Raw genomic sequence first — 113792 nt, 5'->3', positions numbered from 1 at the left:
CATAACAATTTAAAAATATATATATCATAAATAGCTATATATAGGAATTTGCGCTATAAAAATGTATTTTTAAATTACTAAAATATTTTGATATGTTTTTACCGCCATAAAAACATACAATACGAATGAACTTTATAGGACATCATTTTATTTTTCTTTTTCTTTTTTGTAATTATTAACTTACACACAAAAAATCGTTCCATTCTAGAATGTTCTATTAAAAAATGCCTTATTTATATCCCAATTTAAAACATTGCATTTCATAATTTTGCGTTAATGCGAAATAAAAAACAGGAAAACATGCAACTTTTCTTTCTATGCATATTTATACATTTCCGTATGTTCCACACATAAACAAGCTAAGAATATATTAATATTTAAAAATAGCTATTTCTCTATTATAATACCAAATAGTATAGCTTTGGGGTTTCAATTATTTTATTTTAAAATCGTTATTTGATTATATTATTATATATTTTTTCCGTACAATACCAATACAATAGCTATGCTCCAATTTTTATAGTATATAAAAACGAGACTGTCTATGTATTTAATTAAAATATTATATAACGAAACTATTTTTCTTTTTATGCATAATGCTATTATGTATGTAAGTATATATAGCATATACAATTCCCCTTCTTATAACTCTCACAATGCAATATCAAATGATAAAAGCCTATATGATTTCATTTACAATTACATAAATATATACCCAGCATGTGTTACAAACTTTTTGATAGCCGTATTAAATACTAAAAGCAAATAAGCATTCTAAGGGTTCATTATTTTATATAGGTTATTTAGTTTTCTTTTTTTTATGTTTATAATGATTTAATATATTAAAATGTTCTATTGCTAATTAAGCCACTTCAAATAAGTTGGTATAAGAAATAATAAATGATAATCTTATTTGTAAAATGCACTGTACATATATAATATATTTTTAATAAAAAAAATACATATGCCAAAAAAAACATAAATGATAAGCATTTTTTTATTTTATTTATTTTTTTAATTTATAATATATTTTTTTAATTTAAGTATACAAAAATTAAATAAATTATAAATTTATATGAAAGCTGTATTGGAAAAATAATGATAATGAAAAAGCAAATGGAAAAATCAGGAAATAATATGTAAAATAAAAATATAAAAGCAAAAATTAATAATATAATAATAATAAATAGTAATCATAACAAGTGGGATTGTAAGGTTTAAATATCAAAATGCAAAAAAAAAGGACAATAAAAAGAGAAATTTCAACAATATAAATAGCAATATATATACATATATTCATATAATATATATGTGTGTGAAAACAGTAAAAGAATTTAAGCTATCGAAAAAGAAAACAAAAGCCATCATGCATAAAGAAAAAAATTCGAAATGGATATTTTTTCGTTAGCTTCAAATTTGCAGCAGATAGCCATTGGTGGCGTTAATTTTGTAAATAGTAAATTAAGAAAAAAAAGCTTGAATACTGAATGTAATTATGTCACATATACAGTTATAGGAGAAAATGAAAAAGAACCGTATGATACAAATATATTTTTCCTTCCATTTAAAATATCTACTAAAATTAAATTGAAAAAGTTTAAAGAATGTTTCCCTTTTAAGGGGAATGTAATATTTCGTTTTAAAACGCTACTAGCAGATTTAATTGATGTTATAAATGAAGGGGTAATCAATAATCAACCCTTATTAAAAGGAGATCAAATAAATACATGTAAGCAAATAATTATGGATGAAAATGAAACCAATAGTATCCTAAAACAAGAAAAATTAAATTACATATGGCTAGACGTCACTAATGATGAGGCGTTTATACCATTATACAATGGTGGTATTGTTGTAAAGGTATTATTTATTAATCATGATAATTATAAAACGTATAATGATATTTATTTTAAACATGTAAATGGTATTGAATATAATTCTGAAATATACCATGCTAATGAAAAAAGTTGCTGCTCGTATATATTAGAAAAGGAAGAAAATCATGATAACAGTAGTAATGCAAATACTGAGAATAATAATGGGAATATACAAAATCAAAGTATGGTTACAAATATAAAAAATAATTATATTAAAAAAAATTTTATGAATTTTAATTATTCTAATAATAATCGTACTGACTATAGAAATAACGAAAGTAATAGTAACGAAACAAACAACACCTCGAATATTAACACTGGAAAAAATGATAATAATAACGATAATAGCGTAATGAATAATATTGATAATAGCAATTCACATGGCTTTAAAGATGAATTAAAAAATTATAAAGCATACATAAAGTCTTACCAAGATAATAATATATCGAAAAAAAATATTGAAAATGACGAAATGCTCAATACACAACATATAAATATGTATAAAAGTAAAGGAAATGATGATAATTATTTTAATGAAGAATATGATCAAATACATTTTACACAAAATCCAAACGAGATAAGAAATAATTTTAATACTCATGATAATAAAGGCAATCAATTGTATAATAAAATTTTAAATGAAAATATAAAAAATCATATAAATATAAACAGACCCATAAATAAAGGTAAAATGACTGAAAATATGGTAGGAAGAGATAATTATCATAATTCAACAAATTTTTTAGCAGCATATCAAAATAATGTAGAAAATAATTCCATAAATACACAATCACAAGAAAAAAACAATATTAAAAATCAAGAATCAATTCAGAGTAAGGTAAATAATCGTTTAAAAGAATTAAAAGAATATAGAAGCCAAGAAGAAGCTAATTTTAAAGAAAAAATTGCTATATCGGATAAAATTAAAAAACAAATTACTAAATGGTCTAAAAATACTGATGATTCATATAAAGATATAAAAGTAATGCTAAGCACTTTGGATGATGTACTTTGGGAAAATTCAGACTGGAAACGTGTTTTTGTGTCTGATCTAATATCAAATCCATCTGCAGTTAAAAAAGCATATAAGAGCGCTATCTTGTTATGTCATCCAGATAAGCACAGAGGGAAACCAATAGAACGAGTGGTAAGAATAGCATTGCCATCACATAGGCAAATATATATATGTGTACATATTTATATTCAAAAATATGTTCAGCTTTTATATACATCCTTGAATTTTTCGATAATATATGATTTATTGAAAAAAAGAGGAGTTCTCATACAAATTATAACGTCAAAAAATATTAACATAAAAAAATAAAGAAAGCTTGACAATTAAAAAAAAGTGTGCATATATATGCATATGCAATAAATACATTTAATATAGTAAATGTAGTAAATACAATAAAAAAAATTAGTTAAACATAATAATTTCGAAACATAGATTAACAATTAAAATGTTTAAAAAAGCCCAAAGGCACGAATATATATATATATTATATATATACATGCGATAATAAGATACAAATAAACTAAACCGATAATCATTTTATTAAAAAGTGATTGTTACATACTTAGTAATATAACAGCCACATATAAATATGTATTTTCCTTTCCTTTTTTCAGCTTCGCGCGGAATTAATTTTTCAAGCTCTAAACAATGCGTTCAAAGAAAAAAAAGGTATTTAATAATATGGATTAATATCTTTGTTTTAAATGTTTTCAACTATTTTTACGGTTGTGCAAGAAATGGCTCTATAGTTTTCATAAGGATATAGCCTTCCGTTTTTTTCTTTTTGCTTTCATAATTCGTCTTTTAAAATATGTATTCATAAATATATATTATATGTCGCCTTATTTAATGAATATCCCCTGGTTTTTCTTTTCTATCTCTTTGTTTGCATTTATTATCTCAATTTAATTTTTTTTTGTATAATTTTTTTATTTGTTTATTATAAAACCGAATTATGAGGTTTAAACATGTACATATATTTATTTCCCACTTTTGATGCTCCATGATGCAACCATATTTTATATTTGTTTAATTAGTCGGCATGGTAGTGCTTTTTCTTTTTTGTTTTAATTTTTAGCATGACTATATATTTTAAAAATATATTAACTTCGTATTGCGTTACTTTAAACGCATACTATTTTATAAAAAATACATTGAATATGTTTCGCTTGATTTCCTTTTTTCCATCATGCCGATTCTGTAAACTATAGGCAACATATAAATGGGCATTGTTTATATACATAGTTTGGTATACCTAATCGGTATGCTTAAATTTATATATTTGTGTATGGTGCCTCTTATTCTTTTTTACCCCAATTTTGTGCTATTTTGGCAGAAACTTCACATTTTACTTTCTTCAAAAAGAAAGATGCTGAACTTTCCATAGATTCTACTAAAATTTTTAGGGCTTCTTCTTGGTGTTTTTTGTCTACTTCAATAATAATTTCGTCATGAACACATAAAATAATTTTTCCGTTGATATGTCTCAGATTTTTATATAATTCTACTAAGGCCAATTTAAGTATATCTGCACACGTTCCTTGTACAGGATAATTTAAAGCTTTTGTAAATGAGAAATAAGGGAATACAACTTTTCTGTTTGATAAGGTAGAATATTCTAATGCTCTAGTTTGTTTGACACTATTATGCCATCTAGATAATCCTTTATAATGCTCAAAAAACGAATTGTAAAAATATAAACATTGATCTAAGTTCATTTTTACATTATAATATGTATTAGCATAAGTTCTTAGATTAACATAGTTCATACCATATAATAACCCAAAGTTAATAGCTTTAGCTACATGCCTATCTTCTTTATTAATTTCATCGATTCCTTTTTTTGTTATAATGCTAGCCGTTAATGTATGTAAATCTATATTATTATTATATGCTTTAAGCATAATTTCATCATTAGTAATTTCTGCAGCAATTTTTAACTCTATTTGTTTAAAATCGGCTATAATAAATATATTATTTTCAGAAGGAATAAAGATTTCTCTAATATTTTGTTGTCGTGGTATTTGTTGTAAATTTGGCTTCTCACTACTAAATCTTCCAGAAAATGTTTTTAATTGATTAAATGTTGTGTGAATCTTATTTGTTTGTTTATTAATGTGCAATGGCAATTTTAGATAAAATGCTGAATATAACTTATACAGCTTCCTGTAGTTTCTTAATAATGCAACTGCATTATGATTTATAAAGTTTTTTAAATTAGCATCAGATGTGTTGTCAATTAATTTATTTGATGAATCCCTTACATTGTTATCTTGTAAAGCCTTTAATATTTGTTGTTGTGAATTAACATTTATATCTTCATTTTTTAATTCCTTTTTCAACTTATCTCTTTCTACATTTAAATCATCTAATATTTGATCAGTACTTTTATTTAAACTCTCTAAATCAACTGTTATTCCATTCAACTCCATATCACAGATGGGTAAAATACATTTATTTTCGATGTCATTAACAATTTGCATATTTTCTGCTACTATTTGTTCACTTAACTTTTTATATAATTTTAATAGACAGCTAGAATCACGAGCAGCATAAAATAATTGATTATTGTTTAAGAGGGAATTATTCCATACACTATTCTGTTGTTGTTTATCTAAATATACAGATAAATATTTTTCAACTATATTATTTAATTTAAAACCATACATATTTTTATTCTTGTCTAATAATTTGCTAGCTATATATGTATCGAAAATATTTGTTATATTAAAATTGTTGTATAATAAAAATTTGGTATCAAATTTACCATTCTGAATTATTTTTACTATATTTTCATCATTTAAAATTTTTCTTAATCCATCTAATATATTATTATTTGTTATATTAAACATATCGTATATTATAACTGGATAATTTTCAACGGCAATTTGTATTAATCTTATTTTTTCTCCAAAAACTTCAAGCCCTGTTGTTTCCATATCTAATCCACAATATTTTATACCATTATATATATAGTTTATTTTTTCATTATAGTTTTTGTCATTAATTATAAAAAATCGAGTCTCAATATTATCATTAAAGTTTTTTTCCGGTTCATAATAATATAAATTTTCTTCAATTTCTGTATTATCTTTATCGTTTATTAATTTAAAACGAGCACACTTTTTCACTATATTTCCATCGACATTTATTATATTATCGTCCATATATTTCTTTGTTATTTCATCATCGAGCCTTGCCTCAATTTGATTATCATACATTTCGTTATTCATATCATTCTTAATTCCATTATTATCTCCCTCTTCATCCATACTTCCCATATTGCTATATTCACCGCCTGTATTCTTATTGGTACTCATATTTCCTTGTCTTTGTGACCCGGAAAATGTTTCCTTTTGGGTACCGTTTATACTATCATTGCTACCGCTTGTATCCCCTTCTGTTATTGAAATATATTCCTTTGGAATACTTTGTAAAACATTTATAAACACATCCTTCTTTTTTAAATTATTTCCCGATGTTTTTATATTTAATTTATTAACTTTAATAAAATTACGAATATCTTTAATTGGAGAATTATTGTTTATCACACAATTTCTCATTGACATTGATATAATTACATTTTTAAATTTTTCTTGGTCATCTTCTTTTAATTCTTTACATAATTTCTCTAATCCTTCATTAGATAAAAGATATGAAGAGTATTTCCCCTTGGTCACATTTTTGTTGTTCATCGTATCAGTATTAATCTCACTATTTTTATTTCCTCCTTTTAAATTTGTACTATCATTATTTTGTAATCCAACATTTTCTGTGACACTTTTTTTTTTAGTATTTTTTTCTTTGGATCGTATTTCATTTGACCCCAAACTTTGTGCAGTTACACTATTATTTGTTGTTTTGGTATGAGCCACTTTTTCGTCATTTTGTTTGAGCAATTCGCTAATCTTAGAATTGCATTTTTCCTTCTCTTTCTCTATATCTTCATTTTCGGCATTTTTTCCATTTCCCTTGATTTCACTAAATATATCCCCTCTTCTAGTTCCACTTCCCAATGTTGAACTCTTTAGAAGAGATAACCCTCCTGAATCTGCAACACATTTTCCTGTTTTGTTATTGTATCTTCTAAAAGCATGTTTTGATTCGTATTCATCAGATAGCTGCTTCATGTAATCATATTCATCACAAAGTGTAAAATCCATATTATTATTAGAAGCAGATGAAATATTTTGTAAAACATTAGAATAGGATCCATTTTTATTCAAATAGTTATTACTGCTGCTACCTCCAATAGAACCATTATTTGATAAGAAATCATTTAAATAATTAATTGGCATTTCTTTTATTGTCATATTTTCTTTATTATATAAGTAAGGGATTCTTCCCAAACTTCCTTTGAATCTATTTTTTTTAATATCTATAAAAAAAACTGCTTCGTTATTTTTTGATATTTGCCTTTGTATAATAAAAACATTGTCTGCTTCTTGTGTCGATTTTACACTACCAAAAACTGATGAAATAGAAAGTAAATTATTATCTTCTTTTCTTGGATGCACTACTAAAGTTATATGAACATTTTTATTAGTACTAAAGGATCGAAATTTATCAATAGCTATATTTTGAAGTTCATAAATGTCAGAAAACTTATTAATATTTAACATAAATTGTAAATTATCTATAATAATGTGTTTAACATCATATGCATATACAGCATAATCCATAGCATCTAAAACTTGATCTATATTTGTACTTCCATGAAATTTTAAAAATTTTAATGGTAATAGTTCAAATTTATCTGCATACAGATCAAATAAATCGATATTTTTTTCTAAATTTTTTCCACAAAATTGATTTAGCATTACTTTAGCTAATTTTATATTATTTATTTCAAAGGATCCCCATAATGTTGATACTCCTTGAATACAATAATCTAATGATAGTTGAGAGAGAAGGGTCGTTTTACCTACTCCTGTTGAACCTGTCCATATTGATAATTCTCCCATTCTTAATCCATATAAAAATTTATTTAATGATGGAATTGTTTTACTTCTTACTCCATTTATTCTATCAGGATATTTTAATTCTTCTAATATATGTTGTCTCAAATCATTAAAATTTAATATTTGACTGTGTTTCACTTTTTCACTATTTTTTATAAAAAATTGAACGTCTATATTATTTTTTAAGCAGTCATTTGCATCTTTTACAAATATTTTATTCCAAATATACATTATACCATTATCTATAAAATATACATCATTTTCTTTCTCTTTTTCGGTATCTGATTGATCCAAATTTTCCTGTTGGCTAGCTTCGGCATTAGAATTGGATGAAGCATCAGCATTGCTCTCTTCACTGGATGACAAAGATGCACTATTTGGATTTAGCAGATTTATTACTTTGTTTTTTCTTTTTCTTTCTCTTTTTATTTTAAACGAATTCTCATTCAAATAATGAACATTTGCATCAGTAATAACATTAGTGCGCCCTAACCCAATTTTATTAACAAAATTAAAAACACTAGATTTACCGGCTTTATCAAAATCTAGCCATAAATGAATTTTTTTATACTTTTCTAAATGAGGTAATAAATATATAGGTAGAGATTTAGAGCCATTAGGTAACGAAATAGCAGGATAATTTGTTTCTTGGAAAATTGTCATAGCATCAATTTCCCCTTCAGTTAAAACAACTTCATCAGAATCAGTAATTAAATGATCACCGAAAAAAAATAACTTCATATCACTTCTTACGTTTTTAGGATATAATCGCATATATGCTTTATCTTTTAAGCTTCTCACTTTTATTCGAACAACTTCATATGTATCTCCTTCATCCTCCGTCTTCCCTGCGCCTTTGTAAATGCTTTTACAATTATTTTCATTTTCATCCGTCGTGGTTATTTTTCTTATGAATGGAAACACCAAACATTCGTGTTTTTCGAATTTTCCAGAATTTTCTAAAGATTGAAATTCCATCACAGAAAACCCAATATAATATTTTTTTAATGTTTCAAAATTTATTTTCCTTTCATTCATTAAATAATTTCTAGCATTTTCAGCCTCTTTAGAATATAATAAATTCATATTATACACCTTCACATCATTAAATGTGATTTTTTCTTCTTCATATGTATCATTTACAATTGGGCTTTCAAAATTACTAGTAACCAAATCCCCCATTTTTAATTTAAAATCATAAAAGCTCCCTTTGTATCCACATCTATGACAATAACTATTTCCTGTGTTTTTAAAAATTTCATGTTTATACATGTTATCATATTTATATTTATGGGGAGGGCAAAATGGACAATATTTTAGCGTTATTTTCACATCTGTTTCTATATATTCATATTTTTTTCTATTTAAATAATTATACACATCGTTTATGTTTATTTTGTAATATTTTGATACAAATGTACTCATGGCATTTAGCTTATTTTTAGTTTTATTTAAATTATTATAACTATTATTTTCGTTTTTACTCCATTCTATATTATTATTCCTTTTATAATACGCCCTAAACTGTTTTTTCAACAATTCCTCATTTGGCTTCGAGACAAGTTCATTTATTATTCCAATATTTTTTTTTAAATCCTTTTTTTTTTTTAATAATTTATAATTTATTTTTATATAATTTGCCTTTTTTAACCTATTTTTTCGCCGTTGAATTCCTAAGGCTAAATTCAGAAAGAAGATGTAAAAAAAGTAAAATAAATACCACGGCATCTTCTCATTGGGGCAATTATTTTTTACTTGTCACAAAGTAGCATCTTCTTCCTCTATAAAAAAAAATAATGCTCACATATCTTGCTCAGAGCATATGTCTATGGATACATGCATACATGCTCATCTTAAAATAGGTGCCTCTGTAGATATATTGGCAAATATTAATAAATGGTTGCGAATATTCAAAGCATTTGAATAAATTCGGTCCATATATAATAAATTAAACGGGCAATTATACACGTATACACACAAGCAAGTTATATACGTTGTCAATAGATCATCACTATTTGCTAAATTTGATGATATATTTTGCACATATTAGAATAAAAATATTGTTAAAAATACACAATAAAAAATGAGAAAAAATAAAAAATTAAAATACCAAACAAATCAACAGACAAACAAATAAAATAGTTTTATTAAAAAAATATGAATATTACTAATTATGATTTATCTTATTATATTATCTAATTTTTATGTTCTTATGATACTAATTATATTTTTCTAATACCCACAGAAGTAGTCTATGGTACGTAATTATAAGCATAACTCTCCATCTAAACTCGAATTACATTTTTAATAATTTTACATTATAAAATGTAAATACATTGTAGATATTTTATTGGAAAGTAAATTAAATTAAATATTTTTTTATTATTAATCATTAAAATATCTATATTTATATATATTTTACTTTAGCAGTTTTAATTTTGGGCTATTTAATTACACATTTATAAAGCGTGTTTATATTTTGCTCATAAAACTATTGTATATATATGGATATTATTATATATATTTACATACATTTTATTAAACCCATTTTAAAGAAAACATGATATGAAAAATGAAGCATTATTCGCTTTATTTTTTTTCGGAAATTATTTACTGTAAAATTTTATTTTCTTCATTCTTAAAGGGCATTGAATATATAGGCATATATCAGGGCAACTATAATATGCATATATATATTCAATAATATATGGGCAAATATATATGTAATTATACGTATTCATATACATAGATTTTTTTTTTGTGAGACGATAACAACTTCAAAAAAATGAAACATTTATAAAATAAAATTTGTATAATAATAATAATAAAATAATAAAAATTGAAAAGATAAATTCTTTTTATATAAGGTATGTTTATCTCTAAAATTTGCCTTTCTCTACATAAAATGTTTCATTTGATTTTTATTATATTTTGCTCTCATTCTGTGCTATTTTATCATTAATTTTCTTTATTTTTTTAAGATAGTTACAATTTATTAAGTTTTATGTAGATTAACAAAATTATTTAAAATTACAACTAAGTAAATAATATATTATATATTTATATATATACTTTGACTATATTAAAAAACAAAAAAATGGGGCATTTTCCCAAATATCAATATATTGAAATATAATAAAATTTTAAGTAAAACCACAATTTTTCCATTTGTATAATTTATGTCTACATATATAAAATATTTAAACAAATTAAGAATACAAGAAAACTAAAATATGATCACCATATGTCAGATATTGTCATCCCCGGACGTATAAATCTTATAACTTATTTGCATGTCTATAAGATCCATAATATAATTAAAACATAAAATAAATTTAGTTGTATTAAATCTCCACATTGATTAAGATGAAAGGTAAAGAAATTCATAATTCTCCATGTTTATAAATATATATAATGCATTTTTTGTGCTTTTTACTTATGTTTTATCCTTTTCTCACATATAGGCACTATTTTAAGCAGAAAAGAAAGACGGAAACTGGAAAGGGTGCAAAAAAAAAGGAATAAACTACTTTTTTCCAATAAAAAAAATAAATTCAAAAGAAATGATAATACAAATGTAAATAACAATGAAAAAGAAAACCAAATGAGAAATACAAAAAATGATTTGGTTGGAAAATTTTCGATCAAAGGTAATAAGAAAAAACGAAACTCCAACTCTAATGATTTAAGTGATACATTCCAAAAAAAGAAAGCCAAAAAAATGAGTAGGAGTATACGTGATTTAGACGAAGATCAAAAAAAGGACGAGTATTTATTATCATACTTATCTAAAAAGTTAAAAATAAATAACAACAAGCACAATGAGGAAAAACTTTTTAATGAATTAACCAAAGATGGATTTGATTCAAGTTTGTTAAAGTTAACTGATATTATTTTTGATGAATTTCAAAAGAAACGTCCCAATAAGAAGGGGAATAAAAAACTGAAAAATAGGGAGGAAGATGATGAAGAGGATGAGGAGGATGAGGAGGATGAGGAAGATGATGAAGAGGATGAAGAGGATGATGAAAATGATGAAGAAGATAAAGAGGATGATGAAGATGATGAAGATGATGAGGAGGATGAGGAAGATGTGGAGGAGGATGATGAAGAGGAAGAAGATGACGATGAAGAGGATGAAGAAATAGAAGTAGATGAGGAGGAAGAAGAGGAAGAAGATGACGATGAAGAGGATGAAGAAATAGAAGTAGATGAGGAGGAAGAAGAGGAAGAAGAGGACGATGAAGAGGATGAAGAAGTAGAAGCAGATGAGGAGGAAGAAGAGGAAATAGATGATGATGGTGAAGAGGAAGCCGATGATGATGAAGAGGAAATAGAAGAAGATGAGGAGGAGGTAGACGATGACGAGGAAATAGAGGAAGATGAAGAAGAAATGGATGATGATGATGATGCTGAAGAGGAAAAAATGCAAACGAAAGGAATTGCGAAGAAGGAGAATTACACAAAGAAAAGGAGAGAAAACTACAAAGAGGACGAAAAAAAAATCGAGAAATTTCTTATGTCATCATTAAATAAAACATCAGAATTTAACATAAAATGCATTATAGAAGATATTTGTAAATATTTTCATAACATAAAAAACCCAAATTTAAAAATAACTTTTGTTAATTCCACTGTTAAAATAATATCAAGCAATTTCACAAATGCAAATATTACAGACACACATATATACTTATTTGTAGTTATGGTGTGTATATTAAATAATTTGACGTATCGAAAATTATTGAAAGACTTTTTAAAAGAATTAGTTATAATTTTTAAAAGATATTTCAAGAATAACATTAATTTGATGAAGCGGGTAGAAAAAGAGAATGAAATAACAAATATTAATCTAATAAAGAATGAAGAAAACGATAAAAATAATACAATGATTAAAAATAGCCCAAACACAGAACAAGAGGAGCCAAAAGATGCATGTGATAACAGTAATAATGATGAAGCTCCTAACAAATTCGATAAACAAGCATTGGAAAATAAGCCAATTAGCCAATCTGAATATGACAAATATCAGGACTTTAAGATAATTTTGAGAAACTTACTAAAGTGCTTTAGTTTATTTTATGCTTTAAATTATGTCGATTTTGATTTCATAACAGATATAATTAACATCTTATGTGAATATATAAGTATTAATAGTGTAGATAATATAATTATAATTTTAAAAATATGTGGAATGAAGTTAAAAAATGATGATATTTCTCATTTAAATTATATTACAGATCATTTAAAAAAAGAAGTTGATAATTACATTTTAAAAAATAATATATATTTAGAAAAAAGTAAACTACGGTTTTTGATTAAGGATATAGAAGACTTAAAAAATGGAAAAATGAAATTTTATTTTTTAAATAAATTTGAATTCCTTTCTAATATATTAAATGAATTTGAAAAAAAATATGAATTTAAAAAGGATATTCTATCAATTTCTTTTCAAAGTATGTTCAAAAATGACGATAAAACAACGAAAAAGACAAACAAATTAAACCAGACTATAGAGGAAGAAAACGAAAATGATGATACCAATTCAAATGATGAAAAAAAAAACATGAAAGAAAACAATTTTAATAAATTGAATTACTTAGTTGGAGGAGAAGAAGCACACTCCAATGAACCCCACTACAATAAAATGCTAAAAAAATATAAAATACAAGGAATATTATCGAAAAAAATATTTTTAATTGTTAAAAATAGTTTAGATATAGAAGAATGTGTTCATAATTTATCCGTAATATTAAAAAATGAAAAAAACATACCTCATGTTATTCAGACAATTATACAAATAATTTTATATGATAAAAAATATAAAGTTGCTTATTGCAGGATATTAAGTAATATATCAAAAATTAAAAATAGAGTATTCCTATTCAGTTTAAAAACGGTTGTTATTAATTTTATTAAAAATATTAATAATTATGATTTAAAAAAAACACTTTTTTTAAGTAAGTTATTTATCTTTTTGTTAAAAGAAAACTTGATTGATTTCAAAATTTTTAAATTCATTGATATAGATAAAAATGAAGATCAAACAGAACAAAAAAATAATTCAACTACCTTTAATTTACATTTTTTTTTTAAAACGATTTTTATACTAATATCGATTGACAAAAAGTCTACTGACCCATCCAAAAATGCCCAATTATGGGAAAATATATCTCAGGTTTTACACAACGTCCAAATTAGTAGTTCCTACTTTTATTCGTTTAAGAAAATTATTAAGAAATACATATTTGATGAAGAAGAAAATATAAAATGTGTATATCCACATTTTAACATGAAATATATACAATGTTTTTATAAATTTTTAGAAAAAAAAACAAAAAAGAATATATAGCTTCGGTAGGAGCAATAGATCCATTTGTTCACTTTTTTTTTGTTAATTTTGTGCATTTTTTTTTAAGTAGATATAATTTGAAACATTTAATTAAAAAAAATATTAACTTTGTTTAACTAATATATATATGTGTTGCATGCTGATCTTCATGCATTTTCTTAAAGTATATGTTCTATGCTTTGAGTAAGAATAACTTACAATTTTTTCCACTGACCGTCTAACGTCGGTACTTTCAATTAATATCGGAATAATTTGCATTCAAAATGCATTGCAGTATTAAATAGGTATTTAAAAAATACTGTTCTTATTATTTTGTAGCTTATCATACTAAGATATAATATTTAAAAAACTTCATTTCACATGGCATAATTTTTTTATATGTTTTTTCCTCCCTTTACTGTTGGTAAAGCGGGAAGATAAAAGTTCTTGCATCATTTTAACTGGCGTTCATATATGTATAACAATTCGTATAAATGAGGAAATTAACATTTTCAAAATTAATATAAAATATACTAAAAAAACAAGAAGAAATAACTATGTAAACATGCTTATAATATTTATCCTTTTCCTATTTTTGTATCAAAAAAATAGCTTTTGTAAAAATGCTGATTCTAATTTTTTGCGTAAAAAAAGCCCATTCTTTTTATTAAATGATCTCAAGTGTAAAAATAAAATCAAACAAAAGAATCAGATATATTGCGGTGAAAAAAAGATAAAGAAAAATGAATTTCATGATAGATGTATAATAAATGTTAAAGGGGGAAATGGAGGAGATGGAATATGTTGTTTTACAACATTTTCCCAAAAAAAAAATAAAAAATATGCATCTGGTGGCAGAGGGGGAAAAGGTGGTGATATATATTTAATTGGCGATAAAAAAATTGATAACTTTTTAAATTTAAAATTAAAAGCTTTTTATTATGCTGGAAATGGGGGGAAAGGATGTAACAATAATCAACAAGGAGAAAATGGGAAAGATGAATATATAAATATACCAATAAATACAATCATTTATGAAGATAATAAATTTATTAACTTTATTCATTCAGATTATCAAAAAGTATTGGTAGCAAAAGGTGGAAAGGGTGGAAAAGGAAATTATTCATATCGAACCAAAAGTTTGAAAATACCATATGTTTGCCAATTTGGAGAAAAAACAAAAGAAAAACAAATTATCTTAAAAAAAATATTTTTCACAGATCTAGGAATTATTGGATACCCTAATGTAGGAAAAAGTACATTATTAAATAAAATCACTAATGCTAATGTCAAAATAGCTAATTATAGTTACACATCCCTATTTCCAAATTTTGGAATATATAAGTGTAAAAACGAGGCAAAAGATATGGAGAGCCATGAACCTGATGAGGCGATTAAGGTAGAGGAATACAAGCATGAAATAGAAAGCAACGTATCGGAAGAAAACGAAAAAAACGAATTGGAAATCAGCGAAAAAAATACTGAAGCATGTGAAGAAAGGGTAAAAACGAGGAATTACACCGTGATTGATTTTCCAGGTATTATAGAAGGGCTAGATAAAAAGTTATCGAATGTCTCGTATAAATATTTAGAGCATCTTAAATATAGTAAAGTATTAATTTACATGTTTGATATTAATGATAAATGTATTGTTGAGACATATAAGAATATAAAAAATGTTTTAGTTCAATATGATCAAATTTTTGAAAAAAAAAAAGAAGTGGTAATTCTCAACAAAATCGATATATATCAAGATAAGGAAAATATAAACACTGTTATAAATTACTTAAAAGAAAATTTGAAAAATGACAAAATATTTTGTATATCTGCATTAACTGGAACAAATGTTATAGAAACAATTGACGAAATTATTTTAAATATTAATAAAGAAAATATAATTGATAATTTTATAAGTAACTTACCAAAACCATGTGATATTGAACAAATAGAAAATAGTGATAATTACCCACCTAATGATTATAAAATTCATAAATATAATGAACATATATATATTATCAAAGGCAAATATATTGAAAACCAAGCAGATATTTTTAACTTTTCAAAAGATGACAGTGAAAAAGTATTTAATAAAATATTAAATGATTTAAATATTAATGCAAAACTTAAAAATATTGGGGCAAAAGAAGGTGATAAAATCATTATAAGTAATTACTCATATGATTTTTCTATTGAAAATTTATAATAAAGGCGAAAGAAATCATTTATATAGCATACAATTGGTGCACATTACAAATTTCTATATATTTATCACATTAAATTTTATATAGAAAAGGAATTATGTATTTTTTTTCCTTTTTGGATTGCTATTTTGTCTGCTATTATAATAGAAATATTCTTATATTTCCCTTCTCACAACCATTCTGAATTATATTTTTTTCGGAAAAAAAAAACGACATCGCTATAAAATTTGGTCGTTTCGATACTTTCGTTTTTTCTTCATAATTATTTTATTTTTTTGCATTTTGTGTTATTTATTTTTTATTTTTTTTTAATTTTTTGTATATTCTTCATTTTCATTTGGTTCTTATTTCTCTTTTGCTTACAGCATATATGCGTCTCGCATTAATTGTTTAGTATTCCCACTTTCTATATACCGAATTAATTAATTTATTTTTTTTGTGTTTTTGTTTTTTTCTTTTCGTTTTTTCATCGTAAAAAATTATAAAATAAAAGAAAAATATTGAACAAAAATATATACGCATCATGTAGCAAAAATGGTACAATTTGCGAAAAGAAAAAATAAGGATGACTTCCAAAAGAAGAATCGGCATAATCGACATTCTAATTTAATGCATGAAAGAAATATTCATAAAAGCTCTATACCAAATTTTGAAGAGTTAGGAGAAAAGTATGTATATTTAAATAAGTATTTAATTGTGAATAAAAAGGGAAAGAAGTTTTATAACTTTGAAAAAACAATAGCTACCTATTTTTTAAGTAAAGCTTTGTTAAAAGAGTATTATAATCTTCATTTTTTTCTTCCATATATATATGATGAAAAATTAGATCATAAAATTGACAATATTATTACATCATCATCGTATAATAATAATGAACAATATTTTTTATATCATAATGAAGAAGAATTATATGATATAAAAAAAAATTCACTTTTGGAAGCATATAATGAATACACAGATAATTTGTTATATCTTATTGATGCACATGAAGAAGGCATACAAAGTAGCATTAACAAAGAAATAGAATATTCTAATTTGAATGACCAAAATGAGCAAGGAAAAAAGAATTTTTTATGTCCATGTGTACCTGGGCGAGCTAATTATATTCATATCATATCAGACCTTACAAGCATAAATTCATTAGAAAATTATAAGGACAATATAAATACATACATATATAGAAGCAATAATGATATCAATAATACCCAGATATTATTATATGGGGATATAATAAAAGTTTTAGATGTTGGAGTCGGTGCTAATTGCATATATCCCCTTTTAGGAAATATTGTCTATAAATGGTCTTTTATAGGGGTAGATATAAATATAGATTCTTTGAAATATTCTTATATAAATATCATATTAAATAATAAAGAAAATGATATCTTGTTAAAGTATCAACATGATAAACATAAAATATTTTTAAATGTAATTAAAGATTCAGATTTATACTTTTTCACAATGTGTAATCCGCCTTATTATACACAACTGGAAGAATTTAATAAAAATCCTTTTAGAAATACGGAAGCAAATATAGATGAAGTTGTATACTATCCTGAAAGCAACGAGGATGAAGTAGAAAACATTAATGACCACAATAAATATGATATATGCAATAATGTTAATTTGGATAATATGGATGAGCAAATTAGTAATAATAATGAAATGAAGGCAAACGAAGAGAATTACAATTCACCTAAAAATGATAATAATAATAATGCACCTTTTATAGGACCAGACAATAGTAATATGCATGAAAAAACTAAAGACATAAATAGCCATTCACATAAAGGGGGAGAATATAAATTTATTATGAAAATGCTTAATGAAAGCAAAATATTTTTTTACAATGTAATATGGTTTACTACATTAGTATCAAAAAAAAGTAATATGAAATTCATAAAAAATGAAATAATCGAATCAATGAGATTATATAGTGTACATAAAAAAAAACAAGTTGATTTCTTAAACGATATAATAGCAAATAATTTATATTTTGATAAATTTTTTTATTTTAAAAATATTAATAGTGCATCCTTTCCATTGTATATATCACAATATAGAATATTTGAGTCTTATACTGGAAGAATAACTCGGTGGATTTTATGTTGGTCATATTATAATGAGCCCCAAATTAATTATTTAAAAAAAAAGTTTTACGAAAAAAATATGGAAAATACCACATAGAATTAATAATTGAATTAATTACTTTTTGAGACATACAAAAAATTCTTATTATAATTATTTACCATACTATGAATATATCAATAGTGGGGAAAATAACTATAATTCAATTTTAATTGCAAAGTAAACACAATTAATTTGACATTAAAAATACAAATAAATAAAAAGTTATATGAAAAATTTACACCGAATGTTAGAACAATGGAATAGAGAAACAACACACCCATATATAGATATGCTTGTGCATGTTCTAACATTAAGTTTTATCAATTAAAATTGACAAAGATACTAAAAAAGGAAAGAATATCCAAAGAATTATTCTTTTCATATTCTGAAATGGAATATTTTATCGAATCTTCTATTTCATCATATTCTTCCGAATTAATATCAGTTTTTTTTGTATTTGTAATACTTATGTTTATGCTATTATATGTGCATAAAATATCTCGTAATTTGTAATTATCATTATTTATTGAATTGAAAATAATATTTTCAAAATTTTTATTCCATTCAAAATCATGAATGTCATTTGAAAACTTTTCATTAAGATATCCCATTAACACTGATTTTTTAATTATTTCATCTAAAACACTATTATCTAAATCTTTAAAAATTTCATGGTGTTTTAATATAGATATAAGTTTGTTTATTTCATATCTACCTTCTTCAACATCTTTAATAATATCTTTAATTTGAATATTATTACGAAGTAAAATATTTATCACTTCTTTAATAATATCTTTATATTTCTTTCCAACTTTTTTAAAACTAATATAATTTCCTATTCTTAAATTGTTATTCATATAAACATCAAATAATTCTTCGTCACGCTTTTCTTCATTTTTTGCTTTTTTTTCAATTTGTTCAACTGTTAAATTTTCACTAATTAATTTGGTAACATTTTTTTCGTTTTTTCTTAACATGCTTAAAATATCATCTTCATTTAATTTTAATTCTTTCATCATATTTTTAAAATAATCGCTATTTATAAGTTCTTTGCTTTTTTCAGGATCTACATTACTAATTAAAGAATTATCATTTTCTACATTAAAATGTTTTAGTATGTCAAAACCATCTTCCATGTCTTTGGGCGCAATACTGTTTTCTTCTTCACTGATTCTATTCATATTTATTTCGTTCAATAATTCGTCATTTAATTTGTTACTATTATTTTCTTCTCCATTTTTTATATCATCTTCTCTTTCCTTTTCAGCATTATATTCACATTCTCCAACCATGTCACTATTTTTTATCGGAGGTTGATTATTCATATTTGTATTATTTTGAGTATTGGAAGATTCATTTTTTTCTTGGTTTAGTATATTATCATTTGTACAAGCGATTTTTAAATTACGCACATGCGCTTTATTAATATTTTGATCTTTTTTTTTTAATATTATTATATTGACTTTATTTTCCTTTAATTTATGTCCTTTCTGCAACATTGCTGTTTTAATAAAATATGAATTTCTATATCCGGTTACTATTCCATTTGATGAATTATTGAAAAGGTGTTTACATTTTGTTCCTAATTTACATATATTTCCATTTATATTTTCCTCTGTAATTCCTTTTAATATATTTATTTGGTAAGTAGGACATTTAATACTAATTGAGTGGCATTTGTAATGGCTAGCTAAATTCACCATAATATATGCTATAAAACTGTATACAGTTAAATAACCTTTTTTCATTTTTATATTCTACTTGCATTTCTTAAATATTGTTTATAAACCGAAAAAAAAACACGACTTTTTATTTTTTCGTATATTTTAATAGATGTGTTCATGCATTTGCTTTTTCCATAGCTAAGTATGAATTATATTTATGCTTTAAAAAATTGGATGACACAAATTTATATATTATGAAATAGAACCAAAATGATAAAATATTTATGCTAGAACATCAATTTTTGTATTATTTGTTTCCGTTTGCTATCATAAGTTTAAATTACTATTTTATTACTACATATTTCGTATTTGTGTAGATATGCTGCTTTCATTTTATGCATTCTTTGATATGATAAATGATTATAACCATATTTTATTTATTTAAATGATAGTTGTTTATATTTAATTGACATTTACGAGTAAATTAATTAAGCATATATCCCACGTGTTTAATTCTCAAATTTGTATACACATCTTTTTATTATAGATAGCATATTTTCCATTGAAAAGTAATTCATTGTGATGCCTACCTTTAATAATTATATAGTATTACTTTTCAACCGATTTTTTATGCTTATATATATACACCTAACCTTTGTGTTTTAGCTTTAAGTAAATAACTGTTCACGGTTCTGTATTAATACCTTGTACAAGCATATATTAATATTTTACATTATGCGAATTTTTATTTTCAATTTTTTCATTTTTAATTTCTTTGTATAGTTTATTTATATAATTTTACAATATATTGAAAAATTCTTTGAATTACCTTTAAATCATATACTATGTACAAATTTTTTTTTTACCCTATTAAGGAAATTCCGAGAAATTAAATTGTTTTTTTTTTTTTTTTATTTGAACTAGCTATGAGTTTTAACGCATATGCCTAACATGTTTTATAACATTTTTAGTTTAGAATATTTTATTATTAAAATTTTGAAATTAAAAATAATCAAATGATTATTGTTAATATTTAGTCAATATTAAAAAATTTATAATTAATATTTTCTAAGTTTTTTAAATTAATATACTAATTATTTATATATTATATTTTTTAAATTATTCTAACTATATTTTAGAAAAAGTATAATTAAAATAATTTAATTTTATTTTATACTTTAATTTTTATCATTCAACTAATATAATTTCTCATTATCTAAATAAACCATTTTTTTATTTTTCACAAAAACAAAAAAAATGGGATTTATTAAATACATAATTTCCTGTGGATTGTTTTCCTTATTGCTTTTGAAAGAAGCAGCTTGCTGGTCAGATGAAGGACATATGTTAATAAGTGCCATAGCATATGAAGGACTTAATGATAGTGAAAAAAAACTTTTAACCAAAATATTCCAAAATTACAAAGAAGATAACGATTTCAATAATCATGTATATGCAGCTGTATGGCCAGATCATATTAAATACTATCAACATCCTATAGATACTACTAAAAGAATGGATGGTATTGATTTAATGGACAAATGGCATTATATTAATGTACCATATAATCCTACCCACATTGATTTAGATATGTATCATAAAGAATATTATAAAAACACAGACAACTCATTAACCATTACAAAAAGAATATTTCATAACTTAAAATCATTCGAAAAAAGAAAAAATTATGGTAGTTATTTTTCTTATAATTTCCAATTAAGATATTTTATTCATGTTTTTGGTGACATGCACCAACCTTTACATACTACCACATTCTTTAATAAAAATTTCATCCAAGGAGATTATGGAGGAACAGCTATTAATGTCAGTTATAATCACCGTACTGAAAAATTACATCACTTATGTGATTGCGTTTTTCATGCCAGAGATAAAAGATGGCCACATGCTACTGTCGAGGAAGTAACAAAAGATGCTCGTGACTTAATGAAAGCATACCCTCCTGAATATTTTGGAGAGAGATTAGAGAACGGAATGGAGGAAGTTGACTTTTTGGATTATATAGTTGAGGACAGTTATGAGCAAGCTGTTAAACATATCTATTCAGCTTTCCCATTTGATACTTTAAATAGACATACCTCATATGATTTATCAAATGCATATGTTATTAATTTAAAAAAAGTTTTAAATGAACAAATTGCTTTGGGAGGTTACAGATTAACTAGATATCTAAAAATTATGCTTGCAAATGTCCCTGATGATCTTTAATAAGCTGATACTACATAGAGTCTATTTTCAATAAATATCAAATTTTTATATTGCATTATTTTTTTTAATATTATTATTACCGATTTAATATGTTTTTTGAATCATTCATTGATACTTATATTCACCTCATTGTAATAGTATTGTATTTTATTTTTATAATATTTTATATTTTTTGTCCTTCCTATATATTTATCATTTATGTTTATTCATAGTTAGAAAATACCCAATTTATTAATACTTTAAAATGTGTGAATGTATAAATGAATGTATGCTGTAGCATGTATGTTCGTTTTTTCATGTAATATGTATTTATATATTCATGTGTTTATATAATACCTCTCTTTGATAGGAGGGTACACAAATGGAACTTAACAAACACCAAACTTAGACTTTATGTATTACTATAAAGCGAATGTTTTAAAATATACATTGTTTCCATATAATATTTTGAGACTATATATAATAGTGTATAGAGAATTAAAATAATTATGCAATTTTTCAAAAATGATTTTATTATTAGTGCTACCATTATATCTTAATTTAAAATAAAATTACGAATAAATGCCTATTTTGTTAAAAGGTTAAAAAACATTTTTAGCAAGCTATAGATAAACTAAGATACTTAAGATGGTATTGCAATGATTTTTATTCGTTTGTAGAGAAATAAATTTTGTTTATAATTTTACATATAAACAGTGAGTAAATGAATGGGTATATATGCTCCCCTGAGTACTCATCTGTTTTAGGGTTTCATATATTTCTATGGTCATTCCGTTCAAACTACGTATATATAATTTGGAGTACATGCATACACACTTGTTTAAACCTCTTTTGATTTAAAACTATTATTTTTCAAGTATATGCAAATGCATAAAACTTTTTAGTAACACATTATCAATTATCCCTATAGGCTTAAAGTGACATGATTCCGACACATATATCTTATCTTATCTTATAATTATTTATTTTATACACTTTCCATTTTTTGTGCGTGAATATCTAGAGAGTAAAAAGTAAAAGAACGATTTTACATCGACGATTAAAAATATCTGCTTTATAGATGTTAGAAAAGAAAAGGAGAAAATGTGATTAAGGGTTCTAAAAAATTTATTAAATTGTGTGGTTATTTGCCCTAGTGTATTAATGAATTATAAATTTATATTATATATGTAAATATTTCAGATATATGTTAAGAAAAAAAATGGGCATTTAAGAAAAACTCACAAACGGAGACTAAGAAAACGGACTTATAATTTTTTTTAAGTATATATGTGCACATATGTATAAACACATCGGTATATATTTATACAAAATATTGACGGAAAATATAATCACTTAAGAAATAAAAAAAATTATATAAATGGAAAAACATATCATCATAATACCATGAAATTAATTAGCTGTTCATCAACGGAAAATAATTAAAGATATAAAAAAACACACTTATAGAGATGCATTCATACATTTTGTATATATAAAGGTGATCAAGTGTAAAAATAAATGAGAGAACACCCCTATATGTATTAAGAAAAAAAGAGAAACATCTTAAACATTTGTATGAGAAAAATACAAATTAAAACTTTTCATAAAAAAAGATAATTATAAAAATTGTATTGATCAAGCTGTTTATAAATTCGATAAAAGGATGCATTAAAGGAAAGAAAAAAAAAGTGATAAAATATATAACGAAATTTACGAATGGATAACTAAATACTATTATAGTGAGGGCCTACATATATTGATAAATTAAAAAATATATATATTCAATAGTAACACACCTTTGGCTTGTATATACATATCCTGCATTGAGAAGGCGTGCGATTCTTTTCCCATAATAATTGAGCTCAAAATAAACACACATACATAAGTTTTTACACACACTTACATATGCATAAAGGACAAACTCTTCAATATGAACGTATTAAATCAAATAGATACTTTTTTTTTAGACTATACAAAAACTAAGGGGGTCAAAAAAATAGATGCAGATTGGGATGAAGGCATAATAGTTAATAGATATATAGAACTAGGAAATGGAATATCAAAAAATATAAATGATGATAACAAAAGCACTGAACAATCTGAAGAGAAGAAAGAAAAGAAAATCTGTAATCTAACAAATGAAACACCTTTAGATGGAAACAAAAACATTGCCCCAAGAAATGATATTTCTGAAACAATTATAAAAGAAAAAGGAAGCAATATTCTTCTTAATAATAATAATGTAGATAATTGTGTATGCATAAATTCATTTCCCGATTTAAACGAATTAAAAGATGCAACATTAGTTAGATGGACTTGTATGGTTCAGCAAATCATTTCTCCTGAATGCTACCTTGGGATTTATAAATTAAGAAACAAAAAAACTGGAGAAATCATTTTAAAAAGCTCAAAATATAGAGACTATATTGATATGGACGATAATTGGGAAGTAATTGAAGATAGCGAAAAAAAATATGGGATTGGTGAATACTATGAATCAAACTATGAGAAATATAACGACAACACTGAACAAGCAAATAAGGATAATGCAAAGGAAAATGAAGAAAGCGGCACACAAAAAGATAAGAAAGATATTATGCCTTATGATAATTATAGTAATTTCACCAAATATTGGAATCGATATTTATTTTTATGTACAAATGTACCAGGGAATAAAGGTTCATGGTGTAAAGATTTGTATGACTATACTTCACATCTTAGTAATTCCGAATTTTTTTTAAAAAACCCAAATAATTATGAACAAAGTGCTAATAAAAATTCAGATTCAATTGGGCATTCATGCAAATTAGTTCGTATTAGTGAATCCAGATTGACCGAAAGCTCATATAATGTAAAAAATGAAAAAACTAACATATGCTCTAATCCTTCGGAAAATAATTTAGACAATATAAATAATGGCATACCAAATTCTTTATTAAAGAATGAACAGTCTCAAAATGGAACTATAAAAGAAGAAAAAGATAAAGAATTTATTACTTCCCAAAAAATGAGATGTATAGTAAAAATTTATGATGCTAATAGTCAATATAACGGGAAAAATTCAGAAGATTTTTTAAAATTAAATGATATAATTGAAATAATAGGTATATTTCGTAAGCATCAAATCAAAGATTATGAAGACTATCAAAAAAATTTAAATTATTATTTTTCCCATGATCAAAATTTTTTAAAATATCCATGTATTCATGTCTTCCGCTATACTAAAATAAATATTTTTAATCCTATAAACAATTGTATATTATTTAAAAATGATCTTACAAATATTTTAGAAAGTGGTCCATTCAATAATGTAAATGATTTGAGAAAGCATCTAATAATATATATTTCTACACATTTTTCTAATGATTTATTAGTTGCTAATTATATATTTTTTTACTTATGTGCAAGTTATATTAATGAGAGCAAATTAAAATTGGGTAAATTTAGTCTAGGTATTTTTAACTTGTTAACAAAAAATACTTCTAACGACAAACCATGTCAACAAAATCCCAATGCATTAAACAATGATCAAAAGGATTTAAATTATATAAAAAGAGATATAACAAAACCAGAAGACCCCATGGAAAATACTGTTAACCAAATTCCCATCACAAAAAATATTAATAATTTCAATAATGATGGAAAAACATTTTCTAACAATATTATAAATATAAATAATATGTTCATAAACTTGATTCCTTTATATAGATATATTCCTCTCTCTTTAAGTAAATTAAATAGTAACTATTTAGTATCTGTTATGAATAATGATAATGGAGAATTAAAAAAAGGAAAACTTCAGCTAGCTAATAATACTTACATTGCTTTTGATGAATGTTTATTAGATGTAGGTAATCTTAATAGCATTGGCATAAAAAATTTTCAGTGCATAGAAAGATTAATAACATCACAAGAACTACCATATATCTTTAATACTGATATTACTTTTGAAACGCAAAATAATATATTAATGCTATCACAAAAAAAATCAATGTTTTACAATTATATCGACATATCTGTTCCTATACTTCAAAAAGAGAGAAAATCTCTAAATACAAGTAATGATGAGAAGGAATCATATTTAAATGGAGCTAGCAAAATAGAAACCTCAAAAAATATAGGAGTAGACAACTTAAAAACAGATCAAAAAAATAACATTGGAATTGATCAAAATAAATCTAATGATGATGAAAACATTTCAAAATCTATTTCATTTTCAAATGAATTTAAAAATACCTATGAGAATTATAAGCCAAATGAAAAAGAACTTATGCAATTTAGAAGATATATAAATTATATATTATCAAAAAACCATTCTGCAAAAATTACTACAGACATACAGAATTATATTACCGATTATTTTGTTACATTGAGACAAACAAATAAGTCCATAAATCAATTTATTCTAAATACATGGATATGCATGTCCAGAATATTTGCATTTTCAGATGGATCTGATGAAATAACTAAAGACCACTGGAGCTATATTATGGAGCTCGAGGAGGAAAGACGAGTCCGAATGGATAATTTAGATCGAATTTATGTTTAACTCTACATTTATCTTTCTTTTTTTTAATTGTTCTATGCATAAATGAATGTAAATATTTTCTAATACAAATTGTTTTTAAATTTAATATCCCATGTTTCTTGTTCAAAGCATTTAAGAAAAAAACACATACATACAATCTGATTATCACTCAATTATGATAAAAAATAAATTGTTTACATATAAATAGTCTTTAAATTTATCTATAAGTAGTGATTTTAAATAATTTATATCGTTTGTCTCATCTACTAATAAGTCTGTAACCATAAAAAAATTAAGATTAAAAGGTGTTTCCTCACAGTCATTCTCTAAATTTATCTTGTCATTTTTATTAATTTGAGAAAAATTAAAAATGTTTTTGTTTTCACTTTTGAAATCAAAATACAAAGGCGTGAAAATGTCTTTAGGAATTTTATCCACAGAATTTCCAAAATAGTTACTTAAGTTCCTATTAAAAAAAATGAAACCCAAAACATACGAAATGTAAAACCAATGCTTTGTTTACATATTTATGAATGTTAATATCCTTATATATATTTCAAATATGTAAAAAATATTAATATAGTTATCGCTACTATTATTATGCTTTTTTTCTCTCTTACCAAAACTTGGGTATGGTAACATTTTTTATAAAAAGGTGATCTAATGTCATTTCGTTATTGTTTTTCCCATAATTTAGATTAAAAATAAAAGGATAATTCAAAATCAATGAGTTTTTAATTTTTTTATTAATATTATAAGTACAAGACAAATTACATTTTCTTAATTTTTTTAAAAACTTAATACTTATATATATTTTTAAAATATCATTTTTAACTATTTTATTCATATTATCAGAATTATTCCCTTTGCTATTTATATTGATTATTTTATTAGGGGGTTCCTCCATGTCTTTTTCATTTTTATTTTCGTTCTCCTCACTTTTCATTTGTTCAGTTGTATTCTCATTATTAGTATCGTTTTTACAACTTTTGTCTGTTTCCTTTCCACTAGATAATATGCTATACTCACTTGAATCGCTTTCACAATTATTATAAATATTGACATATTTGTTGATTAATTTATTTATTTCATTTTTTCTTTTTTTTTCAATATTAGCATAAGTGCTATCATTGTTCATTTTAAGATCATAACATTCTCTATTTTTAGAATCACAATTTGATTCATTTAAATTGTTATCATTTTCATTATTGTCTATATTATTTTCTCGTATGCTACCACTTTTTGAGAATGTATCTTTTGCATTTTTGTCCATCTCTACGTTCGATGAATTTCGATTTTTTATATATTCCTTCAACTCACTACCATCACTTTCTAAACTTTCAGTTTTGTTTTCAATCAAGTTATTTAGTGTGCATTCATTTGGATTGTTTATATTTTCATTATCATCCTTTATTGAATTTAAACTATTTTCTTTGCTACTTACTTCGGGAATATTGGAAAATATAGACATTCTAGATCCATAAGAAGCTGTAGAATCATCACTATTAGAAGCAGTGATGGAATCTTCTAATTCGCTACTTCTATCGTTAGAACTATTTTTTCCAGTACTATTAGAATCATTTGATTCACTCCATTGGTCAGATGCATGAGAACAAGAAATCTCACTTTTGATAATTGATTCAGATTCCGTTTCATCAAAATTTGATATATTGTAACTGTTGTGATCTTGGTCAAAATTTATATTTTGGTTTTTTAAAATATCCTTTCCCAAACTATCAAAAGTTAGCTGGCCATCGTCCAAATTGTTTTCTACTTCTAATCCATTTAAGTAATAACTTAAAAAAATAAGTTTCGGCAAATCAATATTTTGCTTATGTTTGTCCACAAAATTTTTAGAACGTATAATAAAAGGTATTTTATTATAATTATACTTAATTGTATTAGCAATTTTTTTGAGATTAACTTTTAAAAAATCAAAAGGCAATATAATAACATCTATATTATTATTTAAAACTATTTGTTTATTAACTCTATTGTTTTTAGAATTATTTTTTTCAATTTCAATTATATCTATCCATTCCCCATTAAAATTAACAAACTTGTTCATATGAAAATTTCCGTCAAATGTATAATTTTTATTTTTATATTTTCCATTACCCTGCATATAATCATTAGTCCAATTCCCCTCATAAGTTGATTTACTATCATTCCAAATAAAATTCCCATAACCATTTTTCATATCATTTATATAATATCCATAATATATATTTTTATTTAAATATATATTTAATCCTAACCCACTTTTTTTATCATTTTTCCAATTGCCAATAAACTTGTTTACTATTATTTCTTCATCGAAAGCATTTTTTTTTAAACTTAATAGCATACCATAACCTTCTTTTATAATACTTTCTACTTTTTTTTTTTTCATATTTTTTTTAGTCTTGTCTATTTTTTCTTTATTTCCTAACTCTTCCTTTGCTTTTTTCTTATTGGCACTTGTCTCATTTTTTTTATCCTCTATTCCTTCTGCTTCATTTGATTCTAAAAAAAATCATAAAATACACATAAAAATTGTATCATTATAAAAACTCAAAAAACTGGAGGCACATACACAAAGAAGACGGGTTTTCCTTCCATTCTATTTATATAAATGTAAGTTCATCAATTTTAATAGATATAAATATAGATGTACCATACTATAATTGAATTTGTCTACCTTTAATTTGGCCAATATAGATATAGTTAGGGCATTTAAAACATTTTACATTTTTATAATTAAATATATTTAAAAACTCATCCTCTTCATTAATTATAAAACCTGTGTAATCTTTTTTTATAATATCTCCTACCATTTGTTTGCCGAAAAAAAATCAATTATATTTTTATATTAATTGTGGATATTGTACAATAGGAGAAAATGTCCTACATATATGCATGTTGTGCATTTTTAGTATAAATATGGATAATCATAAAAATATAAATTATAATGAGATATCTTAGCTTTATTTTTGTTATATTATTTTTTGACGGAAAATGTTCATATCTTGAATAATAAGATTAAATTATTAATATTATTATTTTTTTTATTTCAGCACATCTATATTAGTACACTAGACATAATAATATTTTTTATTTATGTCTAAGAAACTGAAGTAAATATTTACACATATATATATGTACATCTTTTTAATTATTTCTACAAACTATTCTAATTTTTTTTCTAAATTATTAAGAAGTGTATTATTTTTTTAATTTACATTTTTCTCCATTATCTATATTTTTTGTAGATATAAATGGATGTATGATAAAGTTTTTGATAGACATATCTTTATAATACATAGCACACATTAAAAGCCTAAGTAAATAAATTTGAAATCAGAAAATAAAAACTAATATATACCAAATTATAATTTTTTAATCCTAACTAATATATCCTTTAATAATGGCTATTATTACAATAATTTGTAAATATTTGCCATACAGAAAAATCAAAGATGCATATAAGTGAGTGTATCTATATTATAGATGAGGGTATTTTTTCGAAATATTCAAAGATAGTATCACCAATAGAAACAATATTGCGATTAATGGAAAAGGTATATGTGATATCCCCCATAATTATATTTATTTTTACGTTCTTTATCCTTAGCTAAATAATTTCATAAGTAAAAAAATAGAAGCAGGTGCAAGAAAGAATGCGCATATATAAGATTTTTTCTATGCGAATAATATAAGTTTTATTTTTTATCGTTTTCTATCTATATATACTCATATATTATTTATTCGTTCCCTATAGGATTATTTTAGTTTTATTATAAAAGCGAGCATTGCAGTGAAATAAATAATAACATTATTTAAATACATGAGTAGATGTCAGCATAAATGGCATATAATTCTAAAATGAATGAATTTACTTATTCAAAAATAAAATAGATATAATAAATAAGTTAAGGTTAAGTGTAACTTAATAATTTCGTCGCTGCTCTATGCATCACATTTTTTAAAGTGACTGCTTAACTGATACAAAATCTGAATAAATCATTGAAAACTGAAAAAAAATAAAAAAAAGAAAGAAAAAATAATGTTTACCCAAATGAATATGCTACGAAAATTCATATACATATGTTCATGTATATATGTAATAATTTTGTATTACTGAAATATCCGCCACTAGGTAAGGGGAATAAGTGAAATGTCCTGACAAATTTTAAAGGCTTATTTTCTTCAATAATGATATCACCACAAACTAATATTAAAATTCCATTATTTGGGGTGGGTTGAATATCCAAGCTTAAGCATTTATGTACTACTGTTGGTGGCAATTTATTTAATCTTTCGATTATTTGGTTAGTTCCTCTACATTGGTCATTTTCGAAACTCATCATACTTATGTCTTTATAAAGGCTAGCCAATTCATTTCTATATATAGAGACAAAAGAAAAAAAACACATATAGTCATAAATAATAATATAATAAAAAGCTTAAATACACAAATTTTATAAAATCTACTGATTTATTGCATTATTATGAAGCATTTAGATACATGTTGTACGATTGTATTATATAGCAGAACTCCATACATGCATTATATGCATTGCATTTTTTTTTTCGTTATTTTTTTCGTTCTTCTTTTTCATTTTTTTTTACCTTCCAGTATTAAATAATTGGAAATAGTGATTTACAAACTCCTTTCCAATGGCTTCAAATTGAGGGTTTAACATATCCATTTTTGATAAAAAATATAAGAATATATAACTTTACAGTTAAAAGTAGAAAGTATGGAAATATATATAAATATATTTATTTGTTATTTAATATATTTAGCAAGGTACAAAATAAATTTTTAAAACAATATTTCTAATTACAATTAAGTTCTGCAGTTTTTAAAGTTTTTTTTAATTTCGAATTTTTGAATGATATATTAAAATAATAGAGGTTTTCCTTATATATATATATATTATTTTTGAAATATAAATATAATTATTATAGATGGGAGAAAATTAAAAAATAATAAAACGCTGTAGATATTTATATTATGCATATATTGCTGAATACATATATATCATGTACATATAGTATTGCATATTAAATTATTTTTATTGTGCCCTTTTCATGTAAGCATTAAAAAATAATTCAGTTATGCAGTATAATTGGAAACAATAATAAATATATAGAGATTAATAGCTTTCCACTTATTTTTTTAAATTAATTTTTACTATTGGAACATAGTCCAAATTGGTAAATTCAAAAAAAACTGAAAAAAAAGAAATGAATTATTTTCTTTTCATTTTATCATTAATAATATTGATATAATATATATTTTATAGATATTTATGCTTTCACATACACTTTTGTGTGTTTATATAAAATATTTATTTGCTTATGTCGTATAGCATTCTGTATATTATTTAATAGGCTATATCATTTTTATTATTACAATGATAAAAAAAAATAAAGTCTCAAAATAGCTAGCACTGTTGTGCAAAACTAATATAATATTAGAAAGTGACATATTTATACAAGCATATACTTTTATTCTTTTGTAGAAAATGCAAACAAATTTGTATAGCACAATGCTCATTCTGTTCATTTGGTGTTATTATATAAGCAGGCTACAATATAAATATTATGTATGCACAACAATTCTTTAATAATAAAAATATAATTTTAGTTGTAAAAAACACCTTCACGGAAAAATAAGAAGCAAACAACATAAAATTCGTCTGCGTTTTTTCATTTACTTCTTATATTTTTACGTGACTCAATTTTAAAAAAAGCGATCTATATTTTGTCTACATAAACATTCTAACTATATTATTATATATAATAATTGTTAATAAAAATGGTACACACATTTGTAAAAACACATTTTTATAATCGACTGTTTGTAATTCTGGTTAAACTTACGGTTGTAAGGTTAAAAATCATAGGAAAATTAAAAGTTAATTATAATGCACAAGCATATGCATATGTGGGATGAAAAAACATTTGTAAAACTTGCATACGTAATAATTATAAAGGTAAATAAAAATAAGCACTCAAATATTATTAAAAATTATTTAAACAAAAAAATTATTTTAATCAATATAAATAAATGGAAACCCAAATATTCCAATTGGGATTTTTATTAAAAAGAGAAAAAAATATGACAAATATTTTCTTCTAAATATATATATAAATAAATATACATGTATATTAAAAATAGGAATGTGTGAAGAGACAAAAATTAATTCATAGGATTAAAAAATTAGTACAAAAACAAAATGCCAATATTAAAAAAAATACAGGCAATATGCGGTATTCATTTGCATATATATATTTAGTTATGCGTATATGTCCTTTAATAAGCAATTTGGGTATTGTTTATTTTCTTCTTTATAATTTTATATTTTAAAAAGTTATATCTATTTATTTGTTTTATTATATGGTTTGTGGTGCAGAACAAGAATGTTGTTTCAATGTCCTATAGTTAATTACTTCTTCTCAAGTGCAAATAAAAAATAAGACGGAATGTACAAAAGAACATTGTCTTTTCTTTTCCTATTCCCCTTTCTACGGTTTTTTCTCATGTATTTCGTATTAAAATTTTTTTCACAAATGTTGAAAATGTTGTAGACATCCAAATAATTTATATTATTGTGATGGAGATTAACATCATTCATTTCTATATATAAATTATTTTCAACATAATTTGAAATACTTTCAATATTAAAATTATGTTTTTGTAATTTTCTTAAAATTGTAATTTGAAATTCCGAAATTCGATTATAAAATAAATTTTGTAGCCTTTTATATTTATTTATATCAAAAGAATTATTTGTTGAATTAAAAAAGAAATTGGGTTGAATTTTTGAAAAATTGATCAAATCATTTTTCTTATCATTTATATTAAGAATATTTGGAAAATATAAAGTATTTTTATAAATTTGTGAAAATATATCATCATAGATACTATTATTTCTAACATTTGGATAATCATAATTTAAGAAATTATATTGTTCTACTGTATAATATGGAAAAATAGGATTTCTTAAATATTCAATAATCTCGATCATTTTATTATAATCATCATTATTGGTATTATTTATATTTATAAAATTGCTATTCAATAAGTTTATATTTATCATATTTGGAGATGGTACTTCGCTATTTATTCTACCTCTATGTAGAGCTAATTTGTTATTACTATCATTTTTATCTTCATTTTGGATATGCCTAAAACCATCATTGCCTACATTATTAAAGCACATAAAAAATGGGTCTCTATTTTGCATATATAACATTATTTGTTCAGTATTGTTACTACAGTTGTAATAGCTTTTTTTCTGTTGTTTCTTTTCTTCCTCTTTTTCTGTAATCATTTTTATATACATTTCTTTCGCATAATAACTTAAAAAAATAAATAAATTTCTTTTCGAATATATATTTGTTCCAAATGAATGCATATGTAAATTATTTTGATTCACACCAAAATATTTCATATATATGTGAAAATTTCCATAATATCGTATAATTATATTAAATAAATTATAAAAAAAATATTTTCTATAAGGATTATTTTTGTTCAATGTAATAATAGAGAAACGTTTTTCATTTGTGGTTGTGTTTTCAATTTCGTTAGATTCTTCATATTCATTTATTTTCGATTTAGATCCTATCTTAAAAACACTATCCTTATTAAGGGCATGTATAGGAATATAAAATGAAACATATTTCTTTATGTTACTTATAAATCTTTTTTTATAATATTCAGACTGTATAATAGTTGGTCTATAACCCTTTGTTAAATAAAGAACACTTTTACTAAAGTTTTCCACAGATTTATCCCAAGTATATGGTCTTAAATAATCAATTATTTTAAAAATGATAACGTGATTTGATATGTCTATATGTATAAGCAAAGAATAATCCATAATATCTTGCGAGCATAAAAAATCACTGTCTTCTTTTAATGAGTCCATCAAATATTTATAATCTTTATATTCTAAGTTTATTACTTTTGATTTAATATAATCTCGAAAATTGTCATCAAATAATACAGTATAACCCTTATAACTGTTATAATTATCCACTACAAAATGATGATATTTTTCTATCGAGTTTAATGTTTCTAAATTTTTATTATATAAATTATCTTTATCAATAAAATCATATTTTTCTTCGCAAATACTGTTATGTCTTACTATATGTTTACTTAAATTATCTCTATTTAATATGTAATTATTTTTTTTTCTTAAAAAATATAATGTTCTTTTTAAATAATATAAATGATTTTTACTTTGAATTTTTTTTTTTCTTCTTTTTGTTCGGTCAATTTTTTTCTTTTTTTTCCTTTTTAAATTTAAAATTTGTCTATTTATTGATAAATACATTTTTGTGTTAGCAATGATTTCTTTCATGAAAATGTTTTCTACATATCTGCTTTCATTATTGATTTCTGTTTTTTTACTATCATTTTCATCTTTGCCTTGGGTTATTTCATTATCTGCTTTATATTCATTTGGATTATCCATTTCCACCTCTTTACCCATTTTAAACACTATATATCTGTTCCTAAATTTCATCACATTCTGTGAAGTTTCAAATAATTTAATCTTATAATGATAGTTCAAACCACGCATCATTTTCTTTCTCATATTTATGTATGCCCAATGCATTATCTGTTCATTGCTTTGACCGCTACTACTACTGTTATTACTTCGACTTATATTGTGTGTATGCATTTTTTTTTGTGGAGACTCATTTTGAATACCATTAGACATACCTGAAAAAACCATCTCTGAATTTAATAGGTCTTCCCCTTTTTCTTCTATAGGATAAATATATCTACTTTTCGCGACCTTATTTTTATTTTTATGAGGTCTGCATATTAACTTAATTTTTTTTTCATTTTTAAGGTATTTGTTAAAATAATTCAAATTCATTGAAATTCCCGAACCACAATTATCCGATTCATCTTTTTCACCATCTTGCGTTAATTTGCATGTATTTAAAGACAAATTATAATTTTTGTCAAAAATTGAGATACATCTTCTACTTTGTTTAATTAATTTTTGTATGTTTTTTTTTTTTCTAGCACCTTTAATATCAAAAATTAATACTTTTGAATTATGGTTTGCAATTTTTATATTTTCTAAAATAATATAGCTTTTTAATGTTTTTCGGTTTGGTTTTTTTATTGAAATTTGATATAAGCCAAATAAAAAGCACATTGCTGACTTTTGAGATTTGAAAAAGATATTTGAAAAATATCGAAAAAATTCTTTATATCTAGTTATAAAAGATTTAAATTCATGTGCATTTATTTCTTTTATAATATATTTATCATCGTATGTTTTAATAAAATGTTTTTTTTTATGATCAAAATTTATATAATTACTTTTTATAAGTGAAATTAAAAATGATTCTTCTTTTTTACATAGATGTTTTCTTAAATAATAAAATTGAAGAGGGAAATATATAGAAACCGTAATATTGTCATTTAGCGCTATATTTATACAATCATCATTTTTGCTATTTATAAATTCATTTATCATATTATTTTTAAGAGATACATTTAATAGCTTGTCTAGTTTACTCTTTATAAATTGATCGATGCCATTATCATATTTTTGGTTAACTTCCTTATTTTCTTTTATTAATTTTTTTGAAGTGCTATGTTTTCTCCTTTTTAAAATTCTACTATCAGTTTGAAATCGCTTCCGTTTTTTCTCATAAGTAATTTCTTGAGTACTTTCATTTCCTAAAGCATTGTTTCTGTTCCCTTCTTCCTCGAATTGCTTGTTTCCAAATATACTAAAGGACAAAATATTATTTTCTTCTTTACTATTATACATTTGTGACTTTTTTTCTTCCATTATGTTTTCTTCTTCAGCTTCATATATTTTTTTTAACTTTATATTATATTCGTTTGATATCAATGAGTGAAATATTAAATTAGCTATATCATTTTGATTAAATAGAAAAACAAAATTCTCTTTTGTTATGTCTTGCTCATTTGTTATGTCATTTATTTTACCCTTCTCTTCGCTTTTTTGGTTTTCCTCACTTCTTACTAAATCCACTATTTTCGATATGTGTGCATAAAACTGTTTTTTGTTTGAGTTTTCATTTTCTTCTTTGTTAATATCGTCTATATAATTTTTTTTTCTGTAATTTTCAATGTTATAAATATAATAAGCCTCTTTCATATATAATTTATATACATCATAATTTTGAACAAATGTAAAACCCATGTTTGGATCATCTGCAGTTTCACTAGCATTGTTATTATACATGCCTACTTTGTAATAATGTCTTGTTGCCAAAATTTTATTTTTAACTTTGTTTTTTTTACACTTTCTTCTTCTATATTTGTATTTCGCTAATTTATTGATTTCTTCTTTCCATTTCTTAATTTCATCATTTTCTTTTTTATCTACATTTTTGTGAACTTTTGGGTATGTCTTATTAGTTTGATCAGTATACTTGTTCGCTTTTAATTTTCGAATATTTTCAAAATAAAACGAGACACCACTTTTTCTCTCCTTTTTAGAAATACTTTTACTAATGTAGAAATGGTGCAATTTAGGTTTAGTTATAAACTTTGTCATTTTTTCAATATTTTTTTGAATTTTAAAATTAATCCTTTCTAAAAGCATAATATATAATGAGAAAAATATGTCCATATTTAAAGTAAAATTGTTTTTCTTTAAACTTGTAATTGCATAAAAATATATTTTTTTAAAAATATAAATTAATTTCTTTTTATAATATTCCATTTTTTTTTTATATTTTTTAAATACTATAAATTTTTTAAATAAAATATCTTTTATTTTATAAATGTCATTTAAAATGTATGAAATGTTGTCATTAGTTGCGTTTAACCCGTATATTACAGTTTCTTTATTTGTTTGATTGTCTAACACTCCATTTAAATCGCCAATATTCGAATAACTCAGTGTAAATGTTTTTACGTATTTGGTAAAATTGTATTCTTCTCGGTTCGTTGTAATAAACTTATTATTATAGCTTGCATTGCGAATAGTATTATTAGATAGCTTACTAAAAAATTCTTCGCTGTGTGATTTTTTTATACCTACTTGAATACTTGAAGTATTTGAAGCTCCTCTGCTTTTGCTATACTCCTTATTTGATTGCTCGTTAAAAGGCACAATATTTTCTTGAATCATGATCTCATTTAAATTATAGTTAATTAAAGATTCTTGTAAGTTTGGTTTTATTGGGGAAATGTGTTCCCATTCTTTTTCAATTTCTTTAAAATTTTCATCTGCTTGATTCTTGTTGTTTTGAATAATAGTGGATATACAATTAAGACAGTACAAAATATCATTCGATTTTATAAATATATTTTTATTTAACAAATTTATAACAAAATTAATGGAAATATAAAAATTACAAAATATCCTTTTTATAATAAATAACATATTAAAAAATACTAGTATTGAAAAATTTGAAATTTTTAAATATTTACATTTTTTACATTTATTTCGAAAATATATAGGTGAATAAGAATTATTAAAATTTTCTTTCTTATTTTTTTCTCTGCTTTGTTCATATAAATGCTTATTTTTTGATCTATAATAATTAATTGCACAATTATATATCAAATATTTTAATGAGCAATACATTGGTAACATTGAGATTGTAAAAAGTGGAAAAGTCTCTATAATATTGTATATATTAAAATGGTTATACATGTCGTTTATCCATTTAGATCGATCTACATCTCGTCTTCTATCTATTTTCCTAGAACTACAAAACTTATTATAATCTTCCTCTTTTGTTATACACACACATGGAAAGTAATAAAACACATTGTTGCGAATAATATTTTTTATATGCTTTTCAATATATTTTAAAACTATTTTCTTTATATTATTTTTTTTTATTCTTAATTTATGTTTTTTTCTTTCTCTCTGTATAATATTCGAATCGTTATCCTCCGTTACATTTATTTCATTTTGAATTGAAGCAACTTTACATATATAATTTTGTTGTGCGTGAAAAGTTATTTTGATATTTTTAAAACAAATTTCATAGCTATTATATTTCCCACTATGGTTACATTGAACATTTTTATAATTTTCTCCATGTATAATAGTTAACATAAATTCACTAAAGGTAAAATTTATATTTATTATTTTTTTTTTTGTAGCATAACATTTGGTGCATATTATTGTCATAATTTGTTCGTCTTCTATATTTTCATTTTGAACTTTTTTCATAGTTATCAATATTCCTTTTAAAAGTATTTGAATGCATATTTGATGGTATATCAAATAGTTCGAGCAGCATCCCAACGGACATATCCTACAAAAATGTGAAGAAGTAAAAACGTAAGGAATCGTTTATTTAAAAGGCATGAATTTAGATATGTATACGAATTTTCTTAAAAACTCAATACTTACATCGTAAAACTAAGAGAGTGCATCATTTCCACAAACTGCTGAATGGATATATCACATATATATTTATAGTTAAAGAAAAAATTGTAAAAAACATTTTCATCTGTAAGATGCTTGCTTCCAAAAAAGTACATATTAATGTTGTTGTATGTATTATTTATATGCATATAATTAGGACATATAAAATAAGTTATCATTTCTATATTTTTTGATATTTCTAAATTGTAGCAATAAAAGAGTATATTTTTTGCAATAATTTTTTCCACTTTTTCATTAACTTTGTTTTCTATCTGTATGTTATTATCAATGTGTAATGAATTATTTAATATACATTGATTGTTTAAAAGATCATCATCATTTATTATTATATCTTTATATGTATATTGTAGATATGTTGTATTTATAATATTTAAATAATAATATATATAATCATAATTTGATTCATAATTTTTCATAAAACTATTAAAAATAAAATAATTTACAATGTCTATTATTTTATTTTTTTCAGCATTATCAAAAAAGCAATGTTCATAATTATTATATATCTGTTCTTTTATTATATCATTCGGTTTTATAAGTGTGTACAATATTTTCATTCTTTCTCTGATTAAAGGACTTTGGATATTTATTAAATGAAATAAATTGTACATCAAATTTATTGGAGTGATCTTAATTTTTTGAACATTATAAAAAAGGAATAAACTTGACAATGATGATATAATAGAGTTATTTAATTTTTCATAAAAGTCTATGCAATCTTTATCAGATATTTTGTTTATGCTTATATTATTTAAATACGGACGTACTAGTATTCTACCCATGTAATGATTTAAATACATTTGCTTATAAATGTGGAATGTTAAAAATATACAATATTTTATTATCTTTTTTACTTTTTTAATAATTATTACATTTTTTAAATGATTTATTAATAATTTTTTTTTATTCTCATTTTTCTCCTTTCCTAAAAATGATATTTTTTTTGCCTTATGTAAAAAGTTGTAATCCATAATATAATCATCATTTTTCTTTTTGTAATAAATAGAAATTAAATTTTCAAGAATATTTTCTCTTTTTATTTCATTTTTAAAATAATATTCCAAAGAATTTTTCTCATTATTACTATTGTTTATCTTTTCAATATGGGTGTCTTTCGTTTTACTTTTTTCCTCTTCTTGGTTAGGTCCTAATCTACTAGCTATTTCAGTCTTGCTATTGTCTGGAAAATTGTTATTATGTGTATCATTTTTAGTTGAAGAATCCCGAATATTTTGTTTTCCAAATATGCATAAAGTTATAAAATGATTATTACAACATACATATATATTTTTAATATTTTTTTTATATTTTTGAATTTTAAAATAATTTGCCTTAGCAATATAACTGTTATTAAAGTTGTTGAAATTATCATAATATAAAACCTTTGTACGTAACATTTTTGATAATCGAAATATGTTTTTCTTTTTTATACTAGTAAAGAAATATATCTTTTTACTCATTAATAATTTTTTAATATAAAAGTGTAATTCTCCATGTACTAATATTATATTTACATTTTTGCTCGAGAACTTTTTAAAAAAAGAATTTACATAATTATAATTATTATGATATGAAGTTCCTAATGTTTCATATTGGCTTGCTTTTTCTGTATTCATTAATAATATCTTAGGGTTTTTTATTTCTAAATTGTCAAAGTAAACGGAGCAATTACTGAAAACGAGGCCTTGTAGGTAAAAGCTATTTTTTATATTTTTATATGGAAAATATTTAACCTACAATGAAGGAAAAATGAAAAAATGAACAAAAATATATTTATAAATCAAATGTTTAAATATAGAAAATATAATTACATCATAATATTATGGCATAAGATTAAAAGGTTTTATTTTTCAAGTAGACAGTTTTTTCAACATGCGCAGTGGTGGCTTACCTTTATATTGTTTAATATGTCATAATCATAATTATAGTAATGTTTTGAAATTTCATTTATAATATTTAAAACTATAACATATATATTTTTTTTAATCCCATGATACATAAGCAGATTAGTTATTACTTTATGAAAGTAGCGATTAAATTGCATGTTAATTTTTAAAGGAAAATTTAAATTGGTATGATATATATTTTTATAAGGATCTTGTTCAAAAAAATTAAAAAATGGATTAAATTCTTCTAATATTATGCTATTCTTTTTTTTTTTAATTGAGTCTAAATTTGGTGTAGAATAAAAATTATATGTACTGTTGTCTTGTTTTTTTAATAGTTTTTCTTTAGCCTTTTCAAATGTTTTTTTATTTCTCTCTTCTTCCTTTAAATTGTCATTGTAAACTTTATACATGCTTTCACTCTTTTTAATTATATTCACATAAAACTTACTATTATGTATCACGTTATAATCTGATTAAAACAAAAAAAATAAACAAAATAAAATGAAAAACTTTTATACGAAAAAATGCATTCATTAGTCAATTAATTGTAGAAATATTTTTAAATCTTATAAATTCAGACACACAGATTTTTCGATTATTATTATTAGCTTTTTTTATCATTACTATTTTTATTTAATTCCTTTTTAATTATGGTTGTTGTTAATTCTTTGCTATCCCTTTTCAAATAAGCTTCTTCATTATTAACAATATGTTCATTTTTTAAGTCGGCTTGTTCATTTGCATTGTCGATACCATTTTCGTAATTTAAATTGGCATTGTTAACCCCTTGTGTTAAGTTGGTACTTCGGTTTTCTTTAAAAAGGTAAAAAAAATAATTGATCAAAATAAGAATAATGAAAATTATAAAATTGGCTACTATAAATTATTTTTTATAATTTCTTCTCATGTATATATTTTGTCTTACCATTAAAAAAGGGATAATTAAGAATCCAATCAAAAAGTTTATGTGATGATTTATGCTCAATCAGATCATTTTGAAAGCTAACATATTTTTCGGATGCAGTTTCCCCCATGTTTATTTTATTATTCTTTCAAAAATAGAATAACACAAAAATTATAAAAACTTTCTGTTCTTATTATATTATATTTTCCATTTCCTTAATTATTATAATTCGTATTCTCAGGTTTGACTTGTCACTACACTGTTGCTATTATTATTTAAGTTTAAAGACGCGAGGATTTACACGCTTTTTTTTATCCCCCACAAAATAACTGTATCTTCAGTCTATAAATAATTTTAATTATAAAAAATCTGACCAATCAAAAGGGGTACTTATATATAAATGAAAACAGGAAAAAGGCATTTATCTTTTATTATTTTTATTAGTGTTGTAACAGAATACAAATCTCTATACTGTTTATTAGTTCTATTTGAATTTCTAATAATCAGTAAACCATAACAGAATATTCATATATTCTCAAATATACACAAAGCTTCATAAGTACTAAAAACATATATTAAAATAAAAAAACGATTTTAACGCCAATTTAATATGGCTGATTAAGTTAAGTAAATTATATACATATAATCTAAATAAAAATCGTAGAGGAAGATTGTTAAAAAACGGCAGGTAATGAAACAATTGAATTATTTCGACATTAATAGTGTAGTTGTAAATATTATTGATTTTCTAACATTTTAAAAATTTATTATCAACATACTTAAATATTAATATATTATTTTTCATAAAATAATAATTTAAATGGTAAAAAATTATATATTCATCAAAAAGTGTATAATATATGCATATGATTTATTTATTATTTTTTTAACCCCATTTTCCAAATTGCAATCGATATTTGCAGCTTTAAAATTAAAAATATTTTTTCAATACCAACAATTACATGCTTGTTACCACAATATTTATAATTATATTATAACGAAATAAAATATTTTATATCTTAAAAAACAACACATAAAAAAATGCTATATATTTTTTTTATTGAATAATAATTCAAAAATTCTCTATGGAGAAATCAAGAAAAATACACTCTATTTATAAAGCGGAAAAAATATATATTTCCTTTTTCATATTGTCAAAAAAAACATGAAAAATGACATTTCATAAGCCTTAATCCTTGAAAATTAAATGATATTTTTATAAATAAAAAATAATAAATACAATATTATATAGTGTAGCTAAAATGGTAATACAGAGAAAAATGGGACGATCCCGAATTATAAATATAATGATTAAGGAATTGCTGTCTATTGGGAACATGCATGTATTCTTTATATTTCTATACAAAATATATGAACAAAAATTAAAGTAATAATAATAATAGTTAATTTTAAATAATATAAGCATATGCTTACATGTAGAAGGTTCCCCTTTCCCCATCTTTAGTGCGTGAAATTTATACAAAGAGAATTATAATTTTTGCTATGGTGTATCATTATTTTCTTAAATATGATGAAAACTTAAACAAAAATAAAATACTATATATAGCTTAGATGCTTCTACTTTCTCCATTACATACATTTCCTCATTATAGTGATAAAAAAATTACTTTGTAAAATAATAACATTAGTGTGTTTCGAATTTGTCTTAATTTATTTTCCACATCTTTCAACATTTTAAATAATATATATCAAATTCTTATAATACTCAAGTTTATTTTTTTTCATACACGCACTAACATAAGTCTCTATTTCACATTATGTAAAAATTTCATTCGCTTCGTCATTCGTTTATTTATTATTGTTATCGTTTTAATAGTTTACTATTTCTAAGCATTTATAGATATATTAAATGTTTTATAATGCTATATTTCCTTTTCTACAATTAACACCATGTATTTTTTCAAATGTGCATATGCACATAAAGTTTTACTTACACTTCAGTTATTTTTAATTTAATTATTTATTATCCATATTTTAATTCAACATTATTTTATCATAATATTATCTCTATAATCTTACATTTTTTTTACATTAGCTATTTTTTTTTACAATATTTAAAGCAATAGAAGATTTATAATAAAATATATCTTCATATAGCTTTAAAAAAATTCACATTTTATCGATTCTTTTATATTTAAAAAAAACAAAGGGCGAAAATATACTCTACCTTTTACACATGCATATATATACATACATGTGTTCCCCAATTTAGGAAAGATGTTGTATTTGTAAAATAAAACAAAAAGCATATCTCAATTTTAAAAAAAGGATACATTTGGTACTTAAATGAAAATGAGAAATAAAATATTTTCCTATTAACTTTTTATTTATTATATATTTTATTTATAATTTTTTTGTGTTTTATCATATTTTATTTTTTTGTATTAAAATATAATTGGCGAGTTTACAAGTCCTTTGTTCTTAAAAATAAATCTTTGGTTTATCGAAACTTACATTTTTATAATTGTGTGTAAACAAAAAAACAATAAACATATGTATGCTTAAGAGAATATAATCACATATCATCACTTATTATTTTTTAAAAAGGTAAAAAATAATTGTAGGATTTTATTCATGTTTTATACTTCATTTTCGGAAGAAGAAATATAAAAGGAAACAACATAGATAAGGTAATACGCGAAATACATAATAATACTCTTGTATAAAATTAAAAAAAAAAGTGATGACCCAATTTTATCTCATTCAATAGTATTTAGAATGTATAATATGTGTGTATATGCTTTTTTATTTTTAGATGCCAGAAGAATCGGTAGCTTTAGTGGTAGACAATGGAAGTGGTATGGTAAAATCAGGTTTAGCAGGAGATGATGCACCTAAATGTGTATTTCCTTCAATTATAGGAATACCTAGGATGCCAAATATAATGGTGGGTATGGAACAAAAAGAATGTTATGTAGGTGATGAAGCACAAAACAAAAGAGGAATATTAACATTAAAGTATCCAATTGAACATGGTATTGTAACAAATTGGGATGATATGGAAAAAATATGGCGTCATACATTTTTTAATGAATTAAGAGTATCTCCTGAAGAACATCCTGTTTTATTAACAGAAGCCCCTTTAAATCCTAAAACAAATAGAGAAAAAATGACTCAAATAATGTTCGAATCTTTTGACGTTCCAGCTATGTATGTTAGTATACAGGCTATATTGTCTTTATATGCTTCGGGAAGAACCACAGGTATAACACAAAAACCACAAACCCTTAATTCAATGAAAATAAAATAAAAAAAAAAAGTATATACATGTTTATATGCCCTACTAAATAAAAACATATTTTTATCTTTGCTTTATAATTTTTTCTTCATTTACCATCTCTTCTATAGGTATCGTTCTCGATAGTGGTGATGGCGTAACTCACACTGTTCCAATTTATGAAGGCTATGTATTGCCACATGCTATAAATAGAACAGATATGGCAGGACGAGATTTAACTTATTATATGATGAAGTTATTCACCGAAAGAGGATATACTTTTACTACAACCGCTGAAAGAGAAATAGTTCGTGACATAAAAGAAAAATTATGTTATATTGCATTAGATTATGATGAAGAATTAAAAAAATCTGAAGAACGATCTGAACAAGTTGAAGAAATGTATGAATTACCTGATGGAAATTTAATAACTGTAGGTAGTGAAAGGTTTAGGTGCCCTGAAGCATTATTTAATCCATCATTAATTGGCAGAGAATGTCCTGGATTACACATTACAGCATATCAAAGTATAATGAAATGTGACATTGATATAAGAAAGGAATTATATAATAATATAGTTTTGAGTGGTGGTACAACTATGTATAATTATATTGGAGAGCGATTAACTAATGAAATGACAAATTTAGCACCACCTTCCATGAAAATTAAAGTTATTGCACCTCCTGAAAGAAAATATTCAGTATGGATAGGTGGATCTATTTTATCTTCTCTTTCAACGTTTCAAAAAATGTGGATAACAAAAGAAGAATATGATGAATCGGGCCCAGGTATTGTCCACAGAAAGTGCTTCTAAAAATGAAGAGAGCAAATAGGAAAAAGTATAACTATATGAGTTAAGGAAACATATAAAATAAAACTGCATAATCTTATCTGTTTTATGTCACGATTTGTTAAAATCCAATAACTGTGTACCTAAAAATTTAAGCCATACATATATGCATAAAAGGGCCCCTCATTAGCCTTTTACTTATTTTATTCACATTTTCTTTCTACCTAATAAATTTGAAGTCATACATTTCTTCTTTTTCTATTACTCACTCTAAAATTTATTTTTGCAATATATCATCATTATAGTTCCTGTAACCGTACAGCCACTATATCTTTAATCATTATATGTATATATACAAACATATATTTTAATATATGCACACCTATGCGTCTTTCTACGTACTTTTCTTCGTAGCTATTTTATTTGACATTCACAAAATTATTCTTATACTTATAAAAAATCATTAAAATATACATTTTGCTAATTCCTGAAATATATTTGCTTTTAAATGCACAATTGTTTTAAGAGGAATTTGTCATTTTTTCATTTTTTATATTTTTTTAAATAGTTTATTCATGAAAAAGGTCCCATCTTCACAAAATAGAGATACCTTTACATGCACATGTTTAAATGCATAAATATAAACCTGACTAGTAATGCAATTAAAATAAAAAATCAATATAAACGCGCATACTAGCACAAATATTAAATAAAAAAACAAACACAAATGCATCCATATATACATATATATGCATTTACATATCGAACGCTATTGTTCGATTAATAGAGACGCGCCCTTTCAAGCGATACCCTTTTATTTGTCATTAATCATAATCGTCTATTCCTTATGTCTTATTTTTATTTCTCAATCCTTTTAATCACTTTTTTTCTCATGTTCACCATGATTGTATAGATAAAACGAATTAAGAACCATAAGGGGAAACAAAATAGTAGCGTCTCCAAAAACCTTAACATGGCTAATATTGCTTCCTGATTTTAATTTTCCCCATGATAATGCCTCTGTAGTATTAGCCCCACTATCACTACCATCATATTCGTTAGCTGTATTAACATAAACTGCAAAATCAGCTCCGTTTCTCATTAAATTAGCATTACATACATGATGTTTTGGCAAACCACCACCTAAAACTATAATCCCAGATTTGTGGCATTTTAATGCCATTGAATTTATTTTTTTTATATCTTTCACTATATCTAATATTAAATTATTTTTCATTTTTTTCCCATAATTGTGAAAAAATAAATTATCCCCTAAAGATCCATCTGTTAATCCAGGGCAAAATACTGGAATGTTATTTTTATAACACCAATATAATAAAGAAGTCTCATCATTTATTTCTTTTCCTAATATATTTATAAGTTCAGAAGGACTTAAATAAAACATATCATCTTCTTCTTCATCATCTAATGAAGAATATTGCTGATTGCCCTTATTGGGACCTTGATTCTCATTTTGCATTTCCATTTTTTTTTTTCTTTTCTCTAGCTTTCTTAGAAATATTTCTTCGTTTTTTTCATTTTGCTCACGTAATATTTTATCTAATAGAGGCTGAACCCAATCTTCAAACATACAATAATTATCATTGGGAACAATTAAATTGCCTATTCTGTTCCATCCCTTTTTTCTTAATTTTGATCCATTTAAATTGAAATCGCCTAAATATGTTTTTGAAAAACATTTGATTAAATCTTCTTCTATACCCCCCGCAGTTGTTACAACAACATCTATATAATTATTTTTGGCTAGATAAACAAATATCTCTCTTAATCCACTTGATATCATATTAGATGTAAATGATAACCATATCATACATTTTTTTTTATTATCATATGTTATCGCATCATTTTTTACATCTTCTTTATTATCTAAAAATTTATAATGAATCATTTTATTTATTTCATCTATTCCTATACCTAAATTAGTTGCTTGAAATCCCATATATTTATATTGATTAATGAATTCATGTAAATTTACTTTTTTTTCAAAATTTATCCCTTTTACTACATCTGTTTTTTCCGGAATTTTTGTGGATTTTACAAATACAGAAGATTTCGCATCTTTCATACCTTCATTGTTATCACCATTATCTTCAGTCTCACTTTCGTTTTTTATTTTGTTCACTTCTTTGAATACCCCATCCATTTGATTTACATTTAGAATGAAACAAAGATCAAATCACAAAATGGAAAAATATTAAAATGTGGAGTATCCAAAAAAACAACTCTACAAAATCTGATAAATAATATATCCTATTATATTTCCTTTTTTCCCTTTTAATTTAAATATCTATTTTTTCTTTATTTTCTCTTTAATATTTATTAATTATTATTTTATGTTACTTTTGTTCACAAATCAAACAATCAAAACATATGCATAGTCATATTTTATATATGTCGTGAAAAGGTACCCAAAAAAGTAGCCAAAAAAAATTATACAATATTTATAAAAAAAAAAAATTTTTTTAGAAAATAATAGTTCCTTAATTTTTTTAGAGTAACATTTTTAATTTGTATTTTTTTTTATTTATTTATTTCTTAATATATTTTGAAATTCCCTTTTTACAATTTTAATTGCATCTGTGCATGTTCCCTGTATGTTCAGAGGAAACATCTGCATACGATTTATAGATAAGGGAATAAGCAAATGATGATAAATAAGTATAAATATATTTATATACTCATTTAGTATCACTGAAATGGGAATCCCATTGGAATTGTGTTTGTTCATACACAAAAGCATTCCCTCCGACTTTTACTTCCACATTTGTATAAAAAAATAAATAAGTAAATATATGCATTAATTTACGATTTTATAATTAGCTTTTTCCAGAAATCATATTTAACACCTCTAAAGACATACCTACAATTTTATTCGCATGAATAAAATGACATTATGTGTGCCTTTGGCATGTGCAGTTATACTCCCATGACCTTAGTACAAATATATTTCAAAAAATAATTTGTATACAATTTGATGTTTGCTAATTAAATAGATTAACAAAGATCAGTCCATCAGCATACTACAGAACCCTTTAACATATACATCATTCCCTTTGAATGACCTAATTGCAATCTCAGATTTAAAAAAATAATCAACAAACCTTTATGAATACATTTTTGATAAAGACGGTTAGTATTTGAGAGAAATAAAACTTGATGTATATGAAAAAGTTATACTAGTATAATATAAACGATTTAAATATTTCTTGGGAATATAATTTATTTGGTATATCATTTGATTTATAATATATCATGGTAAAAATAAAATTCGTTTATTATGAAAATTCAGAAGAAAATGAGGATGGTGAAATAGCTAGCGATTTTAATGTATATTGTACAAATGATATTTTTAAACTTTTAGATGTGAAAAAAAATGATAATGCTATAATATGTCATACCAATGAAAATAAAAAAGACGATAATGAAAATTTTTATGTATATTGTTGTTTTAAAGGAATTGATGAAATAAATACAAAAAGCAATGTTGATCGTAATTGTATATATACTAACAAATATGTCTTGAAAAGTTTAAATATTGATATAGAACATGAACACAAAAAAAATGAAAAAAATATATTTCATCTTAATATAAATATAATAAAATCAGATTCATTTGTTCCAATAAAAGAAATTAAATTATCCATAAATGAAATATATAATCAAGTTTATGATGATCTAAAAGATTATTGTTATAGTATAGATAGTAATTGGAACAGTAATAGTATGCTTGAAAAATTTTGGAAAAATATAAAAAATAAAAATTTTGAAAAATATATAAATTTATCTCTATTAAATACTTGCTTGTTTCCAAATAACTTTCTTAAAATATCGATTTTGGGAACTTGCACATTTTTGTCTGTTTCATCTCTCATCATTAAAAAAAATAATAAAAACATAAATTTTGATACCTTGCTTAAACAAAATGTTTTTCAAATACCATATGTAGATCAAAGGACAAAAATTATAATACAAAAAAATGATATTGAGCAAGAGAATTTTCAAGAACATGCTGACAAAAATATAGATGTAGATCCTACCATATTAACCAATACTGATTTGTTTCCCAAAAAAAAAGGACTTAATAAAATAGGAGGATATAAAAAAATAAAAGAAGATATATATTATTATATATTATTACCATTATTATATAAAAATATATATGACCAATTTAACATAGATGTAAACAAAGGAGTCTTATTTCATGGACCACCAGGATGTGGAAAAACTTTTCTAGCATTGGCCATAAAAGAAGAACTAAAAATATTACAAAAAAAAATTAATAGCATAAAAAAGAAAAGTGATTTAAATGCTCAACAAATGGAAATTCAGATTAATGATCCAAAAGAATCAAAAAATAAAAAAAATAATCCTATTGATGCTGCTAATATCTCTACACAAATTGCTAAGAATGATAACATAGAATTTCTTATTCCTGATATGGAAATATTTAAAAGCAATGATTTAATTGATAATAATAATAGTGGAATTAAAATAAATGAACTTTTTTTAAGGTGCTATAAAAGATATAAAGAAGAGAAAAGGTGCTCTATAGTATTTATTGATGAAATTGAAATATTATGTGAAAAAAGAGAAAATTCAAACATAAATTTATATACAACTACTCTTTTAAATAATATGGATGGAGTTCGAAAAAACACGCATACTATTTTAATAGGTGCAACTAATTATATTAACAAACTTGATTTAGCATTAAGAAGGAGTGGACGGTTTGATGTCGAAATTGAAATTAGTCTTCCAAATTTAAAGGATAGAATATCTATATTAAAAAAAAAATTATACAATATTAATCACAATATTAATAATAAACAAATTAAAAAGTTGGCAGATATTTGCCAATCTTTTACTTGTTCAGATATTAACTCTTTAATAAATGTTTCTATGTATATTAATTTGAGGGAAAATGGTGTTCTTTCAAAAAATATTCTGAACCGATCAATTGGAAAAAAACAGCTAGCCATAAGAAAATCAAAAAAAATATCTGAAGAAGAAAGCCAAACTACCTCAACCAAAATTCTTAATACAGATAACAATGCAATAGATCTTATAAAAGATTCTGAAAAAAAAAATAGTTTTAATGAACATATTGATAATAGTACAGAAAATAAGTGTATCTTAAAATATGAGCATATTACAAAAGGATTAAAATATGTCAAACCATCAGGTATGAAAGAATTATATATAGATATACCCAAAACTAGAATAAAAGATATAGGAGGTTATAAAATAGTTAAACAATGTATAAAAGAATGTTTAATTTATCCTAAAATGTATAAAAAATTATATGAGAAATATAATATACAAACACCTAAGGGGATATTATTATATGGGCCACCAGGGTGCTCAAAAACATTATTTGCTAAAGCAATAGCTAGCGAAATAAATATGAATTTTATAAGTGTTAAAGGACCTGAAATATTTTCTAAATATGTTGGGGAATCAGAAAAAACTATAAGAGATATATTTAAAAAAGCTCGAGAAAATAGTCCATGTGTTATTTTTTTTGATGAAATTGATTCTATTGCTTCTAATAGAAATCTAAATCAAAATTTTGTTTCAAACAGAGTCTTATGTCAACTTCTGAATGAAATTGATGGAATTTCTATCAGAGCAGATGTAATCATTTTAGGGGCAACAAATAGACCAGATCTTATCGACCCAGCTGCCTTAAGGCCAGGAAGATTTGATCGAATCATTTATGTTCCACTTCCAAATTATAAATCAAGATTTTCTATATTAAAGAAAACTCTTAAATTATATAAAATTAGTGATGCAGATAATAATGGCAACCCCTTGAAAGTGGACAACTCTATTGAGCAGACTCAACCAGAAGGAAGTGAAAATCTGCAAAACCAAAATGCAAAACATTATTATGAAGGAAATATTGATTCGTTTAATTCTAACAATATGAACCCAATGAAAGCCGAAATAAGCAAAGTGATAGGAAACCATAATTTTACTAGCAAAATAAATAATATAGAAAAAGAAAATGAAAATGAAAAATATAATTCAAATGATAACAATCAAAAGGAACCTAACCCCTTAACCAATAAAAAAAAGGAAAAAATAAATAACAATTCCCAACTCTTAGAATTGTGCTATTTTTTAGCTAAAAAAACAAAGAAGTATAGTGGAGCTGAAATTGTGAACATTTGCAGAGAAGCTTCCATATGTGCACTTCGAGAAACATTAAAAATATACAACACAGAAAAGAAAGGAAAAAAAATCGATCAAAATGCTTTATCAACCAATTCTTTTGTTGGTCTAAATAAGAAGCATTTTATTGATGTGTTAGAAACAATAAAACCTCAAACTAGTAGTAAACTTATAAAATTCTATAAAAATTACAACGAACAAAAAAAAAGTTAATTTAATTTATGCATATATAAAAAATTTCCAGTTTTTTATTTTTTTTTTATTATTTTTAAGTGTATAAATATAACGCGTATATACGCGTATGTATATGCTTTATGTATATACTACTTTATCAACATAAAAATCAAAAAAAGGATCATTCCATACTTTATAAATTTGTATAAACATTGTACATGTCGCCATATGGTGTATATATATGTATTGGCGAAAAACGAAAAAATGATCTTGCATTTTTTCAAAATATTCCCTGCGCTATTATGCGCATGTTTCGGATAAGGGAAACTAAATTTTCTCCACTTGTTTAAAAAGTACTTTAAGAAATAAGTTATGTTAACATATTCTGTGTTTAAATCGTTCCCCTTTAATTGTTTTTTATTTTATACTAACGCTATATTCAAGCCTATCAACAAACAGTCTGATTCGTATTTTTATAAATCTTATAATAGAACAATTCCAACCATTGATGTGTCAAAAGAAGCACACTTCCAATTATATAAATAATATTTTAATGTACCGTCACCTTCACCAAATTTTAAGTCTGCAAAAACTGATTTATTATCCATAACTTCAAGGGCATTAAATACATCGAAATTATTTCTTTTAGCTAAACAAATAGCATCTTGCATTAAATTTTTTAGGGACGTTGTAGTAGCTACATTATAAAATGAATAAGCAGCATATATCATATCATATTTTTCATTGGCTAATATTTTTGATGGTAATGAATAAAAAGAAATCAAATCTTTAATTTCTCCATTTTCTTCATTAACATATGTATATATAACATTTTGAATAGGCATAAGCCAATGGGCTATTTCTTCTTTAGTAAATTTAACATATATATTAAATTTGGATAAATAATTATTTAATAATTTATGAACTTGATCAACATCTTTTTTTTTCATTAATCTTAAATTTTTTAAATTTAGTTCATCATCAATTTTATATAATTTAATAGCTCGACTCATAGTTAGTCTAGTATTTAATGATGAAAAACCAACATCTATTAATTTTTTTACATTTATAGTTCGGTGATAATATCGGGCATCACTTATAGGTTTAGGTAAATAAACACCAGCAGTATAAACAGCTTGCCATATATTTTCTAAATTTATTCTTCTTGTAACTTCTTTAATAAGAACTGGTGCTAATCGTTTAGATCTTAAACTCTTATGAACACATAAAAAATTTACTTCTACCATTTTTACAACTTTTTTATTTATACATATATCAGTTGGAAATGCACTTATAAAACCAATCAATTTATTTGTATCGACACGTTTTACTCCGATATGCCATTCTTTTAAATAATTTGGAGAAGTTAATGCCCATAATAAAAATTCCGATGAATAGTTAAAGCGAAATATATTATCATCATCTTCCACATAATTATCTGTTAATAAATTGTATACCTCTTTTCGATCATTTTCATCGTTCACATCACACACATACCAAACATATCCTTCAGGTAGTTTATATGGATCCTAAAATCAAAGAACCAACACATAAATGTAATGACAAAAACAAATATTTATCACTGAAAGGGTAATGACAAAGCACATATTTTATAAGAGCATGTCAAGCAAATTCCAAATTGCAGGAAAAACATATTAATTACCTTACGAACGTTTTCCACCTTGTTATCTGCTATAAATGGTTCGTTAATCTGAAATAAAAGAAAATATATATTTAAGCAAATATAACAATATATTTGTATGTATAATAATACATATTATTGCACAATTTTCAAAGGTATGAATATTATTTTCTACCGATTCACTAAATTCTTCATTGATTTTTGGGACAGGTTGAGTATACCAAAATTTGTAATCAATCTTTATTTTGTCTCGAGCATTTTTGATTATCTGATATATGTCTCTTCCTGATATTTCTTTCTGCTAAGATGGGAAAACAAAATAAATGTATTTAAAACGGTATTAACAAATGCTATCATAAATATGCATTTATACATGCTCATACATGAGTAATCCTTTTTGGCACCATGTATTTACATTATCTTCTGTTTATTATTTTTTATTTCTTTCTTACATTATCACCATCCATGATTTTGTTATCTGCTTAGTTAATTTTATTTTTATGACAGTTAAATATTTTTTTATAATCTTCTACGACCTTTATTAATGATATTATATATTTTATTTTATTGTTTTTAATTTCTCTTTCTTTTTTTTTTCAGTATTTTTGAATAAATCACCCAATGTAGGCATTACCACTATATGTTGATACATAAACGGTATTATGTTTATATATATTATTTATTTACAATTACTTTTTTTTAAAAGAAAAAGTAGGTAAAGCATTATTAAATAAAAACCTAAATTGGGGTTTGATTATCATATATATATAATATTTTTTTATGTAAAATGTCGTAGTTTATAATTAAATAAATATCGTCATTCGGGCTTATAAATTTTCATGTGTATTTTTTTTTAAGCTATCATATTTATTCCACCGAGAAAAATAGTAAAACAAAAATAGAAAAAAATTGCCCCTTGTATTTTTCACTTATATATATTGTTTAAAAATGAAAATAAAAAAGTTAATAAACAGATAAAGAAAAATAATATTTTTTGAAGGGGTTAATAAGGCTACTAACGCTAACACATAATAATTATGTTCCCTTAATAAATTAATAATTTTATATTCACACATAAATTTTACCCTTTCAAAAATATAATGATTTTACAAATACAAAATGTTATTACATTTTTTTTTGTAACGAATATTATAAAAATAATATATTTATTTTCCACATAATAAATGTTGTTTCGTTTTTAGTAAATGCGAAAATATGCCACTCAAATGGAAAAAGCGATTTATTAGTAAATCATTTTGAATACTATTTCATAATCTTCACATATAAATGTGTAGCAAAGATATAGCATTGTATGTTTATGTGTATATGCGTGTAATGCTTCCTACATACAATAAACCTTTTAAACAAATCAATACGGTTTGTACATATAAGTCTATCATTGTACCTATGGCTTATATTTTTTGTGATATTTCATTTTCAATAATGAAGAAAAGGAACAACTAATGTTATATAAGGAGAAAGCGGAAAGAAAATATATAGAACATTAAGCATTACAAAGTAAAAGAACAACTTAACCCATTCTTCAGATCTTTTTTTTTTTTAATTTACGACAATTTTTATAGAAATGATAATTAAAACATATTATTTCACTTATCTCAATATTAGCTTATTGAATAGTTTGGTTATTATAATTCCAATTTTTTTATTTTTTTCCTTTTATCTGTTTTTATTCACTTATTTTTCCACAATATATATTATATTGCCCGCATATAATTTTATATAGGTAATATTGAAACCTATTTTCCCTTATTAAACATATAAAAATATACAATATTATTAATCAATTAATAATATGAAGAAATATACAAATTCTGTGATATTATATTCATAACTGAGTTATGTTAAACATATAAAATATGTCCTTAAATATATTTTTAATTGATTCTTTTTATATTACTTAATTCGAAATGCTTTCAACCATATTATGCTTTCCCCAACGGTTTTTATTTTGTAATTTTTTTTTTTTTTTTTTTTTTTTTTTCAAACATTTTTTTATTCTCTTATATTCATATATTTTCTACATAAGCAAAGTTTGTAAAAATAAGAAAAATTAAAAGGAAAAAATGTATTATAATATATTCCTTTTATAAATGATATTATGTTTCTTTTCGTCCTTATTTAAAGTACACTTATTATATATTAAATATTATTACATCTCCTTAACATGTTCAATATAATTAATTAAAAAAAAAAAAAAAAATTCGAATTTGTTATAATATTTGGAAAATTAATATGAATGATGATATTAAATGATAACAAAAATATATTATAAGTTTACCAATTTTAACAAAACAAGGCGATTTTTTTTTCCAGAATATTTTATTTAAAATTACAGTGAAAATCAAGTTAAAAGATGTTAACAATAAGCGAAGCCATATCCTATGTATTCACTGGTTTAAATGTAAAACAATAAAAAAAACAGATATACATCCCAGTCTTATGTTCAGAATTATTTAACGTGCTTGTGTTTGCATAATATATCCTTCTATATATGTTAATAAACATATGCGTATGCTTATATCCTTCTATGTATAAGTATATACTTTTAAGAGACACAAAACATATTCTTTTATATTTGTTCTGTGTTTTACTTATTAACATATATCACATCCTCATGCTATATCAATTATTCCGAAATTACAACCTTAAATAATGTATCAATTTTTTTAATTATGTAGAATGACCAAAAGAAGGAAATACTTAACGTATTAGTTCATATTATTCAAAAGTAAAAAAAAAAAAAAAAAAAAGAACTAGCTAAAATAAGTATAATACATATGCACGCATATACATTTCCATGAATATAAACTTTTTACAGAATTATTGACAACCCAACTAGAGCAAAATTTCGCTTCTTAAAAAAAGACAGTCAAACATTTATAAATAAGGTAAAAAGAGCAAAAAAAAATTCAAATATAATTTTACATTTTTTTTATATAATGAAATATATACACCTATTTATTTGGGCATACATCTTTAAGTTGATATTTGTTTACACTAATATATTTCAATTTTTCTTTCGCTAGTTTCTATGTTTTAAAGGATCCGAAAATATATTAAAGGCTGTAGGCTTTGAAGAAGTAAATATAAAATTAAATAAAAATGTAACGACATTTCTTTCACAATTATATTTTTTCAAAAAAAAATAATCTGAACAATTAATATTATTTTGTGTTATAGGACGCGGAACGATGGTTTTTCCCTGTTTCAAATGATGGATCATTAGTAAAGTATGCCAAATATTATGAACATATTATATATAATTTATCACAACAATGCTTCTTATTATATATTATATCATTGAACTTGATCATATATGGACATATACTTTTTTCTTTTCAGTAATTTAAATGAAGTTCGAAATTATATAAAAAATAATGCATACACAATATATAATAATACCGAACATATTTTTGAACAAAGTCAAAATTCACCAAATGGTTTAAACAACCACACTAACGGTAATTCCAACAATAGTAATACCGATAATTCTAAACTTGGAGATAAAGATAAAATTTTAAAGCCAAGGCCTGATGGATTAACACTCGGAAGTTTATCAAAAAGAAGGCTAGAAAAAGAAAGGAATGAATTATTAAGAGAAAGGGAAAGTACTATTAAACTAATACAAGAAGATTCCGATAAATGGATTATACAAATTAAAGGTGCAGAAAATACATTATATTCAAATGAAACATTTAAAATGCAATTTAAATTCACAGACAAATATCCAATAGGTATGATAAATTATTATAAACGTTATCTTGCCATATATATATCATTTATGCATGCATGAATACATTTTGATTTATACCACTAAATAAGTATCAATACAATACTCTTTATAAATTTTTATTCTCTAATTATAGAAAGCCCGGAAGTCATATTTATTGGTCAACCACCAATCCACCCCCATATATATAGCAATGGACATATTTGCTTATCAATTTTATATGACAACTGGTCTCCCGTTTTATCTGTAAATTCAATTTGTCTTTCAATTATATCAATGTTATCAAGTTGTACAAAAAAAAAAAAGCCAATTGATGATATGCTATATTGTTCTGCAGGGTCTAAAGTTTCTCCAAAAAATATGAGATGGATGTTTCATGATGATAAAGTTTAATTATGAAACCTTTTTTTTATCGCTATTCATAAAATAATTAAAACAAAATAATTAAAATGAAATAATTAAAATAAAATAATATAAATATAAAGCAGTGTCTTTTATTATGTTATTATTTTTTCCCTTTTTTTTGCATGTGAAATAATGATTTGTTTTTGTTAATTTTTTTTTTTTCCTAACAATTATAAAAAATTGTAAATAAAAAATATTAAGAGAATACACATTTTAGTGTATATAATTACGAACTTTCGCATAATATCAATGCTTATTTTTTCCACTATTTATTTATATATTTTTCAATTTCTCTTATAGAATGGTTATAACATATTTTATATAGCGACATAAAATATTTTTTATTTCACCAGCTAGCCATTATTTTTTTTTTATTGTACTATATTACTGTAAATAAAAGCTCACACACACACATATATTTTTTTAAGAGATAAATATAAAAATTTATACTTTAGAACAACTTATAATTGTTCTATTACAATAATCCATGTACTGTATACATAATCTATCAACCCGGACGAGGAAGGAATTTATTTAGAGTGATGAATATATCATGAAATTGAACTTATTAAAAAACAAACATAAAAATTGTAATTTTTTTTGTATTTGTCATATGCCCATCAATAATAAAAATTTTTAAGTCTTAATAATTGTAATAATGATAAAACGTAAAAAAAATTTGGAAACTTAATAAATATATAAAAAGGAATAAACTAGTAGCAAAATAACGTATAAATGTTCTTTTGTTCATAAAAAATATCTGTTAATATACACACTTCCTTACGTATATGTATTAATATACACATATAATAAATGTGGCATGAAAATAGTCTCTATACACGAAATATTTATTATCTTTACCCATTGGTTGTTAGAAAAATTAAAAATAATTAAGCAAGCTCTACTATGTCCATATATATACGTGCAACCGTTAATGCCCCTACATTTTTATAAGGGCTTATTTAATTATCCCAAAAACTACACATGGCTTGATTTTGCTTCAATTTCTTCATGTTCTTACTTCTTGCCACTCCGCTTTTTCACATAAAAAAAAAAAAAAAATTAAAATCGTACTATTAATAAAATACTTTTTTATAAAGATATGAAAATACGGAAGATATTGAATGTCCCTTTCTTCTATTTGCACTTTTATTTGATGATATACGCTTAAATGACATATTTACTTTATTATATCTAGGTGTAATGTTTATATTTTTTCTTTTCCCATAAGGGCTATTAGTTTCAATACTTATTCTAGGCGTATTTTTTTCAAGTTTTATTATTTCCTTTAAATCATAGCTATTTTTAACACTTTTATTTATAATATTTAACTGATTTATTTGGTTGTCTACACTTTCCAATGAATACATTTTTTCTATTTTTTCATTAATTACCTTTTGATCTTTTAATTTTTGTTTTTTATTTTTATGATTCCAATTATTAGTGTCTTCATTCTTGTCATCTTTTATGCAATTTAAATTTCGTTTTCCACTTGTTTCATCGCTAATCTTAGTATTTATATTCTTATTTGGTTTCTCTAGAGTATTTTTAATTATTACATTATTTTTTTTTTTTTTTTTTTTATTTATTTTTTTGTGGGCGTCTATTATTTTTAGTTGCTTTATTTTGTTCTTTTGTATGCACATATTATTATTGTTAACACTAATAGGTGTCTTTTTTTTTTTTTTTTTTTCGTCTTTATTATTTTTCCTCAAGAGATTGTACTTTTTATTGCATGCCATGCTTTTTTTTATACTTACCATTGAAAAGGCCTTACTAATTATTAATGAATTAAATTTATTATAATTTTTACTTTTACGTTTTGTTAATCTGTCTAAAGAGATATTCGATTTTTGCTTAACAAAATTATTCTGAAATAGTAATATTTTTTTTTTTTCATCTCTTTTCCATTTTTTAACTTTGTTAAAAACTTTAGCTACCTCTTCAGCATACATTTCTAAATATAAGGATATTTCATTTTTTATTGAATTTACATAATGCCCCCTCATAGAACTCCCACTATGTCTTGTTATTTTTAATTCTTCTGCTTTTTTCCAATTGATTTTTTCATTTTTTAATTGATGCTCATAGACATATAAAAAAATATTTTTCGACTCATCTAGGTCATAAGCCTTTAGCTTGTTTTTTTTTTTTTTTACAACTTTTGGAGCCATATTTTTTATAAAATTATCTATATATATTTTTTTTTTATTTTAAAGTAGTTCCTATATATGTTGTAAAATTTAAGACAAAACACAATGCAACATATATTAATTGCATGAAGATATTTCTTCACACATATATATTATAAAAATAATGTGATAAAATTCAAAATATCCATAAATTTACAATTTTTTTAATTAATAAAAATATAAAATAATGCGTATTGCTAATTTTACACGTTTTTAGATATATAGCTATTTTTTATGGTGCATACTCTCATGTAGGTTGTGTATGTCCCCTACAATATTTTTACAAACTGGTATTGTCTATTATTTATAAGAAAGTACAAACAATATATTTATATATATTAATTATAGATCGTTATTTGCAAAATTTATACACATAAAAAAGGAAAAAGGAAATTTATGAAATGGTCATATATGCTCTATATTATACTATTACTTTTATGGCATATGAATAATTACAACTAATTTATATATTTTTTTAAAAATATTAATATTCAATAACCCTTTTTTGAATTTATATATAATATTTTTATAATTTAAACTTTAAATAGTTTGATAAATTAAAAAATGTTTCATAAGTATGTGTGTAGATCTACTATATATATGGCTATTTCAGACAGATTGATAAATAGCATATTTTAAAATATTATTGCAGAGATATATATATCTTTCTCTTTTTATTCAGTATTTATATTATTATATCTTAGTATAATTATATGTTTAAAATTAGGTATCATTAATAAGAATAATAATTAAAAACGAATTTATGTATTTATTTTACTTTTTCTTACATATTTTAATTTATTAATTTATCAAATCTTTTATAATTTTCTCTATGGAGACTACTAAATTTATTATTTAAATATTCTTATATTTTTTTATTTTAAAATAATATGCATTATGGCTGATGCTTATAAATATAAGCCCGCATAATATGTGTATTTCATATTATCAACTTATATCTACAAAGTATGTATACATATATATATGCACACGTATATAGGTGCATATAGACATGTCAATATTATTAGTTAAGTATTTTATTTTATAGCATATATTATTATTATATATTAGTAGACATAGTACAAAAGTATATTATTCATATATTTTTAATAGAAATATACAATATTGTTTTATTTCGATTTGTAAATGCACCCTTCAACTTAGTATAATAATTTTTGGTTGTCTTATTTTTTATGATCTCGATTTTTATTTTTTTTTTTTTTCGAATGATAATTTAACAATTTGATTAAGTATGCATATGTATAATTTATAAAAATGAAAACAAAAAAAAATTCATCGTATCATAAAGGGAATCAACGAATTTCCATTATTTGACAGTAAGAGAAAAAAATAAATTGATGAATAAATAATTCGAATAATTTTGTTCGATACAATGATAAATATATCATTTGAATTTTATATACAATAATTATAATTTTTTTATGCATATTTGTTATGTCTTATATCTCAATATTTTTTATTTCATGAGCATACCGTTGCAGCGATTTTGATTGATATAATTATTTTAGTATACTTAATATGTTTCTCATAAAATCTGAACTAAATATTTAGTATAAGAATGCACACCTAAATAGTTATATACGTCTTATATGAAGTCATAACTTACATACCACTGCAATAGAGACTATAACATTGTGATGATATATACATACCTTGTTTTTACTTTGTAACCTACACACTGCTTACTTTTTTTGCTCTCCCATTTCAGCCCCTTTCAAAAATGAACAAATTAAACACGAAGAATAAAAACACCGTCGAGTAATACTATTTTAATATCTAAATAAATTATAAAATTTTCTGATAAAATTACGGTTTCGCTACTTTTTAATGCACCATATTTTGAAGAGTCATTTTATATATTATTCATTCTTTTCTTCTCTTTGTACTTTCTATTTTGTAGAACTATTCCTAAGGAAGACATAATAATATTGATAAAGAAATGCTATGAAGATAAATTGATATATGGTTATAAAAAAGAAATATTAAAAATTGATGTAATAAAAAAAAATTCATAAATTTTCATCATACTTTATGTTAAGCTATTTTTTATAGGACATGTAAAATGGAAGGATTTAAATAAAAAAGACTTTAAAAAAAAATATTCAACAAATACTTTAAAATATTTATGGAGAACTATATATAGAAAGTATAAGAAAAAATGAAAAGCTTTACACATTTTTCATATAATATATAATATATGATATATTGCAATTTTTTGGTGCTTCTTCTTTTTCAGATTTGGAAACTACAAAACCGAATATTCCGCATTAATAAAAAAAATAGAAGACAATGTAAAGGAAATAAAAATAGAAGATAAAAAACGGAAGAAAAAACTAGAGACACCTATATCTCCTAAATCACCTGTATCAGTATCCAACATTTCACTTTTAAGAAACTTCACTAGAGTGAATAGCTTATTTTTTAAGTGCTGTAGTAATTATTATAGTCCTATAAATGGGAACCTAAAAGAAAGCCCTATAAATTTGTTGTTTTTTAATGGAAAATATGTATCGAAAGAAAAGAACAAAATTGCAGAAAAAAATAAAAAAGAAATAAATTATATAAAAGAAAATATTAAAGATATAAAAAGAAGAAGTGAATTTTTAGACTATTACTTTTTAGTAATATCACTTATACATAAAAATAAAAAATATACACTTTTAAAAAAAATGGAAGAATTATATTATGAAAATAAAATAATAAAATGCTGTAATAATACAAATATTATATATAACATTTATATATTAAACATATTAAAAAAAATAAATGAACTTAGTTTAATTTCATCAAATAATTTAAAAAATATATCTACAAAAAGCTTAGAGAATAAGTTTGGTAGCAGTAAATTTATAGACACAAAAAAGTGTTTAACAATTGAAGTCAATGAACAAACATATCAATTTAATAAAAGTCATATAGATTATAAAATATTTTATAATTTATTTAAAAAAAATATAAATATTAATAATAATAAAACTATTTGTTTTTTTCTTCCTTTACCTAAAAAGCCAAACTATTTAACATTTAAAAATAATACTTTTTATTATTTTGATAACCCAATATATTTAACAAATAATCTAGATAAAGATGTTTATAATTATGTGTATATTTTTCACAAATATTTTCTCTCATTTATGTTTTGGACTTTTTATTTAAAATATAATGGCATTGAAAAAATGAAAACATTATTTAATGCAGAGTTAGAACAACTTCATTCTTCCATTCATATGTTAGACATAAAAAAAGATGACAATTTTTATGAAAAAAAAAAAAAAAATATAAAATATAATAGTGAAACCTATACTGACCCCTTCGATTTTAATACTAACACCTTAGTCTCTTTATGCTTGGCTATTATTAAAAAATATTTAATTTTGAAAAAAAAAATAGATATGGATTACTTTCAAGTTATTAAAATTTTGAACATGGCTCTTCACCCTATTTTTCGAAAAAAAATTGTTCGCCACTATTTGTTTACTTTACGCACAGTTCAGCGCGTACTCACCAAACTGCGGTTGGTCTCGGCAAAAAAAGGTATAAAAAAACATAGATAAGCATAATAGGATGATAAGCACAATAGGATGATAAGCACAATAGGATAACAAGCATAACAAGCATAAAGCCGAACAGTGTGAACAGAAATCAAAGCAGATTTTCCTTCCCCAAATTCACCTCGTTTAAGCACCTTTTTATTCCATTTTCCTGACCTCAAATGCGTCTTATTTTTAAGCATATTCTATGGTATTATTATTTTATGCATATTTACAACACTTTTAAGCATTATTAACACCATTTTTTACACATGTTTAATGATCACATGCGATATAACATACATTTTTTAGTGTCCTTTTTAAGTAACATTTATGCGTTTCTATTATTGTTAGACTGTTATACACATTTAAGTGCATATAATGTAGTTATATACCTTGAAATATTTTTTCTAAGATTTTAAAAAGAAAAATAAATTCATATAAAAATGTATAATAAATTTAATAATACGATGCCAAATTATTAAGCAGATAAATTTTAATTTAAAAATGTGAAAAATGAAATAATAATTATATTTTTTTTTTATGGAATAGTAAAATTAATACTTAGCTAGCTAATACTGTCATTATTTTTATTTTGTTATTTAGCTAGTTATAAAAAAAAAAATAATACTATTCTTTTTAATTATTTGTTGTCTTTTATTTTTTTTTTATTATAAAATTGTTTGTATATTATTACTCACTCATTTTAGAGCTTATTTGTGAAATAACTAATATATTTATTGTTACTATATTTATAACATCCCTTAAATTATTTCTTTTATTTTGTCTGTATTTTTTTTTATATATTATTTTCCAATTTTATAAGCCAATGAAATAATTTAGCTGCTTAAACAATTTTCAATATTTATAGTATTGTATTTATTTCTTCGTTTTTTGTGGTTTTATTATTGGTTTTTTAACTTTTTTGTCGTCTTTTTTCACCCCTTTTTTATCATCTTTTTTAGTATCCTCTTTTTTGTTATCCCCTTTTTTGGTATCTTCTTTTTTTGGAACTTTATCCTTTTTGCTATCTTTATTTTTTTCTTTTTCATCTTTTTTTTCATCTTTTTTTTCCACTTTTTTTACACCATCGTTTTTTTTTCCTTTTTCTTCATTCTTTTCTTTGTCTTTATTTTTATCATTTTTTTTTTCATGATCTTTTTTGTTCTTATCGTTTTTATCCACTACCTTATCTTTTTCTTGTTTCCCAATTTTTTTTATCACAGCTTTATCATTTTTTACTTTATCTTTTTTATCTCCACCTTTCTCATTTTTTTTCACTTTATTTTTTTCCTTCTTGTCTACTTTTCCAATTTTTTTATTTTTTTCATCTTTTTTAATTTTATTGTCCACTTTTGGATTAGCTCCCTTTTGCTTATTTAAGTCAACTTTTTTTTTCACAACTACTCCTTTTTTTGCTTTCATTTTATTTATTTGAGCGTTTTTATTTTTTTTCTTATCTATTTGTTTATTCAATATTTTTTTTTTTAATATCGAAGTTACCATTTTTTTATTTTTAAACGTATGTGTATTTAATTTTTGATAATCTAGTGAAGCCCCTTTAATTACTCTGTTCATAGAAATATTTGATGTCTGTTTTGTAAACTGTACTTTTGAAGGGGTTATAGTTTTCTTACTTTTTAGTTTAGCAACTACATTAAGTTTTTTTTTTTTTTTTTTTAATTCGTTTATTTTTTCCACGTCTTTAGAGTAGTTCTCTATGAATTGCGGCAAACTAAAAAAGGGAAGCCAAAAAAAAAAAAAAAAAAAACAATATATGGATATAAAACTAATAAGAAAGTATTACATAGTTGCATATGAGTATTTACTTTCCAAGTTTACAAAATGCTTGTTATGCCTAAGCTAATGTATTATTTGATGAACTAATAAATGTCTCTCTAATCGTTTTAGATTATAACTACATTTTCTTTTGATTAATATTTCAGCACTTTCAAGCACAAGCATTTGCTTATTATTTTATCATATGCAATAAATATTATATTTTTTTTTATTTAATAACTTAATATATTTAATACACATTTTTTCTAAACATTATTATTATATATTTAAAAAAATGTAAATGAACCAAGTAGCTATGTTATGATTCCAAAAATTTTTCATTGTATTTATAGGATATTTTGTTATTTTCTTTTGTTCGGCGAGCTTCCAATTAATTCGTCCTGAATTATAGATTTGGATTTATATGCAAACATATATTAGTAGCTATGTAGTATGTATATATGTATGTACACACGTATTTACATATGTATAATGCATGCTCATGCATATATATGTCGAAGACTTTTTCATTTTTATGCATATACCATAAAGCAACTGTTGTTCATAACCATACAAAAACAACTTTTTTTTTTCCTTTTCATCAAAATGCGTTCTAAAATAAGAGAAAATACGAACAAGTTGAAGTAAGAAGTTTTTTCATTTTTTAATTTTATTTAACTATATAATTTAGTTTAATTTTTTTAATAATAGCATTTAATTTCTAAGCAAAATATGTATATCCTATTCACACACACAAATCTATAACGTCTTCTTCATTTTAATTCAAAGTGTGTGTAAAAAAAAATTAGTAAAATTTGATAATTATTTTATTTTTTTTCAATTTTCTTAAGTCTATTTTCACTTTTTTTTAATAACTTTGTATATATTTTATTATAACCTTTGATCCTCCGTATTCTTATTTTCCGATGCTTTGGTCATTTTTAATCTATAATATTTTATTTAAACAATTTAGTTTTAAAATTGGAGAAGGTATATATATATAATTTTTCTCAAAGCAGTATATATTTGTATACACAATTATTAATATAGCTATAACTATAACGATATATATATTTGTGTTTGTTCTTATCTCTTTATGCATATATTTTAATGTACCAAAAAATTTAATAAAAATTACAAAACATATATTTTAAATGTAGAAAGGAATTTTAATTATTATCAAATCTTCAAAAAAAGAGAAAAAAGAAAAACAATTATCCTTATTATTATTATGTTCTCCTTTATATTTTTCTGTTTTATGCCGTTTCTTCTATTTATTTTTTTTTTATACTTTAAAATAATACTTAAACTTAATTCCAATATTCAAGCTTTTAATATAATTAAATATATTTTTTTTTCCTTAACATTTTTCAAGTGCATATTTTTACTTCCCTTTGTATGCAAAATACTCTTGTGGAAAATTTTGAAAATATAAATTCGCATATACAAAAATAAAGACGTGTCTTTATCCATATTTATGTATTAGCGGTTGAACCGAAGAAAAATTCAAAAAATAAATACTCCAATGTTAAGCCGTACCATATAAATAATAGATAATTACTCGTATTTTTTCGGCGTTTTTCTCCAACATCTTTTCACATATAGCCCCTTAAGTGTGTAAGCCACGATATAAAAAATGTTTATTGCAATGTTCACATCATAATTTAAAGGAAAAACTTTTATATCAGCATATGCCTCATTAAATGTGTGCATACTATGTCAAAATTATTTCACATTTTGTAAAAAACATATTTAATAAGCTCTCTTACAATGTAATAATAAATATTTGTCTTAGACAGGAAATTTCGCTTTCCCCTATTATACCCATTTTAATTTTCCTTTTTCAAGAATACATTTTTTATGTCATATTTTTTTTATTAAAAAATGGTGTAAGTTAATTTGAATATAAGAAGAGCATATTCAAATGTTTAGTAAAATAAATTTGACACAAAATGAAATAAAAAAATCAAAATAAAAACGCTATTTTAATAATACATATTATTATTTACTTTATTGCTTATCCTTTTTTAAAGACAAAAAAAATATAGGTAACACATTAAAAAATAACAATATGATATACAAGGATAAAAAATATAATCATATATATAAGCATATGGCAGTGATAAACGTTTATTCGTTCATCACTTGGTATTGTAGAAGAAGTAAAGCGGTGTGCATGCGAATACACAACCGTGTGACTACCTTTGTAAAGAAAATAAAATCGTAGTTGAATAATTTTATTATTTTCTCATCTTTTACTATATTGTTTTTTCTTTCGGGCTTTCTTCAAACCATATTTCTTCCTCTCAACTTTTCTGCTATCAACAGTCATAAATTTAAAGGATCGGAAATAGGGTTTAATTTTTAAAGAAAAATTATAAACAATATATTTAACTAAGGCATGAAAAATTGCAACGCTTTGTCCAGTTAATCCACCGCCTTCAACATGTGCTACTACATTAAAATTTCTATTCATACATAAATGTAATAAGGGACTAAATATTTTATTTATATTAAAAATTTGATATTGTAAATATTGATATCCATCTCTATTATTTATTATTAAATGGTTATTTCCTTTTTGTAAAAAAACGGTAGCTATAGCTCTTTTTTTTTTTCCTGAAAAAATTAATTTTTCTTTATTAACTTTTCTATTTTCATCAAATGAAAAATTGGCTAGTCCACCATTATTAAACATATAATCATATTCTTCTTTAATATCACATAATATGTTATATAAATCTATAGACATATATTTATTCATAATATCTTGATCTGTTGGTTTTATTATTTTCATTATATTATCATTTTGATTATTTATTTCAAAATTTTTATTTTCTCCCGATTCGTTTTCTTTTTTACTTTCTTTTAAAAAATTATTTAATGTTTTATTATTATCATTGTCTTCATCAACATTATTTATTTTCCCTTTTTTTGCTTCAATCTTATATACACTTTCATCCTCTCCTTCGTTTATTTTGTTAAATCCGTCGTCCTCGATATTATCTATTTCCATATCTGCATGACAAAATCTGTCTTTATGTTTTTTAATCAAATCACACACAATTTCATAAAAATATGTTTTTAATTCAATGTTATAATTTTTATCTGTTGGTATATCTACAGGTATATGTTCTATATATTCATAATTTAAATATTTCGTTATTCTATCAAATTCATTTTTATTATTTATATTAAATATATCAAAACGAAATTTACTTATATTGTTTACATAATTTTGCATATAATTCCCTTCATCAAATATAGTATCTTCATAATTTAATTCAATATGTTTTTCTCTTTTATCATAATTTAATAATTCTTCATCTTTATTACTTATTTTATGTAAATATTCGATTTCCTTTTCACTTATAATATCAGTTGTTGATCCAACTAGTTTTTCAAAATCATCTCTACTTTTTATATGTTCATTTGTTTCTGTTTTTATTTCATCTTCTGTTAGTTTGCCACTCTTTTCTAGTTCTTCCTTTTCATCTGTTTCTTTACTTTTATGTTTTGAGCTATCATCACTTTTTTTTTTCTTACCTCTTTTCCCTCCTTTACCTGTTGTACTGTCTTCCTTTTTTGGTTGCAACTTTTCTTTAGCTTTCCTTCTCAATTCTTCTATTTCCTCTTCTGTAAATACCTTCTTTGGTTTTTTTTTCACATTTGCTGCTGATGCTCCTTTATCTTTTTTTTTTTTAAAAATTAAAAAGCTATTTTTTTTTTTCTTGTTTGTACATGTAGCAATGTTAATCGGTTTATTAAATAGGAAGAAAACATTTCCTAACTTGCTCATTGATATTTTGCTTACATTATATAATACATTTCCATCTTGCTTGTCTTTACTTTTCCATTTTTTTCTACTACTCCATGTCTTTAATAATTTAGTATCCCCCCCATGATCTATATTAGCAATATGAAAAAAATGATTTGGTCTGCTCACTCTTTTACATGCCACATTTTGTAATATATGATAAAAAATTGTATAATAAAAAAATATGCAAATAAATATAAATATCGTATTATTCCTATTTACATGACTTAAAAACATATTTTTTATTATTCCTATTCTCTATTATTTTTTTCCCTTTTTGACTTATCACATTTCATATGTATATCACATATATACAAAGGTATATATTTATAATTTTATATTTACACTATATAAGAAGAAATAAAAAAGTAATGTTTCATTTTTACCTCAATCAATTTCACATATGTGTATTTTGTATTTTCAAAAAATGTTTTTATCTCTCTTTGTATTTCTCACCTTCGTCATATCTCTTTACAATGCTCTATTTATATCTGCTTATTTTTTTACTTTGAATTATTTGCATTGACTAATTTTTGGTAGTGTAGAATAAAAAAATTATTTCCTTTTTTAATTAAATAACTAAAAAAATTTCAAAATATAACCACATTTATTTATATAAAAATTGTATAAAAAATAAGCATAAACATATTGCTTGTCATAATTTACAAAAAAATTTTATTTCACATGCTTGGCCACCTTTTTTGCTGTATCACATAAACATAAGCAACCGTTACTAATTTTTAAATATATATCGAATATTAATTATATTTATATTTTATTTTTTTCAAATTATTACACAAAAAAGTTTTAAAAAATATTTCTTGTTATTGCATAATTATTATATAAAAAATTTAAACATTAAAAAAAAACGCATTTTTCTAATATGAGGTTGAAAACAAAATGCTGTGGCAGTACAAAAATATGTACCCCCACGCATAGCACACTTTCAAATAGGCCCATAAAAAGTTAAAGCCTATTTAAATGAAATAAAAAAAATTAAAAATCACAAGCCAAATCAAACATGGGTATGCAATAAATTTTGCTTTTTCTATTTAGTCCTTGAGAAATTGTGCATATCCATCGGATTCTATTTTATCGACTAATGTGTAGTCTCCTGTTTTTATTATTTTTCCTTGATGCATAATATGAATATAATTTGGTTTTAACAATTCTAACAATTTTTTATAATGTGTAACTATTAAAAAGGAATTATTTATATTTGAAAATTTCTGAATTACATCGGATGTTAATTTAAATGAATCAACATCAAGTCCTGAATCTGTTTCATCAAGAATACAAAAAGATGGTTTTAAAACTAACATTTGTAAAATTTCATTTCTTTTTTTTTCACCACCACTAAAACCATAATTAACAGGTCTATCTAAAAATTCAGAACTTAATCCAACTTTTTTTATTTCTTCAATCATTAAAAGATCAAATTCGGATGGACTTAACTCGGGTTCATTATTTTGTCTTCGATGACAATTTAAAGCAGCCCTTAAAAATTCATTATTTTTTACCATAGGTAATTCAACTGGATATTGAAACGCTAAGAAAATACCACACAATGATCTATGATTAACAGCTAGATCTTCTAAATTTAAACCTTTAAATTTCATAGATCCTTTTGTAACTTTAAAATATGGATGTCCTGCTATTACTTTAGCGAGTGTTGATTTACCTGACCCATTACGACCCATAATTGCATGCTTTTCTCCTAAATATATAGTTAGGTTAATCCCTTTTAATATTTCTTTTCCTCCTTCAATTTCTATTGCATGTAAATCTTTTATTTCTAATAATGGCATTTTCTCATTCCAATCAGGTGATTGTGTAACTATCTTTGATTGATCTTCTAAATTTTTTAACAACGACAACCTCTGATCATCCACATTTGTTTGTTCCATACTCAACTGATTTTTTAAATTATTATATTTTTTATACCTTACTTTATTTATAATAAAAAATGGTTGAATTTTTCTTTGTTCCCATTTTCCTACCTTTACATTATTTAACTCTTTTCTGTTCTCTTTCTTATTTTTATAAGCAAAAATTGGTTTTTCATTTTCTATAAATCGTATACAAAATGCTACATTACAAATAATTGTAATAATATAGCATGACACAACTAGCCAAAATTCCTTTTGCATTTTTTTTTTTTACCAAAAATAAAAATGTCAGAATTATATGAGATATAAAATTGTGTCACATGTTGTATTCTCTTTCTTTGAATTTTTACATATCATAATGGAGAAAAATGTGTGCGATTTTTTATTTTTTGTAAATTAGTTTCCATATTTTACGCATACCATATAATCGACTTTTTGTTTTTTGAGAATCCTTTCAAAAGTATATCATTTAAATTGTCGTAAGTTTGGATTATTTTTTTGAATTTTTCAATTTTAGTTCTATACATTTAAAAAAAAAAAAAAAAAAATATAAAATAAAATCGGTTAGCTACTAATCATTAGCTGTAAGCCCATTTCATATTTGTGTCGTTTTACTCCTTCAATTTATTATTATAAGTTTGTTCTATTTATTTGATACATCATTGTTCTCAATCCAAAATAATCTGATTTTAATTGTTAAATTGTTTGATTTTTTTGGTTTAACATAATTTTATTTTTCTCCTGCTTTATTTCTCTCTCTATATATCCAATTTCTGCACCAAGCGAAATGATAAGCATTATAAAAAATGTATGAACAAGCAATGTGATAATTATAAATAGTAATGCAGGGAATTTTACAAAAAAGTATAAAAACACAAATTACTAATTACATAATTTAGGCTTAATTGACATAAAAATGAAAACTAATATATGCACATTCAGAAATAGGCAAATATACTAAATTCAAATGAATAGCTACGACAACAGATCTTTTATTTTTTGTGTGCGTGTGTAGAACTTATTCGTTTAAATTTTTCATATAAGCCTAAAATAAAAATCTTCCCCTAAGTTCCAAACTAGCCAATATAAAAATGGAACAACCAAATTGTGAATAAAAAAAAATTATGTACATATTTTACATTTTTAAAGGGCTTTAAAAAATAAAATAATATCAGACAAAATTTTTTCTTTTATCACATTAAAAATGTAGTAATCCATTTAAATAAGCAATTCAAAGGATGATTGAACCAAAGTACAAATAAAGAAAACAATATGTAACAAAAAAGAAGACATCATTTTTAGTGTGTGTTTATTTAAAAAGTGAATGTTATATTAAAATTATCATAAGTTACTAAAGAAAAAGCAAAATATTTCATACAACTTAAATATTACAAAAAAAAGAAAAAAAAAAAATAATAATATTTTATTCGATTATAAAAATATGGAAAAAGAATATACTCAAAGAAATGCTATTTTTGCTGGGTCCAATAAAAAGTGGACTTTACCAAAAGACCAAAATTGTAGATCAAATTTTATTAAAACTAATAAGCATGTAAATAAAAAAATTTATAATTATATCAAGATCCATGAAAATTATTTTAAAAAAAAATTAAATAATGATCAAATAAATAAAATTGGCTTAAATATTAAGGAACAGCTACAAAGAGACAAATGCCCACCTTTTGAAAAGTAAATAAACCCTCCAAAAAATGAAATTATATTTATACACCATATTTTACGATATCTATATTTTGCACACACAATTTATTTCATCCATTTTTATACCAAAAAAGTAGACCTGTTCATAAAAAATGTCAACAAAGTAAGAATTATAGTGAAGACATGAATATTCCTTTACAATTTAAAATGTATAGAGATATTAACAAAAACCCTAAAAAGGAAAAAACAACAAACACTTCAAAAAATGAAATGAATTATCTTATTAACCATTTTAAAAATCAAAATTTTTGTAAAAGTTACGAAATTTTACAAGCTCAGAAAAAAGAGTTAGAACAAATCATAAGAACAACACATGACAAAAATAATATTAATGATTATTTAAAAAAATTAAATAAAAACGAAAAAAAAATCACAAATTTTATTAACTATTTTGAGAAAATTATTACAAAAAAAAATCATAAAAAATATGTAAATCAAACAAACGATCAAATGTGTATTCTTTTAAAAATGCTATCTCAAATTGTACACCTAATAAAAGGTGCCCATATTTTGGAAAATTAAAAATTAATTTAAAACTATTCATAATGTGCATATAATACCACCTACCTTTTTCGGTCCTCCAACAAAGTTTACCTTTCCTTCATCTTTATGTCTTTATAAAAATATTCTTAAAAATAGTTCTTTAAAAAATTTTCTTTTCTTTGATTTATCTGAAAAATAAAATAAATAAAAAATGCCCCCAAAATTTAAAACTATAGATTATGTACAAGGCTGATACATAATCCTCCCTTTTGAAAATGTAGATATATACACTTTTATATTTTTTCCAATTTTTTGCCTAATTCTCTATATATTTTTCTAAATTTTATTACTGCGATTGTTTAATTTGTAATTCATTCCTTCCGTATTATCTTCTTGGTCTTTCTATAAAAGTAAAAAAATAAAAAAATAAAAAAATAAAAGTAAAAAAATGAAAATATATACAACATAATGTACACGATTAATTTTTTTCCCTTTCTTCTCTTAATGCTAAATCAAAGACTGTATTTATTACCCTTTTATTTTTTAGTACAGTTGGGTCTAAAAAAGTATAAGAAATGATTAAAAAGAAATAAATATGTCAAAAAGAATTGAAATGTAGACAATAACCACCATATTACATAAGCATGCATAGTTTAAAAAACATGAGTTCATTTTTTTGGATTACCATTATTATCGGGGCTCCATCCAATTTTATCACCAAGTGCTTGTAAGCCCACAAAATCATTTGATTCTACAATTAATAATTTACTATTATTTTGAGGAAATATTATTTTTATTATTGCTAAATCAGGTTTCAAACTTGGTATTTCTTGTATCATTAATTTACTTACATCAATTTTGAATACCTTTTTATCTCTCATTATTCCTAATTTTTTTGTTTCGCTATCATAAAATATTTTACATCTCCTGGTAATAATATTTGTCTCCGCTGAAAAGGATAAATAATATTAAAATTGTAATTCAAATAATATTGGTGTCTTACCATGAATGCAAACAAAATAACTTCCCAACCTATATACTTACATCACAATTGAAGAAATTAACATATTACGGTATGTATATTTATTTTTTAATTTTTACATAACATTATATGGACATGCGAGAAAAATCCATTTTTTAGATAGTTGTCTATGTACGATTCCTTATCATTTTCAACTTGTAGATCCCTCGAAATTGTTTCCATATCATTAAGAGACTCATTAAGGTTATCTTCATTATTTGAACTTTCCCTTTTCATAAATTCTCTTAAACCTGTTAAATCATTTTCATTCATATCATCAGTTAAACTATTCGATAATGAACTTGTCTTATTTTTTTCACCACTTTCTTCCCCTTCTTCTTTAGAAATCTGGTCTGTTCCTTTCTTTGATAAAACTAAATCTGTTTGACCATCCTCATTATTTTCATCTATAATTTTATTATCATTTAGTATACTTTTTTGCTGATTTGGAATATATTTTATGCAATTTTTAGAACTCTTATTACTTATACTATACGATTTTATTGTTATATCTTTTAAATTTTCATCAAAAATAAAACCTTCTATTTTTTTATTTGTTTCATTTTCATTTGATTCGTTTTCATCGTAAATCGAACTCTTTGATTTATTTATGCTACTAATTATAGATCCTATTTTAGTTATTGAATAGGCTCGTTGTTCTTTATCTGCTAAAGAGATCTGCTCACTGTTTATCTTTGTTTCTTTTTCTTCGATTTCAATTTTATTATCATCTTCAGGTCTCATTTCTGACTCTAAATCGACAGGCTTTCTACCCTCATTATCACCTTGAGATTTGGCTTCTGATTCTAAATTAGCGGGCTCAATAATATTATGGTCATCTTCAGGTTTTATTTTCGATTCTAACTGGGATGATTGGGGCAATTGATCTTTTATTTTTTCCAAAATTGGTTCTGTTTTCTTCTTTATCGGTTTTTTATATACTGGGATGGGTTCCAATTTTTCTTCCCTTTCCTCACTTTCTTCATTTTCCTTGGCTTTTTCCTCGACTTGCTCGGCAACATTTTTCTCAAAGCAGTTTAAGAGGAAGATGCTAGAAATTTGATTTGTGCAACATTCGCAGTTCGGTTTATGACATTTATTTTTGTCATTATAATTTGGTCTTAATTTGTTTATATTATCCACTTGTTTGTTTTCATCATTTTGTAATGCATTAATTTCTTCGTCCAATTTTATTATTGGATCTTTTTTGCTTTGATTCAAATTGTATATCCTACTTAATACCTCATATTTATTCATATCAGATTCAGAGTCAGTATCTACGTTTTTTTGGGAGGAATAATTTAATTTACTTTTGTTTGAGTCTTCATATACTCCACCACCATATTTACGTAAAGATACATGACTATGTTGTAATATTTTATTATTTGATGTACCCAATTTAGTTTTGTTTTTATTTTTTTTTTGCTCACTCTCTTTGAGTATATCCTTAATTATTTCATCTTCATCATAATAGTTAACAAGTTTAATTCCATTCATATTTTGCATATAAAAATATAAATTCTCTTTGTATCTAATTTTATCTATCCTTTTATTCCAATCCTTTTTCTTACGTCTACTTTTTTCAAGACAAGTATATTCTCCACTCCCACTACTATCTTGGGTAGTAGTTTCAATTATTTCAATTTCTTTATTTTTATTTGCACATATGTTAGTGTTAAAAGGTGAGAAGTCAATTTTATTTTGTTGCATAGTATAGGTTCCAGATTTTTCAGATAATATATTTTTCTCTTTTTTTAATTCATCGAAGTTTGACACCTTTTTACTTTTCAAAAAATCATCATATCCATCAAGAGTTATAACATTTTTTTTGTTGTCATATTTTCGAACAAATTCAATAACTGTTTTTATATTCCCACATTTGTCCAACTCAAATTTAGTAACACTCTTTCTACTTCTTAATAATAATTTTTTTAAATCAGTAGATTTATTTATTTTTTTTTCAGATTGGGAAATTTTAATTTTCTCTTTATTCTTCATAATTTTTTCAAACTTTTCAATTAGTTCATCTCTTTTATTTAATCTTATATTTTTATCAATATTTTTGTAAAACTTAAAGCTTTTCATTTTTGTGTAAGGATTGTAAATATATTTTTCGTTTAATTCGCTTGCACCATATAGACATAATAAATTGTTGCGTCGTGAAAAATCGCTACATAAGTATTCCTTTTTTTCTCTCTCTTTTTTGATATTATTACAAAAAGGTGACATCATTTTGTTTATTTCATCTATGACATCTACCTTATTCCTTTCTTTCATATTATCTGCAGAACCTAATCCGAAAAAAATGAAAACAAAATAGTGAGAAGCCATCAAACAAGACACAATATATATATGCACAATTTTAAGCTTAATAAATAATTATCAACAATCCCAAAAATATGACTATGCACATATACACATTTCTAAATAGGTAGAAAAAATAGCAGCTTGTCGATGTTGCAAATGTTTTTACCATTGCCTTTTTCTGCCTCGCTTTTGGCTTTGTTTTGGTCCGAAATCTTCGAAATTTTTTAAATAGAAAAATGAAATAATATAAAGATGTGTATGTTAATAAAATGAAAGTAATTCATATATTTTTATGCATGTAGACATTTTATAATTCCATGCTTAGAATATATAAATATTGTTAAATGTTTCTTTCATACCTGTTCCGAATCTTCAGGAGTGGCATCCCCACTCTCTTCTTTTTGATCAGGCTCATGATTTGTTAGTTCTTCCTTTGGTTGTTTACTATTATCATTCTTAGTATATTCAACTAATAAATTACATAATATGTCACAAATCGATGACATTTTTTTTAAATATATTTTTTTCGTCTTCTCATTATTACTCTCCTAAGACAAGAAATAAAATAGGGATATAAAAAATTTATGACAAAAAAAACGAGAAAAAAAAAGTCTACACATTTAAATCGTTACAATTAATGAATATATCTCAAGGGTTGTATTAATTGCTTCCTCTACTTTTTCATCGATTTCTAAAAAAATAAAAATTAGTAATGGTTTATCTAAGTTGGTTAGTATAAAATTTGTTTGGCATCAACATGCATAGCATTTTTTTATGATCAAACCTTTGGATGCGCAATTTTTTCTTTTATTTTCTTTTAATATTTTGGAATAGAGAAAAAGAATTGCATCAAACTCTGTAAGGTTTTATAATACAAATTAAGTGAATATATATGTGCCATATAATTTATGGAAAAGACGGTACTCCCTGGCATGGTCACACACGTACACTATAAAATATTTTTATATTAAAATTCAAATTTCTCAACAATTTTATTATTCATTTTTGTCTTACGTTCATATATTATTTTTTTTTTTATATCCTCTGCAACTTTGAGGCAGTCTGAAAAGGTATCCCCGTTTTTACTGTCATTGGGTTCTTTGAAAGAATTAAAGAAAATATATGAAAAAATATATGGAAAAAATATATGGGAAAAATATATGGGAAAAATATGTGGAAAAAATATGTGGAAAAAATATGTGGAAAAAATATGTGCAAAAAACGGACAAAGGATATTATAAATTGTCTATCCATATTCATACATACATAATTCTAAAATAGTTTATGATAATAATTTAATATGCACTAACCATTTGCTAATAAATATTGCTTTCCTCCATTTTGGTTACAACATGGGCGCTTATTAATTAGTTGATATTTTTCAAACGACAATGCTCTACTTTGTGAAGGTAAAAAAAAAATAAATTATAAATGTGTATATATGTTTATTTATTTTTTTATACATAAGAACATACTTCAATGTTACAATTTATCATTGAATTTTTATAGAGAAATAAAGCAGTACCTATTTTCCATTTATATGTTTACAAAAATGTAAATGATTAAAATATAATTCTTTGTATAGGTGTGGATGCCATTGAAAATTATTACTAATAAGTTATATTTTTTTTTTCTTTCCTTTTTCTTTTTTATAAGAATTGTTTGCAATTAAAAAAAAACAGAAAATTTTTATTTATTTTAATGTACACCCAATAAGTTCTTTATACTATTTAAGAGTTTAATTTATTAATATATAGTTACACACAAAATATAATTATATATAGTTGTAAAAAAATTAATTTGGTTTGAGTCACTTTAAAAAGACCTCTATAAAATAATTAACAATTTTTAACTTAATCATAACTGTGAATTATTTTATAATTTTTTGTTTTGTATGCTTTTATATATTTCTCTAATTTTTTTTTTAGTTACTAAAAAATATATACACATAAATTAATAATAATGACAATAACAATTTTGATTTCTTCTATTTTTTCAAAATGTGCACTAACAAATTTTACAACCTTTTCATCTATGCTTAAGAACAAGTTTCTACATAATTTATTTTAAATTCAATAATATTACAACCAAAAAAAAATCAAAAAAATTAAAATAAAATAAAACAAATAAGAACAAAAACAAATTATAAAATTGAAAAAAAATAAAATATATTATTACTATAAATAATGGGGGGTATATATAGGGTAAAACCCAAAATTGTAGAATTGGGTACCCCGTATATATGAAACTTATACATGAACAGGCTAAGAAAAAAAATAAAAATAAACCATATAAAATTTCCTTATGCATATAAATACATACCAAACAGTAAAAAAATATAATTTTCAAATAAATAAACTACTTAAAAAATTATATAAAAAAAAATTTTCAAACAAATTGATAAATGGAAAATGGCAATTATCAATTTTTCCTAAATATATGTATACATAAATAACATCAATTTATATATCATCCTATATAGGAGTCAGAACTATGCGTATGAATTAGTAATATTTTATAGTATTATAATAAAACATTCTTTGATCAAATTTAGTTTATATTTTAAATAACTAACAGCAAGATGATAGAATAAATTTATTAAAAAAACAGTTCCTTAAAAAGTTATTAAATTTGTTCACTTATTTTTATATACCTTTTGGGTAAAAAAACAAAGTATCAAATGCTGAAATTGTTAAAATTTAGGCGAAAAATTAAATAAAGCAAATCAAGTTTATGTAGATTTATGGAAGATAAACCATTCTTACGAAATAATCAAAATTGAAAAACGCCATTGAATATATTTTGGTGTTCATATTTTATCAACAATTAAAAATGAACGAAATAAGTCTAAGAGCCACAAAAAGCGAAGAAAAAAAAGTCCATTGTTCTATTCCTAAATATATCTTAAATAATGAATTATTAGAAAAAGCTATAAAAAAAGCATTTCCCGAAAATTATAATTTTGAAGTTTATAAATGTATAGATATAATATTACGAGAAAAATATAAAAATATTGCGTTGCAATTACCTGAAGGTTTATTAGTATGGGGCTTATACCTTTCTGAAATATTTTATTTTTTTTGTGATTGTGTTGAAGAAGTAATCATATTAGGGGATGTCACCTATGGAGGTTGTTGTATTGATGATTTTACTAGTGATAAACTTAAATGCGATTTAATTATACATTATGGACATTCTTGTTTAGTACCTTTAACTGTAACAAAAATTAGGTGTATTTATGTTTTTGTCGATATAAAATTAAGCTCTACTCATTTAGTTGAAACAATTAAAAAAAATTTTAAAAAAACGGATATTGTATTATTGCTTGGAACAATACAATTTTCTTGTGTTGTACATGGTGTACATAATATATTAAAAAATGAAAATTATTTTGATACCTTTTTGCCAATACCTCAAGTATTACCCCTAACAAAAGGAGAGGTATTGGGGTGCACATCACCAAATTTGTATAAATTTTTATATGAACAAGTCATAAAAAAAGAGGAAAATAAACTAAAAAATGACACAAAAAATTATGAACATTCAGGAGATTTATCAACCTCAACAGAGTTAAAGCCAATTACAGTCAACATCGAGCAAGAAAATGAATCATATATTATTAACATGTGCAGAATTTTTTTAAAAAAAAATAATAATGTTAAAATAGTTTTTATAGCTGATGGTAGATTTCATTTAGAAAGTTTAATGATACACAACCCCGATTTTACTTTTTTTCGTTACAACCCTTTTGATAAAATTTTATCAGAAGAGAAATATGATTATAAGCTTTTTTATAATATACGAAAAAATGAAATAAATAAATCAAAAAATTGTAAAAGTGTGTGCATAATATTAAGTACATTAGGTAGACAAGGAAATGTTAATATTTTGAAAAATCTTATCAACATAATTAAAGAAAAAAAAATATTTTACTTTATTTTATTACTGTCTGAAATATTTAATCAAAAATTAGAATTAATAAAAAATGTTGATGTATTTGTACAAATAGGATGCCCAAGATTATCAATAGATTGGGGCAATTATAATATAAAACCTTTATTAAATGTTTATGAAGCATATGTTTTATTAAATTCAATAAAATATAGAGAAATTTATCCTATGGATTATTATTCTAAGGCTGGAAATGTATGGGCAAATTATAATGCGGGTTTGGGTGATATAAATGAGAAAAATTTGCCAATAAAAGAGATTATAAAACGACGAATTCAAATGAAAAAATCGAAAATTAGCATTCATTATTAATGACCTATATGCGATGGAAATTGTTGGAAGGAACAAAAAATGCTACATTTTATGTTTAATATATTTTGTTTCCTCATAAGTACTATGTAATAATATGTTGCAAATTTTATTTGAACCTATTTTTTCATAATTTTTTTTATACAAATTTATGTATGCTTTAAGTTTTAATTTTTTTTAAGTAATAATTTTATTTATTTGTTTGTTTTTGCTTAACTTATTATAACTTATATAATTTCCCATTATCAATCAGCTTTAGGCTTTGCTCATAATGGTGTATGATATATAATTTTTGGTGGCCTTAATAAAGCAAATACAATATATAGCTATTTGTATATATATTGTTCATTTTAATATTATGATTATTATAACTATATTGTCGTTTTACTTATTCTCATTATTTCACTTTCTATTTATTGCAATTATTTTTGTTTTTCATATTTTTTCATATTTTTTCATATTTTTACATTTTGATATATCGTTATTGCTTGTAGTGTATACTGCACATATATTTTTTATATATAACATTTCGTGACCCTCATTTATTTTATTTCACCTTTTTTTTGAACAATTTTTTTAATGTTACACTGAAAAATACAATTTTAAAGATAAAAAAATGTAACATTAATTTATAGGGTTTTATAAGATAATATTTTATATCATTATAAATGCTTTTCGAACATAAAAACATGTTTATGTAAATTTCCTTCTCTCGAACTTTTTATTAAATTCAAGTAAAATTAAGTAAATAAAAGAACAGAAGGAAAACAAAAAATAAAGAAAGCCGAAGAAGAAAAATATAAATATGTGTTTTTAAACTAACACTGTTTTTTGTTAATATTTTTTTGGCTTTATAATAATATATTAAATCTGAAATATTATTAATACTTTAGCTAATATATATGTACATAATATATGCGCATGCATAATATACTAACTTTTACATTTTATATTTTTTTGTTTATATTTTAAAAAAAATACTTTTTAGAGTATGCATATATTAATCAAATAATACCTAGTTATATTATTTGGCACCACATATACATATATGTGGCTACATGAATAAATAGATATATGTGTATATAGATATATGCGTATATGTTGCATATATATATTTATCATATATTATAATATCTTTTGAAAATAGGTGTATATATATAAGGCATTTATCTTGGTATACCGGAATGGTAGCATGCATATGTGTGTATAGATATAATGCCATATTTTCATAAATACCCGAATATATTTATTTGTAAATTTAATATATGTATTGGGGAATATTTGCGTAAATAGCCGAGCAAGTTCGAAAGTATCTCATGATTTTGAAGATAATATGTTTGCAAATATATATCTACATGTGTATACTATACATGTGGTAGATACATATTTATGCGAATAATGCAATGAAGCCCCAAAAAATTATTTAAATTTATTTTCAAAAATCAAGTTGTCTGCTTTTATTATATGCTTAAACATAATTTTCTTTTATGTCCACATTTGTATATCTATATATTCATATCAAATAGTAAAATTTTCAAAAAATAAAAAACGAACTAATAATAATTACCAATATCATAAACAAATAGGGCAAAATGGAGGATATGATTATTTATATGATAATTATTGCACCATTAACAAAATGGCTTATCGGACCCAATCGACCTTGGAATAAAGGAAAAAGAGAATATGGTGTATTCATAGCTTTATTTATACTATTTTCTGTAGCTATATATGAACTTCAAAAAACAGAACAAAATGCTTATGAAATTTTAAATGTAAGTACCTATGCATCCAAAACTGAAATACGACAATCTTTTCGACAATTATCACGTATATACCATCCTGATAAAAGTAAAGAACCAGACGCATTTGATAAATTTACTAAAATAAGAGAAGCATATGAAATATTGTCAAATGACAAAAAAAAATATAATTATGATCGATTTGGAGATTTTCAGGGTAGTGAAATAACAAGCTTTTTTTATGTTGAAATAATAATTATAGCAATTTTTCAGTTTGCTATTTCATTTATATTTGGTTTCTTATATTCCTATGGAAAGGATAATGAACAATATCGAATTTTAATTTGTTTATATATAACATTAAATTTTTGTTTAGAATTAATACTTAGATTTAGTAATGAAAGCACAGAATTTCTAGCCTTTTGGCCTCTCTTTAATCGTTTTACTCCTTTTGAAAGAATTAAAGCCATAAAATCTCTTGTCCCTTTATTTATGAATGTCATATTATTTATAGATCTTTATTTAATTGAAGAAGATATGAACACATATGCAGTAACATTTTGTGAATATATTTTTGAAAAAAATATGAAAGTACTTAAAAATTACAATGATGCCGTTCTTTTCTGCGCTAAACTTGTTGATGGTAAGTTTTTTTTTTCATTTGCTCATTCAATTAAACATATTTTTGCACACACATATTCCTTAATTTTCCTTGCATGGTCATATTTTTTTCTTTTTATTATGAACGTACAGGTAAAGTTGACCGACATTGCAATTTTTCATGGAGACCAAAAGAAGAGCATACATATATAGAGGATGTTCAAGAATTAAAAGATAGTCAAATTCATGATAAAAAATGTGATAAAGATGATATATTTTACAAATTGCTACATCCTATTGTAGAAACCAGTAAAGAAGATATCGACCTGCAAATTCCAAAAAAAGAATTATGCCGTCGATTTGATTGGTCTCATTCATATGTTTCAAGTATCCTTGAGAAAAATGAGAAAGAGGTAATAATAATTAAAGAAAATATGTCTTTAAACGTGTTGAAAAAAAAAAATATATATATAACATAGTAAACATGGGTAGTAAAAACATGCACACTTTGTATAAGACTCTGCTTTATATCCAAATATGTTTTGCTATAAATGCATATTTTATGCTTATGTCTGTTTGTTATAATAGTTATACATTATCCAAATTTTCCAAATTGTTTACATTGCAGAAAGATATCGAGGAAGGGAATGCTAACAAGGGTGTTATTTTTTCTGCCATCCTTTATATTATTGGGATAGTCTCACATTTATTATCAAAATAATATTTTATTAATAATTGTCATTTGTCTTACCATTTTATAATTTCTTTTTCTTCATTTTACAATTTCTTTACTTTTATATTTTTCCCATTTCCCTTCAATTTTTTACCGTGACTTTTATTCATTTTAAAATAAAAAAAAATTTTATGTTTTTGTTTTAAATTATGAATTCTGGGATATACAAATATTTGCATATGTACGCATATATGCATACCTTAATTACTATCTTCTTTATTATATTTTTTTTCCAGTTCCTCGACAATATATTCCAGTGCTGTTTATATGAACAATGCATAATATTTATAGTTATGTATATACACTTGCATATGTAATAATATTAACTTTTTATTAAAAAATAATAATATAATTTTAAAATATCATTTTTAATTTATTTTTCTTACGATTGTTTACTGGTCCTTCGTGTGGAGGCAAATCTAAATCGAAATTGAAAAAGAAAGAAAAATCAATTAATAAATAATTTGTGTGTAACTGGTGGCATTACCCACCTATGATGGATAGCCAGCAAAATAAAAAAAAACACACATTTGCTTGCATATTATAGTATGCCATTTTAAATGGCATGAACAATGTGACCATTCTATATGCATCCATAACATTGGATATATCATTTGGTACATTAAGTGAAAGTTTGCTTACTTAAAGATATTAATATAAAATTTAACTGAGTTTGAATAGATAAATCCAGACAGTTCAAATTAGAGTTTAGCATTCTACTATTAATCAAGCTTTCTATATCATATTTAGTTTGATATCCACTAGGCATATGTCTACAAACATGAGATTAACAATATTGCAAAGTAATAATAAAATTAGGATTTTTTAAGTTTAGCATTCGGAATGATTCAAAATATGTTAAACACTTTTTATATAAGCATATATTATGTGTGCATTTTTTTTTTGAGAACTAACTTTTTTAATTCCTCGTAAGCTTCCGGTATTTCCAACAACTTAGACATGTACTCACCAACAAATAAATCTTTAAATGAAACATCTGAATTTTAAAAAAAAGAAAAATATAATGTTTTTTATAATATCCATTTCATAGAAAATAGTTTATGTCTATTTTATGTTATTATTTTTTCTTTTTGAAGTTTACTTTTTTTTGAATTTGCATTCATTTCATATTCCCTTTGAGAAAACATTAAATCGGATAACCCAGGAATATCAGTTTTGTTATATCTCCTTCTTACTCCCATATCTGTAGTTTAACAATCACAAAAATGAAAATAATGTAATTACATATGTATATATATATGCGTTTTCAAACTTTGCAGTTGTATTAAATGGGGATATGCCACATCTTATGTAACTATGTTCGAAATAAAAATCATAATAAAATTTCATACTGCTTCCTAAATCGCTAGCTATGATAGAGTTAAATTTTGCAACAAATTCCTAATAATAAGAGATAGAGAAAATGTTTTTCATCGCTTCATATTATTCAAATTTAATTCATATTTTTTTTTATTTACTTCATCCTTTGATTCATCAGAATCTTGCATCCAATAAAATAAAACCTCTCCTAAAAAATTGTGAAAAATATTACATTCTCATATTCAAGTTGTGCATATTTTTACTGATCAAAACGAAGTATATATTTGACAAGCCATTTAAAAGGTTGTAAACAGTGTAATATAATTATTGATACATTTTCTAACCTTTTAATTTGTTTCTTAATAAATAAACTCTTCCTGTTTTGCATGCTTGGACTCTTTCCAATGATATGCTTTTTGTTAATATTATATTGTCCTAAAACGAGCAAGATAAAGTTATTTGTATGTCTCCATAAACATTTTTATTGACTGATAATGTTACACCTTTTTTGTCTACCTCTATTTTATTAGTTTCTCGACTAATCCATTGGAAGTTATAAAGATTGTCACATATCTATTTTTTAAAAAAAAAAATATTATTATAAAATATATCAACCATAACTTGTGCATATTGAAAAGGAGTTAAATAGAATATGCGAATTTAATGTTGGCTATTTTTGTTACCTTATAAAGAACTAACTTCCCTTTCCTACTATCCGGTTTTACAACATTTCCGTCGTATATGCATTTTCCTGCATTTATTTCTAGGTATACTTTCTAACAAGCCAAAAAAATAATTAAGTCAAATTTTATGTTACTGTCTTATTTGGTAAAGCGTTATTAAATATGTTATCCATCGATTAAAATAATTATTTATGATAAATATATATCGTTAAAAATGTGGATATATATAATAAAGTGTAGTATGTGTGGAATATAACCCCATATAATTGCCCATATAAAATGTGTATAAGAATTTACTATTTGAACATATCTAGTTTATAGTAAATATATATATATGCATGTACATAATAAATATGCTAGCTAAAAATACATACCCCTAAATCCATTTTTGGTTATATTTCGTAATTTTCCCTTTGTCCCTTTTTTTTTTTTTACTATTTATTAAAAATGCTATTTGATTTTCAAAGATAAGTATAGAAAATATAACTTAAATAATACTTAAAATATTTACAATGTTCCTGTATTTGGTAGTATGTGAAATTTTAACAAAACTGAAAGTTATATTACATATGTTCTAAAAAAAAAATTAATAAATGGAGAAATAAAATCTTTGTAATTTGTTACATGTATATATCAATTTTCTTTATAATGAAACAATCAAATGCACATATTTTTTTTTATTTTTTAGAAAACCTTTTATGATAAAATAATTATACACATACACTAGTTACTATTATATAAAAATTGAATATTATTATTTATTTTTTTATATTTAAAATTATTTTTTAAGAGGATGTTCTTTTCCGATAATCATGCAACATTTCCAAAAGGCATTAATAAATTGTATAAGTAATTTTAAAGTTGTACACATATATACTATTTATATGGGGAAATAAATGCTATTGTTTTATTTACTATTATTTGATTGAACTTTTTTTGTAACATTAGTTGCAATCCCTTTTTAAATTAACCAATTTGATAAAGAGAGCTATAGGATTATACATGCCGAGTACAAAAAAGAATTAACCATATATCAATTTCGGTACTCACACGTTTATTTATTTAAATACCAAAATGAAAATATTTGTGATGGTTACTAAAACAACGATGTGAATATCATCAGACATGCATACACATATGCATATCAATATGTATGAACTGTACATAATTATTAAAATAGTAATGGAAAAGATATTCATGTTTGATTTCCTAAGTAGCCACGTTTCAAGTAGCAAAATAGATTGTTTCACAAAAGTGGGAACGAAAAAACACCTTTATAAATTTGTTCAATATTAAAGTATTAGGAAACAGTCTAAATATAGCAAACGAATTAAATAGACCGGAATATATCGAACTTTCTTTAAATACATTGTATGTGATATATTATTCCATAACTTTTTATTAAATAAGAAAAAGGTTAAATATATTTCCTCCTTTTTAGTAATTGTAGAATAATTTTCAAAAATAACATTACTCATTATATAGTTATTGTATGTTTCTTATTACCTCTTTTATATATATCATAAAATTATTTTTTTATTGCATAGGCATACCATACCTATGCTTGACTATGCAAATAAGATGGTTTGCAGAAAGGTCTTAAATGGTATACAAAATAAAAAAACAATTTATTGCTATTCATTTAGCGATATTATTTGGGTATTTGTTTTGAATAAATTTTTTTTTTTTATTTATAAGCCCAATGAAAATTATAATTTAATCCTTCCTTATGAAAATAATAGTTTTTTTTATAATCGCTATTTTTTTTATTAGCTTATTATGCGCAAAAAAAATTCTGACTTGTTCATATTTTTATATGCATTTTCTCAAAATAAATTTATTATATATACTATTTATATTACAATATTATTTTTAATATGATCAATATATGTATTGTTAATAACAAATAACAATATTTGTCCCTAAAAATATTTCAGTTCAGGTGATTTTATATTTTTATGTTTTAATTGTGTTATATTTCATTTATTTATATATTCTTAAGTTTTTATGTTTCATTTTTTTTTAAATATTTATTATCATTAATATTCAACATGCATATTTTAAATATTAGTAAAAGCATTTTTGCTTAAATTAAATAATCTTTAATTAATTTTGAAAAGGGTATAAGCATTCTTTATATATAATACATATTCAAAAAATTAAAAAAAAATTATAATATATTTTTAGGCGAATTTGAGGAAAATTTTATTCACGCGGTATTATATTTGCTCTATTTTATTCCCTTTTTTAGCTCCCCTTTTCTATTTATATCATTTATATGAGTAAAATATATTTTGTCCTTGGGCAAATAAAGTATATAATGTGCTGTGTGTCCTCTTCATTTCTTTCCCCCTTTTTGGTTTATTGCAATTGAGTATTCTACTTAGCAATAACAAAAGGTATGTACATATATATATGTGTATTGTATATATTGTGTGCATATATAGGCCAAGCCCGTAGACCTACAACTGTAGCATATACCAAAAAAGGATATTCAATTTTATTTATCGCATACCCATTCTATTATTTTTACCATTTTTATAGGTTTAAGATTCTTTTTGTGATATTGGGAAGACACATTTGGCACTTTTTGTTTTGATAACTATATTATGAAGGACAATCGTTGGTATATTTTCAGATGAATTAATTTGGAACATGTTTTTTTTTTTTGCCATTTTTTCTAGGAGTTTGTTTATTAAAGCCATATATAATTAAGCATTGATATTCGGGTTTATGAATATATTCATTTTGAACAAGATAAAGAATATCTATAATTTTTCATAACCCACGAATACACAATATATATAACATATTTATGCATAGAGATATTAACCTTCTAATAATAGTAAGATTTAGGAGCATAAAGCGAAAAAAAACCGAGAAAATAATTGTATAATTTTTAATATTATTATAAATACATTTCAAAGTTATGAATAAATCGTAGAGTTTATTTTAATTAAATGTTTAAAAGAAAAGTGAAAACAAAATTTCGTTTATTTAAAACATATCCAATTTGTATATATAGTTTATAGGTTTATACAATATATACGAAATAATTGATTTTAATTTTTTTTATTATTAGTTCGTGTTCACCAGTTTTTTTTGTCTATACATTTTCCTTTTTTATATATAAGAAGGAATTTTTTTTTTTAAAAAAAAACACACATCATTTTTCTACAAGTAAAAGATAAAAATAAATGCCAACACGTATCTACATATATAGTTATGAATACTGATGGTTCATTACACTTTTTAGCATTCTTCCCATATATTAAATACAAAAAATTATTTAATAATATATACAAAATAATAGTAATACTACAATAGTAACAATAAAATAGATGAGAGGATTGACCCCGACATTTAATGAAATGCATATAATAGAAAATTAAAATGAAAATTGTTTAACTTTTAGAATGCAAAATTGTATTTTTAAAAAACATATACCAAAGAAGATTAACACTATTTGCAAATATACAAACGGAATAAATAATGCCAATTCACATTTTTTTTAAAATATTCAGAAAAACTAATACAAAATATATTTTAAGAAATATGTAAGGGTATACAATTAGGGAATGGTGTTTTTGTTTGTCTATTCATTATTTTGCATATTTAATGATTTTACTATTTTGAATTCTATTAATTAAACCCTATTTATAAAAATTTGTATATCACGTCTGCATGTATATACATATTATCTTGTTATATTATTGTGATAATTAACCATTATATGTATTTTTAGCTAATACACAAGCATATATGTGTGTACATTTGTTGCACCAATTTTTGTAATCCAATCCGTATTCAGTATTAACTTGAAATTTTAATTATAGTAAGACATACATACAGGTGATCGTTTTGTACGCAATATACAAAAGGATAGGGTACTATAGTATATCACAACAAGTTATGAATCAGTCACTATTTTTAGCTTACAAACTGATATATGTGCATATATAAGCCCCGAAATATTTCAAAGTCCGTCATATAGGGCGATTTAACGCACCAAACGGAGCAGAAAATAAAGTAAAAGTTAAATAAACCGCTTAGACAAAATGATCGACACATTTATATACTGGAGTTTTAAGGGAAGTAAGGGACGCACTAACATACTAAGGATCTCATTACCATGTAGTTATAGCACAATAAAAAATAAAATATTAGAAGTTGCCAATTTAAATTTACAGAATAGCTTAGACATTCTTTTATATCATAATAATAGAGTTTTGAATGAATATGAAAGTATATATAATCAAATGTTTATTGAAGTTCAACGAACTAATATTAGTGTTGCAAGAGATTTATTACAAAATAGTAATAAAGCATATTTAGAAAAAAACAAAAATGTGAGCCCTATAAATAATAATAATAATGATAGATCACGTATATATGATCAAAATGGTCCGCCAAAAAATAATAAGTATTCGCAAAGGTATGATAATAATACAGTTCCTTCCCCTACTTCTACTCCACCAATTAATTCTCGTAACAAGCCATGGAATGTTTATAACAGAAATAGCTATGGCTCTAGTGAAAAAAATAATGATGATGAAGATATGAAGATTCAAGAAATTATGGAAAGTAATAATGTATATAATTCGGGATATAGAGGCCGAATGAATTATTACAAAAAAGATAAAACCAATCCTAATTTATATCAATATAAATTAAAAAGAATATCAAATTCGCCGAATGTAAAAAAAGGTCCTGGTCTTCAAAAGGGAGTACCAGGATCTACTTATAATCCCATGAATAATAATGCATATAATTTTAACAAAGCGGATCATGGTTCGGTTGCTGGCGGCTTAAATCGTCAAAGACTAAACGCCAATGAGGGATATAACAAATATGATAAAAATAAGACCCAGCATTGGTCAAGCAATAGTTATGGCAATAATTATGGCAATAATAATAATTATCAACCTTCCGAACCAACGAATGAATATGTACATCCAGATTATATATGCCATATGTGTGGAAAAAAAGGGCATAGTATAAAAAATTGTACAATGAGTGCATTTAATAATAATAAAAAAATAAAAGTTCCGACTGGAATTCCAGCGAATTTTTTGACAAAAATAAGTGCTGAAGATATTTATAAATATGATCAAATATATATATTGAAAGATGGTAGTTATGGTATATTAAAAAATGTTGAAGAAGTCAGTGGTAGTGCATATTTATATAGAAGTGTTGATGATAAATTAAACATATACTTAGGAGTAAACGATAAAAATAAAGATGAAAATAACAATATTAATAATATAAATAATATTGAACATAGTACAAACAAATTGGGATCAAATAGTAATTCTATAAATAATGTAAATAATGAATCTGATAAAATTTCAAATATATATAAATGTTTATTATGTAAAAAATTATATACATCACCAGTTACATTACATTGTTGTGGTGAAACTTATTGTAAGCCTTGTATATTTATATATAATAAGAAAAATAAAAATGATTATTACTCTGTTCAATCTATAAAATGCCCAAACTGCCATAAATATGTTGACACGAATGAATTAATTATTAATACGAATATTAAAAATGTGATTGATACAATCTTAAAGAAAGAAACGACTGAAAATACCCTTGATAAAGCAAACCTAGAACAAAATGGAAAAATCCTTCGAGAAAATATGAACAAAACAGATAATGCTTCCAACATGATGGATAAAGAATTTATTAACAATTCAAATCCTTTGCTATCTCATAAATTGTTTAATACAAAAGGAGGTGGGCAAAATCTTGTTGCAAATATGAATGAAGCCAAAATAGGGAACAGTGATGAAAATTATAATACACTATCCTATCTAAATAATTTATCTGGAAATGCTAACTCTAATAATATTGGCGGTTTAGAAAAGAATAATGAAAATAATACACCTTTTGGATTTAACCCTTTAATTAATATACCAATAAATTTACAAGAACTAAAAAAACAACATGATTTTGCAATAGCTTATATTTCGAAATATAAAATGGAAAAAGGAATAAAAAGAAAACGAAAAAATATCGACCTTAATATGTTACTAACTAGTAAGAAGGTGCGATAAATAGATTAAGAATTGTTTTTATTTTTGAAAAATAAAACAAATCTTTTATTATATGCATCTTAAGGGGGATACCCCCTTTCCCCCCTTTTTCTTTTTTACTTTTTTGATAATTTTTAAGTTTGTTTCATGACTGTTACATTATAGCACCATTTTTATTGCCATCCATTTTTTTATATAATTATTTTATAACAATTTTAAGACTCAATCAGTTAAAGAAATTTTTTTAGTATACATTTTTAAGCAACCCCCAATGGGGTATAACCTGATGTTTGTCATCCTTTGGTTCAAAGTTTTCGACAAAGATAATGCATTCGCAGTCGTGCACCTATTCATTTGTGGGACATGCCAATAAGGCAGACAAATGTAAGGGAACAACAATATTTGATCTCTATTTTGCACATATAGCGATAAGAGCGTATTGCAAAACAATTGAACTATTTAATAATTATATAATGTGTTAATATATGAGTTTTTTTTTATAATAGATTGACAAATTTTGCGTAAATTTTATTTTATATTAATACATGGAAAAATTAGAAAATAATTATAAGCATATGCAACGTATGTACACACACATATATCGAAAAACTACAATAATAAAATTTTATAATAAAATAAAAAAAAAATAAAAATATAAAATGAATAAACTAAATACTAAATTATCAAAATCCTCATTATATGAGATATGGCCTATTGCTCTTGCTTTGGCACAAAAATAGGTTTTTAAAAAAAAAAAAAAATTCTAATAACAAATAGAGTTCAATCGTGTTACTGCTACCGATGTTGTAGTACTACGATTAATACACATCGGGAGTTAAAATGTTGAAAACTCTTTTGTTTGGATTGTTTAAATCATAAAAATATTCATGGACTTTAGCTTTTATTTTATTTAATTCATCACTTTTTTTTTTTAATTCCATTTTTTGACTATCAACAACTTTTTGCAAATTTATAATTTTTTGATATTGTGTTTTTACTGCATTTATTAAAACTTTTTTTTCTTTTTGTAAAACATTATTTTCAATTTTATTTGCTTTATCAGTTTCTTCCGAATTCTCTTTAGGTTGAAAATTATTTTGTATAAAATTACTAATCATAGGTATCATAATTTTTTTAGCTTGATTAATTTCATTACATGTTGATATTCTTTCTAATACATTATCAATAAGAATTTCAAATTTTTTTGATATATTATTTTCAACTTGATCATTTGTAAAACTGTGTGTATAACCATTACATTGTCTCTTTTTACTATCACTGTTATCGATCATATTACGATTATTTTTTGTACTTTTTCTAATTGATTCATATTTTGAATAATTATAATTATCACTGTGTGTGTTAGTGTTGGGAGTAGGACTTGCTTTGTTATTATTTATTTCATTTTTATTTTCTTCTTGGATATCAAAAATTGTAGAAATGGAATCATCATACTCTGATTTACTATCAGGTAATTCATTTTTTATTACATTATTATAATCTTGAATTTTTATTTTTTTATATAAATTATTTATTACATCATGATTGTTGTTATTTATTGTATCGTCACTAATATAATGGGCACTTCTTTTTTTACTATGACTAAAACCATATATATCTTTAATTATATGATTTATATCTACATTTAAATTATCACATGAATTATTATTATTTTCTTTTTTCTTTATTATATATCTATTATCAACTTTTACTGACATTGCCGACATCTTGCTCGTTTGGTTTTTTTTAAAAAATAATTTTTAACAATCTTACGTCTTCGACTATGCTAGAATATGTTTATATAGTTTGGATTTTTATTTATAGTAGTTCCCAAAATTTCAACCATATAATATCATTAACTAGCACTAGTTCGTTTGCTGTACTCGCAAATTTGGCATATGTATATGAAGTAAAACGTACTGCCGAACTGGAGTTATATACTTATTATAAAAAAAATTCGATAAAATAATCCTTGCTAGCTTTGTAGAAAATAGCTATCAATCAGTTTCTATGTATAGTAAATATTCACTGACTATATGTAGAGGTATATATAGGAAGCAATCAAATGCAAAAATGAAAATATAATAAAACAAAAATAATAATTATTTCAACATATATACAATATTACTAACCAAAAAATTCGAAATTTAGGCGCTATCATATAAGTACATATATATATATCTTAAAATGTTTTATATACTATATATATAAAGAAATGAATGTTATATATACTATATAGTACATCAAGTTTGACACTATAATGTATTTATATATATATACCAATACACCTATAAATTTATATTATCATTTTTACAAAAAAAAAAATCGAAAAATAAAAAAAAAATTTAAAAAGAAAACAAAAAAAAAATGAAAATTAAATAAAAATAAAAAGGGGAAAAAAAAATATATATAACAAAATGCGTTTAAAAAAAAAAAAAAAACTTTGCCTTATTACAAATTACTTATATCCAAAATTATTGCAGTTTTAATTATAAGTTATAGCATGCATATGTTTGTAAATTTTATATGTACTTATTTAAACGCTATTTTTGTGTATATAAATTTTCATACGTTTTTATTTTCAAAAATATATTATTTTTCATATCCATATATAAAAAATAAATATATGTATTATTACTGCATTTGACGTTAGCTCAATTTTTTCTATAAATAAACAATTGACAAAAATTTTATTAAAATATATACGATTTTATTATAAAAATTTAATTTTAAAATAACAGCAATCTACTAAGCAGTTATACAAAACAAATTAAATAATATATAAAAGAATGCATACATGCGCTAGTCCACAATTATATAATAACAAAGTCGTATATAAAGTATAAAGGCATACATTCATTATTCAAATATGGATATGTTTCCATGTAAATATATAACTAAAACAAACAAATATTTATACATAAAGCATGTTCATCAATCAGTTTTGTTACAGTGCAGCATATTTCTCTCATACAATTTTGCATAAATTACAAACGATATATTCTTTTTTGCCTTTGCAATTTTTAAGAAATATGCACTCCTGTATTTTACCTTTGCATAATATTAGCATATAGAGAAATGGCATTAAATATGTTTTTGTCTTTACTATGTCATTCCTTATTTTAAAAAAAAAAAAAAAAAAAAAAATTTAAGAAATAAAATTTATTTCATTTATTATTATATGCTGTCTTTTATATTTTTCACGATACCATTTTTATTTATTACTCGTTATTTGTAATTTGTTTATATGAAAACTACAAAATTATCAAATATTGCATAATAAACAAATTAAATATTATAGTGAATATTTTTGTGAGTTCAATTTTAATGCGTTTAACTTATTGTTTTCCACTTAAGGGGGTACAAACAAATGGAAAATAATAATTTAAGAAAAGAAAAAACGTTTGCAACTTTGGTTTATTTATACGGAATACAAAAATAGTATATACTATTATAGTAAGTATACTATTGTATTGCTTCATTATTTTGTGACGTTTAAATATTTCATAGTATGTATAACCATTTAATGTATATTAAAAAAAAAAATTGTCTTAACTTTCCAATAATGTAATAATTTTATTTAATAAAAGAAAAACAAATAACAATCGAATTAGTTTATCATATCTGTACTTAACAATACTATGTCTTTTTTTTGCAAATTTTTTAAAAATAATTATGCAACCGTCCCATTAAATTATTATTTAAACCTTTTTTCAAACTACCAAAATAATATATTTCAAAGTCATACATCATCACACGTATTATTACAAACATAAAATAAGGCTAACCTATTTAAAGTAATATAACATAATAGGCTAATGCATAACTCATTGAATATATCAAATAATATAAGCACACTTAAAGTTATAAAAAAAGTTAAAGAATGTATGATATATTATTTTTTTTACAATTTTTAAATTGATAGTTGTTTACATTCTTAACTATTGTTCTGTGACATTTCTCTATACCCAATTACCGTATAATTATATACAATACAAGAAAAATGCTACTTTACTTTTTTACAATGTTTTATTTATTATAATTGACATAGCATAAAAATATATTAATTTTTTTGTTTATTATAAATAAGTTGTAAATAATTATATATTTATCATACATAAAAACATTCACATAAAATATCCATTTTTTGAGAGTAATCGTATGGGAGGATAAAGGGGTGGTCAAATTATATTTTTTTTTAATTCTTTAAAACATACGAAAATGTAATATATTTTTAAATAAATTGTAAAATAAATAATAATTATTTGTTCTTAAAAAGGAAATAATTTTTTTTAAATAAATATAGAATATATTATGCATCCTTATCATTAAGTTTGTTTATAATTTTCCAATTTTGTTTCCATTCTGCTTAGTATTATTATTATTATTTTTTTTAAGGGCAAAAAAAAATATATATAATATATGCCATACAATATAATATAAAACATTTCCGCTATTTTTTTACCTATACAATTTTTATGCGTATATACCCATTTTATTAAGGGAAGGGGGTAAGCTCATACATAAGTAATATCACAATAATTAACTAAGCAATATGTAATAGTAGCGAATAAGCACATGCTATTGTAGAAATTGTATTTGCAATATGCATATTATATATTATATTATATCCCGTTTAAGTAGCAATGCTTAAATATGATACCCATTAATAAATAAATTATACTATTTTTCATAAATTTGCAGCTTCTTTATTTACTTAAATTGTATATGCATATTTTTCCACCGGCTTCAACTTATATTTTTTTTTGCTTGTTTTTATTTTACAATTTGGCGGAATAAATTATTTAAAATATAAAATATATAATTATATTTTTAAAATAAATATTTATAGTTATTACTTTATCCAAAAGGAAAATAAAAAACTATTATTAACTTATTAATAAATAATACAAATTTAATAAAAGAACAAGGTAAGCCTTATAAAATAACAATAAAACAAATATATATAAATATTATACATTTTAAATATAATACCATAATATACTGATTTACATAAATTTTTTTAATAATACTTCCAACTATTAACCTTATTAAAAACTAGCTTTATAAATATTATTCTCATATATATGTGCATATTTATATTCATATATTTAATATGATATAATTTAACCATAGTTTTTATTTTATGTATAATAAATTTAAGAGGAAAGGCAAAGGCCCCATATATATATGGCTATACGCTTATTCTGAAAATAATTTTTTATACTATACAACTATTATGTGATGCACGTATATATTAATTTTGTTTTACATAGAAAGTTTGAAGCTTCCAATATATACATATAAAAAAAAAAATATTTTTTATAGATGGGAAGAAGACCAGCAAGGTGCTATAGATACTGTAAGAACAAACCCTACCCTAAGAGTAGATATTGTAGAGGTGTACCTGATCCAAAAATCAGAATTTATGATATGGGAAGAAAAAAAGCAGATGTTAATGAATTCAGTGGTGTTGTACATTTAGTTTCTTATGAATATGAACAAATTTCATCCGAAGCTTTAGAAGCAGCTCGTATTAGTGCAAACAAATATATGATCACAAACTGTGGTAAAGATAATTTCCATTTAAGAGTAAGAGTACATCCTTTTCATGTTTTAAGAATTAATAAGATGCTTTCATGTGCTGGAGCTGATAGGCTTCAGACTGGTATGAGAGGTGCCTTTGGTAAACCCAATGGTGTTGTTGCAAGAGTAGATATAGGACAAGTTCTATTATCAATTAGAACAAAAGAAAATTTCGTTTCTAAAGCTTGTGAAGCTTTAAGAAGAGCTAAATATAAATTTCCAGGACGTCAAAAAGTTTTCGTTAGCAACAAATGGGGATTTACCAATTTCTCAAAAGATCAATACCAAAATTATAAAAAAAAAGGAAGAATTATTTCAGATGGTGTTACTTGCAAATTTATTAGAGAGAAAGGACCATTAGATAAAATATACAAAGATATTAACACTGTTATTCAATCATAAAATCTTTTTTTATTTATAAACATATTTGTACATTAATTGTACATATATGTATTATATGTATATATTATTGTTATATTATTACCACTGTTTTCTCTTAATTTTTTTCCTTTTTTTTCACTGCATACAATGATTTGCTTTGTAGCTAAAACAGGATTGTTAATAAGTATATTTTAAAGCATAAACCAATAAGAGAATAATTTAAAAAAAATATATATACATACATACATGCATACATAAGGGGGGTATACTCCTCTTTATATAGCTTATGCTCTTTATAATATAAAAAAGGGCATTTAAAATGATTTTATCATTACGGTGTTGCATATAAAGCCATTGGAAATATGCAAATAAAAATAACGTGGTTTTTTTACATTTTTATAAGCCCATACATTGGAAAATATTGTAAAGCAAAAAAGTTCTACAAAGAAAGTAATGTGTGCGAAATGCTTACAATTATTTTGTCCATTTTTAATTAAATCACCGTTAAAAAGGGGTAAATGTATGAATATTATGGAAAAAAATATGCATGTTCATATAATATTCCCATAAAATTATGACCAATTCATAATAAAATAAGAAAAAAGCTTATATTATATGCACATGTCATAATTTTTTATCGCTTTTTAAAGGGAAGTAAACATTATAGAAGGCTTAATAGGGTTATATCATACAAGTTTGTGCTTAAAAAAAAGAGGCTTTTTTGAATCATACAATTTAACAAATATTTTCTAATGTATACATATGCTGATACCAATATATTATTCCCTTTCATGGATATAGCTTTATTTTTAAAAAAGCATACTACCTATTTGCAAGCATATTTTATTTTTATATATTTTAATGAAAATCATTAATACAAATTAAAACTAAAAAAGGGAAGAAATAAAATAATTAATACATAAGCACACATAATAATAGGTATGTATTATGAATATAATATAGATAATATAAATATTGTTTATATAATAATCCCTTTTTGTGTTTCTTTTTTTAAAGAATATTAAACATAACTGTGCAAAAGTAAAAGCTATTTGAGAATACATATATTTTTTTATATTATCACAACAAAACAAAACTTATTGAATTTTTACATACTATTTTTTTTAATATTCATAAAAAAAACTTAATATATTTTCTCAGTATTTTTATATATAAGGTAAAATTGAATAAGCCAAAGGCTATATGCTTATTATTATTATTTTTTTTTTTCATCGTCCCTTTTTTCTAAATATTAAATATATTTATAAAAAATTAATATGATATAAAATTAAATTTATCATATATTTTAGTGTGTAAATTTTGTTTATATATTATAAAATAATTCAGTATTTTTATTAAAATTTTACTTCATTGCATAATATTAAGTATATACAAAATATATTTAATTTTATTTATCTCCGTGAAATAATATTTATGTCATATACGCAATATATTTTTTGTTTTGCTTTTAAGCTATAATGAATTAAATATAATTATAAAAAAATAATAATAATAATATAATAATAATAATAAATACATATATGTATATTATTGCATAAATAAAAAAATAATAAACAATAAATAAATTATGCTATAAATATATATTTCACATATAATTTATTTTTTTTTTTTAATATGCTAGCATATTTGTTAAGATTTTTTTATGTTTCAATATTAAGAATATTTGTACTTGTATAAATTATATAGCAAATGTATATATTTCATTTTATTCATAATTATGTACACATTTTTTTGATGTTCTTTTTTTTTTTTTTGACACATGTTTAAGATTTTTTTTATGTCAATTGGGATATATCATATTGACAGTTTTCCATTATAGATTTAAGATATATGGTTTTTAAATTATTTGATTTAGATATATATAAAGAACGAAATAAATAAAAAAAAAATTATAGCTTATATATAAATTAAAGCATAAAAAATATATAATATATTTTAGGAAGCATAAGGCAGAAAAATTATTTCAATGTAGTTATAATAAAACAAAATAGTCATATTAAGCATTACGAAATTATATTGTGGGAAAAGAAGTATAGAGAAATACAACAAACACAAGAAAATATTTTAACTCGAAATATATATTAACAATATCATTAAAAAAAAGAAGGGACATTAGTTAAAATGACCAAATAAAAAAATAGGTGTATTACTTTTGTAAATTTAGAATGCGTAAAAAAAGGAAGCCTATTTCAAGAAAATTGGATATATTAAGAAACAAATAAGGATTATATTAATAATTGAAACATATCACATTTTGTTTTATAATATAATAATACATAAATTATAGTATTATTTTATTTATATTGGAAATTTTTTATAATCAATTTCACATGCGTAAAGAATATTAAATGGGTATATTGCTTAATTCACATCAAGAAAATTATATATATATACATAAGTCCAATACCTTTATTCAATATTGCCACTATTTGCGATCAATAATAAGGGAACATAATATATACATGCGATGCTATTCGTATTACAAAATATTCAGAATTGCTATCACACTGTTCTATATATTTTTACTTTCAAATGGAATGCATAAAAGTTATGTTTCAAATATTTTAGATTCATAAATATTGCATATATGTATATATTTGTATATTCATATATACATATGCAAGTGTACATACTTAAATGATTAATCAAATTTCTGTAAAAATACTTATCAATATATAATTGGAAAGCGACATAAATAAATAGTTTATCATATAGTTACTTTTATTATGGCATTAGAAATTGATATAGATAATGTAATTTCTAAACTAATAGAAGTTAGAGGAACACGACCAGGCAAAAATGTTAATTTGACAGAAAATGAAATTAAAATTTTATGCTTATCTAGCAGAGAAATCTTTTTAAATCAGCCAATATTATTAGAATTAGAGGCCCCAATAAAAATATGTGGAGATATACATGGGCAATTTTATGACTTGTTAAGGTTATTTGAGTATGGCGGCTTTCCCCCGGATGCGAATTACCTATTCTTAGGTACGTGCACGCCCATGCCAGGCATTCTGAATCGGAAAACATATTGAACCGACAAGCATTTTGAATCGGAAAACATTCGAACCGCCAAACCCATTAACTCTTTATTTTTTTCCTTTTTAGGTGACTACGTCGATCGAGGGAAGCAAAGCTTAGAGACGATCTGTCTATTATTAGCATATAAAATAAAATATCCTGAAAATTTTTTCTTACTAAGGGGTAATCATGAATGTGCATCCATAAATAGGATCTACGGTTTTTATGACGAGTGCAAAAGGAGGTACAGTGTCAAACTATGGAAAACTTTTATAGACTGCTTCAACTGTTTACCAGTGGCGGCTATAATCGATGAAAAAATTTTTTGTATGCACGGTGGACTATCACCCGAGTTAAACAACATGGAGCAAATTCGAAAAATCACGAGGCCCACAGATGTACCTGACAATGGTAAGTCGCGCAATTTCATCGTAATTTTGTTGTAATTTTGTGCATGTTTTTCAAACTTTTTCATACTTTACAACCATTTTTCGCGTTCTCTGCCAGGCCTGCTGTGCGACTTGCTTTGGTCGGACCCCGAAAAGGAGATAAACGGGTGGGGAGAAAACGACAGAGGTGTGTCATTCACCTTCGGACAAGACGTAGTACATAATTTTTTAAGGAAGCATGAACTTGATTTAATATGTAGAGCACATCAAGTTGTAGAAGATGGTTATGAATTTTTTGCAAAAAGACAATTAGTTACTTTATTTTCTGCCCCCAATTATTGTGGCGAATTTGATAATGCAGGGGCTATGATGAGTGTTGACGAAACACTAATGTGCTCGTTTCAAATTTTAAAGCCAGTTGAAAAAAAAAAAATAACAACCTAAAAAATACAAAGATTTTAAAATATGCACAATTTTAATTGGAATATATTAAATTATTAATGTAACACACACAATTTTGATATTCATATATGTTTTAATTTAGTTATTACTATCCTTTATTTTTTTTTAATTAAAATTTGTTTATAAGAGATTGTTTTTTTTTTTTTTTTGCGTATATATGTACAATTTACATATATATTATTATTATTATTATTATTATATATATATATATGCAAAATTATATATTCATATAGGGCCCAATGCATGTTTATAATTATTTAGACGTATATATAATTTTTCAATATTGTTTACATAGTTCAAATTATTTATATATTTATTTTTTTTGAACATGCAAAAAAGTTACACTAAATAAAGGTATACTATTATTTATATTCCCTACAAACCCAAATAAACACACACCCATATATATACATAATTATGCATATACTAGCGTGTGGATATTTACATATATTTATTTATATGTACTTTTACTTATATATACATGCTTATATACAATTGCGCATTTAAAAATTAAATCAAGTATTTATATTTATGTTCTTATATTTAATTTTTTTTTAATATGAATTATTTATGTATTATTATAAAAACGTTTTAAATACAAAAAAACAAAAAAAATCGATAATATCAAAAAAAGCAAACAAACAAAAAGGCGGCGAAAAAGGCAGCGAAAAAGGCAGCGAATGAAAAGGGCGAGCAAGCCATACAAGCTGCCTCCATCCGCCTCGTCCTATAAATTCACATAAAACTCGCATAAAATTTTTATAAAACTTTTAACAAATTAGACACCTTTATGGGGACCTTCCATTTGGGCCTTATCCCGTACAACTTCAACACGTACTCCAGTATTAAATGCGCAGCCTGAAAATGGGAAAGCAAAGATAAGCAAAGATAAGCAAACCAAAATAATCGTAACAAAATAAGCGCACAAAATCGTCGTAACAAAATAAGCAAACCAAAGTAATCGTAACAAACATGTAGTGTAGAACACCGCTGAGCGCTCTTACCTCTGCCCCTTTATACAAGTCCGACAGCAATAGGGTCATTGATAAGTTTATCTCGGGAAACGAAAGGGTAAAACATCCTGAACAGTCAGATTGGCCATAGCCCACAATTTTTTTCGTTTTTTTTGCCGTTTTTTTTCTGTTTCTTCTGTTGTCTTCCCTTTTCTTTTCTTTTTCCATTGCGAATTCTTCGTTTATTTCTCCATCATATTCACATTCAAATAGTTGAAAACCCAAGCCCCACTTCCTGCTCATCCCTCCAGTTAAAATAAACGATTCAATACTTTCTTCAATTGTGTATACTTTTCTTATTTGGTTCATAACTTTAGAAGGAAAAAATAAATTTTCATTTGTAAAAGCTAAAATTTTAGTTAAAGCCTTAGCAGTATATCTTCCATTTATTGGAATATACTTGTCTAATATCTTTTTTGAATCATATATTAATGGATCTAAAACATATGGCTTGTTTTGTGCTAGTTGAAAAAAGGTTATATACTTATTACTTTGTTTTGAATTCGAATTATTTAGATATGATTTTAATTTGTGTTTCATTTTATCACCTTGTTCATTTGTATTGCTAATGCTAGTAGTGTTGTTGTCGCTTTCCTTTTTCATGTTATTCACTTCTTTGCTATCTCCATCCTTTTGTATATCATTATCAGCATCTTCCGATGCATTGTCTGAATTTATTTTTTTCTTACCCCTTTGAGCATTAGTATTTAATATGTTTTCAAAATTGTTTTTATTTCCATTATCTGATAATTTCTCTGCCATAGATTCATTTCTTTTTGAGCATACTAATTTCCAACATACTTCTGTATTTTTATATATAGTGTGATTTATTTCAGGTATATGTCCTTCATCATTTTTTTTATATGTTTTTTTCATTATTAAATATGTTTCTAATTTTTTAATTTTTTCTTTTATATTTCGTTCTTTAATTTTTAGATAGTCATCATTAAAAATATAATTTTTTTCTTCATAGTTGCTACTATATTCTGTATCGCTAAACATGGTATATTCATCTGAATCTTCATTATTATATATAATTTTTTTTGTTTTTTTTTTACTTACATTTTCTATTTGTTTTTTAATAATTAAATATTTATAATCTATCAATTTTTTTAATAAATTCTTTTCTTTATTTAATTCGGTTTTCATATTTTCATATTCTAATTCCTTTTGTTTAACATCACTATTATTAGTGTTTGCTTGAAAACTGTTTATTCCATTCTTATTATAATTATAATTTTCATTATTAAAAACGTTATCATTGCTATTATCATTTTTGGTTCCATTTTCAAAAATAAAACTATTACTATTCGATTCTATTCCGTTTTTTTTAATCATGTCTAATTGCTTTTCTTTATCTCTTACATATTCTTTAAGTTCATTAATATATTTATATAATTTTTTATACTTTATATTTTTATTTTTTTGATAATTGTTATAACTTTCTTTTAATATACTATTTACTGATTCATCACTACTATTTTCGGATACAAAATTTTCACAAAGTTCTTTTATATCGTCATTAAAATTTAGATTATTATTTATGCATTCTTCATAATTTTTAATAATAACAGATTCTCTTTTTTCATTTACATCTACTTTAGGCTCTAAAATAATATTATTTACAAAAATGGCTGGAATACTTTCTTTTTTATTATAACCTGTTTCATTCTTTTTATTTTTATAATATAATTTTCCCTTGTCATTTATATTATTAACAAGTTTATTATTTTCATAGTTTGTATTTCCATTTTTGCTACCCTTTTTATAGATTCTATTTGCATCTTCGTTTGGTTCGACATTTTTAAATAGATTATGTTCATGATTAAAATTGTTGCAACTTACTGATCTTCTTTTTGAACTATTTTTTGCATCTAATGTTTTTTTTGAATTTTTTTCTAAAATTTTAAGTGGTGATTTTAATTTATTTATATTTTTGATGTTCCATGTTTTGTCTGCATTATTTAGTTTGCCATCTTTTAAAATGCTTTCATAAAATATATCACGTTTTCTAATTCTTTTATTTTTATTTTTTTTTTCATATAAATTTTTATACTCTATATTTCTTAAATCAAAATTCTTATCTTTTTCACCATCCTTATTATTATAAAAATTGTCTTTATCTACCTTTTTTTGAGATGTAAATAGATTTTTTAAAAAGATATTATCGTTACTTTCATACATATTTTTTATCGAATCATTAATTTTTTTTGTTTTTTCTTTTAAATTATCAACATGATTTAAGAATGTATGTTTTAAACTAAAGACATCTTTTTGTTTCCCACTATTTTTAGTTTCATTTATTTCGCTACTCTTACATTTTTCATCAACTTTATTAGTATCCCCTTTATCGCTTTTCATTTCGGATTCTGTTAAATTGGCTTTTGCATCATAAAAATTATCTTCCTCACCATTTTCATTTTCTTTATCATGCTCTGCTTTTATTTGTGTGCTTTTAAAATTTTCTAACTTATCCGATTGTTCTATTGGTTTATTGACATCCTCTTTAATGTCAGAACACGATTGCTGACTCAAACTCATAGACGATGTATTTACCTTTTCAGCACTGTCGCTTTTTATTTTTTTTTTCACATCTATCGTATCTTTTACTGAAAAGTATGCATCAATACTTGCTGACCTATTCATTTTTTTAATAAGTTCATTCTTTTCGTTTATATTCATTAAAATGTTATTTTTATTTATTTTATAATTATAAGTACTTATATTTATAAATTTATTTTCAGATAAATTATTAGAAAGATTATAAACACCACTCATCCTTTTATTTTTATTTTTAAGAACCCTAAAATTGGTAGACAATTCTGCATTTTCATTGTTCACAAAAAATGGCTTCCCACCTTTATACTCGTATTTTTTTTTTCGAAAACTAGAAATGTTATTATTACCTTGTGAATTGTAGTACGAATCAATATATGATGAATCATCACCACCATATTTGCTAAGCCCACTATTTTTGATATTCATTAAGGAGGAGGAAATATTACTAAGGTTATTTGACGAACCAAATCCAGCTGCAATTTTGCTACTACTATTAGAACTGTTCTCTACATTTTTGTTGCTTTGATTCTGTTTTTTTTTGTTTTTATTATTCATATTGTTTAAAAAATAAGATGGTAAAGGAATAAACATTTCTTCTTGTAAATTTAATGGCTTTATAATATTTTTATAAATGTATTCATGATATTTTAACCCCGATATGTTGTAAATTAGTTCAGAAATAATATACGTATCGATTAAGTACATATATTCACCATACATCTTTGATTTATTTTTTACATTATAATTTTTTGCATTCTCTATCATACTAATCATACTATCATAATTAATAAACTTATTTAATGTTATATTTTCATGAAATGGTTTTCTAATAAAACATTTTAAAGTTAAAAAATCTTTTATTGTTATATGTTTTTTATTATTACATATGAATCCATCCCAATAGTTTGATATAGGTGAATCTAATTCTTGTTTAAATTTTTTTATTTTTTCTAATTCCATATTTTTATATATCTCTTTTTCACTATATATTTGAGTAAACTTCTTTTTTTTACCATCCCTTGGTTTTTCATTATTTATACTATATTCTATTTTGTCATTATTTTGATTTTCTTTTTCATCATCTGTTTCATTTATTACTAAGCCATTTTTCGAACCATCACATCTGTCGTTTATCTTGTCTACTTCGTTTGTTTCCGACTGCTTAGATGGGACACCGTTTTTATTGCCGGTGCATACATTTAGATGCCCATTTTCAAACGACTCTTCATCGTTATTTTTGTTATAAATAAGATGAATAAGTGCAATATTTAATATTAATTTATTTAGAGAATATCCATTAAATAATGAATGTCTAGTTATGGGTCGTCTATCAACAACTCCTGTCATTCCAACACATGTATCTACAACTACATTTTTTTTATAAATAATGCATATTTGACAACCTAATATTTTTTCTTTTTCATATAATTTTTTAATAAAATTATGTACCCGTTTTTCTAAAAACGTTTTCGGTTTTTTACTAATTGGTGTAACATATATAGATGTATCAATAGGTTTATAAATATTTTCTAAAGCTTCTTTAGCGCGCTTTGAAAATATACTTAAATAATTTATTTTTACATTCATTTGGGTACATAAACCATGTAATAATGATGCAACCCTTAAAAAGAATATTATATCTTTAGGTACATCACTTATTGGACTTTTTTCCATAACTTCATTTTTATCTATATTTTTTAAAAAACTCATATTACTTTCTTTTCCATTATTATTTGTTGTATTTTCATTTTCATTTAATTTTATTTCAGATTCTTCAAACTTCTTTAGAAAAAACTTTTTCAAATTTTCAATATATATTTCAGGATCATATGTAAAATCATCATTAAAACGGAAACCCATGTCTTCAAAAGCTTCTATAATATTTAAAAAGTTCATACAATTAACATTGTATACTAATTTACAAAATGCTAATTTCATTACACTATCTAATTGTTTTATAAGTCCCCAGTCTATAACAACTGGTACGCATTCATAAGATTTTTTTTTTTTTTTTTTTTTATTTTTTTTCTTTCCTTTTAAATGTTTTTTATAACTTTTTTTATTCAAGTTTGTTTCTTTTTCACTTCCCCATTTAAAATTTAATATTCCCTTTTTTGCATTCTTATTTATTTTTAAAATTTTTGAATTTGATTTAGTATATGAAGTAGAATTTTCCGATTTGGACACATTCTTATTTGAGGTTATAGTACTTTGGTGTTCCCCTTTACTTTTACTCATTCCATTTTCAGTTGTTTTATTTTCATTATTAATTATGTCGGTGTTGTTGATAAGATATTTGTAATCTTCCCTTAAAACTTTGTCTGTAATATCTTCTTCCTTTTTGTTATAAGGCCCAGACGAACTACACACTTTTGAATAAGAATTTCGAGATTTATCTAAACCATTTTTTAAATGTGTAATATTATATCTAGGACTTATAAAATCTTCCATAGATGCACAAGATGCATTACCTAAACTGTGTCTTTTCACAATCTTATTTATACTATCACCATAATCATTTTTTTTATCATAATTTGATAAACTTCTAAATTCGGTTTCACTACAATTAAGCAATCTATTTGGGTTACCTAATTCATTTATTTCATAATAATTCATTTTTTTATTTTTTTCTTTCGAATATTTATTTGATTTAGCTTTTTTATTACTATTACTTTTTAACATAACAAGAATATTTCCAGGGTGAGGATCCCCATGAAAAAAGCCATCACTATGTATTTGATATGCAAAATAATCTATAATTCTATATACTAAATCATATGCATTTATATTATATTTTTTTATATATTTTGTATCCGTAATTTTAAATCCTTTAATATATTCCATTACTAAAACTTTTGAAGTTGTATATGCACAATATATTTTTGGGATTTTTAAATCTATACCTGAAGTTTTATATGTATTATAAGCTAACAATTGATGATATAATTCATAATTATAATTTAATTCTCTTGATGCAGAATTTTGCCATTCTTCAATATAATCACCAAAATTAAAATTTTTGTCTATTAATCCAAAAGCCCATGATACTTTTTTCAATGTACTAATATCAGACGATAAAAATTTATCTATACCTTCATGTTGAATTTTTATTATAACATTATAATCGTTTTTATATGACTTGCTCATATTTTCAATCATATCCCCCGTTTTCAATCGAGCCTTATGTACTTGCCCTATTGATGCACTTGCAAGCGGGGTTTTATCAATGTAATCAAAAAGTTCATACATGCTTCCTATACAATTTATGTTGAAAAAGGGAATATATTTATGAAAAATATCATTCTTATTTTTGTCCAAAATTATGAACATGTAATAAAAAAAATGAGAAAACGAAATAAAATTATGAACCGTGCAGGTAAATCATAAAAAATTGCACACATATTTTACCTAATTCCCTTTTTAAAATAACTTCAATTTTTTCAAAAGGTGACGTAGGCATCATATCTTGCAATTTCGTGAACTTTTCGATATATGCAACTGGCATAATATTTTCCTGGGTGCTTAAAAATTGCCCGACTTTAACCCACCATCCTGAATGAAAAGGTTGAAACGGTTGAAACGGTTGAAATGGTTGGAATGGTTGACAATTTGGGTGTACATAATTTTTTTTACAAAACCGTATGAGCAAAATCAACTTTCATTTTATCAATTTTTTGTATAAGCATGTATATATTATTTCATTTTTTTCAAACCTCTCAATTCGTAAATATTATTTAGCATTTTTGTGGCAAATTCTTCATGTTTTTTTTCCCAATATTCATTTTTTTTTTCGACGGGCATTTTTTTCGATTTCCTCAACGCATTTTTGTACTCAACATATAAGCTGCTGCAGTACCAGATTGTCTAAAAAATTATTAAAAATATAAAATACACACACACATATATATAATTATTCATTTTGTTCAGACATGTTAATTTTTTATTTATGCAAAACAGTCTACTAAAATATATTATAAAAATATTTTTTTGTGTATACTCGTATCCTACGATTCCATTGGTCATACTGATTCATTTTATCGTCAAGTAAGGTATATAATATTATGCTAAAAACGGAAAAAAATAAAGACGAATGATGGCAAATGATAAACAGTGGCAAACAGTGGCAAGCAGTGGCAAGCAGTGGGAATAGAGGGGGTGGCAAAAAAACTAACCTTTTCCATTTATCGAAAATGGTTTAAAATATTCCTATAATGCTAATTGTCTATACAGCAATATAGTATTATTCAATTTTGTATATTATATGATTTGAATGTTTTAAAAAGGAATGAACTTAATGGTTATTCTATAATGCATGAACATTCCCATATATTTTTTGTATATTGACAAAAACAAAACAAAAAAATAACATAAAAACAAGAGTTAAACAAACAATAGTATTAAGTAATTTTAAAAATATATATATGAAATATTATATGTCAATGAAAATAAATACAAATAATATTATTCTCTATATGCATGTGCATATATTAAAAATCATTTTACACAAAACAAATAAATAAAATATCTATCATTTTTAAAACACATAATATTATTTATATAAGGACATAAATAGGATGCTACTAAAATATAAATGTCTGGAAATATATTCCAAAAATTTATATAAAACAAATAAAAGAAAATTAACAAATATACAAATTGTACATAAACCAATCATGTCTTTTTTTTTATAACACAATGGTTGAGAATAATTATAAATAATAAATGATAGTGCAATGTGTTAGCACATTGGAATGATAGGACAATAATATAAAAAATAAAAAAAAATTTTTAAATTATAAAAATTATATATGCAAATATATACATATTAAAACTATGCAATTTATATTGTAATTGTATATAAACATATATTTTTTTTTCTATATATAAATAAATTTGAAAATATATATGCAACAATTTTTTTAAAATTTTTTAATATTATTTTACAACTTTTTTATAAATTCCTTTAAAATTTGGAAATATAATTTTATATAATAGTAATTACTGCCATCGCTGGACATAACCAAATACCAATTGTCTAAAAACTTTCATAATTTGTATAAATGCACAATATATTTATTTCAATTTTTTTTTTTTTACAACAATGTTTAGTTAACCTAGCTATATATATCACTGCCAATACATTTAAGAATATATTTTATGAACACAAAAAAGTTATTAACCTTTATTATTTAAAAATGAAAAATACTTTAATAATTGCATTGGGATATATCTCTTTAATTTCGTACTAGCACAGTATATTAAATTGTTCCTCCTAAGTTAACTTTTTATATTATGTTAAAACTACATATGCTTATATTGCAATATATTTTTGCTTTATCATAAATGTAAAGACATAATAAGAGAGAGAGGGAAATTAATAAATATGGAATAACCTGGGTATAGTATAAACATAGTCATAGGTTCGATATATAATTATCACACTTCATGTTAATCATTATACAGTTACTATTCAACCATTTTCGATGCATAAGATTTTTAAAAAAATTATAACCATGTGTAGTCATATATTTGAAACTTATTAAAAATGCAAACTCAACTCCAAATTGTATATATAGAAATGAAGGTAAATTTAGTTCTCCCTTTTTAGTTATAGAAAGTTTATGCCTTATTTGCCTTTACAAACAGTGATTATATTTTTCATAATAAATTTTAAAAAAAAATTATTTTGCCATATCATACTATAAAAATATCTTGTTCCATTTTGATCACATTTAAGAAATCGTGTTAGGTTACCCTTTTCCAATTTCAAAAAAATAAAAAAACATTTACAGTCCCATTATTGCGTAATATGTATTAATACATTGCTTTTGCAAAAATAATTTTATCAAACCCGTATGTTAGCATAATATACGTGCGTATAGTGAATATTCTTGGCTTAAAAAAAAAAAAAAAAAAAAAAAAATATGTTATAATAATAATATATGGTAATAGTATTAATAATGGGCGCCCTTCGATAAGCCTTTTTACTTGTAAATTTGTATTTTATTTTTTTTATTTCTTCAATTTTATGTCGTCAAACATCCTATTTACATAATGGTCACAGACATATACAACCCCGGTGAAAAAATAGAAAATGAATTTTTAAAAGAAAAGATACGAGGGAAAATAAATGAAATGCTAAAATGGAAAAGGAAAGGATTTCCTGGTAGTAATCCTGTATCATTAACTAAACATAATATAAAAAATTTATTTAATAAAGATTATTTAATATGTGAAAAAACAGATGGAGTTCGATATTTTTTATTTATAGTATCAAATACAACATTTTTAATTGATAGAAATTATGATATATTTAAAAATGATATGCATATACCTACTATAGACAATTTAGAAGTCAAACAACAGCTGACTTTATTGGATGGTGAATTAGTAGAGGATACTATATATAATGAAAAGAAAGGAGTTGAAGAAAAAAAAATTGTTTATTTGATTTATGATGGATTATTTATACAAAGAAAAGATATCACTAATTTGTCATACCTCGAAAGGTTGACTAATGTATATAATTATGTTATAACACCTTTGAAAATGTATAAAAATCAAAAGAAAGCAAAAAAAAATGATCAACCATTGAATAACAACGATAATAACGATAACGACAATGACGTAGGCGAAATTGAAAGTGCTAACTCGAAAAAGCGGAAAAATACTACGAACCCTGATGAAGAAACTAAAAACGATTTCGACAACAGTCTAGAAAACCTACCCAATCAAAATGATGAAAATGATGAAAATGAAGAAAAAAATAAGCGCGAAAACCAAAAGGAACTCGCATTTTCTGTAGAAAACAAAATAAGTGATGAACATGCGGAACTGACGGGTGATGAAGGTAGCGACTTAGAAAGTGAAAATACTGAAGAGGAACCATTAAGTATATATTTAAAAGATTTTTATTCTATATCACAAATATCAGAACTATTAAAAGTTATGAAAAAACTACCACATACATCAGATGGTATTATATTTACACCTTTAAATTATCCATATGTAACTGGAAATTTTTATCAATTATTAAAATGGAAACCTTTAAATTTAAATACAGTTGATTTTGGTATCGAAACAATATATGATGATAATAATATACCAGTTAAATTTGAATTATTTATAGCAATCAATGGAATTAGAGCATCCTATAAATGCTATTTAGCTGAATATGGTGATGTATATAAACAATTATTACAAATGGCTATAAATAATAAAATTTCTCATTATATTATTGAATGTTATTATGTTTCTAAAAATATTTATTCAATTTGTAAAAATGATGATTTAACTGAAAAAAAAGTTGAAGGTGGATGGATTGCTCAAAAAATACGATACGATAAAAATATCCCAAATGATATTACGACACTTAATAAAGTTATGCACAGTATTTTAGACAACATAACTATTGATACTTTGATAAAGGAGGTTGCAACAAACCCAAGGGCCTCGTCATAGTCCCATATTTTAAACTAGGGCAAAAAATATCCACAAAAATAAGACAGCAAATGGCATATCATATTTATTACATTTTCTTATTTATTTGCCCTTCCATTTTTTTTATGTAAAATATTGGGAAAATATTTTTCATCCTCAATTAGCTGTCTATTATTATTTTTTTTATAATTTAATAATTTTCTCAAATATACACACATTTTTGTGAAACTAAATTTTTATTGTTAATTGGTACATATTTTTTTTTGTAACAATGAGATTAAATATTTCATCAAACAATCTTTACATTATTAAGAATAAAACATTCTATCCATTTTTAAATATAGAAATATTAAAAAAATGTAAATTAAAAAAATCGGAATTTATGACTATCCTCCATATATTCTAAAATTGGGGGAAAGGTCATTGGCATGGGCAGGAAAGGGATATACAATTCTTATGAA

General features: G+C 23.5%; 32 protein-coding genes across 32 annotated transcripts; 17 read left to right on the top strand and 15 right to left on the bottom strand.

The window, feature by feature from the left end:
* Positions 1–1389: 1389 nt before the first annotated feature.
* PCHAS_1032000 (DnaJ protein, putative) lies at positions 1390–3569 on the top strand (the record flags this gene model as incomplete). Its single annotated transcript, XM_016798436.1, has 2 exons — positions 1390–3024; positions 3507–3569. The coding sequence occupies 2 exons, from the start codon at positions 1390–1392 to the stop codon at positions 3567–3569; spliced, it is 1698 nt and encodes a 565-aa protein (XP_016655643.1).
* Positions 3570–4190: 621 nt separating this feature from the next.
* On the bottom strand, positions 4191–9581 carry PCHAS_1031900 (plastid replication-repair enzyme, putative; the record flags this gene model as incomplete). Its single annotated transcript, XM_016798435.1, has 1 exon — positions 4191–9581. One exon carries the CDS (start codon positions 9579–9581, stop codon positions 4191–4193), a length of 5391 nt encoding a protein of 1796 aa, XP_016655642.1.
* Positions 9582–11219: 1638 nt separating this feature from the next.
* PCHAS_1031800 (conserved Plasmodium protein, unknown function) lies at positions 11220–14205 on the top strand (the record flags this gene model as incomplete). Its single annotated transcript, XM_016798434.1, has 2 exons — positions 11220–11226; positions 11318–14205. 2 exons carry the CDS (start codon positions 11220–11222, stop codon positions 14203–14205), a joined length of 2895 nt encoding a protein of 964 aa, XP_016655641.1.
* A 544-nt stretch (positions 14206–14749) lies between these two features.
* Positions 14750–16387, top strand: PCHAS_1031700 (GTP-binding protein Obg1, putative; the record flags this gene model as incomplete). The annotated part of the gene is made up of 1 exon (XM_736329.2): positions 14750–16387. The coding sequence occupies one exon, from the start codon at positions 14750–14752 to the stop codon at positions 16385–16387; it is 1638 nt and encodes a 545-aa protein (XP_741422.2).
* Positions 16388–16919: 532 nt separating this feature from the next.
* Positions 16920–18572, top strand: PCHAS_1031600 (methyltransferase, putative; the record flags this gene model as incomplete). Its single annotated transcript, XM_727121.2, has 1 exon — positions 16920–18572. One exon carries the CDS (start codon positions 16920–16922, stop codon positions 18570–18572), a length of 1653 nt encoding a protein of 550 aa, XP_732214.2.
* A 263-nt stretch (positions 18573–18835) lies between these two features.
* PCHAS_1031500 (conserved Plasmodium protein, unknown function) lies at positions 18836–20263 on the bottom strand (the record flags this gene model as incomplete). The annotated part of the gene is made up of 1 exon (XM_735637.2): positions 18836–20263. The coding sequence occupies one exon, from the start codon at positions 20261–20263 to the stop codon at positions 18836–18838; it is 1428 nt and encodes a 475-aa protein (XP_740730.2).
* A 1173-nt stretch (positions 20264–21436) lies between these two features.
* On the top strand, positions 21437–22405 carry PCHAS_1031400 (p1/s1 nuclease, putative; the record flags this gene model as incomplete). The annotated part of the gene is made up of 1 exon (XM_734983.1): positions 21437–22405. One exon carries the CDS (start codon positions 21437–21439, stop codon positions 22403–22405), a length of 969 nt encoding a protein of 322 aa, XP_740076.1.
* Positions 22406–24317: 1912 nt separating this feature from the next.
* Positions 24318–26936, top strand: PCHAS_1031300 (mini-chromosome maintenance complex-binding protein, putative; the record flags this gene model as incomplete). Its single annotated transcript, XM_734487.2, has 1 exon — positions 24318–26936. One exon carries the CDS (start codon positions 24318–24320, stop codon positions 26934–26936), a length of 2619 nt encoding a protein of 872 aa, XP_739580.2.
* Positions 26937–27080: 144 nt separating this feature from the next.
* PCHAS_1031200 (conserved Plasmodium protein, unknown function) lies at positions 27081–29731 on the bottom strand (the record flags this gene model as incomplete). The annotated part of the gene is made up of 3 exons (XM_016798433.1): positions 27081–27381; positions 27536–29420; positions 29596–29731. 3 exons carry the CDS (start codon positions 29729–29731, stop codon positions 27081–27083), a joined length of 2322 nt encoding a protein of 773 aa, XP_016655640.1.
* Positions 29732–30892: 1161 nt separating this feature from the next.
* PCHAS_1031100 (nuclear transport factor 2, putative) lies at positions 30893–31606 on the bottom strand (the record flags this gene model as incomplete). The annotated part of the gene is made up of 3 exons (XM_016798432.1): positions 30893–30927; positions 31036–31298; positions 31527–31606. The coding sequence occupies 3 exons, from the start codon at positions 31604–31606 to the stop codon at positions 30893–30895; spliced, it is 378 nt and encodes a 125-aa protein (XP_016655639.1).
* Positions 31607–33352: 1746 nt separating this feature from the next.
* On the bottom strand, positions 33353–42248 carry PCHAS_1031000 (conserved Plasmodium protein, unknown function; the record flags this gene model as incomplete). The annotated part of the gene is made up of 5 exons (XM_016798430.1): positions 33353–39191; positions 39290–41058; positions 41217–41683; positions 41839–42027; positions 42140–42248. The coding sequence occupies 5 exons, from the start codon at positions 42246–42248 to the stop codon at positions 33353–33355; spliced, it is 8373 nt and encodes a 2790-aa protein (XP_016655638.1).
* A 2646-nt stretch (positions 42249–44894) lies between these two features.
* Positions 44895–46170, top strand: PCHAS_1030900 (actin II, putative; the record flags this gene model as incomplete). The annotated part of the gene is made up of 2 exons (XM_016798429.1): positions 44895–45342; positions 45488–46170. The coding sequence occupies 2 exons, from the start codon at positions 44895–44897 to the stop codon at positions 46168–46170; spliced, it is 1131 nt and encodes a 376-aa protein (XP_016655637.1).
* Positions 46171–47020: 850 nt separating this feature from the next.
* On the bottom strand, positions 47021–48310 carry PCHAS_1030800 (deoxyhypusine synthase, putative; the record flags this gene model as incomplete). Its single annotated transcript, XM_734064.2, has 1 exon — positions 47021–48310. The coding sequence occupies one exon, from the start codon at positions 48308–48310 to the stop codon at positions 47021–47023; it is 1290 nt and encodes a 429-aa protein (XP_739157.2).
* Positions 48311–49419: 1109 nt separating this feature from the next.
* On the top strand, positions 49420–52554 carry PCHAS_1030700 (AAA family ATPase, putative; the record flags this gene model as incomplete). The annotated part of the gene is made up of 1 exon (XM_016798428.1): positions 49420–52554. One exon carries the CDS (start codon positions 49420–49422, stop codon positions 52552–52554), a length of 3135 nt encoding a protein of 1044 aa, XP_016655636.1.
* A 443-nt stretch (positions 52555–52997) lies between these two features.
* PCHAS_1030600 (glycylpeptide N-tetradecanoyltransferase, putative) lies at positions 52998–54624 on the bottom strand (the record flags this gene model as incomplete). The annotated part of the gene is made up of 4 exons (XM_016798427.1): positions 52998–54044; positions 54179–54226; positions 54333–54458; positions 54610–54624. The coding sequence occupies 4 exons, from the start codon at positions 54622–54624 to the stop codon at positions 52998–53000; spliced, it is 1236 nt and encodes a 411-aa protein (XP_016655635.1).
* Positions 54625–56531: 1907 nt separating this feature from the next.
* On the top strand, positions 56532–58301 carry PCHAS_1030500 (ubiquitin-conjugating enzyme E2, putative; the record flags this gene model as incomplete). Its single annotated transcript, XM_016798426.1, has 7 exons — positions 56532–56579; positions 56857–56906; positions 56997–57066; positions 57205–57258; positions 57359–57408; positions 57521–57912; positions 58045–58301. The coding sequence occupies 7 exons, from the start codon at positions 56532–56534 to the stop codon at positions 58299–58301; spliced, it is 921 nt and encodes a 306-aa protein (XP_016655634.1).
* A 1088-nt stretch (positions 58302–59389) lies between these two features.
* On the bottom strand, positions 59390–60487 carry PCHAS_1030400 (conserved Plasmodium protein, unknown function; the record flags this gene model as incomplete). Its single annotated transcript, XM_016798425.1, has 1 exon — positions 59390–60487. One exon carries the CDS (start codon positions 60485–60487, stop codon positions 59390–59392), a length of 1098 nt encoding a protein of 365 aa, XP_016655633.1.
* A 1759-nt stretch (positions 60488–62246) lies between these two features.
* Positions 62247–64080, top strand: PCHAS_1030300 (conserved Plasmodium protein, unknown function; the record flags this gene model as incomplete). The annotated part of the gene is made up of 4 exons (XM_016798424.1): positions 62247–62284; positions 62427–62491; positions 62579–62672; positions 62763–64080. 4 exons carry the CDS (start codon positions 62247–62249, stop codon positions 64078–64080), a joined length of 1515 nt encoding a protein of 504 aa, XP_016655632.1.
* Positions 64081–64935: 855 nt separating this feature from the next.
* PCHAS_1030200 (conserved Plasmodium protein, unknown function) lies at positions 64936–66774 on the bottom strand (the record flags this gene model as incomplete). The annotated part of the gene is made up of 4 exons (XM_016798423.1): positions 64936–65791; positions 66143–66236; positions 66381–66448; positions 66734–66774. The coding sequence occupies 4 exons, from the start codon at positions 66772–66774 to the stop codon at positions 64936–64938; spliced, it is 1059 nt and encodes a 352-aa protein (XP_016655631.1).
* A 1309-nt stretch (positions 66775–68083) lies between these two features.
* Positions 68084–69889, bottom strand: PCHAS_1030100 (30S ribosomal protein S9, putative; the record flags this gene model as incomplete). The annotated part of the gene is made up of 1 exon (XM_738819.2): positions 68084–69889. The coding sequence occupies one exon, from the start codon at positions 69887–69889 to the stop codon at positions 68084–68086; it is 1806 nt and encodes a 601-aa protein (XP_743912.2).
* An 815-nt stretch (positions 69890–70704) lies between these two features.
* PCHAS_1030000 (ABC transporter I family member 1, putative) lies at positions 70705–71802 on the bottom strand (the record flags this gene model as incomplete). Its single annotated transcript, XM_738820.2, has 1 exon — positions 70705–71802. One exon carries the CDS (start codon positions 71800–71802, stop codon positions 70705–70707), a length of 1098 nt encoding a protein of 365 aa, XP_743913.2.
* Positions 71803–72982: 1180 nt separating this feature from the next.
* Positions 72983–73782, top strand: PCHAS_1029900 (conserved Plasmodium protein, unknown function; the record flags this gene model as incomplete). Its single annotated transcript, XM_016798421.1, has 2 exons — positions 72983–73230; positions 73338–73782. 2 exons carry the CDS (start codon positions 72983–72985, stop codon positions 73780–73782), a joined length of 693 nt encoding a protein of 230 aa, XP_016655630.1.
* A 297-nt stretch (positions 73783–74079) lies between these two features.
* PCHAS_1029800 (conserved Plasmodium protein, unknown function) lies at positions 74080–78607 on the bottom strand (the record flags this gene model as incomplete). Its single annotated transcript, XM_016798420.1, has 11 exons — positions 74080–74145; positions 74264–74301; positions 74429–74692; positions 74845–77046; positions 77238–77283; positions 77431–77619; positions 77704–77762; positions 77856–77927; positions 78086–78169; positions 78382–78467; positions 78597–78607. 11 exons carry the CDS (start codon positions 78605–78607, stop codon positions 74080–74082), a joined length of 3117 nt encoding a protein of 1038 aa, XP_016655629.1.
* A 1296-nt stretch (positions 78608–79903) lies between these two features.
* PCHAS_1029700 (diphthamide biosynthesis protein 1, putative) lies at positions 79904–81334 on the top strand (the record flags this gene model as incomplete). The annotated part of the gene is made up of 1 exon (XM_016798419.1): positions 79904–81334. One exon carries the CDS (start codon positions 79904–79906, stop codon positions 81332–81334), a length of 1431 nt encoding a protein of 476 aa, XP_016655628.1.
* A 1589-nt stretch (positions 81335–82923) lies between these two features.
* On the top strand, positions 82924–84394 carry PCHAS_1029600 (DnaJ protein, putative; the record flags this gene model as incomplete). Its single annotated transcript, XM_737891.1, has 3 exons — positions 82924–83716; positions 83827–84086; positions 84302–84394. 3 exons carry the CDS (start codon positions 82924–82926, stop codon positions 84392–84394), a joined length of 1146 nt encoding a protein of 381 aa, XP_742984.1.
* A 212-nt stretch (positions 84395–84606) lies between these two features.
* PCHAS_1029500 (26S proteasome regulatory subunit RPN13, putative) lies at positions 84607–86795 on the bottom strand (the record flags this gene model as incomplete). The annotated part of the gene is made up of 11 exons (XM_016798418.1): positions 84607–84665; positions 84793–84825; positions 85049–85179; positions 85322–85403; positions 85509–85610; positions 85759–85807; positions 85885–85934; positions 86071–86161; positions 86243–86299; positions 86410–86502; positions 86784–86795. The coding sequence occupies 11 exons, from the start codon at positions 86793–86795 to the stop codon at positions 84607–84609; spliced, it is 759 nt and encodes a 252-aa protein (XP_016655627.1).
* Positions 86796–90467: 3672 nt separating this feature from the next.
* On the top strand, positions 90468–92477 carry PCHAS_1029400 (zinc finger protein, putative; the record flags this gene model as incomplete). The annotated part of the gene is made up of 1 exon (XM_016798417.1): positions 90468–92477. The coding sequence occupies one exon, from the start codon at positions 90468–90470 to the stop codon at positions 92475–92477; it is 2010 nt and encodes a 669-aa protein (XP_016655626.1).
* Positions 92478–93274: 797 nt separating this feature from the next.
* Positions 93275–94183, bottom strand: PCHAS_1029300 (conserved Plasmodium protein, unknown function; the record flags this gene model as incomplete). The annotated part of the gene is made up of 1 exon (XM_016798416.1): positions 93275–94183. One exon carries the CDS (start codon positions 94181–94183, stop codon positions 93275–93277), a length of 909 nt encoding a protein of 302 aa, XP_016655625.1.
* A 3601-nt stretch (positions 94184–97784) lies between these two features.
* Positions 97785–98444, top strand: PCHAS_1029200 (60S ribosomal protein L10, putative; the record flags this gene model as incomplete). The annotated part of the gene is made up of 1 exon (XM_016798415.1): positions 97785–98444. One exon carries the CDS (start codon positions 97785–97787, stop codon positions 98442–98444), a length of 660 nt encoding a protein of 219 aa, XP_016655624.1.
* A 2726-nt stretch (positions 98445–101170) lies between these two features.
* PCHAS_1029100 (serine/threonine protein phosphatase PP1, putative) lies at positions 101171–102301 on the top strand (the record flags this gene model as incomplete). Its single annotated transcript, XM_016798414.1, has 3 exons — positions 101171–101435; positions 101556–101879; positions 101976–102301. 3 exons carry the CDS (start codon positions 101171–101173, stop codon positions 102299–102301), a joined length of 915 nt encoding a protein of 304 aa, XP_016655623.1.
* A 777-nt stretch (positions 102302–103078) lies between these two features.
* Positions 103079–109924, bottom strand: PCHAS_1029000 (atypical protein kinase, ABC-1 family, putative; the record flags this gene model as incomplete). Its single annotated transcript, XM_051320997.1, has 5 exons — positions 103079–103177; positions 103324–109145; positions 109300–109443; positions 109605–109755; positions 109889–109924. The coding sequence occupies 5 exons, from the start codon at positions 109922–109924 to the stop codon at positions 103079–103081; spliced, it is 6252 nt and encodes a 2083-aa protein (XP_051176920.1).
* Positions 109925–111945: 2021 nt separating this feature from the next.
* Positions 111946–113352, top strand: PCHAS_1028900 (mRNA-capping enzyme subunit alpha, putative; the record flags this gene model as incomplete). The annotated part of the gene is made up of 1 exon (XM_016798411.1): positions 111946–113352. One exon carries the CDS (start codon positions 111946–111948, stop codon positions 113350–113352), a length of 1407 nt encoding a protein of 468 aa, XP_016655621.1.
* Positions 113353–113792: the final 440 nt, after the last annotated feature.

Source organism: Plasmodium chabaudi (genome assembly GCF_900002335.3).
Source record: "Plasmodium chabaudi chabaudi strain AS genome assembly, chromosome: 10".
Lineage (NCBI taxonomy): Eukaryota > Apicomplexa > Aconoidasida > Haemosporida > Plasmodiidae > Plasmodium > Plasmodium chabaudi.
The sequence above is the reverse complement of the archived record's forward strand: the minus strand, read 5'-3'. Positions and strand labels throughout refer to the sequence as shown.